Raw genomic sequence first — 144,179 nt, forward strand, 5'->3', positions numbered from 1 at the left:
CATTTATTTTTTTCACTTAGTCTCCACTTTACAGCACAATATTAATTTATGAGAGTCAGTGTAGAGCCATGTTCTAAGAGGATACTTGGTAAGAATGCAATGTTCACCATTAAGAAAATAAAAAAAGCGCTATTCAACAGTTGGTGAGAAGTTTTCATCAGAGCTTAAATGTCAAAAAGCTGGTTGCACCACTGGCAACACCATAGTCAGTTAAAATCTTGGAACTGTGTGATAGATGTATAAAATTTCATGATGAACTATCTGAATATAAAAATATATATATATCCTCCGAGACCCAAGCTCTTATTTCACGTCTATTTTTAATTTGTCCTGCCTAATTGGGATTAGTTGGGCATAAAAATTAAGCTTCATCGTGGATCGGAAAGGAGTATAATACGTTTATTTTATATAACATACAGTATAACACAATAAAGTCAACCATTTTTAAGCAAACTATAAAAATATTTCATTGGGCAAAATGAAATATAAGGTTCAAAAAAGCCAAAATGTAATGTTCACATAATCAAATGTGAGGACCTAGGCTCTCAGAAAGCAGTTCAGTCTGGATCAAAGTCATAGACTGGCCAGCGTTTCCATTCCAGTTGCTACTAGAATTAAAACAAGACCAGGTTAGCATGTAAGCTGGAGTGTCTGAGAAGCCGTATTTTCTAATAACAACAATTTAAAATCTTATCTGCATACTTTAAGTCCTCTTGTGGGAACTTTACCCTTGTATTATCATTAAGGAACTTAAAAACATTGTATTACAACCCTTTCCAAAAATATCTGCCCTGTAATTGAATTCCATGACTGATTGCATCAGACTAAAACTGGAGGGTTTTGTTACTTCAGCTCCATGTTCTCACTAGATGAACTGCCTATTAGCAACCTTTGTCTCCCCTAATGAGATATTCTCTGCAAAATGTTAATTACTAAACACAGGGCCGAGTGGCTTCCAGTACTGACCCCATTCTGATTGAACTTAATAACAATTACTGTAGTTCCCTGCAAAAGTGGGTTAAGAGAAAATGAGGCTGTACGGTGACAAGCAACTTAACTATTGAAACAAAGGAAAAACCATGGTCCAATTTCATTTAAGAAACACTTTAGAGCCAAAGTTTTCTCAGTTCAGCGTTATCTGATGATCATAATGATGCAGAAATTGTGTAAAACACACAGCTATGCATTTATTTTTATAGCCTGTGTAATGATTGTTTACACAAGTTTGATCTTTCTTTTTTTCTTGGATTGCTTGATTGTGTGTTTTTAGCTTAATGCATATGGCTATATTCTGTATTTGTACTGAATCCATGAATCCAGCGCTGTGTGCTTTTTAATGGCACAGACTTTCTCTGTTGGCTCAGCTATGAATAACAGTAATTGTTCAACCCACTCCCTGTCTGTTCTCTTTGTGCCACTGCCAGCTGGCATCTGGAGGCCACCGACAATAATATTCACCCTCTGCCACGTCACCATGCCCCCTCCCCCACATACACACACACACACACACACACACACACACACACACACCCACACACACACACACACACACACACACACACACACACACACACACACACACACACACACACACACACAGTATCACATGCCACTTTACTCTATCTACATGAATGGTCACATGACTCTCCAGCTGTGTACACACAATTCCTCAGTCATCATAGAAGTTTAGGCTGCACTTGGTTTTGGTCACACCTGCATTCATATGCACAAAGAACAAACACATATATTTAATGTAAACTGTGTACATCCCGCATGCATTGTGGGAACGAAGAGGTCTACTAAGGCTAGTGTGTCACGCCGTACAGTATGCATCTATTGACCTGTAAATACATAAAAGGTTGTTTAACATTGTTGCGTACAAATCCTGATTTCTGTAGCCATAGACAACTTCACTCGCGCATGCCTGCGTGTGCTATCACAGGCACACACACATACACATACAAAGCTCTCCTCTGATACTCTCAACCCCCAGTCCAGCTTTTTCCAAATGATCTCATCAGATTAGCCCCAGATTGCTACCTATTACAGCCCCGCTACTTATTTAGCAATTTAGCTAGGGGGAAAATTGCCCCCGCTTGATGGCTAATTTTCAGAGGTGACATTTTACCACATTGGGCTGCAGTGCTCAGGGTGCACTGTTGTTGGATAGACAGGGGGTCCAGTTGTAGAGGAGCCATTAGGGCTAAATGATCCCCTCTGACTTGATTTACTGACGGGAGTCTTCACATTGTAAGTAGTGTGGACAGAGCACACTGGAAGGTGAGGGACATGAATGGTGGTGCCGTTGTTGCTTGGACCAAATGTGTTAGGGTTAGGGTTGCACGATTAGCAGAACATAGTTTAGAATCTAACTATTCTATTTTTTTTTTAAATTATATTTACTTAACTAAAGTTTTCTGCAAAAGTGTAAAGTTTAGGAGTTTTTTTCCTGTGTCTCTTTGAGCTGGTGTCTCAGGTTCTATGCTTCCTAAAGCCAACAAATAGCCTTACTAGCCCAATTTCAGCCAGTCAGACACATCTTAAACAACAACTAAGTCTCTATAGGTATAGTATACAGTGTCAAAGTGGGGCCAGAATATATATTGTAAGGTCAGAACCCTAAAATAATGGAGAGAATACCTCAACAATCAAACAACCCCCTTAGAGCAAGTAAAATTGGTTCACCCTGCTGAATGTATTTCATTAAAATCAGTTCTATGTTTGGTAACCTAAGCTTTTGTTGCGGAACTAAAACTCAAGTGATTTATTACGGTAACTAAAAAGCAAATAAACAAACAAAAAACCTAAGCAATAACCTAAAAACACAATTTTAAAGTAATATTTCAGAAGAAACTGCAGTTAAAATGGATTGGTTACTATGTGGATCAGCTTAATAAGTCCATTTGTAGCACTGAAAAATAATTGGATTGTAGCATCTCTATTCTTAAATTTGTGTGATAATGGGGTAGTCAATAACAAATTCAAATATTTATTAAACAATGACCAATGAAATTCAAGCTGGGTGCTATGTATGCATGTACTGATACATCTATATGCAACATATTACCCGTATTACAGATAATACAGCCATGAGAGAGAAAACACCTAAACTTTGAATTTGAACTTATAACCACAGATGCTGCTATAACATTGGAGTAAAGGCCAGTTGTCAAGTTTAAGTAATTTTTATTTGTAAACACCAGTAATGTGAATTGGTGTCTAAATATGCAATATTAATTTTTAAAGCAAAGCAAAAGAGGCCTTAAAAGGCCCGTGGAGGCCTATTGTATATGAGCCAAATTATTTCAGTCAGTTTGAAATAAAATTGTTTTTCTGCACACATAATTGACATGCTACCTAATTTAGTTTTCATTAGTAATTTTGTCATCTTAATGATTAGTTTCAGGAATCACTTTTTCATTATTATTATTATTATTATTTCATCTATATTTATAAAAATATATGGATTTCTAGCATATACATTAAAAAAATGTGCTGTAGCAATAATTTATTGTAACTACAATTTTTACTGAACATGTAGGGCCCAAAATCTTTCATCTCTGTTTCTGACAGTGGTAAAATGGTAACATCAAGACTTCCCGCTTTAGTGGTTTTGGTCTGCTGCCACCCACACTGAGAATGCATTTCCCCCTGATACTGTAAGGTGCACTGGCTAATAGCATCTGCTGCACCAAATGGGATCTGTTATGCTGATGTGAAAGTGCATCAATAATCCCTGGTGAGTTATGAACTGACCACGATTATTGCCGAGAGACTGCAGGAAATCCGTTTGAGGCTGTAAAATATAAAACCATGACATTGTAAATATGCAACCCATTAAAAACAGCCAGCTGACATTGCCAAAAATAACCCTAACACACTGTCCAAGGCAGAAATATGGATTATCGCCTCATGCAATACAATTCTCTTTATATCTTTCATGATCTGTAAAACTCCCTCTGCTCTCATTTATAATGAATGGAAAAACCTTATGTACAGCGTGTTTTATGCTATGCTGATGATGTCCATGGAGGGTGGCTTTACTGCTGTGTGTGCTTTTGTGTGTTGGTGAGTGTTTGTCCCTACTGCCTTTGAGAGTTTGTGTCAGTTGAATCATAGGTAGATAAAGACTGAAGTAAATTTAAGGCAGAATAGTTATTATCAAGAGGGGCTACTATAATTTCATTTAATATGTCCACAGGTAATTGGACAAAAAAACATGAATCCTGCCTGGCTTTGGCCATATTAATATGTTAAAGTCACTGTGAAAATGAGAAAATTCTGCATTTTTCTACATTTTGCCATGTGAAACCAATGAACGGAGCTACAAAGTCAGTTTTAAGGTCTCGGGTTGTTTAGTAATGTAAAATTGCATTTCACCTCACCGCATCTATAGCGTTTGGCCAGGTTAGATGTCTTTTGCACACAGGGTCACACTCCATCAGTGATGGATCGTTCCAGACTGCATTTCTACAACACTTCAAACTACTGTAAGTCATCAAAAATAGGATTTGTGACATGTTTGAGTACTTCTTTTGCATGTTTCCTTAATAATTTTGGTTTGAAAGCTCATTCCTGGCCTTGAATACAGCAACTGAGAAGACATGTTTACTGCATGGTATGAAGCATAAAAATCAAATTTATTTTTCCTGGTTCAGAAAAGGTAAACAAAGAAAGCAAAAAGACAAATGTAATCTTTCTTTTTGTTTATTTATTTCTTACACAGTGCAGAGGTTAGAGGGTAATTTGTTAATTATGTGATGTTCTCACATATCACACGGGAAACCTCACCCGGCCCGGACACGGAAAGGATTGACAGATTGATAGATTGATGAGAGACAGAAAAGCAGACATAGAAGTATCCTTTTTGCACACTGATTAGCTGCATTGAGGCATTAGTAGAAGCAAAACAGTGGCATTATGGCCCTAATGATGACCAATTTGAAGACCCCTGAGGACCTCAGCTGTGTCCAGGACCAGACGTATTGCCCCATGATGAGCTTAACCAAGCCTATTTATCCATGCACTTTCTTCCCAGTCTGTAACAGCCAGCCACACGCAAACACATATGCATAATGGAGAAATAATGGAATCGTCTAATAATTTGTTTGGGCCAGGGAGGAAAGTAAAGGGATGGCGAGCTGGAGGCTGGGTTTCTAAATGACATGCCCCTGTGGCCTAACACGATTAGAATTTAAACTATGAAACCGTGGAGCCCTTCTTCAGGGGTCGAGATGAAATATTGAGATTGCTGCAATGGATTTTGCGCTCTTCCCAGCTTCCCGCGACATTCCCTCACCCTGACACTTGTCTGCCAATCAAAGTGATGGACAGCTAACACGGTGGGAACAAAGATGAGGTCCACTGAGCCGGTTTGTTTTAGTCGGTTTGGTGGCGAAGGAGGTTGAGTGACACCTTGGTGCTTGGACACGCTCTGCTTTACTGAAGTGATGTCCCGTAGTTTATTTTTGTGGTTTAAATCATCAAATCAAATCATTCTATCCAATATTATTCCACTCTAGATTGTTTCCATCAGACACATGTCCTTCTCACAACTGTAACTTCACTTTTTAAGAAAACTTTATCTGGACGAGCTGGAGGGAAAGGCAGTGGAGGATAGACTCAGTTAGAGCTTCTCACTCTCGCTCTGTCTCGCTTGCTCTCGTGGTGCAGTATGAACCACAGAAACTGTGTTTGGCACAGAAGCAGAAGCTCATGATTATTTGAATATTTTCTCCCTCATGAATAATACAAAATATTGCTTGCTGGACGGGGATCTCTCTCTCTCTCTTTCTTTTTTTTCACTCTCTATCCCCATGTTTGCATGAAAGTGTGCATACATGTGCACCTGTGCATAAGCAAGCAAGTATTTCGTGCATTGCAGTCTTTCCCTGCTTTTGCACCTGTGAGTTTATTTTGTGCACATCCTTATGTTTTATTGTGTTTGTACGTGTTTAGAGAGAAAAAGTGTGCAGGGGTTAAAAGGTTGCCAGTCTCCTTCCTCCAGGGTTCCAGACTGCCAATGAACATATGTTTATCTCTGTGATCTCTTAGCCCACCAGCCATATATGCTCACAGTGTGCGTCCCCACAGACTCTGCTAGTGCCAGGAGAGCAAACATGTTGATGTGGAGTCTGAGCAAAGATGAGGGAGCTGCATCCAAAAAGGAACCATGGCAGCTACTTGATGTAGTGAGGTTTAAACCTTTAGTCTGCTGTTGTTTTACAACACCCTTTCTACTCACCAAGGGTGGTCTGATTTAAAGTTGTGGTCCATATTATTGCGTTTCTTTTCGATCCAGATCTGATTATATATCAAGTGGATTATATAAATCCAAAAAAAAAAAAAGAAAGAAAAGAGAGAGAGAGAGAGAGGGAAACTGGTTTCATCACGGAAACCTAACTTTTGTCTTCCAAGTGTTTTGATTGCAACATGGGGAAACACTAACTTAAAATTGTATTTCAAACTTTAAACTGAGGTTAATGGTGTAAGAGTCTGCTGAATAAGATAACAGCTACACCCTGACTGTGACACATGGCATAAATAGTGCAGTCTTTGTCATGTGCCATGTCTTTGCCACAGTCAGCTGGGTTTTGGCATCTATGTTGCGTAAAAGTTCAGGCTGCGTTTGGACTTTTTGTTTTTTATTTTACTCACAGAAAAATCAAGAAGGGTTATGAAAATGTTATTAATTTAGGTCCTGTTTTAGTGTTAGGTGTCACTCACGTTAAGCATAAATAATATATTTAAGTAATGCAAGCATTGCTGCAGTGTAAAAATTCAAAGGTTCAGCATATTATTGGAAAATTGAACAATTTCAGTTACAGCTACTCTAATCAATATGTTAAATATGTTAAACAATCAGAGTTGTGATTTCAGTCTCACTGATTTTACTTTTAATCTATACACCTTTACTTTTTGCTCTTAACAACTTTATGATTTTGGTGAAAAAGAAAACCTTGAATGAATCAAAGAGCACATGGAAATATTTACTAACTATTTTGTGAACACATGGCAACATTTATTTGCTAAAAAGCCCAATATATCCTTCAGATGTTGTCCAGAAAACATCTTAAATTAGAGTGAATGGTGTTCATCCTTCAGTAAATGGTAAAAAAAGGGAAACAACAATACTAAATAGCAGCAAAACTAACCACTCAGAAACGTTGTATTTATATACTAAAAATGTGGGCTGTGGTTGTGTGCTTGCACCACTGAAAGTCCACAAGCTGATTATCATAAGTAGCGGGATTTTACATAAAAATATCTTTTGATAGATCAAGCTCAGTTTTTCTCCCCCCTGGATTCATGTTAAACAACAGCAGGACAATAACTGCTGATTAACATTTGCTGTTACACAAAGCGCAGGAAATGTACAGTAAATGCCAGTATTTTTTAATTCAGTCAGCAGTACTTGACAAAGGTTAAATGGTAAACTTATTTTAAACCCTTTGTGAATATTTTTCCAGAAGAGGGGGTCAGGATCATTGCAGCTGAGCATGACTTGCTGAAATGTGGTCAAAAAATAAACCACCTTAAAAAAGAAAATGAAACCTCAAGGACAGCCTGAACTTTAGCTCCAGTGATTATTTTCTTTTGAGTATGACTCAGTTTATGTCAGTTTATTTTCCAGTTTTCAAGTGTTTAATCAGTGTAGTTATTGTACTCGAGTTTACTGGCCCCATAGGAACTCTGATTAGAATCAGATAAGTCTCGTTTTTTCCCAGAAGTTCTTCCAAACCCAGGCTCCTGGCCACTTTAGAGAACACTTTGATAGAGACATCCAGCTCGCTTTCAGTGGAAGTCATGTCACATTTGTGCTAACCTGCCCTCAATTCGCCCAGGAAAATAAAAGAGAGAGAGAATGAAGAGAGAAGAGAGGAAGCACATGAGGGAGGGACGGCCAGAAGACAAGAAAAGAGCCATTTCTTATTCATCTGATTCTAATTTGGATGTAAATTGCAGGCTGATGTCACTGCAGAGATGCATGTTGCTGGGTAATCACAGAGGAATCCAGGAGAATGATGCCAGAAAAAAAAGTACTGCTAGACAGGTGCACAACAGAGCTGCTCAATAGAGCTGTCGCTTTATCTTCATGATCTAGCTTGCACACGATAGAACACAGGCGACGGTGCATATGGTGGCACTCTAATACACTGTCATACAGTACAAGCCTCTAGTTCAGTCTGAAACTTTGGGCATTGAGGCTCGAGCAGCTGTTAACTGCCAACAGCTAACTCTCTTTTCTTTCTAATTCTCCCTTCCCCTCGTTCTCTTTTGCAGTCTCTTCCATTCAAATGAGTCCACATCCTCATTCTTGTTGAACTCATTCACTTGTTTTATTTCCTCTGTTTCTTTTTTCTTTCACACTTCACTGCAACACCTCAACCCATCTCCGGGCAATGTGCCACCATCCCAGTTCCAGCCATCACATCTGCTCATGATAAGTTTAATTTCACTCAATTGCTGTTCATTAACGAATAATGATCCGCAATCTATTTGCTACACCAAGGGAAAGAATTTGACACGAAATAGCTTGCCTCTTGTAAACATGTGTGATGTTGCTTTCTTGTTGACACATACACTCGCACAAAAATTCCTTTGCCTTGTGTCTACTTGATGATGTCAGAGGTTGATTGTGGGTTTTGGTCGGGGGCAGCTTATAGCTAAGTGACTGCAAGAGCGCCTAATAATCCCTCTGTTCGAGATGGGCCCCGCTGGGGCCAAATGAAAGATGTAATGGGATCCCTCTGTATGCCTGCTTTCCTTGCAGGGTTAGAGATTAACACTAGTGTCAAATTCAGCTCTGTCTGCCACAGCTACGTCTCTTTATCACACTCTCTTACAAACCTGAACATTTCACAGGTTTGAGACAAATATCTGCTAATATGACTGGACATTTTTTTAGCATAGAAATTTCTTAATTTATATTTGCTACTTTAATGTGAAACTTATCAAAATTGAGTTTTGACCATTATCTGTATTTGTACAGTGTATATATATACCAATGTCACTGTCCTACACAGATAACTCACATATACACGGAGAAGTATCCCATGTGATTTTAACTTGTCTGTCATTTTGGATGTGTCACAATGTAGCTGTGAAGTGACTAGACCACTCGCAAAGGCCTACAGACTGGTTCAAGACCATCTGGCAACCACCAGTTGTGAGCGGAAAATGTGACCATTCCCTGACCAGTTGGTGAATCATTGTTTTTCTTTAATTTAGTGTTAAAGTCCCACTAACAAAGGCCTAGAGACCTATCAGTCTTCACTGGAAGTCACAAGGGAGAAATATGTATTCCCAACCGGTTAGTGAAAACCTTCTTTTAATTGCTTTGGCCACTAACAGATTGGCATGGTTGCCAATTGGTAATTTGCACAGTAGTTTGCATGGAAGACACTGAGTTTTATTAACCACTTAGCAACTAGGGGCAACAAGTGCAACACAAGTGGGAAATGGAGAATTTTGCCTTTAAAGTAAATGTTGAGCCTTTTGAAATGCGGTTGCTGCAGCACTAAGGCACAACTTTTACTCTGAAGAATAATGTTCTCTGTATCCTGTCTTCCATGCAAACTACAAGAGATTACAGCAATTAGCTATAGTGACCAAGGCAACCGTAAGGAGGATGTTGGTGCAGCACCCTCTTTGCAACCAATTTCACCTAGAGACTGCCAGAAACCTCCAGGAACCTCTTTTCAGCCAGTCAGGAAATATATATTTTTCCCTTGCCACCAGTGGTTGCATCACATCCAATATTGTGGACCAGTCTCAAACAATGTGCGGATGATGTCATATGAGAACCCTGTATAGGCTTTGCTCCTGTGTCTTACTTATTTTTCCAAGTCTGCTTTTTGTGCCAGAGAACAAAGGGCCTACAACATAATTTCCTTTAGGCTGATGATGTCTGTGGGAAAAAAAAGAGCAACAAATGAAAGAAAAGGTGCTGGATGACGGCAGCTGATTCTTTGTCAAATTGGCACAAGGTAAAAGTAAATAAACAGGACTGGCTGGCATTACAATCAAAATGTCTATTAGCCAGAGTATGTGTGAGGCCCTCCGTTTCCATATTTTAGGTGCCACTAGTTTTAGTGAATAAAAATGTAGACATGCACAGAAGCAGGAATGAGTAGGAGTAAAAAAATCCAGCGTTACAAGGCTGCCAAAACTCACTGCCAGCAGTCCTAGAGCCACTAAAACAGCCAGCTTTGACCAGTTTCGGTGGCAACAGTGACAGAGTGAGAGTGAGTATTGCTTCTAAGTAGAAACCCAGTTTGCTTCAGTTTGGCAAACCTCTGCGCCTTTACAGTTTGAGCATGAGTATGTGTGTGCACAGAGTCTCCAGTGCTGGAGAGGCTTCAGAGAAAAGAGAAAGTGTGTGTTTGTGTGTCAGAGCATTGCCACAGTAGTCTGGCAAACAGAACTTGCATACGTGCACATAGGGGCTTAGTGGTGGGAAAACTCCTAACACATGAGCACGCAAAAACACACAGACACACAGGCGCGCGCACACACATAGTCAGGAGTCAGCTGTCTACTCCTGCTTCTCAGCTCATTAAACCAAATCCCAGGGACTGGACTGAAGAATTTAAATGAGAACTCCCCTGCCCCCCTCCTTTGAAGTTTTGCCCCTTTCAGCTCACCGTAGCTGGAGCTGCACTTGTAGCCTCTAACAGGTATAACACGCCCACTTTCTCAGTACTCAGTGCTTCTTCATTAAGTACTCCGTGCTGCCTCTACTACACCTTTGGGCATCACACCGGCTGTTCGAGCTGACACTGATGGCCCTTTTTGCTTGGACTCTGACCTTGGGGAGTTTAAAACCCTGAAATCGTATATGTGTAAATCCGACAAAAATCCCCCATCCAACACTCCCACCCAGCCCTTGTTTGTCTGTGCCTTGTAGCTCCAGGTCCCCACGGAAACTGGATAACAGCAATGTTTAGAGAAGCTTGGGATTCATTTGGGATAACAGAGCTTGCCTGACAGGCCCAGGGACTCTTGCAACAGTAACCAGAGAGAGGCGGGTGAAAGAGTGCAGATTAGAGACTTTCAATGAGGACTTTAGGTAACTGTTTTGCCAAAGAGTTCTCTTATCCTCTCATTTAACTAACCGCCACTTTTGGTTGAAAACACAAGACAGTAGTGTTTGATTATGCCTACTGTGTTAATGTCAGTGCCTGCGCATACACCAATTTAAGTTTGTAAAAGTGTTAGTTAAAGGAAAGTTGTGTGTACTAACCTTTTTTTTTTTGCAATAAGAAAGATAAAGAAATAAAACACAAGTTTCATCTGAAAGTGTTTGCCAATAAGTTTTCAAGGTGCTTCTATATAATTCTGACCATTGTAAAAATAAGTGAAGAAAACACAAGTTAAAAGCAGCCAATAAAAAAAAGGCAAAAACATGCTAATGTTTATTTATTAATTAAATTTCTCATTTTTGTTTTTTATTAAAACTAACTGAAACTCAACTATATATAGTTAAAGAACACCATCTCAAGAAGCCACAGAGTTAGATAATTGTGTTAAAGAATATAAAATCTGCTTCTCTTACCACTCTTCATTTGTGACCATCTTCATAAGACACCCGTTCCCCGCTCTCTCACCCATGACCTCTGACCCCAACCTTGATTTGTCCTTTTTAACTATTTGCCAACTTTTTGGGGAAGAGGCCATCCCTGGCTGTTTCTCTATGGAACTATCCTATCCTCTCACCCCCCCTTAGCTAGGCATCATCCAGTGGCCCTTGCTCTCTGTATCAGCTTTTTGTCGGGGATTTGCCTCCTCAATCCCACAAATCAACAGAGGATAGATGCCTATTGTGCGTAATCAAAGCACTTCCTCCTGGGGTAATCCCTCAATTTGAGCAGGAAGAAAAGCCCAGTGAAGGGGGGATGTTCTGGATCAATCCTATGAAGGGCCCATATTATACACTCTTATTTCACCAAAGAGACACAGCCAGGCACCATTCTTAACCCCCTTTCCCTCCAACCGCCTCCAACTGCTCTCCTTTCTGTTTGTGTTTATCTTTATTTTACTCCCCTTCTCTCTTTATTAATCTGTTTTTCCTTCAGTGTTATTGTCAGCGAGTGTCCTGGCATGTTGGCTGGTTAGCACGTGGCAGCTCTTTTATCTCTGCTTGTTTACCCAAGGAACATTGAGGATGATTGACTTGTCGCTGGCGAAAGCTTTTTTGTACATTGGATGTAGGATGACAGAAGCATCAGCCTAAATGTTTCAGTCAGCCTGTACACAAAGGCCTAGCCAGCTTTCATCTACTAGGTAACAATGTAAATACATTTGGCAGGTTCGCTTCAGTGTGAACTTATGGTATGTCATTTTGGTCATTCATGCTCAGGTAAGAAGAAGCTCTCATGGCATTGATTCCATTTTTGTGCATATTTACTACCTTTTCCCAGTACCACAATCAACAACAATCTCACCGTGACTCAAATGCCGATAGAGGATTTGGACTTAATTATATCTGTCAGTCAAATTTATTGCCATCATTGGTAGAAAGGTATGGTAGAAAGCCTGGAATATTTACTAAAAATGCAAGGCTAAACAATAAGACTATATATGATAAAAAGTGGATATAGCTTGGGTGTAAAGAGCAATTCCTTTATGTTATTTGTAAAAGTGCTACATAAAAAACACCAGCTTATGCTTGAAACCACATTCATTTGCATAAATAAAGGCAAAAGGTGTACAACTTTTGCTTCCTGTTTGCTGTTATTTCAGTTCAGCACTCAGTGTGTCCTGCTTGTACAGAGTCCATGCTTATTGCTAGTTGGAGGATAGCCATAGCTTTTGTGTCTGCAAATTGAAGTTAGCATGGAAGTGCCTTAAAGACATTCTTTTTAATGACCAGCTGGGGGTGACTGCTCTCACTGCAAAAAGATTAGATATATTGATATATTGGATATATTTAGGAAACTTTCTTGTTTACACTTTGATCACATTATTGGTACAGCTGCTAGTTTTTCATTCTATTAAGTAACATCCATCCAGTCCATCCAGCCTCATTTGGTCTTCGAAACTAAGCAAGGCTGGGCCTAGCTAGAGCTTGGGTGGAAGACTGCCTGTGAATACCAGGTGCTGTAAGAAATTAAGTTAATTTTGTAAATTATGGTCATTATAAGAGTCAGAAAGGAGGCTTAGGTTGATATGGTGCTACTGTAATTGGCACTGGCACCTCACAGCAAGAGGGTTCGAACCTGCTGGTTGACTGGTGCCTCTGTGTGGAGTTTGCATGTTCTCTTTGAGCTTGCGTGAGTTCTCTCTAAGTATTCTTGCTTCCTCCTACAGTCTAAAAACATGCATGTTAGGCACATTGGGGTTTCCAGTGGTTGTTGGTCCCTGTGTGTTGTGGTCCACAGGTGGCCAGTGCAGAGTGTCCTGCCTTTTTCCCAGTGACCGCTTGGATAGTCTTGAGCTTCTCTGAATTGGATAAGTAGTTAAGAAAATGGATTGATGGAAGAAGACGGATTATGCAGAGAACAATCACTGGCTAATGACTTGTCAGTCACAAGTCATTACCCAATGAATGTGCGGTGTCCCTCAGTTCACAGTCAGATCCACGCGGGCCTCGTTGCATCTGTTTTAAAATCAGCAAACTGCTTAAGTCTTCATAATGGGACTTCACTAACCAATGGATGACATCACAGTAGACATGTGATTCTTTTATATTGTCTATGAAGGGCATTGGCGTTATGGACAGGCCTCGTGGGTCCAGGCCCTCTTAATAAGGTCACTGTGCCCCTTCAGCTAAAATCTAATGATAAACTTGAACTATAAGTTACACTAATTCATACAATTTGGCAATGAGAAACTTAAACACCCATTTTGCTAATAAGTTACTGTAGTGCAAGCTTAATGTAATTATTCAGTTTACAGTAGTTTAGTGCTTCTGCAGCAACTGTGGTAACCAGTATGACAGAGGGCAATGAGCAGATCAGGTCAGGTCAACAGGTCAGGCTTTGGGACGTACCCATCATGTCTCTTTGAAACCAAACTCATCAGCTCGTGGAGCTAAAGCGTTATCCTACTCGAAAATTGCAAAACAAATGGAAAGGCATTGAGGATATTGTGTGCTCACGGTCAGCTGTCCTGTTGAGTGCAGAGTTCATTGATCCACCTTTGCACTTAGAGAAAAATTATTTCACCTTTGTCTCCTGCTTTGCATCTGCAGTGTAAGACAGATATTTTTGCACTTTTATAAATGTGGCTACATGGTCTCTGTGAGTGTACTGTGCATGTATGGTAGAAATTATGCATAGTGTATATGAGTGCAAGCACATTTTATTTTTAAAGTAAATAGCAAAGTGACTTGAGCTGAACGTCCCCTTGTCAGAGTTGGTAACCTGACCAGTTCATATAGTCTCTGCTGACCCTGTTTAGGAACATAGTACTGGATAACACCAGCTATCCATTGCTGGATGATCATTACCCTGGTTTGTCTTTTTTGTCAGATGACCTGTACTGTATAACCAGAGCCCCTTTACCAATGAACCGACCCTATTTAAAAGACCAAGAAAGATGCATTTCATGAAATGGCACTAAATCCTAAATTCACCCTTATCTGTTCCCAAGCTCTGACTTTAAGGTTAAGAGACATCTCAATAAACGTTGGTTAACTGGTATTTTTGTGTAAAGAGAAAGTGTTAAAATTTGGTTGTAGACAACAAGCATCACTACTGTTGGTCTCACTCTGGGGATTTATTTTAACAAGCCTTAAATAGAAACATTTTACTGGAACTGAATCTTTCATACTGTACTGTGACACTTCCTGAAACTGCTGCCAGCACCTCTTTAGTAAATTCAAACATAATCCACCTCTTATTGTTAGAGTAGACTCTGCGACCTTGTCGTGGTCTCGGGTTTTCTCAATTAGTTGCTATGTCTAGGCACCAACAGATGTTTCAGCTGTGTCTGTTAGATCTTTAAGTAGATATTGTGTTTAGTCTTACAGGCAGCTGCTGTTCGTTTCTGTGCTCATGCCTCTCTTGAATCCTTTCATTCAAATAGACTAACTGGGATCAAATAGACACAAATGTATCCTAACACTTTTTTTTTGTGGCATCTTGATGCATTCTCAATCATCCAGGAAAGTAAATCTCCAAAAGTTGATTCTGTTCATCTGGACGTAGCGTTTTGTGGGAGAAACGTTTCTCCCACAAAACGCTACGTCCAGATGAACAGAATCAACTTTTGGAGACTTTTTTTTGTGGCTCAGCTTATAAATGCCTCAGATGGTTGTTTAATGACAAAATATTTGAATGTCTTTGATGATCTGCAGATTTATTGATGCAGCGTAACCCAAACTCAGTTTTCCTACATGAGAGTGGAATCAATAGGTGTCATTAAACAAACCTAACAAAACACGACCTTTACTTGAGTTCTGAGGTTACAAAGGAAGTCAAAATAGATGACTGGATTAAGTGAGAGCTGACATCCCCGGAGACTCATTAGAATAGGAGAGGAATAAGGACAGAGAGAGAAATCAGGACCGATCCCAGCTGGGCTGACTTCCCTTTATGTCTGACCTCATCACCAGGAAAAACTTAAAAGACATCCATCTGGTCAGGTACACACGCAAGACACCAGAAGAAGCTGTGCTCTGTACAGCCAAATCCTATGTGTAAAAGAAACTCTACTGCATGTTTACATTTTAGGTGATTTAATTATCTTGACTTGGCAGTTGTACTGTTTAAATACAAAAAATTTACAATTCAAATATTGAGTCCAAGATATTATCGGTTAATGGAAATTTTTAGTTTGCTTAGAAAGTATAAGAACAATTCCAACTCCACAATTAGACAGTGGTGTCTTTCTATCCATCTGATGATCCCCAAGTACTGAAGGTATTTTATCTGCAATATTATAATACAGAGCAAAGCTAGAACTGAACATGTTCATTTTTATTTTATTTAATTAAAAATTCAAAGTATTTGATTAATTCTTATAGAGTTAAACTCACAAACTTTTTTCCAGAATTTCCCGTTTTCAGAATTATCACTGACTTTGGAAGCCTTGTTCACAGACATTGTTGCCTTTAGCTTCTCATTTATTGTTGCAAATATGTATAATATTGTTTAATATTTTATGATATTGTGTATACTATATATGAGTAGTTTTACACATTGTATAAGATGAATTACGATTTGTACTTAAAAAAATCTGCTCTTACATAATGTGACAGTATATGGTTTAAATATTGTGAGCTGAGGCAAAAGTATGCGAGCAAACTGCTGCACTGTTTGTTTTGATTTAAAGTCTGTATGATCTTGGACATGTTTAATAGTCTTTGTTTCCTATACATTTAAATTTCAACAGACTGTTTTTAGCAACCTGAGAGTACATACTGCAAAAGTCCATAAAGTCTCACTTTGTTTCAGTCCAGCCTGGTGCACTGGTCCAGCGTGAGATGGCAGCAATGTGTGGCCCAGATTGTGATGATGTGATGGATGATGTGAGTAATTCTCATTAACTGGGAAATGGCACATTAACATTTATTACTTCTGAAAGAGGTATGATTACCTGCATTTGCATTGGTTGAGCACAGCCCTGTGTGCAGGCGCTTTTAATTCCCAGATTACGCTATCCTCATATATATATGCCTTGTGAAACAGAACACACGACTTCTTTATTTTCCTGCTTGCTGACATTTCCAGTAACTGCAGTAAATTTTTAGTCCAACTTTTCTTTTCACTGCAACTTGGAAGTGTGTTTTTTTTCTCTTTTTTTCCCCCTGTGTCGGCAACAGGATCAGACTTAAACCACCTTCTACTTTGCCGCTGTCTGCCTCTAAACACCATCCTCTCCTGTAGTAAGTATGGCTCTGCTCTCTGGGGTCTACAAGTGTCCCAATCCCTTCCTCTGGCCTCGGTTTCTAACCTAGATCAAATGTTAGGCTTTAAAAAGCTAAAGTTTGATGTGGATGAGCAACTGCCTATGAAACACTTTAATCCGCAATGCTGTAATGTATTTAATTTCACACCCTCTGATGGTGTTGCCCCTTCTTAGGATTACCCAAGGGAGGAAGGGGTGGGGGTGGGGGCACGGGGGCATAGCGAGAGAGGAGGGGGCAGTCACTGAAGCTTTTCGTAAGAGAAAGCAAGACTTAGGAAAGACAGAAGGAGAGAGAGAAAAGGCACTCAAGAGCTGTTCAAGTAAGGGAAGAGAGTGATGGCAACAAACAGAAAAAGATATGAGAAAAAGAGAAAAATGCTACATATACGCAGAGGAAAGAGTAAGAGTTATAAAGACAGGAGTGAAAAGTGAGGTAAAAAAGCGTTTCTAAAACCAGAGAGAAAATCTTGGCTTCACAGAGAAAAAAGGAGAATGCCACTTTACAATTTGGAATGCTTGTATTCAAATAAGAGGTCGGAGCTTTGGAGCCCAAAGAATGCAGCTATATCTGCATTGTCACATCCCCCTTGCTTGGATAAGGGGAAAAGACACCCTGGCAAATCCCATTGTAGAGCTTGGGAGCTTCATAAAAGTTAAGGAGCGATGGATATAGTCTTGGCCCCCTTATGAGATGAGGATCTATCTGGCCTGGCTTCGGAAGCCCTAGACGCATACGCAGGGATATTGGAGGCAATAATTCCCCGGGACGGGAGCACACACAGGCTCCTTTATATCGCCCCCTAATATCCAATTTACGGGCTCAGGCCCTCCGCCAGAGCAGCCCCCGAGAACTTAGAATGCACAAACGCCAGCGTGAGATGGAATTAGGGCCAAGTTCTCTTTTCTTCTGTTTGCCAAAAGTTTGAGGCTTACAGAAATATGAAACTGTTTTTTTCTCTCCCTCAGTCTCTGTCCCTTACTCCCTTTCCTTTCCTTTCCCCTCAACCCCCCGCCCTATCCGTTAACCAAATTCATCCATTAAATAGACAAGGAACTGAAAGCAACAAATAATTTGGGCCGGGGATGGAAAATGACTTGATTTTGTGTGGTTTTGGATAATACGGAGCGAGACTTCCAACACAGTGTGTAGGAAATGGTGTAAACAAGTATCACTGATTGGAAATGATATATACTGTAGTCATTAAATATATTTGGCTTTCTTTGAAATGTGTTTCTTCAAGGGTATTGTTGCAATGCCAAATTCCCAAGAAAAAAAATGTTTTTAATAATTTAGAAGAAAAATACATGGGGGAAGGAAGTCTATCATGCTTAGATGAGTGGGGATTTATTTAGGTTTTGGGTGGAAAAAGTAAAAGTTAGAAAGTGTATACATGCTTAAGAGGCGTGATATTCCTCCTCTGCTGATCTCCTTATCCTCTCCTTAGCCTCCCTAAGCAGCATGTGGTGCATGCACACACACAGGCACACAGACAGTGACTTTCCCTCTGCTATTGCTGGATGAATCTCCTGTGAACCTTGCCAGCCGTCCTTGCCTGTGGATGTATTTACTCATAACAAGGGCTTAGGCCAATAAGAATATATGGTGATTTATACTGTGACCAGCAGGGGATTGTGTTGCCCTGATGCTTTAAGTATTTTACACTTTGCTAAACTCTCTGACACCTCCAGGGATAAAATCCCCCATTTGTACCAGCCCCATCTCCGCCTCAAAGAAACTCTGCACTAAGCGACAACAAAACAAAGTGGGATCAAACCTCGTCATAGCAACGCAAGTCAGAGGAGATAATAATGTAATTGCTCCATTATATCTTAACATAAGAAAAAACAACACTGTTCTACAACTAATGAGCATAACGTGATGAAAGAGTCTACAGCCTTTGGCCCAATATGATCACTGTTTACGTTCAAGTGACAAAGCCCTCTAGTGGCCACATTAATTATGACTCTGATTCACTAGCAGCAACGGAAGAATTCAGTTGATCTTAATATTGAGACAAGTCTTCAGATGGAGGAGGTCTGGTAGGAGGATCAATAAAGCATCAGAAAACCAAGAGGACTGCTGTTTGTTTGGTTGAGGGCAATGATGAAGTAGTTACTGTACCCAAGTCCAAGCTAAACCTTAATCACAGCAGTGTCCACGACTAAAGTGTCCTCAATGGTACTTTGAAATGGTATTATATAGTTATGACCTTCTGTGTTTTCATTGAGGAATTAGATGTTAAAATAATGTCAACTAAGTCAAGGAAAATTGGAAATGGTTGCATTTTCCCACTGCAAAACCATAAACATGCATTGCTTTCTTCTTTTTTCTGTGTTTTTTTATGCTAATAAGTTCAATTCACAGCATAGACTAGATGAATGGGTTGGATGGCACAAAGTATTGACAGTCCAAAGACTTCTTGATAAACATGCCAAAAATGTTTAATGGAACTGAATAATTAAGGCTTCAGTCACACAGGCCTAGAGACCTGACCACAACCACCTGATAAACACTAGCTGATAGGGGAAAAAGTCAGTGATGTTAGTGCTAGTGTTAGTGCTGAAGGTTGCTGGCAGTCACTAGTGTGAAAGTGATTGTAAAGAGGTATACAGTGGTGCACAGAAATCATATTTGTGATTGCTTTGATTGCTAGCAGTTGCCAGTAGATTGGAAGACGTGGATCACACTGACTTGCCTGTGGACGCTGCAGACACAGCTAGTGAAACTAAAAAGTGTGACACAAACTAAGAATAGTAAGAAAAGTTTTGCCTTTGGAAGTTTGTTGGTTGCAGCAAAGAAATGTATATTTTTCTTTGAATTTGAATGTTCTCCATTTCCAGTTTGCGTTACATTTTTTAAGTTTCACTAACATTTGGAAAGTAAATGGTGAGTCATTGCAGACAGTCAAGATCTTCCATACAAACTATGGACTTTCGTGGTAATCTGCTAGCAGTAACGTCTGTTTATTGAGTGCTATGACATCTTGTTTCCTACAGGGGTTCACTCCAATGAACAGGTTATTAAATCAATATTCCAGAGACTTTTACTCTACATAATCACGAATGTAGTAGTAAGAAGGTTAATTATTTAATTGAGCGTAACCCTTGTGGTGTCCTCCGATCAAAAATGGTCCCTAGGTGAATGGCAAACAAGCATATGGGAATCTCGAGGACACCATAAAGGGTTAATATAATAGATATAATAGATTTTATTTAATAGTTAATGCTATATGAGTGTTTTACACCTGTTCAAAGAGCATAAAATAGCAACAGGCTAATCAGACATGGTTTGATTACTGTGCAGTTTGCATGGTCACCTCACCACAGCAAAATGCATCTCTTCTGCAACCCCAGACAACGCTCATCTTTCTATTGTATACTGAAACTTGGCGTGACGGTTGGGAATGGAAAGTAGGAATCGCTTGAAGGCAAAGCAACAATGTTGTACATTAAACAGATTCAGGTTAGGAACGCCCAATAAAATAAGCTGTTAGCACTGTGGTTATGTTTATTGTAATGCTAGGTTGTTTTCCTTGCCAGTGCGGAATGTCAGCATGATGTTTCTCAGGTGTGAACACACGTGCGCATGGTAAGTGAAGTGTGCAGGCACGAAGCGGTGGTTTGCAGATGATTGGCTTCTTCGCTACATAAAGAGCCAGGATTGCACTTCCTGCAGCCACAATTAAATGCAACGTGTTGACATATAGCTTTTGTCACGCACTTGGCTTCGTTAGGCTTTATTTATTTGCAGGTTTGCGCTGCCATTTCTTTTTAATCTTGTTTCTCTTGTTTATGTAGGACATGAAGGTTATTGTTATATTGTTTTTTGTTGATTTTGGTTTTGCTTCTTGCTTCTTCAGCCTGGCTTTTGCACACCCCGAGGCAATTTTGTGCTGGTAAGATTTTTAAACATGTAAAATAAACAAATAAGTTGTCTGTGAAACTGTTATGCTGTGAAATTTATTTACTTAACAATAGATGGCAACATTATTGATTTAAAGCCTTAACAGTAACGTTTTTGCATAGTAAAATAAAAGTTAACAAAAGTTCAATGTTAGAAAGAAAATTGTAAAACTCTCAAGGTAGTTTGGAACAAATTGTGATTACTGAGCCTACATTTGTTGAGATGCACGTACTAGTTACTTAAAATAGTTTACATCATTTTAATGGCCTCGCATTCTATCGCAGCTCAGCCACTTTCAATTAAATTTATAACATGTGATTAGATACCTTTATTTTAACATTTGATCGTATTAGAGAACTAACATATGTATATAAAGGATGAGTGATTTAGAGTCCTCCTCTCACCATGGTTATTAAATTCCAGCTGTGTGCCATGCCTCTTTTCTGACTTGAAGGGAAAAAGCACTCCTGCAAAAAAATATACTCGTGCATCCTCGATTATACTTCATCCCCACCTCTTTTTGACCTCCAGATGCATTTTAGGAGCCGAGACATCCTTCAGCATGGCATATTGAGATTGATTTCCAGGTCACAGCCAAGAGGACGGAAGAGACGAGGAAGCACAAATAAGCAATATGAGAAAAGCCTTTTGTGCTTTCAAAAATGATGAATAAGAACAAGCTGATGCCATCTAAAATACAGTCGCAGAATTTGAATTCAGTCTTTATTGTGAATCCTTATTATGAATTTAAATGAATTTATTCGTATTTGCTTGTATTTGCTACTAAGATGCTAGATGTCTTGAGTTCTGAACTTCATTGGACTAAAGAATCTTTAAATATTACATTAAATCCATCATCTTACACCGCACCTAACTTTGACAACCAAAGACAAGCGGTTGCAACTTTTACAAACTTTTCACACAGAGTTGAAACCAAAAAGTAACCTTAGAAAACCCCTCGTACGAGCTATTCGACTCCATCAAAATCCGTCTTTGTCATAAATTATCAAGTCATTGTGGCCAAATTCTCTAAATGCTATCGCATTTGAGAACCCAACGCTAATATTATCCATCTACCTTCCCCGAAAGGTCAAGTAGAGTGTGCCCAAGTCATAAAAATTCCCCATCTCATTATTTGAGCATTTTTCTGGCTAGTGGCAGGGGTGCAGTGCAGTGGAAATGGAATGATATATTGGCGTTGGTCAATAGTCGATCTATAATGACTGTGTTGTTGGGCTTTCACTTTAGAATAATTTATATCCTTCCTGATCAATAACTAATCTTGGGCATAGTCAGCACTGAAATAAAGAGGAGAATGATGATGGCAGGGGGAGAGGCTCTGCTGGAATGTGTGGGAATGTGATGCCCCCCCACCCCCCACCCCTCACACCCACCCGCAGTACACACACACACACCCGCAGTACACACACACACACACACACACACACACAGGTCTCTTCTCCATCAAGTAGTTCATCACAAACCATGTAAAGTATGGGTGGAAGTGTACTTTTTAGAGGTAAATGATTGATTTTGTGTTTATATATATATATATATATATATATATATATATATATATGTGTGTGTGTGTATGTGTGTGTGTGTGTGTGTGTGTGTGTGTGTGTGTGTGTGTGTGTGTGTGTGAGAGAGAGAGAGAGGCAGAGAGAGATGGGGAGAGTAATTTTACTTAAACAACTATCTTTGTGAGAACTACTTTAAGTTTTAGAGCACTGTCGTGCAGTTCCCATCTCTTTCTCACAGTTCGTCAGAGGGTTGTTTGATGAAGAATACTTGGCCTTAGCATTAGTGTTGAGGTTAGCCACTTAGCTGTGATGCTTAAGGTTACAGTATTATGTTACAGTATTATGTCCTCACAAATATATCTACACAAGTATGCATGTGTATGTGCTCAAACATCTACATTTCTGTTAGTGTTTTGAACACGAGTGTGTACTTGTCCGAGCATGTCTGTGTTTGTGTGCCTTTAACGTTTATGTGTGTACTTGTGCGCGTGTGTGTTGGCCTGTGGAGCTGAGGGGGCTGAACCCTCTGCCCTCAGATTAGCCCCTGGTTGATAGGATTAGGCTCTAATGACTGGGACTTGGAAGACAAAGGGAGTTTCTGCAAAGAGGCTTAGATATGGAAGAATTAACAGCAACCTTGCATTGCTCTTTCTTTCTCTTTTGCTTTTCTCCTGCCTTGTTCACTCCTTCTCTCTTCTTCTGTCTTTATGACCTTTCTCATTGTCTCTTGCATAGTCTTTGTCTCTGGATGTCTTATAACACACTGATGCTTTCCATAACTGCTTCCAGACAAATGCATCCACTCACGCACCTTTGTGCGTTTAGAATACACAAATGCTCACCATTTTTTCAAATTGCATAAACTTTCCCTTTAGAGTGGGGACACTTTGTCTTTATATTTTAGCTTAAATGATTGTTTAGATGTCAGTAGATATCTGACCCTTTTGGGTTTATTGGTATTGTATCTACATAAACTTCAACTTATACATTAAAGGTTCGCATAAGTTTTACATTTTCAGACTTCACCATTCAAGCTCATGATGTGATATATCAGGCTATCATTATAACTTTCATTGTGATGCTAAATTCTTCAATTTCTATGTGTGACTTTTCTAAAAAACAATCTTCTGTATCTTCTAGTTTGAGGTCTGAACATTTTATTTTCACAAATAATAATAATACAAACAGAAAATGACTCTGTTTTAAGTCCTTGGAGACAGAATTCTTCACATTTACTTCAGAAAAACGACCAAGAATTTGAGCTCTCACTGGGAAAATCAAACATCTTGAAACTCTTTGATACGATTCAGTGCCGTCAAATCACCGTCAATACCAAACAGTGCTACAGTGTCAATGGGTCTGGGTTTTTCTATAGTCAGCCTTATTAGTGCTAAATGGTCTGATGCGCCAAGACCCTGCTCAGGTTCTAATTGCCCCGGTCTCAGATGCTCTTTTAGAGGGAGCGCCAGCCGAAACGCAACACAACAACAGCAAAAGAGAGGGATTTAGGAGATTTTCTGCCAGCTTACGTAAGAAGAGAGGAGAGCAGCTTCTTTTGGTCGGAGCAGAGTTTATGTGAGCAAAGATAAACCCATTGGTGGATGAAACCATTAGAAGAGTATTGCTCAATAAGCCTTGGTATTTTAATTTGGAGCAGAGCGTGTGTGTGTGTGTTGTGTTTGAAAAAGTATTGTGTGGGATGCAATGCAAGGCCATGCTAGCAGTGTCTGCGAAAAGGAAAAACAATGAGGGGAGAATGATGAAGAACCTCAGAATAAAGCAGGGCGGGGTGGATGTCAAGGTCTGTTTGGGAAGTCATGTATGGCGGTATGAGTGCGAAGGCTGAGTGTTGGTTTACTGAGCCCCAGCTGGGCTCTAATCCGACTGACTTTCATAAACCTGACTGGGCAGAGCAGCCACAAGCATTGGCATTAGCACGAAAGAAGCACTGTGAGGCTGTGTACAAGCCAATCTTCTGTCATTACTAATCCTGTTACTCAGCTGTTTATTTAGTATCCTTAGTTTCTTGCCAAAGTCATCATCTCAACTTCATCAGTGAGAAAATAAAGAAAGCTCTATCTGAACACGTGGTAAAGTTTTATCAGGATATAAGTGACCTACTAGCATTTAAAAATAATGTGAAGATGGTTAATTTTGCACTTTTAATTACTCTGCAGTAGCTTTTTCTTATCTCGTTTAAAGTAAAACTGTCCCAAATATTCCTGGAAAGTAATAAAATGGACACAATTAGTGAGTAATTAGCAGAGAGACTTGGCCTGATATGTTAATACGTCACAATGATTCTCAGCTCAAAGTCTGGATGTGGAGGTAGGATCAGCGAGGCAGCCTCGGCGCACATGTCAGAACTCCTCCTCAAAGCCAAATCAACTGCATTTACAGTATAATAACAGTGACATCATGCAGTTTTCCTAACTATCCCCTGAGTTATGTTGAGTCCAATTTGCCCTAAAATGCTTGCATACGTATGTACACACAGTCACATATATGAACTTGTGCGCGCGCACGCACACACACACACACACACACACGCGCTTACTTCTCTACTGTGCTGTACACCCACAGTCTGTTAGCTTTTATCTTGTGCTGGGCAGTAGATGAGGACCATATGCAGCCTCAGTGCAATTATAGTGTGGTGAATTGGTAGGACAACAAGAGGGCGTTTTAACGGAGCAGTAAATGCAGGTAAGGGCCTGTATTAAGCCAGATCAGGTTCCACTGATGTTGTCAGCTGGAGACAGGCTCTCAGACAGCCTGTGAGTGTGTTTGTAGGTGAGTCCGAGCATATGTGTTTGCATGCAGGCATGTTTTATGTGCATGTTTTGATTGAAATGTAGGTAATATTATATCAGAGGAAACATTTACCTGTGTTTCTTTGAGGAGCAGTTTTGGTTACCGGCAATGTGACTTTCTTCATAAGTATGTGACACACACATATGCAATTTACCTGTCTAAATGGCTGAAGGAAATTGCATGTGATCCATAATGGTTATGGGGATATGACCCCACCAGGCTTTTTTTTTTCTAGTGTCTGATAGGTGAAAGGTCAATCTCTAAATTGTTTGTCTGCAGCCCTGTAATGCTGACTCCCAAGGGAGGCTCGGCTTAACCCACACTGATCCTAAATCACCATTGTATTTAGTTTTTTTTCTAAAGTTAAGAAAAATAAAAGTATTACAGTAAAAAGTAAATAAAATCAATAATTAATATTAATGTTTGCTAATTAAGTTTGTGTAACAAATGTCCAGTGGTAGAGGTATTTCATGGAAAGCAGAGATACCACAGTGCAAGTAAAAGTTCTGTATTCAAAAATTGTTATCATTAAACATTAGGAATAAAAATCTAAATATACAGACGAATCTTAATTGAAAATATTAATTGTGATGAATGCACAATTTCATAAAAATGTAATCTAGTAAAATTTGCTTGTGTATTGAAGGATTATTGCTATTAAAAACTAACCTTAAATAGTAATTTGAAGTGCACTACTTTGATCAAATGTGTTACCTATGACATAAACCTGCAAAGAATCCAAAACTGCTTGATTAATGTAAAGAAAAATGTATAAAGTACAACAAAGGAGTAATTATGTCCAAATCTGCTTACTTTTTCATCACTGTAGATCGAATTACCTACTTTTTTTGCCACGTCTTCCTTGAACACGCTCATCTGATACTTAAAATGAGCTGCAATCAACTGCCAAGAGCATTTTGTCAGTATTGTACGGAAGCAACAGATGTATGCACCATTACCTGCAAATGCTGTTTCAGTCTATTGATTCTGGACTATTTAGGAGTTTAATCCACATTTATGTTCATACGTTGGTTATTTTTCAGAATTTGGTGAAAGTAAAAGGAACACAAATGCCAGCTGCAGGGGAAGTTCTGGTGGTTTGGTGGTGAGGAGGGAATCCAGGCACAGTGTAATCATTGCTCACATGCCAATCCAGACTGATCAGCTCTGTCACTGCTTTTGGATGGAAACAGTTTTTTCTTCCCTGTGCGGAAAGCAGAAGCGGTCAGCCACAGCTGCCCTTTTCCTGTCTTTGTTGTTAAATGACAGAAATATTTAGAATCTGTTTTCCATTTTAGTTATGTTTATTTGAAAATGGATCATCCGAAATGAAATTTCTTCTGCTGAATGAAAACTCACGTCGATCACAGCTTTTTTTTGTTTTGTTTTTTTAGGCTCAAACTGATTTCAAAACATTTTAAAATGTAGGAGTTGTAGTATTTTAAAATAAATTATGCATGTCAGAGAAAACAGACATAAATTTTCAGTGACTGAAACATGTATTCCCAGCCGTAACTTCAGAAGATTTTTTTATTTGATTTTGCTGAGGAGAAACCACATTTCTTTTTTCATTTGTTTAACCAATGTATCCACATGGTACTCATGTACATTTCCATAGAAGTTATAAAACCAAGATGCTTTTGCAAACTCGAGTTCAGAGATCGACACTTAAACCACACTAAAATATGTCTGTACACAGCTATAGATATTTATCTTGTCTAATGTGTCTTCTTTTGTACCCATATGTGATCACTAATAGTAAATAAAAGTACGGGGAAAAATGAGCTGCAGTAAGTGCAAATGAGTTCTTATATTAGCATATAAGTGTCAATGGACACTTGCAGATAAGTGTTTCAGTAGAAATCACTGTAACCCATTACATTCCTGGGAACAGTTTAACTGTCATAAAAAATAGTTTTAAAGAAAACCAAACATTGCACAGTAAAGATTAATGATTAATTCTCACCCGAGAGGTGATGCTATATGAGGCTTTTTAGAACGGAGGCTTTGTAATTCACAGGTTCTGTCTGCATTTAGAAACTCAAGGACAAAGCAAGAAAAGTGAGAGGGAAGACTAATTATTGGAGGCAGGTGTGGTATAATGTGTCATAAACAAATGAGGAAAAAGAGAGTGACGGAACAAAGGGTACAAAGATAGAAATGTCAAACATTAGCGTGTGCCAAGTCATCTGTTGTTGTCTTTTGATGGTTATGACACATGTGATAATTAACAAAAGCTTAGTGGAAGGCATTTACAACAAATCACGCTACCTTGATTCTTTGACAGTTTTCATGTGGGTTTAGAAAAACTTTTCCCAGAAAACAAGTTTGTCTCATTCTTTGAAAAGCCTTGGTGAATTTTCTCTTTTTACTGTGAAGCCACAGTTAGTGCACAGTAGAGCAAGCTTTCACCATATCGCTGACATTTGTTGTTATGAGATGAATTTACGCTTTGAAAGCTTCTTTATTAGGATCCTTAGGGTCATACAGTATACAAGGGATCTTAGATGAGATCTGACCGCTGACCTCCTCTTGAACTTCAGTAGAGATAACTTTGTTTAGAAGAGATGGCAGTAGGTTCACTAGAAACCGCTGCAGTCAATCAGTATGTTTAGTAATCTGATTCGCTGCTGCAGGGATGAACGAGTGCCCTGCTGCTGAACTGGAGTGCACACGTCTGACCTGTTATGCCAAATATTTGCTCTACATTTCATCTCAACATTTTCCTAACAAATGTGAAATTATTTTGAAGTCCAAGTCATAACGATCATTGGCATATTGACAATATGTCTTGTAAGCTAGTGGCTCTCAAACTGTGGGGTGGGCCCTCTTTTGGGGGCAAAGAGCCACTGCAGGGTGCTATTGATGACCTGGGGGAGTTATGGAGTAAAACCGAGTTGAATGAATAGAACTTTTGTAAGGAAATTCCAATGTATCTATATTTATCTAAAGTTAACAATTATGTTGTGTGGGCCATAAACTTTTTTCACTGTTGGAAAGGTGTTACACCGAACCTGAAGGCATCACAATCTGATGAAATCCACACTTTAAAAAAAAAAACAGACTTGATATTTATATACAGCCTGCTGTAAATTGATGTTGTATCTAGTTGGTGGACATGTCTCTCCATGTTTTATCTTAATTAAAACTGTGATAAGGAAAACATCAAATGCTATAAAATATAAAGGATGACAAAATAAAATTCAAGATTTAGTCATATTTATGTGATGTTGGTTTAAGTATTGTTCTGATTTGACATTTTTACATTATATATGAAAAGTTTTATATTGCCGTATTTTTTATTTCGCAATTGCAATAAAACAAAGTAAAGGGATCTCTCAGAATTAATTCTGAAACACTTTGCAAAACACTTTCTTAAGAAATGAATTGATTTGCTATTAACTGGGTGGCCAAGTTAAAGAGGTAAGTGGAATGCTGCAGCTTTTATCACCTTCATTGACATACCATATGAGTACTTCACAGTGGTTTTGTGGTGAATGTTACAGCTGCATTTTGTAGTGACCATGTGTTTACTGCTGCCTGGGAGATAAAGAACAGCCACAAGCCAACACTGGCCGTGGTTAGGGTTTTTCTATTCTAGCAGCCACTGTGGCAAGAAACTGGCTATCATCTGGAGGACTGGCTGTACAAGAAAAGATTTTTAAAAAGTACAATTTGGCTGGAAAGCCTGAGGAAAACATCTGTATATTTGCTGTAATGCTGTTCAATACTGATACCTATTTAGATTAAATTGATTACCCAACTGTTTTGCTTTACCATACGCTGCATTTTATGCTATGGACACAATACTGTTTTATACAATTTAAAACAAAATATGTCAAGGGGACTGGAATTTCCCTTGATATGTGTATTATATTAATTAAATATCTCGTAAAATGTACAAAAACAGACATGACTTCTAAAATTTCTGAAACGGTCCCTTTTAACCGATTTCCATATAAGAGGAAACTAGCTAGCAATCAACTTTAAAGATATCAAGCTCAGACCGAATACTATATTTTGATTTTAAAAACACTTTATAGCTTCCTTATAGCTGATGTTGGCTGTTTCTCTACTGGGGTTTCCTGCTTTATTACCACTAGGCTATGCTGTGCTCCCAGGCCTCTCTCTGCTCCGGCCTAAACTCACACCCATCCAGAAAAAGATGAGTCTTCACACCTCTTCTGCAGCCTTGCCTCACTCCTCCCTTCCTATCACTCTGTTTTTCCCCCTCCTGGTTTTATAGCTTAGCTCCAACACCCAGCTTTTTCCACTCGCCCTCTTCTCATCGTCATCCTTCATTTCTCTGCTTTGCCGCTCTCCTTTCTTCTCACTTTCCCTCCCTCCCTCTCTTTCTCCCTCTCTTAGGTGCTGATCAATTCACAGTCTCCCTGGGAGGTGTGAGAAAAGCCCCCCCTCATCCTCACCCATCCACCCGCAGCCACCCTTACCCCTCCAACCCTGAATGGATCACCTTTCAGATCATTCATCCCTGGATTTTTTTTTTTTTTTTGGGGTTACAGGGAGTGGGGAGTTCAAGTGATGATGATGATGACGATGATACTCTTTTCCTCCTGCTCTTCAGTTTCTCCTGTCCTCCTTTTTCACTTCATCATGTCTCTTCCTCTCTCTGCAAAAGTGTCTGCGACACCATTAGCACACCTGAAATAATAGTGCCGGTGACAAATGCTGCTGGAAGGGCTGGTTGAGAGAGATGCTGAGAGGGAAAGACAGAAAGAGGGAGAGAGTTAAGGAGGTGTGTCTGTGTGTGATAGAGCGGTGAGCTCTCTATCTGCCTGTGGTGTTAATTCAGATTCTGCAGCCCTTCAGAGTAAAAGTGGAGAAGCTAACCTGGTGACCAATGGCACAATGTGAAAATTGAGGGGCAGCATTAGACACAGCTATTATTACAGGAATCTGTTCTCTCTGTGTTTGCGCACTTGAATGCACATGTTTAGAGGTTTATATGCCATATGTAAGAGTGCATCTATTTTCACACACTTCTCACTGTATAGGAAAACAGCTGTTTATCGCATTATGTATCCATAAGTGTTATGCAGTGTGAGATCCAAGGTGCTCTTGTGTCAGTTCTTGATCAGTCATTTGCAGTTGTTTATCATTAATCCACATGCTAATATTAATTATGCATTGCCATCAACGTAATTCATAGAGAAAACAGTAGCAGTTCACTTAGTTTTGAACCTGGATGAAGCTTTGAATAGCTTTCTACATTTTGAAAATTAGAATTTTACACCTAGTAACATCTTGATATAGAGGGTTTATTAAAAAACACAGCTGAGTGATTTGTGCACCACATTTTTATCTAAGGTTTGAATACTGAAAGTGTTGATTTGTTGTGTTTAAGACTTTATTTGAAAAGTCTTTCTCTGGTTAAAATGTTACCTGTGACACTTTGACAATAAATGAGCAGATCTGGTTCATGTAATATCAACATTTCTAACCCACCTTAAAATAAAACAATCACTCTATAATCAGTGACAACGCACCAAAATCCTTCTCACACCGTTATATATTTTATTAACATATTAAATTATTCACATAAATAATGACAAGAAATGTGACAAGTCACTTCTTTATAGAGTCAAACAATTTTATTCTGCCTTTAGTCCAACGTGTGGACCATAAAGTGCTCACAGTGCAACAGAAGAACGCGTGAAATTTAATAGAGCCTTTACGCTGCGCGATTTTAGTATGTTGTTTGAATGATCTGGTCAGGAATCTTCCCGTCCTTCTGAATCACATGTAATTTCCAACAACTCCGGTAGAAGGCGCAAATGATTAAGCATTAATGTGTGTGAGAGGCGAGAGCAGCTCAGATTAACATTTGGGCCAAAGCGCAGGATCCAGCAGGAGTGAATACTCCCTGAGCTGATTTCATGGTTTGAAATTAATATTGCGAATCGTTTAAATACTGTGATTATACCAAAGTCAAGCTTATATCATTACCTAAGCCAAAGTATTTACCAAGATGTTTGGGCACCTTAATTATACTGCAAACATATTAGTGTCACTCTAGAAAGAAAAGCACCAAGCTTTCACATAAATCACACCCCAAACACGCTTACAATGATTAAAACGAACTGTAGACCATATAAAAACAAATGCTGCACTTTCATATATGATAAGTATTTTTTTTTATAAACGATGCTGAATAATGTGTGTATAATAAATTAGCCTTTTTATAATGAGTCATACGTGCATGTTACATCATATTATTTCTTGTTGCACTAACGTTTTAATCAGATATAAGCAAAGTAAATGATTTACTTGTTTAAAAAAAGCGAGTGCCTTTTTCTGACTGAATAGTTTCTAACTGGAGCTCACAGAACCTAATTGCGCCCTAATGTATCCTGTTGGGTTTCTGACAGGCGATAATAAACTAGTAGTTTCATAAAATTAGATAAACTGTGAAAACTTTGCAGCAGGTCTGTCTGTGTTCTGAAGCAGTGACACAAAGCAGAGAGGCTCAATGGCCTTTTTGCAGATCCCAACATGTTTAGGCGCAAAGCTGCGGAGCTGCAAAAAGTTTGACCTCAGTTTGACTCCGCAGGCTGCCAGTTGCTCCTTGTTTTTTCAAACAGCTACAGACAAGCAGTGATACAAGGGATCACCAAGAGCCAAGCGATGATTCATACCTCTGACCTGGAGGAGTTTAGTTTGTTATTTATTGGGCTAAGATTCAAATTAGTCATTTTTTCTCTCTTTACATATTTACATAAAAAGCGAAAAATAATCGCGATTAACTTGACATAGTTTGGAATAAACACTTTGGATACTCCTTCTCTGTATTTTGAGTTTTAACCGAATTAAGTATAGCGTGTGTTTGTAGTGCATAAGGTGTGCAGTTTCTCTTTGTGTTCACTCTGCACGAGTCAAGACGCAGAGGCCGTCTAATAACGCTTTCATTTGTTTCCGCAGTCAAACATGCTGTCAATTTGCATTCAGCGGTTTGAAAGTAATACCTGCTGATTTTATTGAAACGACTCAAAGCATTATCGTCATCGCAAAGCGGATTAAACAGAAGTGACGGTATTTGCCCCCCTGCTCTCTTTCAGGATACCAAAATGCGCTGACCCTAACGAAGGAACAACTCCGAGAGAGAAAGTGGAGCTCCAGTTTGCTTTTATGGATGCTAATTGAAGTAGCTTAATTGCTTTATAATGCTATAGGTTTTTTTTTTAAGTGAACAAGTGCTAATGTGACCCCCTTTCATGTTGATTTAACCTTACTTCTTCCCAGTGACTCACGAAAATTCAGTGTAGGTGAGCTGCATTATAATCTTTTGTTTTCCAATAAACATAAATTTAGCTGAAAGCTGATTTTAACCGCAACATCCTCTTTAATTAGTAATAACTGAACATGAATATTTATGTGGCATTCTTACAGCTAATTATTTGCTTTGCCGTAAAATGAAGAAGAAAACTGCGAAAATGAGAACTTCTACTCACCATCAAATAAATAAATCAGCAAAGTGGACGAAAACAAGTCAGCACAGTTTATTATTTGATCCCGTGTTCTGTGCGTAAAAGTCCGTGCCTTCTGGCTTCCCTGTGTCCGTGCCTCGAAGCCTCAGCGGCCAGACTGCGGGAGCCTTTGATAGTCATTTCATGCCTGTAAAACTGTCCCATCGGATCCTAACGCTCGGGTTTTACCACAGGAATCACCGCTGAATGTGTGAAGCCGCATTATCGTATTATGACACCGTTTCTGGCATCGGGGCAGATGATCGATGACTGGACGCACTGCACGGGAAAAAAAGAAGAGGGGGAAAAAACTTAAAGCAGGCTGTCACAGACCAGCAACACCTTAACACCTCACGAGCATAATCAGGAGATAAAATGGATCTTTTAGACACTCTCCATTCATGTGTGATGGGCTGAAAAATAAATGAAAAAGTTGTGTCGGTCATCGTCATGTGACAAAGAATGACAAAATCTGCAAATATCCTTTTGTAACTTCAAGGGAAAAAAAAACTAATAGCTTATCTCTTAAAACTAATCATGTCCACCTTAATCCGTTTTTATTATATTTCTTCATATGCCACGGAATATCTAATTAATATTTATGTAGAAATAGGTAATCAAAGTTCATTTTTAATTAAAAAATATCAGCTAAATTAAATAAGATTTGTAGTTCTTCTCCTCCCGGTGAGGAATCATATATAATAAGATAAAATAGAAAATTCAAACAATTTGGTTAATTTATAACCAGACATTATTCAGTGGTATCATTACTTTTCTGAAATTCCTCAAGAATCCAAGTTCCCTTTCATATATTAAAGCTCATAAATATTTGACCAAACTTTTATAATCTCTATACGGCAAATCGTGAAACTCAAGTGAACGCTTCATTATAAAAAAGACAAAAGTTAAATTAATAAGAACTCCGAGAGGAGAGACATTATCATATCTTAGGAGTAGTTCTGTTTGGTTAGGGAAAGTTAAGTGAAAGTGTAAGTGCGTTTAGAGGGACGTAATTAAGTTGGAGATGTGAAAATTTGTGTGTGTTTGGTAGGGGGGTAAATGGAAGGGTAGAGAGGAAGGGGGGTGTCTTGATCAGATATTTTGAGTTTTGGCTAAATTACGCACTGTATAAGCTGACAGAAGCGTAAAGTGTGTGTTATGTATCCGCGGCCGACGTTTTGTTTTGCACCTCCTCGCCAATGTGGCCTAAAACCGATCAATCAGCTCGGGATCGATCATGTGGGGAGCCAATAGGGGGCTCCCATCTCTTTGCCTCCCTGCCATTGGACAGCCCGGGCTGACTGGAGCGACCCATTCGGCACTACTGTGGGGGAGAAAGGTGGACAACGTTTACTGTTATTTAGACATAAAAGATGCTTTGACGACGACTTTAATGTTTTATATACTTATTTCAGTATCCACTTTTCTCATGACGACTCTCATCAACATCCGGACTAATTAAGCTGCTTTTGGTTGAAAAGCAACTAACTTTTAAAATAAGTATAAATGTTCCAAATGACGTGTTTAAAGTTGCTTTTATTGTTCTTTCTATTTAGACTGGACAATTTCTCCAAGGTTTTTATATGTTGTTTGCTTCCAGTCTTTCAGTTATAAAGTCAAACACGGGAAGCAAATCGACTGCACAGAAGTCGAGCTGCAAGGCCGAAAACCTGCAAAACTGGATGTTTGGCTGCAGTGGATTTCATGCATAAAGAATGATGACAGCCTCTCAGAGGCTTCGGTTGACTGCAACATTACTGGGATGAGCTCCACTTATTTTATTCTACAGCTCATTTTCTTTCATTATAAAAATATTATTAACTTACAGGCTCTTAATAACCTACCTGAGAACAGCTCACTTCAGAGTAGAAAGTTGGTTCAGTAACTCGTTTACAAACTATAAGAAGAGAAGTGGGTGCTGGACGTGTCAGTTCCGAATTCACACGTTTTCCAGACTGCAGAATAAAGTCAGTTTGTGAGGATGAGACATAAAGTCGAAGTCATAGATGAATATTCTGTGTTTAGTGTTGTTCCAGCTCGCAGTGCGGCTGGCTGGCTGGGCTCACAGGGTCCTCCCACCCCCCCTCCTCTCCGCACGACTTGCTGCAGCCCGGTGCGTTGTGTAAGAGACGCGACCTGTTATGGCCACCACTACTTCCGGGTTTCGGCAGTCTGGTCCAGATCCTCCGCTCCTCCTCAGCTCAACACACACATCCATTGTACACAAACGGGCAGGCGGCTCACGCATACACACGCACTCACACACATGCAGACGCATACACGCGCACAGCATCGATCGTGGCTCCTTTAAGAAAGCCTAAGCCAGAATTATCACCCCACCTCCTCTTGATCTCCTCTAGACGCTTTTGCATAAGAAAATCAAGCCGGGAGCCGAGAGTGATCAAAGAAAACGAGGGGAGAGCTGCTTCATTTTTTAACTGTGATTGTGACCATTAACATTTAGGTGGTGCCGATCCCGTGGAGACGCACGTCGGACCATCATTCATCCGGTACTTTTGACAAGCCCTCGCGTTTTGACTGACAGGCGGAGTGGCAAAAAGCCATGAGAGTCGCCAGTTTTGTTTGAGGGGCTTTTTTATTTTCATCCTGGTTTTGGAAAAGGAGCCCGGTGCTGCTGCCCCGAGGATAGCCGAGGACCTATTTGCCGCGCCTGGGCTAAACTTGCACAGAAAGCGGGAGCTGGCTTCATCGTTCCGTGGAAAAAAAGAAAAGGCAAACGGGATTTTGGCTGAAACATCTTCTCATTTATTTGGATTTTCTTTCTTTATTTCGTCTCCACCCTGGCCGCAGAGGGGATTTACCTAAAGTGAAAGGACGACCAGGGAGTGAGGAGGGTTATGGCGCAACGGGTACGTAGGGCAATCCCCCCTAAAAAGTTTCTCCAAGTCTGCTGCGCTTGAATGCTATGCTGCGCTGTAACGTGGCTTAATGACACACATACCCACACGGACACACATTCGCGGCGAAAGTTTCTGTCGTTTTCCTGACACACGGAGAGACGGTTTCATGTTTGGCGTGTTTTTGGCCCGGTATTACGCACGGTCGCTCTCGTTTGTCCCACAAACCGGCCCACTGAGAGACACTGGGAGCGTGATCATATCTCACATCGGCTGTGTTTTTTAGATTAGTTATGACAGGCCAGTTACTGGAAGCAAAATGGGGGAGGGCATGGAGGCAAAACAAATCTCTACTTTTCTCTGTTGACTGCTCCATCAAGCTTACTTATCGAGTATTTACGATCAAAATAAAAATTCCGTCGGTTGTTCGTCAATCGACGGCACGTCGTACAATGCGTTTAAATATGCAAAAAATAAGCCTCGAGCAAGAAAGGCACTTTTTCCCTAATAACGAGGTGATGACAAACGCTCTGATTCGCACAATCAAGGGACTTCTTTAGAGCAGCAGCTGAATCTTCACACGGATAATAAACAGCGTAAAAGCGGGGATGTTAGGGACACTGGACACATTTAGCTGCAGAATTTGGCACTGGGGCTACACCACGCTGGGGTTTGCACCTCTTTGCCTTTAGGGTCGACATGCTCAGCCTTAAGTGATAATGCATTTTACTCTTCCACTGGCACTTGTTTGTCACGTCTAAAAGAACGTCATTAATATTTCAAGGATATTTTCTTGTATATAAAAAAGCAAACCTCAAATAAGTTGCTTAATTCGACCTTTATCAGACCAGAAGCAACATTTCTGAGTAGTTGCAAAACAAAAACGTAAAGGCTGGGTGGTAATTCACTCAAAATCGACGCATGAAAAAAAGTTTGAATATTCAGCTTCGGTTAACAACATGAAAAACACAGCACGCGACTTGTGTTGTGTTTTGTTTTTTGTTTTTTTTGTTTTGTTTGCACTAATCATAGCGTGCTTGATAAGTAAGAACATGCTGCACAGTTATGAGCCTTTAAAATGAGAAACGCCGCAATTAACAACTTTAAGACTTTTGTTGTTGTACACTGTGACAACACAGGACTCCGGGTTTATGGTGTTAAAGCCCAACAACCGCCTGGTTAATGGCGATAATAATAACCGAGCCGTGTTGCTACAGTTTTTGTACTCCCAGTAATTTCGAACATATTGAATAATTCATATGTGTTTTTCCTCCGGGCTTCAAGGGTCACTGGGAATGAGTCGAGAACAAAAACTAGCTTGCACTTCAGAATTATCAGTGCAGTTTTCTTACTCGAGACAACTCAGTTTCAGACTCAAGTCTTTAAAACTTTCCCTGATTATAAAATCAAAAACACAGACGTGAATTTGTCTCGCTTTTGCTTTACATTTCTTTTTTTCTCCCCTCCTCAATTTTTAAGAACATTTATTTTTAAAAGTGCAGCTAAGCGTATGTGTATCTGAAAATTTTGGATTTTTTTTAAAAACACGTTCTTAATTTTGTAAAATTAATTAAATTATTTCTCCAGCTTGGCCGAACTTTTTCTTAGAAGAAAAAAAAACAACACTACAAGAGTCATTTCTCCTGCTACTCACTTTTGCGCCTCGCTGTTTTTACACTAAAGTTTTAATCAGTCTAATATAGTCTTTTACGTCTATATTCACTGTTGACCCGGGTGTTTGTTGTGTGCAGTACGAAGACTTGCCCCACTACGGGATGGACGGTGTGGGCATCCCGACCACCATGTACGGAGACCCGCACGGCGCCCGGTCCATGCAGGCGGTTCACCTCAACCACGGTCCCCAGATGCACACTCACCAGTACCCGCACACCGCCCACACCAACACCATGCCTCCTAGTATGGGCTCCTCCGTTAACGACGCTCTCAAGAGAGATAAAGACGCTATATACGGGTAGGTGCACGCCTTCGTTCCGTGGGGAAACTCACTCTGTGGCGGGCAGGCGTGTATCCAGGCCTGGAGGGGCCAGCTGGGGTGGGCAAGTGGGTGCAAAATCAGCCTCGCACAAAAGAAAACACAGGCTCGATGCCAGGGACAGCAATCTGTCCCGGTGAAGAGTTTAAGACACACTGGAACCCAAACTGATGCAGAGGCGCTGGGGAGGAGAGAGGCTAAGCGGGCTTCTCCTGTTCTTTTATTTTTTGGCATAATTTGGAGTGTTGTACTTTTCAGTCCAGTCATGTCTGTTGCGTGTTTCTATTGGGTGAAAGATATAGCAATATTTTTTGTACTTGGAAGACTCGCCAATCTCCCGTTGTTCCAATTATTTTTTGACTTGAATATTTCTGAAACAAGCTCACCTATACGCAGAGCCTTTTTCCACTCCCAAGTTTTCCCGCTTATATTTCATTTAAAGCTTTGTCGTTTATTATAAGTAAAAAAGGTACAAATAAAAATGCATTCTCCTTTTTAACATTTTGAATTAATTGTATTAATTTGCAAAGCTTCAGCAAATTTAAAAAAAACTGTTCAAAGAAAATCATTTATTAATTTACGTGAGTTTATTAAAATCTAAGAAGAGCGTTTTCAGGCCAGTTGCAGTTTTACCACCTTTTGCCACAGTGGCACAAGTTCAGGTTGCGCGTTCACCTCTGCATTACCAGGCTGCACATATTTATTCTAAGGACTTGAACAATAAATAATAAATGTGTACACATTTAACCGTCAAGTTTTTTTTTCTTTCTTTTTCTTTGCCAAACAAACACACGCCTGTGAAGCAAACGGAGACCTGTGCAAGAAATTGTTTGACAGACTCTAAAGCTTTTATGCTATTAGGCGCGCCTAGATTTAATCACAAAAGTCTGTCCGCTGTTTGAAGCCTTTCTCCGAGTCTCTGCATAATATAATAGCATGGGCTGCAGCAGCAGCAGTCCCCATGGGTGAGTTGTTGAAGAGTACCATGGCTGGCTAAATCTAGCCTGGAGTAGTCTTGACCCCGGCGCTGTTCTCTCTGGTGACATTTGCTATTGTGTGTGTTCCCAGGCACCCCCTGTTCCCCTTGCTTGCACTGATTTTTGAGAAATGTGAATTAGCGACTTGCACCCCCAGAGAGCCCGGGGTGGCGGGAGGAGACGTTTGTTCATCGGAATCTTTCAATGAAGACATAGCAGTGTTTGCAAAACAGGTCAGGAAACTTTGACTCTTCTTAATCTGCATGCTCGAGCAGCGTGAGCTCTCACCTGACAGTCCGAAATGTGCAATTCTGGCTTTTGTGCTTACACTTAATTCTGCACTGAAATGAATTAAAGAGACATCTACCATTCAAATTAACGCGATTTTTACAATGTTCTAATTTCATATTGTGCACTGTCTTTGCGAAGAAGTAACAAGTGTTCCGTTTAATGTGTGTATGTGAATTTAATATTACATTATATGTTAAAAATATCCGTGTGACGTTTTATATTCATATATTTTATAAAGAAATGTTTTGGGTTTTAGATTCGGGCAGAAAAACCTTTATTTTCATCGAATCCAGAATTGGATAATCTGGTAAGCTCTATATTTTATTATTGCACAAATGACATTTTCTGGATTTTCGTACTGCATTTTTGAATATACCAGCTGTTGTTTGGATGTGGCGGGCTTTTCATCTGTGTCAGGCAGCCACGTGGTGCTAAAAAGTTAAAGCAGGATTGCAGCTGATATTCCCTTTTTTGGGGGCTGTTTGATATCATGATGGCCCCCGGTTGTATCTGCAGATGAAGGGCTGCTGTCAGACAGCTGTCACACCTTTGAACCCTGCCTGGAAACTTATTCTATTCAGTCTTTCCACTTTGTTCAGTTTGATACTTTAAATGTAATGTTAGAGTAACGCTTCCCCTCGACTAGTTGGTGACTAATAGATCTCTGACTCTGAGGCTTATTGCAGCTTCAGTCTGTACTGTACGCCTGCTCTCCATATTGCAATAACATCCAAGTTTAATATCAGTTCCACATAAAATCCATTCATATGAATATTTTCCTCATCTACAGTTACTTGTATTGAGAAAAACGCGTCTGTTTAATATCAAGAGATGTGAACAGCTCATTTTTTATTGTTATTTTAATTTTTCAGATGATTCAAGCCATTCAAGTTTTACGATTTCATCTTCTGGAGCTGGAGAAGGTAATATTCTCTCGCCATTTCTGTCCACTGTGCCACTTCAGACCTATGGGCTGTATTTGCATAAATGTATTTTTGCTAGTCGGTTATAATTAGCGTCAAAATCAATCATGGGGCCATTTCTCTTCCGCGTTTAATCACGACGCAAGCTGTTACAACTGGAACAGATATCTCTGTGCCCAGTCTCTCCCATGTTTTAATGAAGTTTAATGCTGGCAGAAATTGCGTGCAAGGTGAAACATATAGGCGAATTTTGCGGGTTTTTAAAAATGATTCTTTGTGGAGGGCAAAAGGCCCCAGGCAGCCATCTGTGGATAGAGGCAGTAGTGGGTGTAAAACTCTGATTTGTCTTCGTTTCAGATGGACTGCGATAGCCTCTAAAGCCAACTTTAGCCTAAACTTTGACATTCTCAAACATAATCAAAGCTGTTAAAAAGTTTCCGTTTTTAAACTTATCTCCGTGCATGCACTTCTTTCCCCACAGATCTTGCTTCTCTACGGAAAGCTATATATTCTGTACATATAAACTCAGTAGCCTAAATAAAGTTTGAAGTAGTATTTTTTGCGCATGGGTTTATCCTTTTTCTGTTTGTTTGTTTCTCAAGCACTCGGATGCGTCACATTGGCAGTGATAATATAATAATTTGATGAAATTAAACAGTTTACCTTAAATGTCAGTCAAGCGGGTCACCCTCCTCTAATGGCCACTACCCAGGGCACTGATGATGAATTTAACACGGGTGTTGAGTGCGTTGTAGCCTCAGAGCCCTCTTGTCACTGTCAATTTTCGACGATATCTCTATTTTGAGAGGAGAAAAAAAATGAAGTTGACTATTCCATTCAGGATAGTCCACTGCCACAAAAGGCGCGGGAACCTTATCCTGAATCCAAAGTGATCTTTCAGTTTTTACAGACGAAAGAAAATTAACAATAAGTTAATATAAACCCGTAAACATAAGTTTAAAAGAAAGTTTAATAATTTGTCAGAAAACAACAATTGATTTTCAATGATAAGTTATCACTTCGTATATAACGTTTAAATACAGATTCACAAATGTAATTTTTAGCTGTGTCAAAGTGCACAAAAAGTCTTCGGGGCACTTTTGCGCGTCGAATCGGTGTCGTGGTTGCGCATGGCACTGTCGTGTAGTTTGGGTGAGTGTGTAACACCTCTGCCTTCTTTCTCCCTTTAGGTGCACGAGCTGTGTGATAATTTCTGTCACCGGTACATCAGCTGCTTGAAAGGCAAGATGCCCATCGACTTGGTCATAGACGACAGGGAGGGCGGTTCCAAATCAGACAGCGAGGAAATCACGAGATCGGTGGCCCTTGATCAGGTACATCTCTCCATCTGCGCATGTGTGTGTGTGCGCGCGCGCGTGTGTGTGTTCTCCCTGCTGGCCATTTAGCTATTCTGGGTCACTACTGTGCTGCGCTGCTATTTGCATATGATTAAAGACGGTTTCCATTCCATCCTTCGGAATGAAAAAAGAAAAGAAAAATCGGAATAATGTTGCTATTATTGGCCCATTAAGACTTGAACCCGGAACCGACCTGGGAAGATTAGCTTGAAAAAGCATCGCCATAAACTTGACCTGTTCCATGTCGATTTTAATTTAGTTCCTCTCTCCATTTCTCCCGCTCTTCTCTCTTTCTCTTTTTGAACCTAAAGCCTTATCAGCTCCTCTCTGTTTTGCAGCCCAGAAGAGAGCAGCAGCAGCATGGGCTGCACACTGTGGTTTAGATGCCTTGGTTTCTCCACTGTAGCTAGAGTTCACGGTTCATTTCGCGTCTTGTCAGTATTTTTCCTTAGACATGAGTGCACACTGCTTATCGAGACCCCTCCTCCCCCCTCTTTTGTTTCGCTCAGAGCGCACAGATTCAGCGCCAATAAGACGGTTTATTTTCGAAAGCTATAGAAGCAGGGGGCATTAAAGGTAGATTAAGAAGTGTTTCCTTTTGTGCAGATATCAGAGATAACCACAGCCTTCATTATGTGCTTCACTGACTGTTTGCACTCCGGGGACATTGTAGTGTGCGCACAGGCATGACCCTAATGGTCCTTACACTGCCGTTAAATAATGATAACAGCAACCGATCATTATAACTATGCAAATCTGGACTTGCGGCCATTAATAGCTCACGCCCTGTATGCAGGAAAGCGGGCTGCATGCACGTTTCGATAAGTTATACCAGAGTTTTAAGAAATTACTTCGGAGTGTGGCGGCAATAACCTATAGACAGCGCCGGGGAGGGGGAATCAAGTGTCCAAATTAAAGGGATTAGTTGGATAGTCCGACATAAAAAGTAATGAAGCGATTAGGCTAAATAATTTAAATCCGCGGACTTCCATATGGTTGAGTGGCTGGTCTGAGAAGAGAGAGAGACAGCCAGCGGCTTTTATGTTCTGTGCTGAATGGGAGGACTGGGAGCCGATTGGGGCCCAACTGGGAAGAGCCTCACTCTGCTGCGCATGCACTGCTCCATCCCTGGCCCTTATGTCTGATTATGGAAATGAGAAAGATCACCCAGAAGATAATACTTCATTTAATCCAGGAACAGAATTAAATAACACAGACACCACTTGTGCTTTTAAGTGTCTCTTTAAACAGCCTGTTGTATTCTCTCAGGGATTCAGTTGTCAAATTTTTTATAGATAGGTCAGAACATGGAATGAAGCCTTATGGTATATAGATATTGAAATAGTGTGTTAAAACCCTTGGGATTCTAGGTATATGAAGAAAATGATGTTGTGCTTGCGGCACTGATGCAGATCTTTAATTGACTGTAAGATGAAGACGTGGCCTATTTTAATATAATGACGGTTGCCTACATATAGCCAATTCAGGCCAAAACCATACAAGCTTATGTTTACACTGACAGAATCGTATAAATGACCTACAGGCACAGTTTGTATTAAAACACAGAGCAAACTTTTTTGACAGATTTGTAATACTGAGGGATGGGCTGATGTTCTGGTAGGATGGCCTAATGTGGAGACTGTCCACAAGAGCAGTCTGTGTGTAAATGAGCATATCCAAACAGGCAGAGGGTGCATGCCTCTCACCGCTGAATACTTACATTGTCAATCCAATGGCACTGCACTTCATGACTTACTTGTGGCAGAATATATATTTTTTAAAATTTTTATGGGCTATTTTTGTGTGGCATCTTATCTGCAGTTGTTAGGCGGTGACATCCTTAACGAATTTGCATTGTGTGTGCATTATCTCTTTCCATATGTATTTTTAATATATGCCCTCGGGCATAAAGTTGAAGTGGACTGGAAAAAAATGCTGAGAATTTGCACAAAAGAACAATGTTAACAAGATGGAGAAAGCAGGCTCATTTATTCATAAACCAATTTATTCCAGTGAGGCGACTGTAGCAGAGGAAAAAAATGTCAGAGGAAAAAACTACTTTGAATTTATTAAACTCAACAATTCAACAACGCTGACTTTCTTGCTGCATTATGTACCCTTGCGTCATAACAGTGATTTTTCTGAATATTCTTTACATGTCTTTACATTTTTTTTTTTCCTTTTTTTGTTTTCTGGCCTGCCTATGTGAGGAAATATGAAAGGACACTGAGCGCCTCTTTCAAAAGAAAGCAGAGCATAGCTGAGAGGTGAAAAAGTCAGAGGCTCTGCACTGGCTTGTGAATGCAGCCCAGCCAGTTTGGGCATACCCTCCTATGTTTGTGTGTGTCTTTCGGTGTGGGTGTGTGTGCGCGCACAAGCTCTGTGCATGCATCTGTCTGCAAGTGTATGCATATATGTGTGTGTATTTGTGCGTGTGCTGCTGTGTGCGCGCGTGTGTGTGTGTGTGTGTTCAGACTGGCTTGATAAATGCAGCACCCCCCTCAGGTGCTATGTGAGTGGAGTGACTGGTTAGCACCAGTTGGACTTTCTTAACTCTTTCCTTGCCGGTCTCTGGAGAGCTTTCCACCACATTCACGTTGATTTCCTTCCTTTGAGCTGCATGTTTTTGCCCCATTAGATCTACTTTGAGCTAATCAGTATGCAGACATAAAAAACACAAGAAGTTAATTTTGTGAAGGCCTTTAATGTGATCGCGAATATTGCTGCGTCTGTCTCAATCTTCTTCTTGCTGTGAAAATATGGCAAGAGTTACTCTGCTGATTGTGTCCCTATTTGCCTGGCGCACACGTTCACCTCAGTCTAAAGAAGTGGGGAGGTATTTCCACGCTGCTGTACGTCATTTACACATTTGCCTTTAATTGCACAGAGCGTATGGGGAGGGGTGTAGCAATTTGCTAATGAACTCTGAGGGCCCAGGCTCTCTGCTGTAGAGGAGAACAGTACTAATAGTGATGAGGACTCACTACAAATCTCAAGAGCTCCTCTACTTGATTGAGCTATGCAGGCTGAAGTGGGACTGGAAATAATTGAAATTTCCTTTTAAAAATATTTACTGCCTGACTTTTTCTTTGATTATGAATGCTGAGTCTTTTCCTGAGAAGTTGAAATAATGTGAAAATAAGGTGAAATTGGCTGCAATCTGAAATAACATCTACAGTATACATTAGGGACCCGTTGCTGTTGTGCTTCTATCCTGCACAATCTTTTCTAAACAAACCCGGCTTGTTTGAGCTTTGTGTTGTGGTCACTGTGTAAGAATTTGCTCCTGATAGTGCTATCGCGGTATCTTTTTCCCAACAATTGGCACTGTTATGCCATACAAGTACGGGTTTCCAGGTCAGTGAGACCCAGCAGTGTTGGTTTAGGTAACTCTGGCGGTCAAAGAGTGACCCCTGCTCCCTCCCCACTCCTAGCTCAATGGAAACCATGACTGCCAGGGTCAGCCACTATTTTCCTAATCAGTACACCGCTATCGCTAATCTATCCGCTTCTCGTTGAAGTATGGATCGAGTTTCACCCGACTTAACAGGCACACACACTCGCTCTGTTTTTTTCATCCCCCTCTCTCTCCTACAGTGGCACACTGCTGTTCTTAATACAAACTTTTGAATCATTGTAGTGATTGTTGGTAATAGCAGCTTTTGTAGTTGAATAGAAGAGAGGTTTGACCCCCACTCACCCCTTCTCTCCTCTACTCCCCCTTTGCCTAAACTCCCCCTTTTCTTCCATTCGGTAGTGAATGCAGGGCGGCTGTTGGGGATTCAACAAGTGATACAAAGAGGTGACCACGTGACTTGTGTGTTTCTTAGCCTCTTTATAATTGTGGTGGAATAGCAAGTAGGGGTGATTATGATTGAGCAACTCAAGACTGAAGTAACTTCAAAGAACTAGAATGTCAGGAGCCTCTCTCATGCCTTCATAATTTTTTTTCACACATCTAAAGTGCGTATGTTTTGTTTTTTATTTTGGTGTTATGGCCTTTTTTTGTTAAAGTTGATTTATGAGTTGTTTTTAAAACTAGTGCTTAGTGCGGCCTCACTGTGTCACAGACACCCTATGATAGTCAGAATTTCCCAGTTACAAATAAAGTTTTTGGTTTGTGTCTGCTGTTACTTATGATGGGCGGCCATGTCTGTCCCTGAGGCCTGCTGTGGTTTCTTTGGCTAAGTAAACAATAACCTGGCTTAACACATGTGTACTTAGCTAATGGAAAGTTCCTCTCCCCCTTAACCCCCTGCAAGCCTCTGACAATGGCCACCATCACAAACAACCCGTCTCCAAGGAATCCACCGAGAACATCCCAGCGCAGTGGCTCCAAGTCAGGCTAGGCTAACGAAGAAACCACAGCAAAACGTGTCGTTAACTAATAATGCCCACCTTTCCATTGCTTTGTTTGGGGTTCGATGGCGTGGAGAGGGGAAAGCACTTGAGCTAATGTTTTTGTTTGGATTTCAGCTCATAGAGGGTAACCAGGGAGTCTATAGTAAGAGCTGCGGTAGAAGAGGCCACAGAGGAAGGGAAATCAGTTTGTCAGTTTCCACGAGTGTCATCTAAATGGACTTTGAAAGCTCTGGTAATTATCTTAAACATGTAATTATCTTTGGTTGTCTCTATGAGGTTAACCCACCGGTTTTAAAAAGCCGTTTGAAGAGTACCTGACGGCTATTGAGTGTAGCATACTTTACTTACTCAAGAGACCAAATCCAGTTTTCTCCTTCACCCCCTTTAGCAATTATAAGGTTATTTCTTCTTTCTTTGTCTATTGTGAAGAGTTAGGGAGGAAGGGGGAGTGTTGAACAGAATGGGAGGGAGAGAGGGGTCTTTTCTCTCTACACCCCCCCCCCCCCCCCTCTTTTTTTTTTTCCACACACATACCATTATCAGCCCCTCTTTTCATTTTGGAAGCACTAATATTGCAACAAGGGGAGGAGAGGGGTGGAGAGAGCACAGAAAACCGAAGTAGTCGGGCAAGCACTTGCCTGGCAGGTTATCAGAGAGGCAGATCCTGCTTTATCTAGTTACAGTGAAAAGCAAAGTAAACAAGAGTTTACAATAGCTGGCCTTTCAGCCCCTTTCACTTACAGCTTTCCCACCAGCATTCAGCTGAGTGGCAGAATGTGTCTGGAGTTATTGCATGCCATCTTGCTGCTGCAACACATGGCATTCTCGCCGGTTTCAACTTGAGAAAGCAGTGCTGTTGCAAAGGTCAAAAATGGTGTTAAAGAAAACTACCACAGAGAGTAGATGCACCAAAGAATTCTGGGGGATGGAGTAGCTCAACTGTCATCTTTGATTCAGATGTACCACCAGTGAAGAGTGTATGTGTGGGGGGTTATTTGGATATTTATGTCTGTGCCTGTAAGTATGCACATATGATTATTTCCGCACGCTCACTGGCACAGAGTGAAAAGTAAATATCCATATCATCACAAAAGATATTTCAGAGTGAAGAAAGGGAGAAGCGTAGGTGGGGGGGCAAAGCACAACAACCTTAACCATTTTCTTTATTATTGCAAATGAATTGGCAAGGCAACATTTCTTGCATGAGTGCTTGTATGATATGGGGCCTGGCACAGCCAGAAAGGGAAGCCCCTCTTGCATCTAAGACGCGACACAATGAGAATGCATTGGATTGGAATGCCTCACCGATCATAGCGGAATCAGAATTTCCAGCAAGGAAAATCTTTTCATGGCGAATTAGGGTGGTGTAGGGAAGAAAAATGGTAATGAAAAAAAAGGTATGCATGGCTCAAAAACAGGGTTCCCACAGCTCGGCGCCACCGATTTAAGAACTTTACCTAAAGATAGGCAGAATAGAATGTGGAAAATTGAATTTACTAAACAATTAAGCATTGAATTAATGTGCATCCTGCACAGGAGACGGCGGGTAAAGGGAAGAGTTAAAGAGAGGGGAACGGAGAGGTAGTGAGAGACTATGGCGGCTCATTAAGGGACAGAATAAATCAAGTGTGCTGCTATGTGTGCAGAAGGACAAGTTTCTCCTTCTCTCCACTACCTCAAGCTTTCTATTTATGCATCTATTCATCTTGAAAATTTACATACCCCATATTTTGAAGGTGAAGATCTTTATTGTGTGCCGTAGTCTTGCTGGCACAGGGTGTGCATTGTTTTGTTTCCTTGTGTCTTGCGGTCAAGGTGTGTGCTTTTGTTAAATAGAGGCTGTGGGTATGGCGGCGATGCGATGTGTTTGTTTAAGGTAAATGAAAAGCGTGTTTGTGAGTGTGCGTGCACACAAACCAAGTGATCAAAAAAATGTACTTGTGACTGGGTGTGTGTGCAAATGCACTGCATGACCTGTGCGCACTGCTACGAGTGTTTGTTGGTTGTGTGGTTTCAGCTGTGTGTGCATTAAGTGTGTGTTAGATCAGTGCTAGGCCCTTTCCATCCAAGCGCGGCCTGCGATTATAAATAAACTCCTCATCCCCGCGGAGATGCCACCAGGTCCTGTCTCAGCCCCGCCCCGTTTCCCGTGGGGCCTCAGTGGCCACCTCCCAGCAGGCAAAGCGCTCTTTTGTTCAATTACAGCTAATGCAGTAGTTTGCCATTTCCCCCTCCACTTTCTAATTATATTTTCAAATGGAATTTGTTATAGAATTAAAACAAAAAGAACATGGGGGGAAAAATATCCTTTTTGCAAGCTGAGGCTCTTGGGTTTTTAATACTTGCCGTTCGACATCCCTGGGGTACTGTACTATTCTTTTTCATTGCGCTCTGAATAAACAAGTTCTGCTCATATTTTAAATGCTTCACTTTTGAAAAAAATGGCAAAAGCCAGAGTTAACTTTTTGCTCGCTGAGCATGTGGTCTGGATTACCTCACTTCTGATGTTCTCTGGAGTTAACTTGGTCATGCACGGGTGTTTCATTTTTCAATGTTCTACGGTCAGCAAAAAAGAATTTGTAAGAGGTGGAGAAAGGGATCCTTTTGGTATCTTATCCCTGTTAAAATCAGCATTTATCTAACCAGTCGCCATCCTAGTCATGCCTTTGTGCAGTGACTCCCCTCTTTATTGCAAAGCCTCAAAGCCTAATTTGGAAAACAACAATTATATTGTCCATGTAAGCACTGGAATATAATTTCATAGCCCAGGAACATCAAAAGAGCTCTAACAGACCCCAAATGTGTTGAATTTGCTGACTTTTCTTTTCTGTTATTCTATTCCTTCTATATTTTGTTTAAAACAAACCTGAGTCATGAATTAGTCTCTGCCTTTTTATAATGCTAAACTCAACTTGAAACCCTCTTGCTGCGGCAGAGCCAATTGTAGTGTCCCAATTGAAACCAGTTGTTCCCCAGTGTGCTCCTCTCGTCTCCTTCCTTGCTTCCTCCATGTGGGTTTCTATCAGTCATTTCGTCGCAAAGCCCTAAAAGCGTGATGCAAACACCACATTGCCCCTTGATATCTCCTTCATTTGATTTCACCGAGCAAAGATAGGCTCATGCGGGCGGTAGAGGAGGCTCGATAAGTGTTTGTCTGCGTGTGTTTTGTTTGTTGCGTTGTTTTTTTGTGATAGCAAACTGTGTGTGATAACACATTAGATTCCATTTCCTTCTATTCTGAAGTCTCTTTCTCTCCTGTCCTCAGCGCTAATGTTGCTTTTCAGAGGCACTCAGAGATAAGAAGTAACATCTGGTTTAGTTTCAATAGTACGCAGCAGCTTTGTATGGGGCAGGGTGAGATTTCTATGTGTTTTCTTCGCAGGCTGTATGCACAGTGTATGTCTGTTTGTAAGCATCGGACCTGTATATATGGGAGAAAACTTGACTCCTCTATTTTTTTGTCTGCCTACATCTGTGGACACTATTTTGTGTGTGTGCATGCGTGTGTGTGTGTCTTCAGTTTTTACTCCTTTCTGGGCCATTAGCTCTCTACCATCCAGTGTGCAGCTGACACTCATCTGGCCTAAGACACACACACAAATAACTATATATAAATAAAACCCTGTCTCCTGAGTCTCTCTGTCTAGTCAGCTGCTTGTGTTTTGATGACACAAACTAGTAAGAGTAAAATGAATCTCAGTCTGCTGTCAGTCAAGTTTATCTATTCAACAAAAACTCTTATAGAAAAAGGAATGCGTTTTTATACTTTTGCGTTGCTTAGACTTTTTCATTTCTTTAAAATCAGCCTTAGTTTGGTTTGTCATGCAATATTTTTGTTTCTTTTTTTTTTTTTTTTTGCTCAACTGTGGGAAAACTTTAGCTTATTTGATTATGTCCCAGTCTTGGCTCTGCTGCCTCAGATGAAGTTTAATTCAACATTAGTGGGACTGGTCATCCATTTTTTTCCCCCCTTTCCCTTTTGGACAAAAGAGAGGAATTATACTTATGTAGCAATACTTTGAGTTATTTACCTCGCGCTCTCTCACTCCCTCCTTCTCCACTCTGCTCGGATGACATCACTCCCTGGCGCTTGCTGAAGCCTATCTTAAGTTGTAGCTGTTTTGTATTTTCATCTGCTAGTGGTTTGAGCCAAATGGAGGCAGCCGCAGATTGCATGCCTCAGAAAGCTGGGAACTAATACAACATGTTCACTTTCTATTTGTCTGAGCTTTTCTCTTTATCAAGCCCCAATAATCCTTATTCCATAAGACTGTTGCAGGGCCTCACACACACTGGATGACTGCGCTGAGAGTTGGCAGAGATTGATTTCATTTGAGTTTGACTGGCTCTCTTGGACGTAATGGACATTACATGTAGACCAGAGCTTTCAAAGGATGATAATGAAATTTGGTTAAAAATCACAATAACACTTAAATCAGTGAAAGTTGAGCATTAGATTAGCTGATTAACCTTTCGATTTTGTCTCTCTTTTTCTCAGACGTCCTGGAACAGAGATCACGATGACACGGCGTCCACACGCTCTGGAGGCACGCCGGGACCATCCAGCGGGGGACACACATCGCACAGTGGTGACAACAGCAGCGAACAAGGTAAGAGATCATGTGACAGAGGACAGGGGCACCGTTTATGTGTTGACCAAGATGCAGAGTATATTATACGACATCCGTCAGAGAAAACTTTATTATGTGTGAGGACGAAGTGAGAGAGGCTGATTCAGAATTTTTGGAAAGGGGATTGGCTTTTGCAACAGAACTCACAGAGGGGTCAGAGGTCACGGTCAAGTATGTGAAAGCTCCTCTGGGATCTAGTAGGGACTTTTCATTTTGCATAGGAACACATAAACAGTGTAGACATATTTTGGTAGATAGTCTTTACCTGAGTGCAGCAACTTTTTTGTTTTTGTTTTACGCTCCTCTCTTTGGGCATTCATGCACTTGAAAGTGTTTAGAGAGTGTAAAATCCCCCACATTAATAACTTGTTAAAAAGCTTGAGACCTTTATTAGAGGTTGCTTACATTTACAACAGTCTTTGCATTCATGCCGCTTCTATTCTGAACTAATCTGGAAGAGTATTGCATGTAAAACATGCAGTCTGATCATAATTTAATCCTATTTTTTTATTGTTATTGTGCATACACTTCCAATACATACTCTCCCTTCCACTGGACAAATCTGCCAGAGTTGGATGTCTACATGCAATCAGAAAATATGCGTGTGCCTCTGAGTGTGTTAAAGAGGCAGTGAGAGAGAGGCAGCAGTGGGAAAATGGTGGCGGTGGGGAGGCGCTGCAAACAAACTGTAGTCAAAAAAGCAACTTCATATATTATTGAAGGCGATGTCAAGGCGAGCAGTTTGCAGGGTTGCCAGTGCCAGGAGGCAGAGCCTGGGTGGGAGCAGAGAGCGCCGCCATGCCTTCCACTCCAACGAGCAGCCATTTATATAGTCAACACACACACACATACGCTGTCTCTCTTTGTCTCAGTCTGTCTCACACTTGGTCTTGTTGTCTCTCCTTTTTTTTTTTTTTATTTCGCACACATTTTCTGTCTTGTATATGTATGCGCTTGACTCTCCCTCTTCAGTAATGCTCAGGACTGAGAGGTCAGACACGAGTTGAGACAAAATTGAAATAATATGGAGGAGGAGACCAAACTGATAAAATAAGAGTGAAATTACAGTAAAACAGGGGAAGACAAAGAGATATTGTGGAAATGTGTGTGCACTCCTCTGCCTGTGATGAGTAATGGTCTGGGGCAACCAGGCAAGATCTGATTGGTCGCTCTAATGAGTGTGCTCTGTGCAGAGTTTGGGCTCCTGCTTCTGTGACCTTTGCCCTCTATTGACCAAACTGACACTTCATTTTTCACATCTTTCCAATTATAGACCCACTCCTTATGTCTGCCCACCTCCTCCGACTCTCTCGCATCACCCTCTATCTCTTCATATCTCTGTTTCCCCAACTCCTTTGCCAGGCTGTTGCAGATTTTTGTTTGTTATTAAAGTAATTACAGAGTATAATGCAGGGTGTTTTGTGTGTGAGAATGTGTATGTGCTTCAGCAAAATGAATGATGTGCTTTGATTCGTCCAAGTGTTGCAAGATGGCAGCTAAACATCATCCATGTATATGTGTATGAGGCCGTCAAACATGGTTGGTAGCTTTTTATTTATTCTATTTAACCAGGATGTGCAATAAGACACATCAAACTGTATAAAACTCCATCAAGGTTTGGTGGAGAGGCTCTTGGAAAAAGTGGAGGCTGTTACAGCATGTGATTCTAGTTTTAGCCCATTGGCATTTCAAAAATGGAAACTTCTTCCCTCAGACAAAAACTCCAGAGGTTGATGGTGCAAAGTGTTATTATGATATATAGTTTTTAAAGCAGAGTGATGTCGCACATCCATGTGAATAAATACATGTAAAATTGCAGTCGCTAATTCCCCTTTAGTTGTTATTTTTTTTCCTTGTTACAACTTGTCAGTCTTGTTTTTGCTTGTTTGAAGTGAAAGCACTCCTATATGTCCTTTCAGGAATACTTATAATCGATTGTTTGAGATTTGAGGCACAATCAAGTTCTACTGTTTAGTCGGAGAACTCGTAGAGATGATAACATGTCCGCATTTGTTTGGACATATTGTGCATTTTTACTTAATTTGTATTTTTTATCCAGGTAACGTTTAACCAGCTCTAATAATGTCTTTTCAAAGCTGACAACTCTCCTGCTATGTGCCCGTATATGTAAGTCCACATGTATGTAGCACACACACAGTGGTGAGCATTAGAATGCAGTGACAACAGTAAATACTGGAGGACATCTTGGACCAGTTTCAGGTTTATATGGGTTAAGAGCTATCAGTGCCACGTCATATTGGCTCTGGCAAATTCTGTGTCAGTCACTTGGTAATCCCAGTAAGCTGGTTATTTATCTGTTTGGCACTTTACTCACTCTCTCTCCCCAACAGCTTCACCCCCCCTCTCTCTTTCATCTCAACATCCTCCCTCTCTTCTCCAGTTTTCCCTTGTCTCCCACCTACTCTCCTGTCTCTCTTTCATTTTACTGTCAGTCGGTTTCTCTCTCCCTCCTTGTGTATCCTTGTGTTTTTCTCTCTCTCCTCCCTCTTTTTTCTTCCTTGCCTCCCACTCGCTCTAAAACACCACCTTTGTTTATCCTTCTTCTTTCCCGTTCTCTCACCTCTCTTTGTTCCTTTTGCGCTCTAATTCTTCCCCATCATTCCCTCTTACATTTTTCACAGCTCTGTTTTCCCTCTGTGTTGTACATTTTGCCATGCTTTTTGCTTATCTTTTCTTCTGTTGCTATTTCTTTCTCCGCGAATAATACAATTTTTCAGATTTTTACACTCATTTATTCCATCTGCCCCATTTCTCAATTTTCACTTTATTTCCTCTTCCTTTTGCACCTTTCTTTAACCTTTTTTTCTTCCTTTTCTCTTTGATCACTTCTTTGTGTTTCTCTGTTATTTCTGATCCCTTTCCTTTACCTTTTCCTCCTTTCTACCTTTTACAGATTGCTTTCTCACTGACCTTTCTCTCTCATGTCTCTTTTTTCCCCACTGCCTGTAGAGCTGCACAGCTAATGGCCATCTTTCTCTTCTTTGCTCATTCCCTCCATTTTCATTTCATCTATCCTTCAACTCACCTCCTCTACTCCAGTTCTTCCAAGTACATCAATCCATGTCCTCACACTTTCTATACCTCCTTTAGCACTCAATCTTTGTATAATTCCTTGTATCTGGTCTTCTTATCATCTACCCCACGTTCATCTCTTCTTAATCCTCCACCTATAGTGGAGCAAAAGAGCGATGCTGTCTGTTTGAGGGCCTTTAACTAGTGAACTCTCCTCTCCTATCTCTCTTTTTTTTTCTGAGGCTATTCCTGTGACAAACACATGCTTCACTCTTTCCTCTTTTCTTAAGGGTTCACTGGCCACTGGTATAAAAATTTCTCTCTATCCGGAAGTGTACTCGCGTTCCCAGATTCAACAGTGTAAGACTCATGAGAAGGGATTTGCATTATATAAAGTTGGTGTTCACCATGTGAATCTTGTTGAATTCATTTGTGGGAAAAATATTTTTCACAAAGCAAATTAAATGATAATTATATAATGTACTTTTAATAATAAGCTAGTTAATAATAACTCTTAAACCAGCAGATGTTTTGCAGTGCTCTCAGTGCCACAGTGACAATGTGAAAAAAACAACCCTTTTTTATTTTTGCGTGTGGTGACAATGCTCACATGCTGCGTTCTTAGTTATGGTGTTTATGCTTTGACCACAATGCCGATGGTATTTTTTAGCACTAAATTCCATTGGCAGTTTAAAAAAAATGGAGGGAGGATCACATTTGCTTCACATATGTCATTAAAATCAGTCCTGGGTGTCTCCTTTCTCCCTAAAGAGCAGACAAAGAAGAAAGCCTCTTATTTTTCTCCTCCCTTTCTCTGGGATGTCTTTGTAAACATCCAGCAAGCATCGACAAGTAGAGTCGGAGAGCGACCCTGTAGTTAATTAGTCCCGCTCTATTAGCCCAGCTGTTTGCTCGCTAGTTCCTACCAACAGGCTCCTTTGTTTAATACCCAGAAGCCCTCTGGAGAAGCTTTTCTGCAGCCTTGGATCTTGCTTTTCTGTGAAAAGTATAATGCTCGAAGGGCAGAGGAAAACCTAGCAGATCATATATGCCTGCGATGGAGGGGTGTCCCTCATGGACATGAGCGGGCCTTCTCATTTTCTCCCAGTATAAAATACTCCTCTTTGCCTGTGTGAATTTGTGAGGACACCCCTTGGCTTCTCCGAGGGTCTAGCGTGCAAAGGAAACAGAATAACATTCAGGCATTGAATTGGGCAGCTGCAGCGATGTGGTATGTGAGTTCAGCAGAGGAGCGGAGCAAAGTGTTTGCTCTGTTTTTGAAAGCTACAGGGTTTCCTTCTCTGCTTGTCAGAAACATCCAGGGAGTGAGGCGATGACTGGTGATATTAGATATGTATCACCAATTACCCAGACCGTTTGTAAAGAGTACAGTGTGCCGCGCCAAGACAAATAGCTCCCTGTAAGGCTATGTGTTGGTGTCTGCATGCATTTCATGTGTCTGAGTAGTGGTCTGAGATTTCGGCATGTTGTGTGATGCCTAGCTCTTTTTTTTTTTTTTTTTTTAATTGGCTTGTATATTTGGAATAATTTAATTTATGCTCATATTTTTCTGTGTAACTAACTGAAAGTCTGTAAAACCAAGTCTAAAATGTTTTCATAGTCCAATAAACCAGTTCATCTATTTTGCACACGCTGATGTTTAAACTAATGTTTCTAGTTTTCCCCTTTAAAATTCCTGTATGCTTATTGTACATTATGATTAGATAGATGTCATCTTTGTGAAGACTGCGAGTACTGACGAAGGTAACATTTGCCCAGTCCCAGCTGGGATTAGCCTGGTGAAGGATGTGGCATTTGGCCTACCAGTTCTTGAGGATGTGGCTCTAAAAACATTTGGATAGTCAACTTCGCTGGTTTGATATGTATTTGAATGAATAGATCATCCTTGCATACGCTGTTAATCACTGCGTATAACCTCCAGTGGCCGCAAATTCCCATTGATCAATGCGGAATATTCCTGTTGTTGTGATCCATTCATTTATCCATTTATTCACCCTCCAATCTCTGTGCCCTCCAACAAGGTCAGGCCACACAGGAGCTGCTGCTTTCTGTTGTCTCATTGGGCAGTCTTCAGTCCTGGGGTGGGCAAACAGGGACATAGACAGAGGTGCCAGGCAATCAGCAGCCTGCTCTCCTCGTCCAATCATTCACCTTCACGTGGTGCCCTCAGAGTCACTGATTAATTGGTCCGATTGTCCAGTAGACTGGAAGGGAGAACTCTGTGTGTCTGTGTGAAATAATCCCCTCCCCGACTTTCTTTTCTCTTCCAGGAGTTCATAAATGCACTTCAATTTTTTGTTGCAATAATGAGCGAAAGACTAATAACTGAGGGAATCAGATGCACTTTAATAAATAAGTCCCGGAAGGCAGTTACAGTGTATTTACAACACAGGCCCACAGTGAAAACTTTAATAGTCAGTGCTTTTATTCATTAATGCAAAATTTGTAGATTCTTCATAACCAAGTATTAAAGAACTTATAGACATACCTTAAGAAAAAACTGTATTTCATTTTGTGAATGCATATATTGTCTAGACATTGTCTAGACGTTATCGAGGAAGATCCTAAGTCCGGTAATTGTCTTACTGGTGTCCAGCTTTACCGGTAATCTGTTTAAATGTGAGGCTCTGTGGGTAGATAAAAGGTTTGTGGCTCCCTTGATTAGACTGCAGTCCGTATTACTGGAGGTGTGTAAGTACAGTAGCTGGCAGACACAAACAGGATTCAGTCTTTGATATCTTCAGAGCGTGAACACAGGGAAAAGCGGAGAAGATGAAAGTGGAAGAAAAAGACAGCGAGAAACAGAAACGGAGCAAAACGAGAGAGTGCGATGAGGAGGAAGGGAGAGAATCTCAAGATGAATGCTGGGAAACCATCTCGATGCTTTGTTGTGTGAAAAAGAGGGGCAGAACAGTTACCCCTGATTAGTGTGTTAAATGATGCAGAGTGCTGTTTGGGAGTCTATTGAGGAAAATACGCCACTGCTAGCAAATAAAATCTTCAGTCAGTCCAGAGGTGAAAAAGTTTTGGCCGTGCCACCTTAAGCTTGGTCTTTGTCCCTTAGGGGGTTAAAGGAAAGTGTGCAAGCATGTGCTAACGCGCCAAAAAGAGTTTCATATCTACAGGGTCACATGAGCTTAAAGTTTCTGTTTAATAAAATTAATATATGGAAGACTTATATAAAGGGTAATTGCACTGCAGAACACCTTGGGGAAACATCCTTCAACAACTGAGCGTTGCTGGTAGCTATGTTTATTCAGTCTAAACTGGATTACTGCATCATAAACATTATTATCTGTGGTTACCTGGGAAAAAAGATGTTTGGCCTCTTGGTGTTCAATCACAACCTTCCTCTCTCAGATTCACAGAGATCTTTACAGCCTCCCTCTATCTCAGTGGCTGATGCGTCGGCCAACATGTTATGACTCGCCTTGCAGAAAATGATAGCCCTTGATGGCTTTTTATTGCCTCATAGGCAATAAGAAAACTCGGAGTGGCCGGAGTTTTCCCCCCCTCAAAAAGAGGAAATTGTATCAGGTTCCCACAGTGAGAGGCCAGTTTGCTTTTAGGATTAGGGCTGGTGTCACACAGCCGCTGAGTTTGTGAGGAAGCAAGGGTCTGAGGTATAGGTAAACAAAGTCATCTCCTCCCCTCTGCATCGTTTCATACGTGAAATGATCATCTACTTTGTCAGTCAGCTTCGCTATCTTTGTTTTATTGGCACAAATGTGTCTCGTGTGTAATAAAGTAATAGTTATAAAACCTTTTTGATAAGATGTCAGAACCTTTTTGACTCCTTGACTCTGGGAATTGTGTGCTGTGTGTTGCTGAGTGTACATATTGATTTTTTTTTTCTACCACTGCTTCGGTCTTATTTAATGGAGACTTAACTTAAAGAAACAGAAGAGAAGAAACATTTCTCTTTGTCTGACTCTCAGCCTGTGTGTTGGTTACATATGACCATGTTTGCATGACCAAAGAAATGCAAAGTCTAGAGACCATCGCAATATGTCTTTCACAATTTACATGAAATACATATTCATAAGTGACTTGCATGCACACCAACTAGCTTCTCTTTCCCTTCACTCCATTGGCTGTTATGTGCCTTCACTCAGTCTTTGTGCTACTTCAGGATGTGTTCTGCTTAAGTCTTTAAAATGACATGAGACAAAAAGTGCTCACTTAATGCATTGCTTTTATTTATTTTAAAGTTGCCTGTGTTGCATTTTATCTCTCTCATTTCACAGACAAATGCACTTAGGTCAGATCATGTAGTTTGCTGTCGTTTCAAGAGAAAAAAGGGTTCTACTTCATTTGTTCCACAGAGGGAGTGCAAGCGGGAGGGAAATGTATCTTTAGCTCCCATGTTATAATTGTGGCACACTAATGATGTAGACACATTCTCACTGTCTGTTTACAGGAAAGGCTCTTCTTTAATTTGTGACTGGCGTGAATGCCAAATGCTTATATCTAATTACTGGTATTTGCTAAAAGATACTATTTACTCACCCCTCTTTGCCTTGTATGTGTCTCTTGTGTGTCAGGGTGGGGAGATTATGATAAGAAAAGTTAAATATATAAAAGAGGAAGACTGTGGAATATTTTTCTGTGGGTACGAAATTAAATTCATATAAGAGAGAGATTTTTCACACATGCCTCAAGTTTTCAGACTTGGATCGTTTTGAATCAGCACCCATAAATCCAAGATTTTGTTTGAAAAGTGTCAATTGAGAACTCCTTTTGGGTTTATTTTTTGCAAAGCACCATAATTTGCACAATTGTAGTATCACTGTTCCTTAAAAAAGATGCCACTTTGGTTAAATTGCTATCTTTCTTTCTTTTCTCTTGCTATCTGTCTATATATAGAAAATGTATATATATATCCCCTTTCATGTTTGATTTGCAAACCTAAACCGGTGCAAATGTGGCAATGCACTTGTCATGCAAATGAATGGGGGAAAAAGTTAAAGCATGCTCATGCACGTGTGTCTGTGTGTTTCTGTGCATGTGTAGGGGAAACTAGTAAATCTAAATGGTGACAAAATTTCTTTACGTTGTGCATTCCTTACAGTTTTCTGTTTTCAGTTCAGATCAAAATTGCATTAAATCATACAGAGACCCACAAACACAGCAGATTCAGGACCAAACGCACACCAACAAGCTCTTAGGAGTAAGAGCATGCCTCGGTTCTTAATCGTGGTTCACAGAGAGTCTGACAGTAAAATCACAGCAACTCATCGCTTATGTGTCACAACACATTATATCTGGCCCAGAAAACGACCTTAAACTCTTTCTGCTTCAGTCTTCCTCTCCCTGCTAACTCTTTCTCCCTCCTCTTCCTACTCCTCCCACACCTCCTCTTCACTTGAAAAAGAGCTGAGCTCAGGGCCCAGGAGGCCTCTGATCAGATAGATGTTAACTTTTCAGGGAAAACCCTGATAGCAGACTGGAAGACCACAGAATTTAGTCATCTCTGCCAGTAGACGCCAGGAGTCAATGGCCAACTGAGTTTTTGTGAGCATTTTATTTTTGTAAGTATTGGAGGAAATGCTACAAGTAACATCTCCTTTTTAATTTTTTTTGTTTTAGGTATGTCAGAGATGTGGTTTGAGCATTCACTTGTGCAGAATTATAGAAAGGGAGAGAAGGAAAAAAGCAAGGAGAGGCAACACAAAGCAAAAGGTTATTAATACTTTGTTCAAAGGAGAATCATTGTTTAACTCCTTGGCACACACAAAAACACAGTAATGGGCAACACTCACATGAACAGAGCACATTATTTATTTAAGCTTTTGATAAAGAGATTAGCCCCGTCATCCTATGCTCTTAAGCTAGCCAAGGGGTCCATGTTCAGGAAATCCTGGCTTTCCTGACACACAGGCTTACGGGGGAATCTTGATCAAGTAACGTTTATATGATAACAATGCATTTCATGTGGGTATGTTTAGTATGATTTAGTCTTTGAATTTGGAGTGATTAGTCGAAATAGTATTAGGAGCTAAAAGGGAGTGGTGAAAGAGAGGCAGAGAGGGGAACAGGAGGTTGGCTATAGAGCGAAAAAGAAGGCAGAGGATACGAAGTACTTGTGCCAACTGAGCATTTTGTTTTCCTTTATTATTAGCCCCATCACAGTGGTTAGAGTCCAGCTTAAAGCTACAAACTGTGAAGTGCTAATTTTAGCCTCCAAAGAGGATAAGGATAACTAGCTTGCTGCCAGTATGCCATATGTTCCCCTGCCGAATACATTGTGTCAGGAATATTTTCACCCCACACCCACACACCATTTCCCTAAAACACATTTCTAAACAAACACACGTGCATATTCGATGTTTCAGCATTTATGAAGTTTGGAGCTTCGCTTTTAAAAGACTTAACAAACGATCAAAACACTTTAACATAGACAAGTTGTTTTAATTACAGTTGATATCTTTGTAAGAATAGAAATATATGACAAACTGTAATGTTCATAAGGGAAACGGTTATTTTGGCATCAATCAGCTTTCTTTTCAACCCCATTAGCATAGCTTCCTGCTGCAAGGTAACATGTGGCCTCCACTGTAATCTTCTGCAACTTGGCTTATATACTCACTTGCAAATATGAGGCCTGTAGAAGAATAAAAATGAGCCTCTCTCCATCAACACACATGCATATGTTCACATGTAAATGCAACTCTCTATTATTCTCTCGCTCTCTGCCTCAAATTGAAATAATTCAATTTATGGACAGTTCCAGACCTCCCTGGCTAAGACCATTATGCATGAAGCTCACCCCCCCCTTTTCTAACAAAAGAAGGGGAGAATTTACCAGCCGGCTCTCCCAACAACACCCACACAAAGCCAATTTCATGCCAGGGAAACACCAGTGAAGCGCCATTTGTGGTCACAACCTGCTTCCCCGTGGAGGTTCTTTATTATTAGATATAGGTCGATGCTACTTTAATTTCTGTTGAGGCTCATTTTGTAACCTTCATATGACACATGCAATGCTTCTATCAAACCTGTATCCACAGAGACATTCATTAATTTGAAAGTGGAAGAGTGACTAAAATCACCATATTGTATGGTCACAGATTTGATTACTGCAGCAAACTGTGTCTTTTTGCCACAGTATTTCCTGCTGTAGTTATATTGAACACCTACAATTCAAGTTATTTGTTCAATTTTTGGCGATAATTGTGTTTAAGAGTATAAAGGTGTGAAATACCATGGCTGAGGTGGCACGCTGTGAGTCCAGGTAATCTGGCATGTGGGAAGCTGGAAGTATAGAATGAGAGAGCTAGGCCAAAGCTTGACCCAAGGCTGACCTAGACCAAACATGCTGCCCCCAGAGACCTCCTCCCCTTGGTTCCTTTGACATGTATACCTGCTATAGGGATTTGAGTGAGAGATAAAGACCTCAGCAAGCTTTTCTAAGAGTTTAGAGACAGAGGGAGGAAAGAGAAGGCTAGATAACAAATACTTGTAGAGCAGCACAAGAGCAGCAGGGTGGGCTGAAGGGAAACTTGGGGGTTTACTTAGTGTGTTTGCAAAGCAACACAAAGCATCCCACTTGTGGTACACACACTTGTGAACACATACATTTAGAGGTAACCCAATCGTCCCTTCCTACTCCAAACCGGTGAAACTCAAAGAGATGAGCAGGAGTTGGGGCAAAGATTCTCAGTAGTGATAACCTTTAGAGCAAAAGCATGAATGGCGGTGTTAAACACACAAACTGCCAATATATTGTACACATTAGCTCCCAAGGGCTCTCCCAGGTCTTTGTTCCTCTGAGATTCTCTTAAGCAACAAAGAGGTCATACTTTTACAGGAAGTCACCCCCAGAGAGAGCTGCCTCTTTCAGGAAATGACTTGGTGGGACTGTGCGGTGAGAGTGCCAGCATCCACGGGGGGCATATCACTCCTGTCCACATGGGCCCATGCTCCACAGGAAGTAGGCTGCTGTAAACCCACTCACTTCCTCTTCCTCTGTCCCTGTCCCAGAAGTCTTATCAGGGCTGTGTATGGGTCGGCTGATAGGACTACAAATCCCCCACATCCCCAAAGCACCACATCCTTTCCCTATCAAGGACATGACAAGAAGTAGGAAGTGGGGATGTAACATTCCTTTATAGAGAGAATATGCAACGCATATTTTTTTTTTAAATTAATTCTTTTTTTTATGTAGGAGTGATTAAGAGGGCATCCTATCATTAAAAAAATTCATACACTCAATCTCTCCTACTCCTTTTGCCCTGTTTACTCATAAAACATAAGCTAAAATCCTAAATAGATCCTAAATAATTTAAATAGAGTAGGTTGTAGCTCAGATAATAAGTTATCCTGTTTTCAAAACCACCCCTTCAGTAACCTGAGCTTGTGGGCGAAGAGCATATTATACTCCCTCATAATACTGAAACCGTTTGTTATTCCAAAAAAAAAAAAAAAACCCTCCCTGGAAGCTAATGCGCTATTATTAGCACTTACCACCGCAGGGTTAGCGTGCCTGTATTATCTAACTACATGCAGTTTGGCTGGTGCTGATAGGTTAGCATGAGTGGGAAAATCCATGTGTATTAAAAGCGTTTATCAGAGGCTGTGTCATTCAGATAGTTACCATGTGGAAAAATGCAGACGCAAACAAGTGCTAAACACGGAAGTCTGAATAAATAAACTGAGAAGTTTCAGTTTGGTTAGTAGAACTGTACCCTGATCATAAAGACAAGATTAAAGACAGAACACGCTAGTTGTTGGTGCTGAAATGATATATTTCCAGACTGATGGCTTGAAGTTAAACAAGTTAGCCCTGCAGTAAGATATAATTTTGCAAAATGTAGCTTTTTTATAAAATATAATTTGAAAGGATGTATTTTCTGGAAAGTCTTGTTGGCTAAAAATTACACCTTGATACTACAGCTTAGTAGAGAGCTCTTCAAAGAAAGATGTAGTTACTGTCACTTTGAGTTTATTGAAAGTATATTTTGATGGTTTAATAGCAGACTTTAGTGAGTACAGGTTTTCTCTTGCTGAATATATATACATTTACTGAGTTTAAGTCCACAACAAAGTCCAATGGGATGTTTTTCCTTGAGATTAGCTAAAGGTTCCTTCTCTTTGTCCCGCACATACATTGAAGGACTTTTGAACGCCCTTCAGCACATCAGCTGACTTTTGGAAAGGACTGCCGTGCCATTGTGCTGTTAAGTGCTCTTCGCTTTTGTTATAGTCCTTGTCCTCTCTACAATCCCTTCCCCCCTTCCCCTCCTCTCTCATAGTCCATTTGACTCTCCCCTTTTCTCTCTAGCTGTTCAATGTGAGCTGAGTTTGACTGAAGCTCGGTGAGTCGAAGGTGTCAAAAGCCACGTGAGAGGCAGTGAAACAATTGGAAGTGAGTGTTAAGAGTGAGAAAGAAGCAAAAGAGGCAAAATTTCAGGAATGTTACCCTTTTGTGTGTTTGTGTGTGGGTTTTTGAGGACTTCTCTTCCCCGACTTGAATGCAGACCCCCCCCTTACAAGTGCCCCCATTTGAACTGGGTCTGGCCTTCTATCTCTAGGTTAGGAAAAAAAAGAGAAAACTTCAGCACAAAGGCAAGAAGGGAAAAATCAATAGTTACACAGCAAAAGTGCTCGACATGAAAGGGTGAATTCATCGCCCTACACTTTCATTTTAGCTTGTACCGTCTGTCTCTTTCTCACTCATTCTTTCTTCCTCGACTGATCTGGAAGTGGGAATAAAAAGCAGTCAGTGTGTGCGATATGTGTGTTCCTGTGCGTGGAGGCATACTGCAGTTTAATGTCGTGTCGCTGCCCTGTGCTTGAGGCAGTTTCCAGCGTGTCGGGCAGCCTGTGGTGATGACCCTTTACGGGAAAATGGCACAGAGAGAGCAGTCACATTTACACTGACATTTTTGCCATCACCTATGGCTATGTCAACAGGCCTGATCCCTCCTTCCCCCCCAATAGCCAACAGTGGATGGGTCTCAGCCATAACACACAGAAGCACAGGAACACTTTCACAGAGAGTATGACCATCAACAAAGGTCTAATATTCAGTATTTTAGAAAAGGTTTATCATTTGGCCTATAAAACGCCATAAAACTGCAAGAAATACCCAACACAGTTGCCTAATTTGAAATCCACATTGTTTTTGTGCACCGACCAAACCTTGTCGGTCTGTCTAACTTTACATTTTCAATTCCATCAGTACACATGGTAACATGAAACACGTGAGAAGGTGAGCATGAATGGAAACTTAGATTCTGTATGATTACTAATAATGCAACACTCCAGTAAAAAGCCACATGAACCTCCACAGACTTGAGGTTTAAACAGTTTTAATTAACTGATTACTCTGATAACTGCTCTGTGCTGCTTTATTCGTTGTTGTTAAACACATTCCCTGTCTCTGACTTACTGATACCCTCCTCATCGGATCACCGCAGTCGAAATAATTGCAGCAAACTTGGCTCGGAATCTCACAACAATAAGTCTCTAGTGTGTTTTAATTACAAATCACCCTTGTAAATGAATCACTAGTTACTGTCATTATTGAATCTGTCAGTGCTGATCCACAAAACTGTCATCATTCAAAGTAACTGGCTTTGTTATTGCAAAGCACTCATTATTTACTGTAATTACTTCAATGGAAATGTCTTTAATTGCAGGAAGCAATTACTTAGCCCCCCTCCCGTTTATTTACCTGGAAAGCCTGATTTTTTTTTTTTTTTTTTAAGTTTGTAATAATGGCAACTTTTTTTGTCTGCCTAATCTAATAAGGCCTTATATTAAGCTGGTGAATGTTCTGTAATGATTAATACATGCTTCAGAGTGCTATGATCGAGATTCAATTACTGAACTGTAAAGCAAAGACCCCAAAACAGTAGTCTCTCTGGCAAAAGCAGAAGGGAAGTCTAGACTAGCCATATTGTTTTGTCGACAGCGCATGTCATTATCCGCAGAATAGTCATGGGGATTTCTCTCAGTCTCTCCTCCTCCTCGGGAATAAAAGGGAGGCGAAGCAGCATTGGTCACAGAGAGTGTTTTGTACTGAAGTGTGTGTGTGTGTGTGTGTGTTGGTTTAGAATACTTCAGTGGTCATTATTGGAAAGATGCCTCATGATAGATCATAGGAAATGGGTGCATGTGAGTATGTCCAAGTATGTGTGCGGTAAAGGGAGAGATGCTTTTGAAAATGTGCCCCTAATTGCGTCGCAAGGAATTCCTGCATGTTCAGAATATCTGGAGGTGGGAGGGGCCCTTCAGAGCCATGCAAAGGGAACCCCCCACTGCCTGCAAGCCCCCCTGTACTCCCCCTTCCTCACGTCTAGAGCTTATGAATGGCCTGAATACAATAAACGCCACTTTTTTTCTTTTTCTCCCTCCCTCTTGCAAGCCCTTCTTTACCCCTCTGAGGATTTCTGGGAATGTAACGTATGTGTATTTGTGTGAGTGTCTTGTGTGTGAGTGCTAGAGAGAAAACGAGTGAGGGCACTATTGTGAATGTACATCAAGAGTGTGTGCACTTTGTGTGTGTGCGTTTCATGTTTGGAGTTTGTGTATGTATGAATTTCTCATCTGCCAGTATGAAATGTGCGGATCCCATGTGGAACAGGATATCAGGTCCCTGAGGCCTGGGCCTTGCCTGGGCAACCAACCCAGGGTCATGTGAGCTTTCTGGGGTGTGAAACTCTAGGACTGGTCTACGAGAGATCAGCTTCAGGTCACTCACACTCTCAGCAAAAGACACTCTCTCCTGCAAGCAATAGCCCTTAGACTAAATGCAGTGTCATAAACTCAAAAACCTGTCTCCACTCCTTTTCTTCTCAGTCCATCCACAGCCTATAAAACCTAGCAAAAACATCACACAGTATGTTCCAAAAACGTTTCGCCATCTGTGAATCATTCCCCGCACAGGATCCTACTCATGACATCTGGCACAAAGCTAATATTCATAACCCTTACTTCTCATCTCAACGGTGCTTCTATGAAGAAAAAATAAATTATTAGAAAGCTAAATGTCATAATTATCTTGCATTGCGCTAGAAGCGACACGTCTGACAGTACTGCTATTCGCAGATGAATGACTGGTGAGTCTGTGGCTGTTAATTTGCCAGGCAGCAGAAAAGTGGCTGACACCTCTGAATGGCACGTGTGCCCGTGCACAGGGGGCAGCTAGTACCAGTGTCTGTCCTATGCTGAGAGATGGTTTATAATCAGATCATAACAGATTAGCCCAGATACTGCTTGATAATGTCACGGTATGCCTTGAGACAGATGTAGAGGAGCGATAGAGACACAAGAGAGGGAAGTAAAGAAACTGAGAAGTGGAAGCTTAATTTCTACCCACAAGTTGAAGCGGTACACTTTTGATTTGCATAGGAAGACAGAAAAAGCAAAAAATGAAGGAAAAATAACAATGCCTCAGTCTTACATCGAGCAAATACTGTGCAGATATCCTCCATCCAAACTCCACAGTCCAGCAGACAGAGAGAAAGAAGAAGAAGGGTAATGAAGTAGGAGGGGAGGGAATGCAATAATGAAACACAGAGTGGCAGAAAGACTTAAATAAAAACCATCGAAGCTGAATAAAACAGACTTTAAGTTAGTTTAGCTACTGCTAACAAAGCTAGTGAAAATGCACAAAGAAAGCTAACCTAATTTTTACGTCATTATCTGTTTGCTTGCAGTGTGTGTGTGAGTGTGTGCGTGCTCGTGTGCAAGTGTGTATTTGTGTATACAGCGTGTGAGGGGACTGATAAAATATTCCTTCCCTCGGTTGGCCCCGGGGCATTTCAACTGCCCCTGGCTCCTTCCAGTCAGTGGCCTGCTCCTAATTGCTACACACACACATACACACATAGAGACAGACAGACAGACACACACACACCAGGAAACACACATGAATAAAGAAAGGCAAAGATAGACACACACATACAGACAAATGCACATCCATGCATGCAAACATTCTTAACACACAAACATGCACCCCCACTGTCCTGCATTGATTCACCCTTCTCCATCTTCCCAGCACCCCCACCTCACCAATAGTTACAAAGATGTTGTCATGGCCGATCAGTAGGCCCTGAGTTGTGCCTGTGGGGAGACTGGAGCTTGCTAGCCTAGCATCCACATGCTGTATGCATGCAGCGCAGGGTTAGAGCCTGCTGATGCTCTTAATAAGGCTCACAGCCTGTGTATGTAGAATGACTGACTTGTTCATTGGTTGAGTGATTAGCTAGTTGCATAGCTAGAATTCTAAATAACTGATTGACAGACTGACAAAGCACACAACGAGCTAGGCTACTTTATGACTGACTGTTGTACTTGCTCACTGGCTTTATAGGCTGACTAGTTGACTGGATAGTTTAGTGGGTGACTGAAAAGCGGTGTGAACAACCATCTGACTGACCACCAAAAGGGCTATTGGCTAAGTGATGGACGGATTATGATGTCACTGTGGCCACTTCTATACTAATGAAGATGAATTTGAAATCAGTGCTTGCATAGCCCATGTTTTCTGCCCATTCAAGCATACCAGTGATCCATACTGACACCACAAAAGACTACAGAAATGTTTGCATTTGGTCTATTGAGTATGCCCAAGATGCTTGAGTCATCTGCTTTGAGGGCGACATGCACCAGTGTGTAACCACATGTCATAACAACAGACCCATGTTTTTGTTAGCCTCCACACCAGCCACATCTCGACATGTATCGGGATATGGCAATGCAATACCATATTTCCCAGCAAGAAAAATGGCAGTTTTATAGTATTCACTCCCCGCATCTGTGTGGTATGTTCAGCTTGGGCTACAAACATCAGTTGACAAGCATCAAATGATACACTGTACTCTGCTGATGTTTGTTTCACTGTAAGCCAAATTTTTATCTATTTTAAATCACACGTCTCTTTATAGTGAAATGGATGGTACAGAATGTCTCTGGAGGACCTTTTTTCTGAAAATTTCAGTTTTAAGTGTTAAAAAAATGTCACCTCAAAGACCCAAATATTGATCTGCATTATGAAAGCTGACAATTCTGTCTGTGTATTATTATCATTATTATTGTTTTCCAGCTGATTAACTCCAGTGCACCACAGCATCTTTTCCCTTTCTTACCAATTATTTTCTCGCTCTGTACTGCTCCAGTCAGTGGCTTGAGTTTGGTCTTCCACTTTTTCATTCTCTCTTTTCCGCTCTCACTCCATTTCCCCTAACACTGTCTCCTTCTCTTTTCTTATGGTCCTTCACTATCTCTCCCTCACTGTCTCTCCCTGTTTTAGCCTCTCTCTTTCTCCGACGGGCTCTGGTAACACAGTTGACATTTCCCCAACATGGCTGCCAGACACAGCTTCAGCACCTTTCCAGTTTCACCCTTCCTTTCTCCCTTTTTCTCTCTTCCCACCTCCCACTCTTTCCTCACTTGCTGGGGTTAAAGAAAAGCAGAAATTAGCCCCAGACCATGTAGAGGTGATTGGTATCAAATTGCACTGAAAATGGAAATGCCAATAAAATTGACAGCCCTTCTCCAGCCCTCTTTCCTTTCCCCCTTCTAGGTAAAAATAAGCGTGTATAGGTCAGACTCAGGTATAAGCAAAGAGAGATAAGGGGGGGGGGGGGAATTAATATTGGTAAGTGTTAAGGTTTCCCTGGCTTAGGGTGATGGGTGACAAAAAAAAATTGCAGCAAGAAGACACAGAGAATCTTGCAGTTTTTCTGAGCATACACTCTTTTAGTACTTTTGTACTTCATTTGTTCCCCTTTTTGTATCCTCCCTTGTTTTCCCTCTTCTCTATGCTTCTCATGATTCTCACCTCTTCCCTGAGATGCCATGCACACCAACTCTTTCCCACTTGCTCACCTGCATGAATACTCACTCACTCGCTCCCCCACACCGAGCTGGTACTCTGGCCGTTTGCTTCTGTTTTCCCAACTCGCATGGGACAAGCCCCTGGGTTTGTTATTGTAGGCTTTGCTGAACATGAGCCGGTCTTTACAACGGATTGAAAGCATTTGCTTCCAATGAAAATCTGGTCTTAGATTACAGGGCCACGGCTCGGCTCACCCCTTTTTTCCACCAGGCAGAGAGATGTAGACAGAAGGGTGGGTGTATTTTAGCCCTGAAACAGTAGGAAGAAAAAAACTCACTTGTTAAGCTCCGGCTGCATTTGTCCCAGACTAATGATGTAACCAAAGCCCACATTTTAAAAAACAAAACAAAACATTTTTTAAGGACAGAGAGGAAGAGAAGCTACGTTTAATGGCGCTTGTGTGGTTAGTCTGTTAATCAATTAATGGATTGGCCATAAGTGATTAATTGGGTAAAGATTATTTAGTTCTGGTTTGATGTGTGGCTTAGTTTCATGTTTGTTTTACATCATTGTAAATTGAATATATCTGGATTTTGTGCTGTGGAAACACACAAATGTAATATTATTTAAGCTCTGGAACATTTGTGAGCATTTTTACTAATTCTGTCTTTATAGCAGATTTTCATCCTTTTATCCAGTCCATAACATTATCCAGTGACTAGTAGCTCAACCATTACATTTTGGTGATGTGACAGTACAGTTCAACCACCTGGTTTACCTGCCTCACAATGGCAGGTGTTTGCATCACTGTCAGGCCATCTATAATAAGCTGTCTCTTGTTTTATCCCTTCTTCACCCTCGATAGCATCCCCTCCACTTTCACATGAGGTTCATTAAAAACCCTTCAATATGTGTGCATATGTATCTCCTTCTGCTAGAACAGAGCGAGAGAGTGAGAGCTAGCTGAAAGCGTTGTTTCGTATGGATCGTTGAGGCTCTCTCTCTCTCCTAATGGTGTATATAATTCAGGTGCCCTCCAGGCATGCTTTCAGGAATTCTTTTGCCTGAGGTAATGGGGAGCAAAGGCCTGGGTTTTAGGCCCTTGATTATTCCATTGATGTGGCAGGCTGGAAAAAAGTCATCTCCAACCGGATTAGCGCCAACATGCCTATTAATTATCGATGAATCGGGGCTTAGGGTTTAGCTAGGTGCTGGGTGTCGCCCTCTGCAAGTTAGTGGAACGCAGGCCCATTTCATTGCAGTTATCTATCCCTGCCACAGTGAATAGACCTAGAAGCTTTAGAAGTGCTTTGTGTGTAATCAATAAATAACTGGATCCGATTGTGTGCACTGCTTCAGTGTTTTGTTTTGGTTTTTTTTTGCTTTTTTCTCACATTTTTATTTCCCCTCACTTCCAGTCGAGAGAGGCGATACAGGACAAAAGTCAGTTATTTGCCTCTGAAATGTTTAGCAGTGAAGGTGCCACTTGTTTACCTCGCCTCATGTTTCTTTTATGATTATCATCTTCATTGAGGGTGGCTCACATTTTTGAATAATGATAATAACAATTAGGCTTTTCACAGCCACGGATGGGAAGAGGCCCTTTCTCTCCACTGGAGCTGTATAGAAAACGTACCATAATTGGGTGGTTTTGAATATGTGCTGTGTGTGTGTGTGTGAGTGTGAGTATCGGTTCATGTTGTTGAGTCTGAATGCAGAGAAAAGGCCCGTGGAGCGCCTTCCTTTCTCTCTTTCTCTCAGTGCTCAAATACGCTGAGCTGTCTCAGTGTTCCCCTTAGGTGAGGTTAACTGGCCTTAATAGAGTCTTATCGAAGCCCTACAGGTTGCTGTAAGCAGCCATGACGCCATTGTTATGAAAAGCAGTTAGCTTTGTTAGCTCTGTATGTGCCTCTGACTTCCTTTTTTCTACCTATTTTCCTTTTATTTTCTGCCTTCCCCCTCCTTGCAACCTTGCCTTTTGTAGTGCCGTGTTACTCTTTCCACCTCAGGTAAAATGGCAGAATGCGCTGGGGCAACGCTTCAATAACTATTTTCCCCTCAGGATAATAAAGACTAAATCTCTCTGTCATTTTCAATTCTGCGTGGGCTTGGATGGGAGAGTGGGGAAATGCGACCTTACAAGTCCTTTGTGCTCCCCTTCTCCCTGTCTTTCTCCCAGGAAGATGCAAGCGCTTGCTCTGTTTTCAAGTGACGGGGGGAGCAAAATGAAAGGGAGGGTTATTTATAAATGTATTAAAAATGAATGCATTTATGAGGTGCTGTTTTCCAGCCATTCTCTTCTTGCCATTGTTGTGTCTCTATATCCATCCTTCTGTGCATACAAAGCCCTCCAGAATTCCCTCGAAATCGTATTTATTCCCTTTGAACACAGAGGCGCAGCAAATGCAGGAAGTAAACAAACTGTGTGTCTGATCTCCACTGTCTCTTCCTGTTTCTTGTCATGTGACAGGTGATGGTCTGGACAACAGTGTGGCTTCGCCGAGCACAGGGGATGACGATGACCCGGATAAAGAAAAGAAACACAACAAGAAGAGAGGGATTTTCCCTAAGGTGGCCACCAACATTATGAGAGCATGGCTCTTCCAGCACCTAACGGTGAGTTGAGCCAAACGCCATTCGTTCACTCTCACTTTCATATCACGAGTGCACACTCAACTTCATTTTACAGCCACGGGCTGTCTGTACTGTTATACTCGCACATAGACACACAGACACGCTCTGTCTTTCTGCACTACTCAAAAGAACACACTGAGCCACCCTTTCTCTTTCTCTCACACACACACACACACACACCACAGCCCCTCTTCTTCATAGTGTATCCTTGTTCGTACGGTGCACACTTCAAAGACAGAGGCCTGTGTAATCTGCTGGCGATCTCTGCAGCCTGCGTTCTCACTCCTCATCTGCTGAAACTGAATAAGGTTGAAGCCAAGGAGAGATGCCCCTGGCCATAACTGCAGATACATAGATGAACCTTATTAAAAACAAATCTGTCATTATTTAACAGATGCCGGGGATGCTGCAAAGGCCTGTGGTTTGGCTCCATTTTTCCTCAATTATAGCAGAGAATACAAATGCCGTTAACACCATCTGACTGCATCACAGATTCTTTGTGGGGAAAAATGTATTTAGGCAATGGAGGGTACCAATGTGACTGCTGGGATGGGACCAACAGTGAGCTGAATGCTCCCTTGGCCAACACAATTTTGATTCCGTTCAAGCCAAATCATTCGACTTATTAAAGGAAGAGACTGAATATTAACCTGTTTTGATGTCTAGTTAAAGAACAGTGCACCATAGTTTACATGGTCTGTCATGAAATTATTATTTTTTTACCCCATAAAGAGTCACTTATGCCCTGCTTGAGCTTCAGTGTTGGTACAGCTTACTAACTCACAGTGATTATAGTCTCCTTAGTCCCTATGATTGCATATTACACAGCTAGTATCTGCAATAATCATTGCCAAGAATGAGAAGCTTTGCTGTTTTTATTATAGTTTTAAATGGTGTTCAAAAAAAAAAAAGAAAGATCTGATATGTTTTCAGTCAACAAATAGTTAATACATTTTCCTTAACGTTGGTTTGAGACCTCACCTCCCACATCTGTTTTTGTATTGATTCAGATAAAGTATGAACAGGGCACAATATGACCACCCGGAATTAATATTAGGCTAGTCCTACACCGTACCGCTAACCTTTTTAAAAATATAAAAATACAGTAAGTGAAACTGCTTTTTTGTGTGACAGATGAAGTCTTTAGTTACATTTTTCATTTCAGCATACACAGCTACGCTAGGGAAAAACCTTGCGTCACACACATTCTGCCTATGTCAGGAGTTTGTGGAGAACTTGATACGCTCTGGCTTTGTGGGTGTTGGTTTGAATTGCACAACAGTGATGATGTTAAGGAAAGCAATTTGGTTGTTGGATGATGGCTATTGCATGGGCTCAACTTTTTATTTATTTGTAGCTTGTCTTTGATGTCGATGGTATTCATCGCTCAGTGCATTTGTTGGTTTTCAACAGTTACCGGAAAATCAGAGGAACTTTTTTACCGTGTCCAATTGTCTGTAGGTATGTAGGCAACATTGTGTGTGCGTACACAGACTCTATATACTCTCAAGACTTTTTTCCTTTGTACTCCCTGCTTCCCATCTGACTATCACCATCTTTCATATACCACCAGTTCTCCATCACCCTGCAAACACACATCATACACACATACTCCAACTACCTGACCTCAACCCATACACTCCCAAAACCTTCGGGGCCACAGAGGAAAGGTGTTTGAAACATACACACATCCTGTCTGTGGAAATACAGTTCAACACACAAATGCCTAGTGAAAACACACACCCGGCAACACATCTCCTGTGTCATATTACACTGTGAGCACGACTTATGGGAAGCTCCTACTCTGTTAGATCTCAAACAGTGAGAAGGATATAAGTGAGTGCCATGGGAGCAAAGGAAAGGAGAAGAAGGTGAGGAGGTGAAGACAGGGATAAGGAGGATTCATCAGTCTTTTTCTTTTCCAGAACAAAATGGAAAGAAGAGCAAAAACATGCAGGCACACAATGGGACATGTGGCCATTTTACTTTATTACACAAAAGAAGCTCCTTCAGTTCAGCCTGCATTGAAACTGAAGTAAACTGAAAGGTTGATGGAAAAATCACTTCCAATTTGTTTATTCTCTTCAATGAAGCCAAACAGAAATGAAACCCAGGCAGAGAGGAGCCAACATTTTCTTTGTTTATGGGAAATGTGGTCTTAATTTTGGGAAACACTGGCATTAACAATACCGCTGGTGTCAGATAAATGCTTGCTGTGGTTTCATTTGCTTACTCTTCAGTGTCACCATTAATTTATTCACCATATGTCTATGTTTACGAATGCTACACATAGCACCTCTAATGCAAAAACATTTACAGTTTTTCTCACACTGGTAGTATGCTTCTCTGCCTCTGCTGATAGCAATATAAGCATGGATAGCTGATCCACATTTCATCACAGCTTGACTCTTTGTTTCAAAGAAAGAGGATGAAAGATGTGCCTGACCCCCTCACAGATGAACACATAGACATATACACAATATATGAAGGGCTGCTGTAGCGCTACACAGTCTTGAAAAAGCCAATCAGGGCTTGCTGTTTCTTAAGAATAATACATCTAAAAGTATTTGACACAGGTGCACAGAGACCACAAAACAGAATATGGTGAATTAAGAATGGATTATAGTAGAAGTTTAGACACCCAACCTTAGTGTTCTGTAATCCCTTCTGTTATTCGCCCTCACACTTAGACCCTTGGGAGTTCTCATTGTACTGAAGCGGAAAGAAAGGTGGGTGGCGCAGTGAGGCTGTGAGTACACCAGCAGGGTAGCTGGTAGGTGGCATTGATACAGCTGTTCTTACAGGGTTGTTTTGAAGACTTTTATGCATCTCTGCCTCCTTATCCATCAAGGATGCTAATTTCTTATGTCTTGTTCCATGTGGAAAGGGTAACATTTGGATACAGAAAACTTCTAATTCCCAAGTTTGCTGGTGTTGTTACATGGGTCAAAGCCACAGTGTTTTGGGTATATGCATGGTGACGAGGTATGTACAGTGTGAGGTGTAGAGTAAGGGATAGAGAGTGGGCATTGAATTTGTGATGATGACAACAGTTGCAGCTCACTGAGTTTTCTCCAACACACCCAATGAGCTCATATGTTGTTGACGATGCTTGTGGGACAAGTTCATCGGAAGAATTTGGCTGTGCTGACTTGGAGCGACTACAAAACATTAGCGTTTACCGCCTGTCACCAATGACCAAACTCGCTGCCAGCTTGACATGCAGCTGTAAACTTGGTAGGGAACCAAAATAAAGGAGAGGGGAGGGATTTTCCACTTGTGTCCTCATCTCATTTTGATGTTTGTTTGCATTTGACATCCTTAATTAAACATATGTTGCAGCTACTAGCTCTCTGTTGGTTTTACTGACTAAACTAAACGGGATATTTGTAAGCGTAACCTGCTTTCTCTCTTTCTAGATGTGTTTGACATCAATAAGGATGTGTTTAAAGATGTAGATATAACTCTGAAGTGTGCTAATGACTTTTCCCTGGAAATAACTATAAAATGTGTTTAAGAAAATAATTGCAGAATCAATTCTAAACTCATAACCGGCTGAGCTGCCTGATTGCTTTATGTAAGAGACAAATCTTGAAATAAAGAAAAAGCTTCTCTCCAATCTCTCTTTCTTCCAACCCTCCCATTGTGTGGTTGGAATACACCCACATCCCGCCCGTACCCTCCCCTCCACACAAATGGTATTTTCTTGTTTAATTTAACAAGAAATGAGTAGTAAATGAAAGCTCAAGCCTCAAATCCCCAACGCGCCCTGTGCTCTGCTCTCCACTCCCCTATGAAAAGGCAATTTGTGAAATTATGTGATAGAGTAATTAGATGGAATTCACCCCCGCCTCCCAACTATACACACTACCCATATTCCCATTTAGATTGCTGCCGTGCTAAACTGAAGTAGGTGTGTGTGTGTGTGTGTAACAAGAAAGGGCAGAGGGTTTTGGTATTTTTAGTGTTCATATTGGTATATTCACAGAGTGGGACACACACTCTCACACACATTATCGCTAACACCCTCTCATTCTGGCTCTCCTCCCCTCCTATTTGTACACAGATGCAGTGTAACGAGGGGCAGCCATGATCGCAGCTCATAAAAGAAGCCAACCCGCAAACCCTCAATGAGCTGCCTTTCTCCCCCTCCTCCTTTCTCCTCTTAAAATGTGTAAAATGCAGAGAGAGAGCGTATAAAAAAATCCAACTTGAAGGCATAATCCGCCGTTAATACAATTAGAGTCCAATTTAACCACTTGCGTACGCAGATGTAGCTTAGCTTGGGGAACGCTCTCCCCCCCCCTTGGAAATGCTTTTTTACCCTCAACACAGCAGCGTGCAGTGGGGGTTTGAGCAGAAACAGGTGTGAAAAGCGATATAATTCATTTCTGTGCTGGCAGAGGAGGCCAGGAGCCTTGCTGTCGTGGGCCCTGGGTGGTGGAGTAATCTAGACTGGGTGTGCAGGATGGGAGGCGAGTGAGAGGAGTGGATGGATACATGGATGGCTAGCTACACTACTCATTAGAAGCAAGATAATTTCCTCCTCGTCTCAATCGCAACTCCTCGCTCGGGTTGCGATTGAACCAAACAACAGGGCAGAGTTGTGCATAACCAACATTTAGAATTAATATTTAAATTCACAGCGCTCTGTAAACTAAACACTTTGCAGTTCCTGAACTTCTCACCTAAGAGAACACAAACCAGATACTCAAAGCCTCATCTAAACAACAGAAGGCAAGGGAGGGAAAAGCGTTTGAGGTCAGAGTTCGCCCTTGCCTCAGATGCCATTATTCTTCGTCTGTTTATTGCTGGAGCCTGAATATGTCAGCACCCTGGTCACCCGCTGCAGCCCTGACCCACCGCAGCAGCCCATTGTTGGGATGGTATTTTTTTTTCTTCTAGTTCAGTCATACTTCATACTTTTTATACCGTTATAGTGATAAGAAAATGCAGAATAGCAAGAAATACAGTATGACGAAGGTACACCTTTGAATTAAATTCAGGAAACCGACACTGACATGGACCTTTTCATATTTATGGTTATGGGGGTCTCATGATTATCGTTACACTTGTTTGTCTTAGTTATATCTTGCACAACTTAAGCTTCTCATGAAAAATAATTTCAATTAACCATTGAAGCCACCAAGACGCCTTGTTAATGGTTTTGAAAAGACATCAGGAAGCAAGCTAAAAAGGAAGACATCAGCTGACTTTTTATGTGTTTTCATTCATTTATTCATAAACTACAACAAAGGCATGATGTCCATCTTGATACTATAAAGTAATATAGTGGCCTATGTGGCCTGGTGTCTCCGATTAGGTCTTAATTCAATCTTAGCGGCAGTCAGAATCTTAGGCGCCACTGCATTGGGATTTCAAAGAGGTCCTAAGAGACGACAGACAGATGGACAGATCTGCCAAAGGCCTGGCGTGACACTGTGACGAGACAGGGTAGCAGAGGAAAACAAGAGAACAAGTTGGGCTTATTCTCAGCATTTTTATTCAGTTTCAGATACTCTATCTCTGGGAATGGAATTGGCTTTGGGCTGTGTGTTTGTGTGTGCATTTGTCTGCGAGGACCTGTGTTTGTGTAAATGTGGGTGTGTGATTGCTCTGGTGTGTGTTTGTACGAGGGCATTTGGAAGCAATGACTTGTCCGTACCAATCCAAGAGTGGTTGGTGTCAAAGAGGGAGGCAGCTGAGTCAACCTGCCTACCCCCACTACACATTCACACACACATGCACACACATACTGTGCCCCAACCCCCACATTACCCCACACCTTGTAATGAAAACATCATCAATTATCCCTCTTGACAGGCCCCAGGGACCAAAGGCAGACAGCTCTCTTTTGGGGCTTCTCTTTGTGGACTGACCCTTACAGACAAATAGATTTGCTGCACACAACACTTACACTTTGCAACCATTTCGGGAAGGACACGTTTGATTTTTTTTGATTTTTATTTATTTATTTGTTTATCTGTTTAATTAAAAGGTGATAGGCTAATGATATGACCCATCTTTGCCAAGTAGATAGTGGGTCTTGGGAGCTGGAAATAGCGAGACCAGTCCATCTGGTAGAGGTGCAGGGGGGCAGGAGGTGTGAGCGTGTGTATATGTATGTGTGTTATGTGGGAGACTAGGGAGGGTGTTGTGTGGGAGTGAGGTGGGGGTAGTGGTATGGCTAGGGCAAAGGAAAGGCATCAGTCCTGACATGGACTCCTGAAAGGCCATCTGTGTCATGATTGATGGATGGATGAGCAGATGAACAGATGGATACAGTATCTATCAAAAAGACTGACACATGGTTCATCTTGGCAGCTTGAAACATATATATACTAAAATATCATCCATTTTCACATGAATTTTACCATCATTAATAGCAATAATCATATGCTGGGATGCATTCTTTGAAGGTTCAGAAAATCAAATCTCCATATTGGTTCAATCTTGGCAGCATATCTTTCATTCTTTACATTTGAGTGGGTCATGTTTTCTCACATATAATGTCATAAACCTGTTACAAATCAAAATACAGTTTGCATTTATATCACAGAAGCGTGACCCTTTTGCTGAGAAGTGATATAAATATATAGGAAAGAATCCAGTTAGACAATCCTTCTTTTTAAAAATTGTTATCTAAGGATATTCTCATTATTCCCATACTCTAAGCAGGCTGAAGAATTTTTTGGAAATACTTATATGAATTAGGACCTGCCTTGGGTCAAAGTCCATTTACATTTCTGACAATACTTTAGGTGTACCTTTCCTCCCATTTTCTCCCAACTGCTTCTTGTATCGTTTTACCCCTCTATTTAAAAGCCCTCAAGGGCAGTTAACTTTTAATTCATGTCACCTTTGATCTTTTCTAAAATGTCTGCCATAGATCTAGACCAAAACCACGCTTATGTGTGTGTGCATGTGTTGATCTGTCTTCAGTCAAGGGGTGGGTCAGTGTGTTTCCTTGAGAACGTGAGAACTTTACAGACCCTCAAGGTCGGTCAGTAGCAGTGAAGGAGATCACGAGCCTCAGAGCCCCAGCGTGGCTCGCAGGACTAAATGCACACACACGCACACAAACACGCACAGAATCATCTGCTTAAACTGTTCCAGCTTCTTTTTTAGTTTAGCATTAGATTAGATTTTTTTGGGAGGGGAAATTCAAAAATGTTTACAAGTTACACTTAAAGCTTTCTATCCTATATATAGAAACTCATTCTCACTGAACAACATATCAGTGGGTGTTTTTCAGTGTATTAAAATGCAATATTTACGTCAATGACATTAAATATCAAGTTTAATTGAATATTTAATTTGAGCCTTTATACATCATTACTGTTATTACTATCTACCATCTGTTCTTTTCTTTTGGCTAAACCTTCTGCTTTTTTTTCTCTCCTCCCTCCAACTCTGATATAATTTCATAGTTGGGAAACTATGAAACAGTTCAGTGTGTGGTTTCGTTGTTGCATGTCACGATGATTGATGGCTTCATACTGAACCTGTGTTTCACGCTAGTTCTTTTTTTCATTATCACCTGCATGTGAAGAGTGTTTGTGTGTGTGCTGGGTGGATACAGGCCCAGTAACTCAGATATGTGAAACCATTCTTGGTTTGGTACCCACTAATCAGTTTACAGTGATCTGTAAATCCATTGAAGAGGTTCGCTCTCAGCTCTAAGTCGCACACAGACACACTCAAGTTGCACACTCTTTTACATAGGACCACATCCATGACGTCAGTAGCTGGGTAGGGTGTGGAGTTCCCCACCATCACTGTGGTATTTATTGGAGAGTGAGTGGCAAGTTGACATATGGAAGAGTCAGGGAAAAATATTGTCATAAATCTGTGGTTAACTTGATGAAATGCTTCTATCCATTGCTTTGCAAGAGATTAGCAAAGCTAGCATGTCATGCACTCTCTAAGCAAATGCATAACCTCCGAGTGGCTTTTTTGTTTAAAACTCTTCAAATGAGACTTTTGGCAGAAAAATGTTCACCGTCCTTCAAGTAACAGAGTTTAGCATAGGCTCTGTGTAGCATGATTTTGTCTAGCCAGTGATATATTAACTCTGCTAAGTGTGAAATCACATTAGCGCTAGCTGTTAGCCATTATCCATTAGGCTGTGTTTGGTGATCCAGAGGATTGTGGGATATTTTCTGGCTGGAGTCAGCAGCTCAATACCTTTTACTTACAGCAACTGCTGCAGCTTGCCCTAGATACATTTGGTGTGGATGTGCGTGTGTGTGTGCACGCCTGTGTGTGATTGCATATGCAGTTGTGCAATTATTTGTATCTGTCAGCCTCATGTCTCTTTTGTAAATGCCGAGTGAGTGTGTGCATGCCTTTGTGTCTCATTCCATGCGTGTGCTCGATAGACGTTGTGGCTTTGCCATTGTGGTAATCAGTTTGCGCGTTGGCTGAACTAATTTATCAATTCAGTTCCTCCCACTTGTATTCTCTCCCATGCGTGAACCCTCTCTCTTTTCCCCACACTCTGTGTCCCTTTCTGACAAAACACTTCTTTCTGAAAAACCATAAGGGTTTCCTATCTTTTATGCATGCCTTCTGCCTCCCTGACTTCTCCCTCCTTCTCCTCCTTTCTTCACTCCCTTTTTACTTCCTTTTTTTCTATAATGTACAGCTGTGTTTCCTTACATTTTAATGGTCTTGAACCCCGATGTCATGGAAATATTGGTGCTCTTGTGCTGTTTCAAAGGGGAAACAGCACAAGAGCACAGGGGAGAGAACCATGATTTATAGATGAGATCTGGTGATATCCTAATCACTTGTCTCATAATCCTATGATAAAGGTTTTTTTTCTTATTTTTACATTGGGGAGAAAAATAACCCCTGTCAGGATTATGATCCATTAGCAGCAGGTGGCATGGATAGTATGGCTATAGGTTAGTAGTGTACTATTGACCAGCTGATCCAGGGTGCCTCATAGAGCGGGACAGTCAGGTGTGTGTTGTACACTCATCTGTGACGCACACACCCACACAAACAAGCGTGCATGTGTACGTTTATGTGTATTTTCTGTGGTGCGTGTATATTTGTGTGTCCATTGGAGTGAGGGAAATCATAGCTAGTGAACCAGGTGGTGAATGCAGACAGGCAATAACTCATGGTAGAGGAGTCGAGCAGAGCTGAGGGCTGGCAGAGAAGATGTGTTGGGAAAACCTACACCAATGCACATACCCTGTCATTTTTCTCACTTTTCCACTGACTTGTCTTTCTTTTACGTCTTCTCCAAACATATTTGTAACACAGAGTAAGATCCTCATGTATTTCTGTACTCTTGTCTTTAAAGTCATCCTTTTATTTATACGCAGCATATTTCACACTATATTTGCCGGCTTTCTTCTCTTATTGCTCCTTTCACTCTTTCCGAGGCTGTCTATATTGTTAGCAGAATGTGGACAGGACTGAGGATGCTGCTCACTTGTTTGTTACGACAGATTAAGTCATTGATTTGCAAAAGCGGTGCACTGATGGAGAAGGCCCTCTGCTGCTGAAGATGTGGAGGGAGAGAGAGATGAATGAAGCAGAAGAAGGAAATTGGGGAGGGGGGAGGAGGCATTTCACAAAGGAGAAAGAGAAGACAGAAAAGATGGGAGCTAATTGTAAAGGGAGAAGTTAAATGAAGGTGGGAGAAAAGAAGCTAGAAACAGAGGCAGCCCCAGATAGTTAAGGAAAAATAAGGAAAAAGCTAAATATAGAACAGAGGGATGGAGGGGGCGGTGACGGGTGAAAAGGATAGGAAACTAGAGGGACTCGGAGAGGAAGGAGAGAGGGATGTAGGTGTACTTTGAATGACAGAGATGTCAGAGGGAGAAAGAGGAGGGAGGTGAATGTGAAAGCTTCATCTTATAATAACAGTGGCTGTAACCTTCCTCTATCTACTACCTGCTTTAAAGAGCATAAGGGAGCAATTGTGAAATACCTTTACCTAGTTTCAGTATTATTCCCCCCAATCCAGGTTCTTTTCACCCCCCTAGGGGCCAGTGGTGAGTTTCTAATTAAAACGTTGGGGGCAAAAGGGTAATTATGATAATAACATAATAATATCGCTGGGGTTATTAGAATGTTCTGTGGTCCCCAAATTGCTTCCTCTGAGAGATCAGATTTCAGTGGCATTACGTAAAGTCAAATTTCCTTGAAAGTCAGGTGAAATGAAATGTATTCCCCCATGGACGAAGTGCAATCTGAGAATCTGATTCCCTCTTGTATGTCATGGACATGAGTCTAAAAAAAGCTTTACAGTTTCTCACCACAATGACATGTCTCTGTTCTCCTCTTACCTTCATCCTTAGTTTATACTGAGGGTTTATGTGTTTAGAAAGTCTACGTTTTAGTGCAGTAGTTTTTGTTTTCTTTCTTTGAACTCACCTGTAATAGCTCATAGTTTCTTACAGCCCTGTGTAACAACTTCCATGTATTGTAGGTGTGTATAACAAGAGAACATTTGTTTGCAAGCTTAGAGATCAGTGCTAGAATGGTAGCTCCAAGCACTGTAGCTTGGAGCTAGCATGCTTGTGCTCCAAGGGGCATCCCACTGGTTTCTCTCAGCTTTCTATGGTACCTTACTAGGTTGATGCTTTTTTGGATCCCTGTTACTCCCTATTTACACACCCCCTCATTCCCAGGCAGCCCTGAGGCAGCCCACCTCCAGCTGTGGCTGCCGTTCTCTGCACCGCTTGGTGCAAGTGCCGATTGCTTTGGAGTGCCTCCCCTCGCTCAAATAGGCGGTAATTACGGGCTTAAAGAGGTTTAGTGGTCCAGCAAACTACATAATCACCCCTTGAATTAGCCTCAGCTCATCAGCCTCAGTCCAACGAGCAGTGCTTACCACTAGCATTAGCTAGCATGCTGCACTCCCTTCTCTTTATTGCACAGAGGGAAGCACAGCAGCAGGTGTTGTGCAACATCCGGCCCCCTTAATAAATTTAGCCTTCCCTGTGCTGGAATAGGGAGGACTAATGAAGCACGCCTTCATAGTGAAAACAACCAGAAAGTACACACACACACACACACACACACGATTCTTTCCATCAGCACCAACAGACCTCACCCTTTACATTATACGTATATATGGTACTTTCTAAAGACTTGTCATGTACCTACATGCTATAAGCTTAAGTGTACACATACATTAGAGACACACCCTACTGTACACAGCACACAGTGTTTTTTTTAACACCCGGTTATATTGCAACAGCAGTCACACAGCAGTGGCTGCTGTCCTGTATTGTGCCCTGAGAGTTTTACTAAAGTGATGAATGATACTAATCATCAGTTATCATTCTGTGGAAGCTGGTAATGCTGTACATTGTCTAATCCACTTTGTACCGGAGCTTTAATGACATACTTTTCACCCTTTGCATCACCAGCTAACTAGATTTATCTCATTCCCATAGGCAAGAGCGCTGTGAGATTTCCCTAAATCAACAAAAGCTGTTTTTTGAGAGGGCAATGCTCATTAATGAATAAAAAACCCAAGAACATCTGCTTTTCTACATTTTTTTCATCTCGAAAAGAGATGGAGAGATTTGATGACAAAAACAGTTTGAAAGGGGGTTTCTTTGCAATTTATGGTGCATATATCGAGCCCCCCCCCAAAAAAACAAGAAAAAAAAAGGTTTATGAATTATTCATACAAGCTTTGAGCTAGTTTGCTGAAGACCAGTACCATAAAAGAGGCTGTTCCTGCTTTTTTTTTGGGTAGCGCTAAGAAGGGGACATTTAATTTTGCACAGACTTTCAGACAGAAGAGACTCTGCATCTCTCATCTCGTAGTTGGTTCATTTTGAGTTTCTCAAAAGATCTGTTTTTGCACTGTTTAGTTATTTTGCGTCGGAGCAGCCTGAATCAGAGGAAATTAGGTTAGGGGTGCTTTGTTTTTCTTCTGTTGTTGTTTTGTTCACTCTCACTCCCTTTTCTTTTTTTCTTTAATCCCCCCTTTCTCCCAGAGCCAGCTTTGTTGCTGGGTCCCTGCTCCCTAATGAAGTCAAAGGGATGTCAGTCGATGCCACCTACACAGAAAGGAATTTGAAATGGCGTAGCTCTCACAGCACAGCATGAACACACACACACACACACACACACACAGTGTAGATGAAACTTTGACTCTATGAGCAAAAAAATAAAAAATAAAATAAAACTGAGAAATTGGAAGCTTGCTGTATGAGATAGAACAGGCTTACAGTTTGGAACGCTTGTTTTAAAGTCTGCTCGTGCTCAGGGTTCAGGGTATTTGTTGTTAGCATAACAATGTGCTCGGCTCTCCAAATATTTAAGGTAATCTCATGCTCGTCTGTCAGGAGCAAGGCCACACTTCCAGTAAACCTTATGTTTTAGAGTGTGCATGTGTGCATGCATGTTTGTGGAAGACAGTTTGGTTTGATACAATGATGCCCTTCTAGCCAAAAAGGCCTCCGGATTAGCCGTCAGGCATTCCTGATAGGCAGCTCGGTTTCCACAGAGATTTGACCTGGGAACAGTGAGGGGAAGAGATCTGGCCAAGTCAAGGCTGTTTACTTTTTACCTTAAGTGGTACATGCAAGTCGGTAACCGTCCATTATTTTGTTGGTGTTTAACCTGCTTGGTTTCAGGTCAGGAGAGTTATGCTGCTTACAAATATTTCCAAGGGTATCTTGTTGGTTACAGTGGTACACTAGGGGAAAGTGTTGCATATTACCAATTTGTTTACTGTTATCATTGCATTTTCTAACATCTTTGTGCCTTGTGGCCTTCTGCAACCATCTGGTGGTAAAATAAGCTAACTGAAAATACCACTGACCCATGTCTGTTATCCACAGATTGTGCAGTGTCATGGCCTCTTTTTTGAGGGACGTCACATGGCTGTGACAACATATGATTTTCCTCTCTCCTCTTCCTCCCTCCATCCTGTTTCATGGTTGCAGTTTTATAAAGCTAATGTGGCGTGTCAAGGCTTTTTAATGGGAAGCGCAGAGGCTTGGGAAGTGTAGCTTTAAATAGAAGTATATGCAACGATAACGCCCTAATGCTAATGGCTAAAGAAGAAACACAGAGAAGTGTGGCTACAGTGAAATTGGTTATGAAGGTGTAATCACACATGTTTAGTAAAGATGCTGAATATATGTTGTAAGCTATATATAGAGAAAATGGAAACAATTGTAGACACTAATACTCACAACCAAAATGGAATAGCTGACGTTTGGCAGCTAAAATCAAATTTCCATCAAAAGTAAAAAAAGGAAAAATGTTTTTATACAGAAGAGGAAAAGGCAGTGAGACAGAGATAATAACAAAGAATTGTTTTTGTTGAGGAGGCAAGATAAAGAGAGAAGAACAACAGCACGATAAAGACATTTTTAAAATGTTCCACCTTTCATGGTCATATAGTGCTTCTCCAACAAAAGAGTGAATCAGACTACTTTTTCCTTTTGCCCATTTATTGCTACCAACACATTCAGGTGAGACTTGTACAGCACAAAACAAGAATTGGGGAGCTGTGACCTTTTAGGAATTCTGTTCTTTTTTTGTGTCAAAGTTTATCAGAGTTTTTACTCCAGCAGATGAGATCAAGAGACACTTTGTGCTGTAAAGGTCAAAAGTTCAGTCATCATGAAGGGAACTAGGGAATGGCACCAAGCAAATGCTTGTTCCCACACTGTAAAATATAACTTGTTGTTTCAACTTAAAAATATGAGGTAAAGGGCTGCCTTAAAATTTTAAGTTAAGTCAAGAAATAGAGTTTGTTCTTATAACACAACCAATTGTTATCTTAATGAAAAATCACATGTTGTCTAAACTTTCATCTTAGTTTAGTTGACTGAGATTTATTAGTCAGTTCAACTCCTTTAATTGTCATCTTTACTTGGGAAAACCCTTTCAGCTAAATTAAAATAATCTATTGTTTAAACTCTTGTCCTAGTTCAGTTGACTTGGGTTTTTTAGTTAATTCAAATACTTTAGTAGTTCTTTTAACTTAGGAATCTATTTTAGCTTAACTAACATAATCTGTTAGCTAAGTTGATTTAAGTTTATTAATTAACTGAGCTCCTTAAGGTAGCTGAGTGAACTTGTAAATCAGTTTCATTTTAATTATCAGAGTTGATTGACTGGATGTAAAGAAAAATGTGTACTAAACATCTTAAGTTTTGTTTTGTTTTTTTTTGGCTTTCTAACATCCATTTCAGCAAAACTACCTGTTAGGTTTATCTTAGATCTCAGGTTTAAATATCTACATTCCTTTAAATTAATTTTCTGTTGTTTACAGAAAAAAAATAAAACCCCACAGATTCCATTAAAGTCTATCTGATCATTTCATACAGAAAGTTTGTTTTAAGAACATGACAAGACAATTACTCATGAGCACCCAACATTCACCATTTATTGTGCCATCTTAGTCATCTGAGAAACAGAAAAATCAGTGACGTAGCTCATCAGGCTCACAATCCATCAAAACTCAAAGACTGCTCCCTGTGAAACAATAAATTTGAACTTGGTCTTGAGCCCAGTTTGGGTGAAGATGAAATTCTGACCAATACTCTAGGAGCAGTAGTGATTCTTGTGAAGTAACAACATAAAGTCTGCATTAATGTAATGTATCAACGGGACACTTGCTATTTTAGAAAAGTTATTCTTTACATTTACAAAATTTTTAAACTTCATTGTGCTCAGTCACACCTGTTAGCATAAAACTTGAAATATTAAAATAGTACAAAACCTTTGATAAGTGACAGTAAAGATCAGTTTATAACAACTAAGACATCAAACTCTTGTATTTGTCTTCGTTTACAATTGCAACAAATTCCACAGAACCAATATCTCTGAAAATGACTGCATGCTTCTGAAACATTTGATAATATGGATATTTCAGAAACATTAGTTTGAGTCTGCTCAATTGCAAAACAAAGGAAAAACTACTGACTTGCATGAGATAAGCATCTGCAGAGTCCACCATTATATTGTTGTTCACATAAGTTTCTTAAACCATGAACAAATGAGTAATTGTCTAATCTGGAATGTAAAGTGTAGTCATTTAGTGACATACAAAAGTGAGAATGAGAACTTGCAAGAATAAAAAAACAAACAGTAAAATAAAAACTGTCCTTAACACTAAGGATCATACAATTACAGTTCTGCATGGCTTTCTGCAAGAGTCTGTTTCTTAGACCATGCACTAGTGAGATGCACTGCCTTCCACCAATGTTCATTAGGATGTTCTGAATGACTTCAAAGATGTCCTTAAGTTCCTTTGGATAGTGTATGTTGAGGGCAAAAAGAAGGCCCATCAGCATGGAAATGGCACTTGAGACATCCCTCAGATTAGACAGGATTACTGCTGCCTCAAGGACAACCAACACATCGATGTCTTCTTCTTTCACCATCGCAATGCCAACTTTCATCCTCTTAGAAAACGTGTCTTCAATACCTGTCGGCTATAAAAGGGTTCAAAGACAAAAAAAAAAAAAAAATTACACAATTACAATTACACAATATCCCGTGTGCTTAACAATTCATGTCTTTCCAAAGAAGAGCCATACTGATGCTTTGGATGATGGTGATTGGCTTTGGGTAACACTTATTAGTTGTTAAAGTTTTTTCAGAATGAGATATGCACCCCCATGTTACAAATCCATTTCTTGCTTTAAACAAAGACCATGTTCATAAATAACTGAGCATGTCTTCAATTGCAGAATTCAAACAAAATTTTCAATTTAAATGGTAAATGGCCTGTATTTGTATAGTGCTTTACTAGTCCCCTAAGGACTCCAAAGTGCTTTACACATTCAGTCATTCACACACATGGGTGGATGACTGAATCGTGACTCAAGAGTTGACAGTTCGTCTTATAATTGGAAGGTTGCCGGTTCGAGCCCTGGCTCCGACAGTTTCAGTCGTTGTGTCCTTGGGCAAGACACTTCACCTGTTGCCTACTGGTGGTGGTCAGAGGGCCCGGTGGTGCCAGTGTCCGGCAGCCTCGCCTCTGTCAGTGCGCCCCAGGGTGGCTGTGGCTACAATGTAGCTTGCCATCACCAGTGTGTGAATTTAAATCTACTTATGCTAAATATTGGCTGTGCTCTAAACCAAATCTGGCTGAGAATACATGAAATGTGCAAACTGCAGCTACACTACAGGATCAGATTATGGCTCCATAGACAATGCTTCTTTAATCAGTTTATTGATTAAAGTTTATTTTTTCCCCCTATATTAACAGCATGAAAAAAGAGCATATAGACATGGCTGAACAGGTTGCATAATTGGCACTGAATATCAACATCCACCTTTACCCAGCTGCCCAATGACTCTCGGCCAGTAACCTTTAATTGCTTACCCAGTCTACACAGTCTCTTTTCCAGGGTCCAGGACATTTCACCAAAGTATTGCCCCCACAGCTGTAGCAGCCACTGCAGCCCCTTAAATATCCTAATATCTCTGCCATTACAATATACAATGTGAGAAATCAAACGTAAAGCTGAAGTGAACAGTACAGCAGCGAAATGTCAAAGACCCTGGTGAAGACATGAATAAACACAAGACACTAATAATATCAATGCTAGCTTGCCAGTTAGTTTCTCTGAAACCCAGACCAAATCCAGTGTCAAAGATCTTGTAATAATACATTTGGTGAGGAAAAAGTACACATGTACTTTTTAATTTAAAATCCACTGTGGTGCTGTCATTATTAAATTTACTAAAAGAAACAATGCTAACCTTCACAGTCTTAAAAGTGTGTGAGGGATCTTCCTTTAGAAAATGAGGTCCTCTGTCCTCTTCCTTTGTGTAGGGCTCTGGTCAAAGAAGTCAAAAAGAAAACAAAAACACTTTTTAAACAGTGTTTATGAAGCATGTAGACAGCTCCAAATTCACAGCTTTTTGATGCATAATTCCATCAATATATGATTATCATTGGAGATTTTGAATCAGGCTTATCAGGACATTCAAGTAGAATATGATATCCAACCTACCACCAATATACATAGATTCTGTAAAAGTTACCACACTAAATGTCCAGTTGTGAAATATGATCACAGACTTTACTTATCAGCTTTCTTTCAATGAGTTCATCAGTTGAACTGGATAACCTAAAACTTAAACAAAGGATTAGATTTCGCAGTTGAACACTTACATCATCTCCGAAGCATCTTATGAGCCTAGTTAGCCTTTCTATGCCGCTCTTGATTTTGTACAGCTCCACGAACCTCTCCATAATGGTCAAGCACAGCAAAAAGGAACCCTTTCAGGTCAACAGATGTAAGACGGGCAAATTCTGCTTCAACCTGAGCAATAGAAGAAGAGGGGTGGAGAGTACAGGCAGAATTAAAAAAAGATTCTTTGAGACCCAAATTTAAGCAAACAGTCATCTGAGGCCCATTAGAGAAAACACAAACACACAAAAGCAAACAAACAAAAAGATGCACTTTACCTGCCGTTCAGCAAACAAGGAAGCTCAGAGAACAATAAGCTCTGTCTTGAAATCTTTTAAAGTAGAATGATTGTGAAAATGACTTATGTGATGTAAAACTTTAGTAAACGTGCGATTAAAAGAACACTGAGTAAAAGGACAAGTAACAGTTTCCTTATTCCTCAGATGTTTACCTTGATGAGCAATACTGTTTTAGTCCAACTGCCTCATTAAAGTTACACAACAGGCTTTTTACATTAAAGCCAGCAAGTCCATTACATACTCCCTTTTTAGATCTGAAATACTGTGCAGATTCTGTGTATATGTAGTGGACAGCAATTTACCCCAAAGAGCGCAAAGTTTGCAAGTCCACCTCATTTAAATGACAAAGTCAAATGTGATCATCTAGACCTGTGAAAATAAATTAATGACAAACTTGCAGTTATGGATGTTATTACAACCACAAGAACCTAAACAGTCTGCTCCATTGCTTTTGTTAATGAATCATTTGTTGGTAACACGTCTGAATATTTAGTTTATGCCACCTGCATGTGATCATCAATAGTGCCATATTACTTCTTAAGAAGTACCCTGACACTACAATCTTTATATCATTTGTTCTACAGAGCTATTAAATTACAATATAATCTGAGGTGTTTCCAGTATGACAAAATGCACAAATTGTAACTTACCATTTGACTCCACTGACAAAAATAAATCCCCAGCATCAAGTTTGGCTTCACAGACCTAAAATAAGTAAAATAAAAATATATGTTATAATTATATTGTTTTCGCCATTTATTCATGTTTGCTAATTTTCTGACATATAAACAATGTTAGTTTTGTTACAATACAGAGAATGCAGTTTAATTAAAAGGTAAATTATGCAAAAAAAAAAAAAACTTCTGCAGTATACCATGCCAAAAATCAGTGTCTCTGATGCCAATTATTTTATCACTACAGCTCGTTTAGTATGGAAACTCACACAATCTAGTCATACTGATCACAAGAGTTCAAAAATAAGTCAAAATAGTGAACTGTTGTTAAGCATAAAGCATTTCAGGGTAACAAATAACTGCACAATATAATTAAAGCAAAAAATAAGCACACTGGAGGACTATCTGATAAAAACTAATATAATGCTGGTTTGTAGACCATATTTTGTCTCAGTCCTCAGTGCACTCTTGCAGCTTAGCATGCAGCAGTTAATAACACCTTAAGTGATTACATAGGGATAAACAGATGACAACAAGCATCCGAGTCCTGCCAAAAAGGTCTTTTTGAACCCAGCCAGTTATTGGAAATATTGCCAAAATGAACTTCCACCAAAATACAACAGCCTGTGAACTTGAAAGGAATTTACAAGTACAGAGACAATATGAAATAAGCTTTATTAATTAGCTGAGTTAGCTTGCTAATATCGCAACAGGGTGAGTGCACAACCTTAAAGCTAGCGGCACAATACTTGTGATTTGCTCAGCGCCACATTAAACCCATAAAAAAGGCCATATGTCAGTTTATTAGGTCAAGTTTGGTCATGACACACAAGCTGGACCTTGTCGGCTAAAGTTACATTAGCTAAAGCAAACATTTCGGTAAAAGAGAAAAACACACGTCATGCCATAAATTCAAAACATGTTCCAACTTTTGTAGCTCTCTTTCCTTATAGTTATAACCAATGTTACTCACCTTGAAAGCATATTCCAAAGAAGACGATTAGAAAACGTCCAAGTAAAGTGAGCATGTCGTTAACCGCCAATTCCCCATGATGCACCTCGGTAGCAGTCACGTGAGGCAGTTTTGAATCCTGCTGTGCTCAACTTACCCGCATTGTCAAGTTCACATAAGTTTCTGATTTAGCTGGACATGAGTTTTCAAGTTAGCTTTTTTTGGTGTAATTGGGACGTTTTTAACTTGTAATTCTATGTTATAACAACAACTTCAGTCATCTATCGTCAAACTGATATAGAATAATATGTTGAAATAACAAACAGCTAGAATTACATTTTACAGTGCATATACTAAGCTACCATAACTTAATGCTTCTCAAAACTAAATCAACATGCGGGACATGAAATCAGACTTTTACCAGGGTAGCTAGTGTGAAGCTTAGGTCGGGTAACTTTAAAAATGTTAGTCTTTAAAAGAACAACTTTTCATCCCTTTCATTAATATCTTAAGTAATTTATTATGGCTACTTTAAGTCACTTTTAGATCTGTGGAGTTTTTCCATCCGAGTCCTCACAAAATTAAAATTTTACTTCAGTGGTATGTGTTCAGAGCCTTATTACCAGCTCAACCTGATGATACTTTATTTCAAGTGTTTTTTTTTTTAATTATTTAATATATTTTTAAAAATCTGGAAAAAGTAATATAATTCCTATTTTGTTGTATGTTTAATTGTTAACTGTAACAGTTTACTTTTTTTTTTTTTTCTACCGTCATGCCTAGAATAGTTTTCTCTTGGGTTATGGGTGGGACGGGGGAGTAAAAAGGGGGCCTACAGAATATTCATGCTCTTATCTCTTTTTTAAACCCTGGGGCTCCAGATATCCATTTCCATGTCTCCTCTCCTGCCTCCCTCTTCCCTCTTCCTCTTTCTTTCTTCTATCTATCCCGCTCTTGTTCTTGTCTGAGGAGGTCAGAGAGGAAGACGGTCAGACAGGGAGGGGATGTTACTGATGCTCTGTTACTTACTCACCCACACACACAGATCTGCACGCAAACATACATACACACACCATATTCAGACCATGCACAGCTAAACTTACTTGTAAACCACGCAAGCTCAGTGGCTTGGGAAACATATTCAATTCTGTGCACATATTAACTTGCAGGGCAAAGCAAAGTAAAATCTTTGACTCTATCGGACAAACAAAATGTACAACGGAAATGTACACCCATACTCTTACATACTCAGATTGATAAGACACAAAGAAGAGAAGGAAGCAAAAACGCACACCCCTCCTGGCACCCACATGCTCAGAGCCCAGTGGAGAGCAGGGTGGAAATTCTCATGAAAGGAGCTGTATATTTGGAGAAGACATATCATTAAGATAGGCGGAGGAAAGAGGGAAGGGAGGGAAGGATGCGCAGAAACTTTCCATCTGCTCTTTTAAAGAACATGTTATTGCTTTTCTCACTAAAGGCCTCTCTCTCTCTCTCTCTTTCTCTCTCTCTCAACCCGCTGAACCTCAGCCAAAGGCCGTTAAGACACCAGAATCGCTCACAGACAATATTAAAACTGGCCGACTTGTTGCTCAGCAAGAAACTAAATCACAGTGTTTTGACAGATAGGAGCTAATTTGGAGGTTTAGGGAAAAAAGGAGGGGAAAAACAGTTTTAATGTACTGGCTTCATGGCTATCTCTTCCTCTAAACTCTTAAATTAAGTGAGGACTTTTTTTGTATGTGAAAACTTGTAAAGGAGTTTGCTTATGTAAAGTAGAAGTCTCAGTGCTCAAGTACTGAAGTTCTAGTGATTGTCCTGGAAGTTGTGTTATCAGCATAATATGCGTTTAACTGTAAACAATAAAAATACTCATAATTTTTTTTAAAAATTGACACTGAATAAATGAATAAATGACGTTATTTCTGACTGATTTCTTTTAACCATTTCTTTATATATTTAATTTAATTATTGTATAAAAATTAAAAGAACCTCAACCTTATGCTTATATTTATTCTTAAGTAAATGTACTTATTATATTCTACCACTAGCAGGATTTGTGTCAAATGAAATGCTGTGAGAACATTTTTCTTCCAGTACTGTAGGCTGAGACCGAGATGGTCACACACACTGTCTGTTTGTGTATTTTATTTATGCATCTGTCTGTGTAAGTGCGTATCTGTGCTGGTAAGCTAGAAGGAAGGGAAACATTGAAACAGGGTGTATTTGTGCTGTATTGTGGCCTCTGGCATGGCTGCATCCCCCTGATATCACGAGGCAGACACTCCACAGATCTGTGACAAGCAGAATAGACACATTGATCTTTTCATGTTCAATCATCTTTTTTGTTGCAAAGAGAGACATGTTTTTCACATGATTAGCTGAGATTAAAATGTCAGAAGTGTATGTGTAGATATGATATATGAAGCAATGCATCAGGGCATCGGATGACACAAGCCGTAAGAATAATGTTTTCTCACTTTCACCCACAGAGGAAGGCAAGTGCTGCCTCAGATTTTCTGCAGTTATTTTCCTTTGGATTTTATCTGATTGGGCAAAAATATGGAGGATCTTGCACGCACACTGAAACAGCACTGTGTGTATGTGTGTGTGCATATGTATGGGCAGTTCACATGCATATTTGCACACTAACACACACACACGTACAGGCGAACAAAAATGGTTGTAAAAAAAGAACTGGACACAAATTTGGCCAGAGGCGACATGCAATTATAACTTTGTGCATGAAATTAGCCTCCTTGTGTTCCCATTCCCCGCAACCAATCACATGGACAAGGGAAGACTGGGAAAAAATCAGTCTCCCCTCGCTGTGCTGGGTGGTTCCAGCATTAAACACAATCCTGTTCATTATGCACTGAAAAAGCTTTAATGAAAAAATGAAAAAGCTGGCGCCGCACTAATTTTGCACATCTGATTGACTAACAAGGAGACATACCCTTGATAGATGTACTGCAAATATCATACAGCAGCCATATGTGTGGTGCCTGTTTTTGAACACAATAACTTGGGATTTTAGCGAAGCACATGTTAGCGCTGCCAGTAACTCTAAGCTCGACTCGGCCTATTTTTAAGAGAGCAAATTAACCTAAAAAATATTTGAATTTGTTCTTTAAAGTCAGTAGCATAAAATTTTCAAAGTTTTTAGACAGTCATTGTTAAATACTACTACTTAATCATTGAAAAGCAGTCTGCTAAAATAGTGCTGACTGGATCATTAAGCCAGATTATCCTCATGCTGTTTAGTTTTTGATGTATCCCTTCTGTAAATGTATACACGGTCTTTTGGATTATAGATAGCTCTCCAGTTTGTGCTAGCCTTTCAACAATCTATTCTCTCCATCGCTCCCTTTCCCCTCCCTCCTCTTCTCCTCTTTTACAGCCTGCCTATGCCATACTGCACAGTCCATGTCTTGTCTGAGTCATGAACAGCACATTGTACTCCATGAACAAGGCTCCGTGCAACTGTGATACCCCCTACTCCAATATAAATCAACACACTCCCCAAGTTTGCATTTATCCAATTTATTCATTCTATATATTTAAACAGGTGGCTCAAATTTAACTGTTCTCAGCTGGCTTCTTGATAGGAGGGGTCACAGTCACTGGTTTATATTTAAACATTGACTTTAGAAGTCACTTCGGGCTTTTCGTGTCCATGATGCATTCGTTAGTCTTCAAATGAATAAAAAATCATTCAGATTCCGATTTGGATCCTAAAATAAGGAGGAAGGATCTTTTATCTTTTACCTGTTAATATTATTGTTGCACAAATGAGTGAAAAACGGATGTCTTCTAAAATCAAGGTGATGCAGTTTGATTAAAACATATTAAGAGTTACAAAAAATGAAAGTTTATTGGGTGTATGCGTATTACTTTTTCGCCCTCCACCCGATATAAGACTCGACACAGCATTGAATGATATGTTTTGGTGGCATTCTTTAATTTTGGGGATAAGGATCATATTGCGCAGTTAAGCCATAGAAATAATTGCAACAAAAAGACAAACTTAACAGAGTCATGTTATTGTACACACTGTAATAAGGATAAAAGCAACCAGCAGCAATAAAGACGCGAGTTTTACATCCTCTTGTCTCTATTTCATCGGCTTAATGTTACATATTCCCCACTCTCTGATTACATATGCAGCGGGGTGAAAGGGGGGCCATTGACGCGAATATATTTGTGTAAGAGGCTGCCTAATTACTAGAGCTGGTTCTCCACTTCACTTAACTTTCTAATTGGCTTGCCTTTTTGGCTGCCATTAATTACAAGATTTCATATTCCATTAATGATCGGAGGGGGTGGCACATTAATGTGCACACACTCAGATGTACTTACAGTATACATAGACATACACACAGGCACATACTGACACCTATGCACCAATGAGCATGAGCACACATCTCATTTTCTAGGTCTCATTACAGCGCATGGTTTTGTATGTGCGACTGTGTATGTGTAACCTGTGCCCTGCACCATCTCCTTCCCTGTTAAAAGGCACATCAAAGCCTTTTTAAAAAAAACAAGAAGCTTCATTAAACAATTTGCGGTCAGCCTTTTCTCAAAGTATCTCTGTCTCCTGCAGCATCCCTACCCATCGGAAGAACAGAAGAAACAGCTGGCGCAGGACACAGGACTCACGATCCTACAAGTGAACAACTGGTAAGTCATTTCAGAGTTTACATGCAGTCGATTTCAGGAGTTTGACCCCCCAGGCTATCCCAGTTCTTGATGATTAGAATTAATGCCTCCACTCCACCTCTATTTTCATCACACACACACACACACACACACACACACACACACACACACACACACACACACACACACACACACACGCGCGCGCGCGCGCGCGCACACACACACACACACACACACACACACACACACACACACCATTTACTGAATCATCCTCACCTAGATCAATCCATCTAAAGAGATATGGCCTGGAGTGATTTTCCAAACCAACAGCCTAACTCGGCCCAAACATGAGAATCCATGTTAATTAAGAATCAAACTACTATCTGAAAACATCCAATAAAATCATCCAAGATGCACAACTTATAAAAGAATGATTACTTGAAAAGTGGCTGCTCTGAGACTAATTATAGGGTTTTACTTTGGCTGTCTTATTTTGGGGTTTGCGGCTTTTTGTAGGCTTACCTTTAACTGTGATTAGCATTTGTTTTAAACACTTGGAGAACATCATTTAACATTCATCTGCTCTTTGTAAATTTTTAAAACATACATTTATTCACTTTATACACTCTGTTATCCTGAATTTTCCTCTCTTTTTTCTTTTGCAAATTATCCTGAAGTCTGTAGTACTGCAAATTATTTGAAAAGTAAAATACGAAAAGGAAACACTGTATATTCTGATTTGGATAAAAAAAAAATCCTCTAAGAAGTTCAGTTACCTTTGTCTTAACAACTCAGTTCAATCCAATACAAATGTATTTGTGTAGCTCCAAATCCCAACAATGGTCACCTCAAGGTGCTTTATATACTAAGGTATGGATCCTACAATATTAGACAGAAAATACCAGAAATCAGACAATAAACTCTCTTTTAACATGAAGGTGAGGAGTAAAAGAAAAGGGGGGAAAGAGCACAAAGAGACGAGGATAAAGCACAAACTATGGAAGAGAGTAGATAAAGGTTAATGATCCAATAGTGGCATATAAATGCATCAAGAGTGAAAATAAGGGAGTGGAGAAGATGGGAAGTCCCCCAGCAGCCCAAACCCGCATCAGCATACTAAGGCATGGGCAGGGTCACCTGCTCCAGCCCTGTGATTAAAAAGGAAAATTTTAAGGCCTGTCTTCTGAATTTAAACTGGGAGCTGATTCTACGGGAGAACAGCGTGATAGCCAAAGGAACTGCATCCAATTACTTTCGCAAACTCTGGGAACCAAAAGCCTGCAGTCAGAGTACAAAGTGAACGAAAGTCAGTCAGAGAACAAAATAACCATATATTATTGTTATTATTTAGTACTTATTTTTTAACAAGGCATTTGAAGATGTCCTTGTTAGCAAGGAGCCTAGCATATTAGCGGACAGGCTGATTGCTAACTGGCCTCTGCAAATTACTGCTCTGTAAGTGCCAACTGGCCTGTTAATTGGGCACGGACTGAGCCATAAAATAAGGTTGCTAAGTATCCATTTTAACCTTAGGTAACACTGTAAAAGGTAAAAGGAGGCCCTGTGTCCTTTTGCGGCTAGTCTTATCAGAGAGATGGCTATCAGCACATGCTTAGTGTTATTAGCCATGTCTAATTAAAGGGGCTCGAGTCTGGGTAACCAAGGCAAGGCCCTTGCAGAGGGTGTTTGATCTAAGCAGCCCTTAAAATAATCCTTGAAAGTATCAGTGAGTTTGCTTGGTAGGAGCATGAAAGTGGAGACTGCAGAAAAAGCAAAGAGGAGGAGTGAGAGTTGAAGAGGCAGACAGTGAAAAATAGATGAAGAGAAGGAGAAAGGGAGAAGGGAAGAAAAGGAGATGAGACATGATAACTCCCCATTACCAGTGGCCTAATGATGTTAACATTATTCCCAGCCATTGTTCAATCTGAGACCTCAGAGACAGACAGACGTTAGATTAGGGTATGATGTATCAGTCTTTGGAGAATTCATTTTATACCAGGCCAAAAACAATACACACACATACTGGTGAAAAAAGGTCTCCTGACCAGGGGGAATCCTAGAGGTTATCAGATCACGTGACCCCTCTGAAATCCATGGGGATCAATCCTTACAGCTGAGATAAAGCCAAACTCTGTGTGCACACACGCCTGTGTCTGTGTGTGAGTCACAGACAGTCACATGAACAGTAGCTTGGTCACTTAATACTGACTGTGTGTTCTCAATCTGTTTGTTATATTTATTGGTAGGGGAATAGCAACACACCCCGAAGGTGTGTATGCATGTGTATTTGTGCAATACCAACACACACTGTGTAAATCGTAGGAGGTTAATCTTGGTTTGTAGAAGATGTGTGTGTCTGTGTGTGTGTGTTTAAAAGAGAGGGACCGGGGGTGGTTAATCTAAGGGGTATTAGCTGTTAAACCCTCCATGCTGGGATCCCGCTGCCCCCTCACATTTTGTTGTATACGTGCGTGTGTATGTGTGTACATGCTTGTCCACAGGCATATTTCCATGCATGGTTCGGTTGTTTGAGCAAGCGAGCAGTACAGTGTGGCATGGAAGGGTGATCAAGGAAAACAATAAAGTGAAAACATGGAGTGACAAAGAGATAAAGACAAAGAAACTGACCAAAAAAAGAGAGAAGAGAAAAGAGGATAAGCAGAAGTGGAAGAGGGGGAAAAAGATGATAGAAACAAACGAAAGAAAGACAATGACAGAGTAATAGAGAGCGAGGGGTTACGTTAGGGGAACTGCCATTTCACAGTCATGTTGTTGTGCTGGTTGGGAAGCCCCGTCATTGGGTGTCTCCATAGCAACCCCCAGTGATGTTACCTCCTGACCCACTGATTTAGTGAAGTCAATTTTCCTAGATGTGATTCTGTTTGTCAGTGCTTTGGAAAACCGTACTCACAGACATATATACAAATGAGTACACAAACGCGCTTCACATCTCGTGTGTTCGCTTGCACCAGATCAGGTCTACAACTGTGAAAATCAGACCAAAGAAGACTTCCGAAAGCATAAAACGCCTAGTGGGAGTGTGTTTCACAGTCACATGCAGGCCATGGGCAATGAATTCATGTTAAACAGCTCAGGATGAACCGGGGTCATCCATGATCCGTGTTTATTGTCCCAACAGGGGACGACTTAACAACTGACAAAGAAAAACTCTTGTCAGAACATTAAGAACACAAACTCTTCCTTTCTTCCCCTGCATCAACATAGACACATACAATCTCTTTATTGTACTGTACAATGTGTGTTACCTCACATATATTGCATAATCGCACACTGCAATACAACCATATACTCTCCCTCTCTCTCCCGCACCATAGATGTGTTAACACACATGTTGGTGTGCATTATTGATGAGTGAGCACGCGGTAGGGCTCAGCAGATTAAATAAAAATGCTAAAGGCCGGCAAGGGGCGCAGATCACTCATGAATTATTGGCAGAAATACGCTGCACCAGGGAATCTCAATTTGAATGGCAAAAGTGTGCGTGTGTGTGTGTGGCAATACATGTTCACATTTACAAAGCAGAATCATATACAGAGAATTTAAGAATATTCTATAGCACACGGAAATCTCTCGCACCCCCTGGCATAAACGAGTAACAGAATGATGTACATTAAAACATAAGTGCAAAGTCTCCCATAGACTTTATAGAGCAGTATAGTATGTCACAAAGAGCACTCACCCATGTGAATGCTTATGATGTTAAAAGTTCATTAACAAACCTGTACTGTAAATTCTAAAGAATAAATCAACCACAAAGAAAGTTTTTTTTTTTTTATAGTTTTTAGTATTTTATAGTATGCATTATGTTGTGGTGTTTAAAAAAACAAAAACAAAGTAAATTTAATCTGTTTTTTGTTCCAGTATTATTTTAGTCTTCTAATAATTTTGGGCTACAAAAAGTTTTTGCTTTTTATCTCATCTTATTTCACTGAGCTGTAAAACTTACACACAAACTGCTGCCACCTCACAGGCCTGGTGTTGCATGACAAAAGCAAACAGCGTGACAGAAAAGAGATAAAATCTGTGTGCAAAATCAAACAAATCTTTCAGGCTTTTATTTGCATTGCAATTATGATAGTGAAAAAAAAAAATTCAAAAGGAGAAGTTCTTTTGTTTCTTCGAGTGCATGTACTTTAGGAACACGAGCGCATATGTTCTACTAAGTGAGAGATGGATTACACTGTCCAAACTGTTTGGTTATGTTTTTCAGAGGCATGTCAACAAAACAAAAGCAATCCTGGGATGGAGCCATAGGGGGAAATAATTCTCATGTCTCAAGGAGACGGATTCATAACTGACCTCTCCTCAGCATGCGATATAAAGATAGCTGGATCAGTTGATTGGTAAAGAAAGAAGTCGAGGAATAATTCGATTTAGATCTGCCGATAGACCCGTGTTTATATCTGTCGGCAACCATAGTATGGACATGTTCTTTCACAATACAACCTTTTACCTGCTCAAACAATTACATCATTCTGGACTGAGCCAAGAGCTAAAAGCTCCATGCGTAACATATAAAATGTCTTTTTTTTTTTTTTTTTCTCTCTCGCTCTCTGTACTCTCTGTTTCTCTGGATACAGTCAGTATCTCTGTGCTAAGTTCTCCTAACGCTCCAGTGATGTAAAAATCGATGGCGAGGTCATCAGGTTTCCCTTGTTGGCTGCCCCTCCCCTTCCTGCCTGCAATTTAATAATACCCCTTTAAAGGCAGTGTTTAAGCCCCGCCGAGCAATTGTTTTGTCAATAAGACCTCCTTTTACGAACGTCTTAAAAGCATGCACAGAGTGAGAGTGAGGGAGAGAGAATGAGAAAGAGAGGTAGTATTTAAAAGGCCAGAGTGGACGGACGTTCGGGCTACTTAGGAAAGGGGGGCATGGCACATACATATGCTGCTTATCGGGTTTCTGAAAGCACAGGCAGGGGGAACATAGAGGAAGAGGTGAAAGAAGGGAAGGGGAGTGAGCAAGTAAGGGAGGAAAGATAAGTGGAGCAAGGTGAGAGGAAAAACATGCAAAGAAGAATGACAAGAAGCACTTGCTGTTTATTATTTTTACCTAATAAATTGGTTAATTCAACTTAGGTTGAAGATCTAATTTTTGTTTTGTTTTTGAGTTACAGTAATGTTGCTCTGGAATTGAGATGTTGTTAGACCGCAAAAAACGTTAATGGAAGAACAAGAATGTCAGGTTAGGTGGTGTGAAAGCCTCTAAAGCATATGAAGGCAAATCTAGGTTTAAATCTTACCTCCTCTATTTGCCATGCATATTTCCTGCTCAATAAGGCATTCACATTGTGTGTCCAGTCTGTTTTGTCACTACTTAAAGTAGTTAAAATGTAATTAATGCATCTGGAAAACGTTGCCATTAAATACACAAATACACACACAAACACACACGAAAGGACTCACTTTGAAGAAAATGCTTTAATATCTGGAAGAATTGATTACCAAAATGGCAAAAGATCCACCTATTGGAAGAAGAATAAACTGTGTTAATAAGTTGAAATAATGGGAGCAGATGACAACAAGTTTCAGTGTTCTGCAAGCTGACAGGCTAAAGAGAGAGATGCTGGAACTTGTTCACAGAAAGTCTTCTGAGGTGTGTGTTTGTGTGTTTTGGAATTAGCAGGCCAAGTTTCAGTCTATGCCCCGAAGCTTGTTTCGTACACTGCAGCTGTGTCAAGCTGCTTCAGCCTGAAACTCCTTGACATTACAGGAACCCCCCCCAAAAGACACACACGCACTTGCACACTTTTCACTAGATGTGACCTCAGCCTAAGATTTCAACACTGAGGAAAAATGTGAAAATAATTTCAAGAACAATATTTTCTTCCCTTGGTTTGAAGTCTGTTGCTAACAATAGTTCCATACAGGAAACTTTAGCCTGTGCAGACACAACCCTGTCTTTACTGTATTATGTCAACAAAAGTGTGTGTAGACACACGCGCGCATGTGTGTCTGCACACTCAAATAGGTGTCCATGTGCAATGACTGACTACAAAAAACACCATTTCTCCTCACCCCTACTGCCCTCTTTCTTCCCCTCACTTTCTCTATTTCTCTTACATCACAGCACGCTGCCCTAGGCCAAACCTGCATTTCCCTTCATTCGCCCCTCTCCCTTTCTTTTTTTATTCCCCTCCTTTTTTTTATCCCCACTCCTCTCTCTTGCTTTTTAAACCTCCTTTTGTTGTAGAGGAGGGGGTAGTCCAAAACATGAAAGGCGGCGCAATGTGAATGCCAGGGATCTGTGTTGAAGCACACATGGTCGCTGCCGTACTCGCCACCATTAGTCAGTTGTTGTTGTTCTCACGCTAATGTTTTCTCATGTTGATCAAACACTACTGTGAAGTGAACCAGCAGGACGGCGAGCAAGTGCTGCGTGCCAAAGTTAAATATCGAGAAAAATAGGACAGCTTCTCCCACAATTAACAGACAGAGGACTGACAGTGATTTTATGCAATTAAAATATGTGACGGTTCCATGTAGGGGATTTGTTGACAAAGCATAAAATGAGAATGTTTCTGCCGGCACTGACACACGTGGCAGTTGCCAGCCAGTGTTGGTGAGATGAACTGGATCGGACACCCGTGTTTAACGATTATTACAGTAGTGGTAAAATGTTCTAGCAACTGGATTTTTGTTTCTTTTGATTAAATCCTGAAATTGTATATGCATTTACTAAAGTAGGTAAGCTGACATTAAAAAGGTAAATTTAAATGTCAGTATGTAAATTTTAAAAATGCATTAGAAGCTGTCATGTCAAAAATATTGCTCCTTTTCTTTACTTTCACTCCTTCTTTTGTATTTGCTGACTGTAGATGTCTGCTGCCTCTGCTAGTTTCTGGGCACTCAGAGGGATCCCCATAGCGATAGCCGCTGTGAGCCAGCGGGTGGAAGTGACACGCGCAGAGACAGGATATGACACGGGCAGTATGGGGGGATTTAGGTCAACCACTGTGTGTTTGCAACAGTCCCCACTGCAAGCCCTGTCAGCAATACTGTCTCTGTGTGACACGGTGGTCATCTCTCTCTGACTGAGATTTTTGTGTGTTTGTGTGTGTGCATGTTAAGTTGGTGTGTTTGTGTACACGGGGAAGAAAAACACACACTGTATTTGTTTTTTTTAAAGCAAATACATATGCAACCTTGCCCATGAAACCTTCATAAACACAGAAAAGTGGAGTGCTGCTAACAGAGCGTTGCACATTCACAAAGAGCAACACGCAGAGACTCACACACACACATAAACACATTTCGATCTAAGCCCAAAGGCTAAAGGACACATGCTCTGTCCACTGGTGTTTGCGGAGTGGGCAGTGTGCAGGACAGCCATGTTGTTTCTGGGTAAAGCCAGGCTTCAAGCCATACCCTCTCTTTGGCATTGATGGATGACTGGCTCACTGAGTCCAAGACTGTCTGAATGTGTGTGAAGGGAAGCAGGAACAGAGATAAAGAGAGGGACTGGGGTCACATGTGACAGCTGCAGACTCCCTTTTAATTTCTTTTCTCTGTCTTTGTCTTGGTTTTTTGTCTTCTGGTATTGTGAACACTTTTTTCTTAATCCTGTTTCTCCCACCCTCTGTTTAGATTTTGCCTTTTGGCAAGTCCTATATAGAAGTCGACAGGAATTGCAAAGCCAGCAAAGTCAGAGCCAGTGAGTTCATGTATGTTTTTCAAGTGGCCAACATTTCCTCCATATACGTCTGAGAGGCACCTGGTTGTCATGGACACACACACACATAACACACTAAACACACACAGCGCTCCTCTCCAGTTTGTGTGTGAATGGTTACCCGTCCTGTTGCTCCACTCTGTAAAACCAGCTTTAGTACTAGATTCATGGCTCTCTTAATGGACACTGGGCTCTTGGGGAGGAGAGCAACAGGGAGTGTGTGTATGTGTGCGTGTATCCTTACATGCTTGTATTTTATGTGTGTGCCGTAATGGGGATTAAGTGACCCCATGGCTGTTCTCAGTCTAAAGCTCCTTTTAAATTTCACACTGTTTTCTTAAGTTTTCCTCCATATGCGGCGCTGGATCCTGCTAATCCACCTCGTGTTATTAGGGGCTGTATTTGCAGACCTGCATTTACTTAATGTGTATGTTTTTCAGTGGGTGTGTCTGTAAATAGCTGTGCAAGCATTTGGAGACTGCCTCCTGATAAATACTTATATGTTAAGCTAAATCGAAATACAGGCCTCCTAATTAATAACAAGAAAGCTACAGGCAAATAATCTGATCACATTACTCCTGCATGACCTTACTTCAACCCTACTTGTCAGCTGTGTTCTATATTGTTTTTATATCTCCATGTTCATCGTAGTGTCACAGCTAACCCCAAGGTTATGTGTAAGTTAACGCATCTTCTCTACAGACCCAGTGCATAGGGCCTTTAGAGACAGTGTAATATAATCATTACACTGTCTCTAAAGAAGAAAACATTGGCCCCACAACAAGCAACGCAGGTCTCGAAATCCAAAAACACCTTTTGCTTTCCAAATGTAAGGAACATTAGAAAGCTAATATTAGCTATTTGTTTGCAAACTGCTGTAGTTAGGTGGTTGCAATGTTTTAGCTTTTCAGAGTTCTCTGAATGATGCACAATCCACTACAATACCAGGTGCATGCTGTTTTAGCTTAACTTAAAGAAATGGAGTAGCCTAATAGGGACCTATGGATATTTGAATTATCAGTGACAAAATGCTTGCTGCACATGTAGCATACTGAGTGACAGCATCCCAGAGTTTTGCCCCTCTGCTTGGCCCACATTGTCTTAGCAGCATTATTCAGTTTGGACACCTGTGCATTTTTGTTTGTGGGTCTCTCATCTTGTTGGTAGTTCATGCCACCACACAGAGGTGCTTTGACTGTGTTTTCTGAAGGGTCTGCATTAACATTTCTGCTCGCCAGCAGTGATGTGCCGCTGTTGTTTTCCTCTTCAGTTTGGGCATTTAAATGAAATACACATGTCGTCATCTGGCTGCAGGTTGTCATAGGTATATTTTGCTGGTTGATCTGTCTGAGCAGCATTAGGAAAAATGGTGCAAATAAGACAACGGTGCTTTGAACTGGCAAGTGGGCACATGCAGGGCAAGTATTGCTATGCATTAACTGTTTGTACTCATGTGAGTGTTTGTACTTGCTGAAAGCTGCACAGACAATTAAGACGAATCCAGTTATTTTGCACAATATAAGGCTTACACATAGATAGTTGCAGTACCCTTTTTTCCTTTTGGCACAGTCTAGATTTTAGCTCAAAAACCTTACTTCCCAAGATAAACTGCACCAGTCCCGGTTCCCTGCAAGTGGTCTCAGATGCAGCTGAGATGACTGCAAGACTGATGGGATAAGAGAGAAAACAACACGATGATCCTAAATGCATCACTGCTTTGTGAATATGTCACTATTCCTACAAGGAAACATTATTTTAAGGCATCACAAGTACAAAAATAATACAATTGTAATTATTAAATAGTTTTTTTTTTTACCTTTTTTTCTGCAAATTTTTAATAAGACAATTTTCCTCAATGAACTTTACCAAGTTTGGGTAAATATTAATCTTAACCTGTGCCACTACTCTGGGGATTAATGAAATTCACCCTTCATTAAGTACCGTCTGTGCTTATTTAGGGGCATTAGTCCATATAAAAGTCATGTAAACACAACAAATAAAGCTGAGTCATATTTGAATTAGTCTTGCATTCATTGTTTAAAACTGTTCCCATGCTGTAACTGTTTGTGTTGCAACTAGGCATTTTGCAAGCAGCTCCGATAGTTTATTTAAACTAATCTGAAGCATCTAATCCAAGCATCTGACCCGAAAACGACACAGAGGAGGAGAGAAAGAGAAGGCGGGATGGAGATAGAGTGTGGGGAAATGAGAAGGAGGTGATTTATGAGTTAAGTCATCAACCGAGGAGAACAAAAGGAAAAACTCATAACTGTAATTCCCTTGCACACCCACATGCAGTATACTCACACACATACACACATACAGTGCAGGTACAAGCACGGGAATGCCCTGCCACCCCCGGCTGTGCATAAGAGAATATGTGAGCTGTATAATAAAATAACTAATTACTTAAGAAGATGGTGATGTTCTGGGACATAGGATGGGATAATAAAGTTCTGCAGAAATAAATGCGTGGCTTAGGCTGGGATAACTGTTACTGAATTTATGTGTGTGAAAATGTGCAATTATTATTTTGGATAATATTAAGCAAGAGTAATGTATTAAAGTCACTTTTTTTAAAAAAAACAGCAAGTTTTGAGCAAACAAATAAAGAGTTAAAAAAAGAGAGATTTTTTTTACATTACATGGCTGAATGAGAGAGAGAAAGAGCGTGCGCGCACACCATCAGTGTGTATCTGAAGGATATATGGGCCACGCGTTAATTGTGGTGGAGCAGGAGACAATCAATGGTATCCATGCAGTGACAGCCTGATGATAAGCTACATGATTCTACCCGTCAAAGCTTGCTTTCTTTTACTGCGTCTAAATCACATTGATTGGCAGCTAAGAGGAATGTGTGGTTGCAGAGTTATTTTAAGTGGCTGTCAGATTTGAATATGCATGTAAACCTCTGTCGGCGTGCGCAGAAATACACCGCTGGATCCTGATGAATGTATGTGATGCTGAAATATCCAGCGGTGTAAAAATATGAGATGTGTCCAGGCCGCGTGTGCAAAATTCTCTCAGATTACTAATGTAATAGCGTAAGTGAGTGTTGAGAACGTGGGGTGGATGTGTGCGCTGTATGTGCGTATTTGTGTGTTTCTGTGCGTCTCGTATTACTAATATAATATCGGTAGTTGGCTCAGGAGATATGCATGTGTGAGTATGTGTGCCACAGATATTGAGAACTCCACATGAATTTAAATCAATGAGCTTGTGGAGTAACCTTTTGTATATCCAATCTGCATCTTTCCACTGCTCGTTATTAAATTATCCCCTAATTGGTCACGCAACAAAGGCAGCTGATGAAAAAGACAATTTCTTGCTTTTAATTGGGCATTTCACGTGTGCTTCGTGTACACCTGTGTGCAGCTGACTCGGCTCAGTATGTCTGTGTATGTGTGTGTGTGTCGCACGTAATGAGAATAGGACATTAGCAAGGGCTTGGCAGACGCCGTCGCAATCAGTTCCACTCTTTCTAGAGGAGGAGGGAGAGGGGTAGGAGAATTAATCCAGACATTAGCAATCTCAGAAGGAGAAATGGATCCGACAAAAAAGAAAAAAAGAAAAAAAAAACCCAAAAAACAATAAAACTCTGTCTCCTTAAATGACTTTTGTGCCTTCAACTCTGGCATAACACGTGGCCGACATGCGTCTTGATCCACTGTGTCATGGGTGCATGCATATGTCAAACATGTGTGCTCTTGGTGTGAATCCAGCTCACATCCTGACGGTGTTCATACTATGTTGGATTCCAACAAATTTTATTTCAAGTCATGTTCTTTCCTTTGCCCAACTTTAGGCGTACCACCAGTGGTGTGTCACGCCAAAATAGCCCAGCTATTGTTGTACTGAGTGGAGCTGAATAGTGCAGCTCATTGTGTTGTGATGGGAGCCAGGGGAATGAACAGGCCATAACACACAGGCCCTATAGCACCCAGGGGTCGTGAAAAGGTGAAGCCCCACTCCATTTTTTCTCGTCTCTGTTTCTCTTTTTCTTTTCTCTCTCTCCATCATTCCATCTCTCTCAGAGTTGTGTTTCTCTCTCTTATTTCGTCCATCTTCCTTTCCCTCCTTTCTCTCCATCTCCCTCACCCTAACCCCACCAACCCCCCAGTCTTCCTCTCTGTCAGCTTATTAACGGTCACAGCAAGAGTGTCTGGTTTGCAGACCAGATCCCCTTGCTTTTTTTTTTTTTTTTTCTGATTCTCTCACTCCTCCTTCCCTTCCATTCTCCCGCTCTCCATCGCTCCGTTCCCCTGGCTGCTATTATGAGAAGCATTTTATCCTTTGTTCCAGCCCCCATGGTGCATCTGGCCTCAGATATAGGGACGACAGGGACAGGAAACCGGCAAGAGTTTTTGAAAGGAGGAGGGGATTTGGTGGGTTAGACTGTAGATTCGTTGCTGTGAGGTGGGCTGCCAGTTTCCACCATACAGGGCAGGAATGATAAGAAGGGAGCAAGCTGGAGAAGGAAACAGATACAAGAAAGAGAGGCATGGACACTGTTGTTCTTTTAGGAGTAGCAATAATAACATCACCTGTAGGTCTAGTAGCAGCAGTAGGAGTAGGATTATTATTTTATTAACACATTGCCTGTTTAATCCTTAGAGTAAATAAATTCTTTTGCCATATTTCACATCAAGTTTGAAGTCCACATATGCCTTAAGCCCTATTGCGCAAGGAATGAATACCTGACTTTCTAAGAAGTGTACACCTATTGCCGAAAAATCCTCCTTTGTTGCATCAGTGTATGTTTAAAAGAGGCAGAAGCCATGTTGGAAGAGGAAAACAGAGAAAAGAGTCAAAGAATAAAAATGGTGACAATAAGACAGCTATGGATGACAAGAGGAGGGAGAGATCAACAGTGAGCTTGCACTGGCCTCCAGTTAACCTTGTAAAGGGTTTGGAGAGCAGAGGAGAGGAGAGCAAAGTTAAAGGAATGCTCAGGCCTCCTCAACCCTCCTCGCCCTCTCCCTTGCTCCTCCTCTCATATCTCCCCCAACAAAACAGGGCAGTGGGGGAGGAAGAGAGGGGGGGTGGGTGATAAAACTCCAGACGTTCCCTCATTTGATGGTTCTCTGCCATGTCAGTGCATTCTTGCATTCCTCCCTACCTCCTTCTATTTCTTTCTACCCCTTGAAATTCCAAGGTTGTATACTTTATTGTAACAAATACAGAAAAAATGCCCCAAAGCTTCAAGTTCAAAGGTTGACAGAATCTCCGCAACTGTTTTTTTTCTTTTTTCAATGTAAAAAAAATTTCACTTCATAGGAAGCTCTGCCTGCATCCCTGTCAAAGCGAACAGTTTTTCTAAAGCAGCTTGCAAAATATAATGGAGCAATTAGGCTGTTAATCATTTTATTTTTCTCTTGGTATCTGCCTTTGCCACCTTCTGTTTGTTTATTTCCCTACAGCGCTGTCCTTACAAGATAATGCAGGATACATATAAGTCGAGAGGCTTCCATTCACTAATTAACAGACGCAGCATCCTAGTGTCGTTTTGCTTCTGTTCCAGTGCTGTCCTTTCCCAAAGCTCTTAACTGCACTGTGTTCCAGCTTTAGAAGTGTAGCAGGACTATTGTTTCCTTAAAGTTCAGCGAATGCTCCCCTTTCAGAGATGAAATAGAAGAGTCCGGTGGGGTAACAGCAGGAACACATAAATCAAGTCAGAAGCCCCGAGAGTCCTCTGTCCTTTGGGTCACCGAGGGTCAAGGGGTCATTTCACAAGAGTTTAAGATGACCAAGGCCGGAGCGCCACCTATAAGTGTGTATGTGGGTGCGAATGTATGTGAATAAATCTTAGGAGTGAGAGAGGGATTAAGAGTGTGTGAGTAAGTTACAGTGTTTGTGTGTACACAATAAATGGCCTACTTGCTTTTGTAGGATGTAATGAAGTATAAAAGATTTTAGTCTAAGACTATACATACCAAATTTTGCTCTTGTGAGCGCACACACACACACAGACACACACACACACAGACACACACACACACAGACACATACACCTCCTGCTGTCACAGAGTAACAAACGGTCACCTGTCTTAACACAGTATCACCCAAAACAGTGCTTCTCACTGGTGGCAACATGACATGTTTCTGTCAGCAATACTTCCCACACTGCTACACTCGAAGCCAAGTGTGTTAAACAGTCAGCAATCTCAGCTCGTTGTGAGGTGGAACATCTCCAACAAGGCAAGATGGGTTAAAATGTTTCAGAGGCAGGGAAAAAAATCGCGGCTAAGCCTCGCCCCACAAAGACCCCAGTGTTCAGGCTGATGTCTGCGTATATGCCGAGGCTGTGCAAGTTTGTACAAGTTGTAGAGTTCTGCATTTTCAAAGACAGCTGCCTTGATTATTAAGGTTGTTAAGATGTGACTTTCGCTGTGCCTCTAGTGGGGCTTTACCAGGGATCAGGGATGCTTATGGGAGAGTAATTACTCCATATCATTATTATGGTTAGCTAAGAAAGAGAGGCTGATTTGGCAATATGTTTGTTTTCGTGCTGTGTGCCAAGATTTTCTAGGTATTAGTCAGCATTTTTGCCTGATCTTGTCTTGAAAAATACACTAACTTTGTTTCTGTCTTTGTCCCTTCTTCCTTTTCTGCCCTTTTCCTCCCTGCTCTTCATCTACTTCAGGTTCATTAATGCGAGGAGGAGAATAGTGCAGCCCATGATCGACCAGTCAAACCGTGCAGGCAAGTCTTCTATAGTTACTGTATTCAAGTCGCGCAGGCGAAAGCCATCCACACTCCATGCACCCGGAGGCCCCTCATCTGGTAAATACAGGACTGATGCCCCGACCCTGGAATGTCCAAAAGATCCAGGGGCTCTCCCCCCCCCCCCCCCCCCTCACTGTTGTGACTGAGCACTAAAATCAAAACAAAAATGTTATAACATTAACAGCAATCATTAATCAACTATGACATGGCATTTGGAGTGAAAGCTATTTATTAATTATAAAATATAATTTGGCTGAAAGCAAGTTAATGATGAGTGGATTTATTTTTCCTTTTATCCTCCAAACAAAACTAGCTGTGTTCTTGGTAAGCCTTGCTCTTAACCAGTCCCCCCACCCATCCCACCACCAACTTTTTGTTTTTTTCCAGTGAGCCGAAGGAGTTGAGGAAGGAAAAAAAAACCCACTCGGTCCTTCCTCCCTGGCTCAAACCGAGAGACAACTACACCCCTTTCTTTTTTTGGGTGACCGTTGTTTGGCTTTTTGGCTCCAGACCTGTTTTTACCCACACACACACACACACACACACACACACACACACACACACACACACACACACACACACACACACACACACCCCTCTCGCTCCTCTCAACACCCTCCCTCTACCCTATTTGTGGCTGGTCCAGGGAGCGAGGGGAGTGAGTGAGCGATTCCTCTGGTGCATGGCTTGGTTTGGGCTGCCGTAAACTTTATTACCTGTAATAGGGGTCAAAGGTCAGGGTGGCATTAGGGGCGCAGTAAAGTTCAAAGACATTCAGCGGGGCCGAGGTCTTGCTTTTGCTTGACTGACCCCCAAACAGGCTAAATCGAAGGTAAGTGGATTTCTATGAAACCGGGACAATAGAAGTGAGCAAAAAGTAGGAACCCTATCAGGTTTCACTTGTCATTCCTCCCTAGGCAGAGGCAATATTTGGGCATTATTCAGCAAGAATGACTTTCTATTGTTCCAAAGGAAAACTGATTAGAGCGCTTTTTCGTTCTTTAAATGTGTGTGCACAGTAACAATGCACTGCAAACATTGCAGTGTTAAGTGTCAAAATTAGTTTGAGACCTTTGAGTCTAAACTGTTCAGTACTTTAGTATTAAAAATCACCGGCAGTATTTTCAGGTCTTTCCTGGATTCCACAGTTCCTAACCACAAATGTTCTACCCCTTAAAACTTAGCCATTGGTTTGAGCTCTCAAAACTTTGACTACTAAAATTCCAGTGAAGATACCAGTTTCCAAACACGCCAAATATATCAGTCTGAATTTTCCATAAATATATAATATAACATACTAGAAATTAAAGTTATTCCCATGTTATGAATGTAAACATCAAATGCACAAAAACAAACTTATAGACGATCCCTGTGATACCCCCAGAGAGCAAAGTGCAAACAACCGTATGTTATGGCCTAAAATTTAAGAGTAATTTTTATTTGCACTAGCCCAGTTGAGTCATGCTAATATGTTACATTGGTTCGTAATTAGTCAGTCTATAAAAGCAGCTCCTCAACTCTTCCAGATGGTCTAAATCTAGTCTTGAAACAACAGTCCTTGCATATGTGCGCTAAACACCCAGTCCAATCCCTTTTAGAACATTTAGACGTATTAAAGTCTACCAGGGGCTTACAGTGGAGACTCGGTTGCAGAGACATGGAGCAGAATGACGTTGAAAGACAACGGCGGCTTCCCGTGCGTGCACCAGTCAACAGATGATCCTGCCTCGGCCACTGAGCCTTAATTAAAAGCACTAATTGACCACTCTGTTCCCTTCCTCCCTGTCTTCTCTTCCATCCACAGTAAGTCAAGGAGCTCCCTACAATCCAGATGGCCAGCCGATGGGGGGTTTCGTCATGGACGGCCAGCAGCACATGGGAATCAGACCACCTGGTAAGGCTTGCGCTGCGTGTCTGTCCCTTTCTTTCCTCTCTTGCTCTTCCCATCTTTCCTTTCTCAGCTCATCTTCTTGCTTTGTCTTCTCGATTCTTATGTTACCAGCGTCATTCTTTACTTTTTTTTGTCTCTGTTTGCTGTTTAGTATTTTAAGTTAATGCTGTGCAATGCTCCTACACCAGAATGAGGATACACGCACTACATACACAAACACACTGTTATCTAGCCCTCCCCGAATACACCAGAACAGGTGTGGTCAATCACATTACACAACCATCTCCTTCCTCACTCCCACTCCTTCTCACACAGTCCCTCTCTCTCACGCCATCAGGTTTAATCCCAGAGTTTGTCCTTAAGCTCCTCTCCTCCTCCTCTATCCCCTGTTTTCTGGGATTCTCCCAAGTCCCTAACCCTATCTCACCCTCCACTCAAAGTCAGCAGGTTTGGATAAACTGCCAGGCTACTTAACCACCCCTCACCCCTCCCCATCACCTTCACACACCTCACCATGGCAGATCCAGCATGTTGTCTGTCACAGTTAAACCATCATATTATTTCGCTCAGTGTCTGCAAACCATTTCCTAGTTACACTTGGATTAAATAAATAAAGAATTAACAACTCATCTCTGTGTTTCTTAGGACCAATGGGTGGAATGGGCATGAACATGGGCATGGAAGGTCAGTGGCACTACATGTAGCCCTACTCCAGTGCGACCAATCACAACACACAGGGGGATGTAAGTAATATGCTCACTTTGTCACACACACACAAACACACAGGCTTTCTTGCCCAAGACTTTTTTGGACTTGGAGTATATTATTAAAATACAGTTCACCACGAGGAAGTATGGAGGGTGCAATTTACAGTAAGATGTTCATCTTGTAGAAATATTCTCCCACAAGATAATTACAAAAATATAAGTACAATGGGAGTGTCTGTGAGATGTCATAGGTCACTGATATATTTAGGCTTTTTTTTTTTTTAAGCAAATGGGTTTTTGTTACAAACAGACTCCTTTTCTTCCCAGGCTGATTTTTCTCTGTTACTCTCTGTCTAACGCTCCCACCCCTTGGTCTGGTGATAAGAGCCTTTGATCACAACCTTGTAACTCTTTGTGTATGTAATGCCTGTGCATGTGTGTGTAGCTGCTTCACTTTCTCACATATCCAAAAGCTACAAGACCTCTTTTTTTTATATGTCAGGCAGGGGAGATAAGAGAAGAAGGTTTAAGGGGGAAAAAAAGAATGAGAGAAAGGAAGGCAGGTGAAAAGCTGTCATGCAATATTCACTGATGATAATTACAAAAAATCCATTCTATATGAACTATTTTGTCCACATTTTTTTTTTTTTATTAAACATGGGGCAGAGAGGAGGAGAGAGGGGTGATGAGGAGGAAGGAAGGCGGGGATGGGTTGGGACAGGGAGTTGGTGGGGCGATGGGGTGGGGGAAATTGGGGGGCAGGTACGACGTTGCTATGGCAACAGACTGATTGGCAAAAATGTAAGCAGTTGTGGTGCAAGGAGAGGGAGAGAGAAAGAGAGCGAGAAGTGAGCGCCCCTTAAGTGTCATAAATCTGCCGGGTTGCTGTTGATGCATGAGCCACATTAATACACACACTAACCAGCTAGAGGAGCCCCCCACACCCCCCCGTGCCACCCCCACCCCCAACCCAACCCTTCCCTTCCCTCTGTCTTTCTAATGCTTGCTCTGTCTCACTCCCTCTTTGTGGTTTTTCTCACTGTCAATTTTGCTCCTCCATCTCTTTCACACATTACCTTTTTCTCTGTTTCTCTCTAATTCTCTTGCTCTCTCTCTCCCTTTCTTTCTCTTTCTCTCACCCCCCTCCCCCCCAATCCCCCTTCTCTTTCCTTCCCTCTCTTTCCTTCCTTCTCTCTTTCGCCCCAGGGCCAAACAGACTCCCACATAATTCTGGATGTATACAGGCTTGGTGTTGTCACAGTGCACAATGTGTATAAAGTGGCTATGGGTCCAATCGTAGTAAACATCACTGTTATATGTGTGTATGTGTACGAATTAGCCCGTTTGTACGCCATATGTGCGCGTACCTGTGTGTGCCAGCCTTTGTGGCTACATGGATACTATACACAAACATTGTGAAATACATACATGTGCTGAATGTGGGTGTTTATAACTGTGTGCATGTATGTGCATGTGTGTGTATGGTAATAGGATTACTCCTGGCACAGGGAGGGGACACAAACTAGTGCAAAAATGGAGGAGGTAGCCAGCAGGGTATGGAGCTTAGCTGGGCCTAATTGACTAGATCCAAATTAAATATGCCATCACTAGAGGTGTGACCAATGGATCTGACTTATTCAGTTTACAAAAATAGAGACCATTAACCCTCCACACAACGCGTGTGCATGTGTGTGCTATAGTGAAAATATATCACCCTTGTTTCTGTCACAAATGTCCACAACTGAAACAATAGCAGACATTCTTGCGTCAAATGGCATATTCCAGGTTTGAAAAGCTGGAAGACACTGTAATAGAAAGAGTATGCCTCAGAATGAGACATGTGTGTCTGTTTATGTGCATGTGTGTAAACATCAGGGCTGGTTCTCTGTGTCCAAGCAGCCTCTTTCAAGCAGCTGCTAGCCTTCCCAGCAGACCTTGCTTTAAACAGCCTCAATTTGCCTGCTGAATCTCGTAATTGGGCCACCAGAGGAATCCTCCGCGAGACAGGCAAAGCACATAGAAGACGAGTAGACAGAGGAAGGAAAAAAAGAGGGAGAAAGAGGGGTAGGCAGAAAGAGGGAGGGGCAAATAAAGAGATGGCGAGAGAGAAAAGAGTAAATGAAAAGAGGGGAGGGGTAGAGGGAGTGAAGGGAGGAAGGAAGGAATGAGGGAGGGAAGAAGAGAGTAGATGCGAGAGGGATGGTGACAGAAATATTTCTACTTTTCTTCACAAACGGAACGTTTCTTTACAGCTTCATCAGCTAGCCATTACTAGCTTCTAGCTTGTCTCTGTCAAATATTGCTATTTTCCTTTCTAGGTCAATTAAATGTAAGTGATGTGTTATATTCTTTCATGACCAATTAAATTAATAGGTTATTACATGAGGGGGGGGGGAACGGTTATCTTATTTGATTAAGAGAGCACAGGTTCATTATATTTTATAAGCAATTTTCATTAGCAGAGTTGAGATTTTGTTTCCGCGGGGCTAAATTGAGCGGTTATTGTGCTGAGGAGTGCTGAGCCTTGATACAGAAGGTGTGCCTAGCAGTCACATTGCAACATTAGTTAAAACTAAAGCCAATTAGTCCTGCTTAGTGAAGAGCATTATGCTTTCCACCCAATGATGATTACAGAGCTTCTATCCCCTTGCGAAACAATACACCTGTCAGCAGAGATGAAGCCCAGCAACTGAAGCAGAAGTGAACTGAGCCTTTGATAGTGACAAGAGTGACTCTCAGATGACCCTTACCCCCTTTCCCTTCTTCCTCCCCCTTGCTTTTTCTCTTCCACAAAATTAGCCAGGAGTGGCCCCGGAAAACTGTAATTTTTAGTTTCATGACAATTAATTATAGCACAGAGCGTATGGAATTTTTCTGGGCCTGCCCACTTGGAGCTTTTCCCAAAATGTCGGGCAGAATGCTTGAGTGAACGCTGTCTGTAACCCCTTTGCTGCCAGTCTCGGCTGGAGACCCTTTGTCCCAGGATTCATTGCTCCAATCATTAAGCACAAATTTGTTAACCTTCTACGCAGAGGTCAAGATCCCTTCCCTCATCCCATCAACTACCACAAACCTTCCCACTGTCACCCCCTCCACCCCACCCTAAACTTATTTTTCTGCTGGATGAACTTTTACTATAAACGAACACTGGGGGGAAAAAAAACAGGTCCCAATGGGGATTTTGCGCACCCTTGTATTGTCCATGTGAATGTGTGTCACTGTTGATTTGGCCCCTCTGGAATCCTTCTCAGAGGCTAAGAAATGAGGGTTACAGCTCAATGTATTGATTGGCTTATTAACTGAAAAACCTTATTAGCAATGTGTGCTCTCTCTCAAGCACGCATACCATTTATTAGACCCTTGACATGTATTTACCGCAGTAATGAGGACAATCTTGTTAACCAGGGGGAGAAACTGTAAGAAAGCCAAACAAACTAAGGGCGAGAATCAACAGATGAATGGATTGTTGTCCTGTGGTTATTACACATACAGTATGCTTTCTGATTTCTACTACCCTTTTCCAAAAACTGCATCTTAGATATTTAATGTTATGGAAATTTCATAGATCATTTCCTTAACACTGGCCTGTGCTGCTTTTAAAGTCGCATCCATAATAGTTTGATTTATGGTAGTGCCACAGGTTATGTTTCAAAATAGAAAGGTTACAGGCTGGATGCCACTGGCTGAATAACCCCTACCACCCCCTCCCTTGAAAACTAGGTAAATGAATCTAACACAGCTAACATAATAGCTCACCTTTCCCTTACGCAAGTGGCGCCTTTTCTCTTCAGGTGAAAAATGATGTATGAGGGGAATAACAATCGAGGGCCCTTGCGTTCACTTCTCTATTGTCCTACTCCCGCTGCACCTCCTTGTCCTTTTCCCTGCCTTCCTTTGTGTCATCTGTAGTGGTCCTCTTATTTGTGTGGTGAACACGTGGACAGGCCCGGGGCATACTCAGGTGACAGGCGACTGCGAGCCTCACCTCTCCTTTGGTTTTTGACTACAATGGCCGCAGATCCTCAATGGTGACTTTCCACTTGCAAAGATAGATTACTGCTTTTGTTGGCTTTAAAGAGAGGAATGCAGTGAGAGGTGCCGGTAAAGATGGTTTTCTTTACATAGTTTTTGTATTGTATGAGCAGGTTTGATGGCGTGCAGCAGGTTGCACCAGTTTAAGTTGTTTTGGTTAATATGTGACGCAAACAAGTCTTGTCCAGGCATATTACACTTTAAAGCAAGATTAAACTGCATGCCATGTTAGTACTGACCTGAAATAGTCTTATGTAGTCATCATTAATCAAATGTTGACTGGCGAACAATCAAAAGGTAATTTTAAGTTTTCTCAGAGTCCAGTTAAAGAGATTATCCAGGAAATGCTAAGCACAGGCCTTGGTATCACTTCAAGTCGATTATGTGTGTTTGGTTTCTAAGTCCTCTCCTACTGTTAAAGAAGCATTACTGCTGGTGTAGGATTAACTCACTAAACCTTCCAATGCTCTCCCTCTCACTCATACAGCCACACAGTGTCAGTGAAGGCCACAGTTTGGTCTTTTTTTTTTGACCCAGATTAACACTATGTTGAGTTTGCAGTAGTTGCGACATACTATACTGTTTCAGTGTTCACATACTATAAGTGTAACGTGAGAGCAAGTATCATGTGATCCAGTGTTGTATTAAATGAACAGTTAATGTCAATTTCATATATTTTGTAGTTAAATATTTTCTGCCCATGTGGTGCAGGCAGTATGCTAACTCGCTCCAGTCTTAATATTTTTATGACCTAACATTTCCAAATATAGTGGAGTTTTTAAAAAAAAAAAAAAAAAAACTTTATACAAAAGACTGTGTATTTTTTAGTGGAAAACCATTAACCATTTTCATCTTCTCTTTCCATAGACGCGCAGGGCAAACCAGGGGATCTTGTGTCTCACAGAGGCCTATAGAGCTATGGAGGGGGACTTCCGGACTTCCTGATGGGGACAACAAATGGCAATCCCTCTGTTCACCTCCAAGATCCAACACATTTTATTTGGCTGGTATTTGCAGCATGGGAACTTCCATGACTGCCAACAATCCTCGTCTATATATCTAGCAAAGGTGATACATAGAAAACCAAACTTCACTCCAGTCAGATGAACCCCTGTCCTGACAGACTCCTGCTTCTTCTCTGGAGGGCACCAGACCTCGCCCACCCTGCTGCTGCCCACCCAGTTAACATGGATTCCTCCATTAAAGTGATTGTGATTGCAAACATACATGACCCACAAGACATGCTGGGCTATTTGCCTGTACCCTTGGTGAATGTGGCACCTGTTGATTTAGTCTTGACTCTTTGGCAAACAAAAGAGACTTCCTGTGAGGAGCACTCCACTCTTTGGGACGATGGAATTGGACCAAAGAGAAGCCAATGTCTGTATCTGATAAGACACTAACAAAGCAAAAGAGGTGCCCTTTAAATAATATAGTGGATTGAAACCTGGAAGGAGGGAAAGCAAGAGAAATGAAATTAAAAGTATAACTATATCAACCCCTAGTATGGGAAGCAAGTGGAGAAAGAAAATATACTGTATACTGTTGTAAAATTACGCTGGACTCTCACAAGAACTGGGAATTTAAGTATTGTAAATGCTATTGTATTGTTCTGCATATTATGTTGTTTCTAATAGATTTTTTTAAAAAAGGATGTGAACTTTTTTCTCTTTTTTTTTCTGTTTTTTTCTGTTTCTTTTCCACACTGTGTGTGAGCGCCGTCTCTCCATCAAATTTGACCTCCTGTCCCCTCTCCCTACTCAATCACACTGCATTTTTAAAAGCAAAAAGTAAATAAATGAACAATTCGATCAATCCGTCATTTCTTGAAGGGCCTTTATTTGGATTGCTTGGAGTACAATACTGATTGAGATCTTTTTTCCTCTGCATAGGACACACAGCCCTTTCATGGAACACACAGCAAAAGCTGGTGCAGCTAATTGTATTTATGTTACATTGTCTACACCTTGTCACTCCATCTTTTTTTTTAAATTATTATTATTATTTTCATATCAATTTATTATATCCTCCTCTACTGGTGGACGGTTTTTATTGGTATAAAAAAAAAATTCTGATGTTTGGGGTAATCAAGCTCATTTAATATCCAACCTCAGTGAACTCGAGCTACACAAAATTTCTAGTAGCTAACATTTTGGACAAACAAGCTTTTTAATCTGGTTGCCACTATGCTTTTTTTTTTTTTGGTTTGTTTTATAAAGAAACAGTGTAATTGTAAAGATGGGGAACAGACATGACACACAACTCCTGTTTATGCTCACAAACAATCTAAAAAAGTCATTGTGGATGGGAAACTACAAGTGTGTGTCCCACAAACATGTTGTTTCCTGTTTTTCTCCATGTGTGTCTGTGATTGAGGGCTTCTGGAAGTCTATTTGCAGTGTTTTAGTGATGTTTATGTCACATGGTTGAACACTCGCATGGCCAATGGATTCTCTTCCCCTTTTCGTTTGATGCAGCCTGATAACAGGGAGAGGCAAAGGCTATAGGGAAACACCATTTATGCCACAGTCCATTCATTTTGATTTAACCAGATGATGTAATGCTGATCAACAGACAGGAGAGAATGTAAAAGTCACTGTGCGTGTCAGGATGCATGTGAGGGGTACCGTGCATGTATGAGAATGAGTGTGTGTGTGTGTGTGTGTGCTATCAATGCTTCCATTATCCATTGCTTCATACATGTATTACGCACATCTTTAAGATTCATTTGAAGACATGTTTCGTATGCTTTTCCTTTGAAGGGTGTATATGTACATCTGTGTTGTAAATAAATACTTTTTGTCAAATAACAGAATTCCTAACTAGTCTCAAATTATCTTCCAATACACAGGTATGACATATAAAACACATTATTAGTCGTTTAGGAGTTTTAACAAAAAAAAGAGCAAATAACCTCAACTGATTTTTGTTAAACTAGATTAGTCACAAACATGTCAAATGCCCACTAAAGAAAGGTAGAGGATCATTTATACTTAAAGAACATGCACTTAAGTCAACCCTCCTCCCATTGCTGCGGATAATGTGCAGCTAATGCATGCGTTATGCTGTAATTTTCTCACACAGAAGAGAAGAGAGGAAAGAGGGTCTCGATAAGAAAGCGAATTATCCTTCATTTAGCATTAAAATTCATTTAGGTAAAATTGCTACAAACGTGTAAATGGGGAGATTAGTTCTCCCTCATGCCTTGTTGCCCGCAGTCAAAGGGCTCCGCATGAAGCCCGGCGCTCTGCAGCCGAGGTTGTCTCCGGGATACTACGCGCTTCAGGAGAAAAAGGCTGAGCCGATTGAGCAGGCGAGCGCGTAAGAGCCGGGCGAGTTCTTTTTCTAATTGATACATTTCAGAGAGCAGCCCTGCATCCCAAAGTCAATGTCTTTTCCCCCCTCTCATACCCGCGAACAAGAGAGAGTCTGTTTTATCCATAACAATATGTGCGTATAAATCAATACTCTACCCTTCTTTCTCTCTATCACTCCTCCGAGCAACTATTGTGTTTTTACTGCCTTTGCCGAAGTGAACGCTATTTACACTAAAGAAGGGAAAAGGGAAAAAAGACACGCTCTTAAAAAACCCGGGCGACGTTTTAATTGCTTCGCCTCTCCACCATGGCTGGAAAATCCGAGGCTGTGAAATGTGAATTCCTAAGCCTGTAGCCGCTGGGAGCTGTGGAGACAAGAGGAGAAAGCCCATGCTTGACTGCCCTCTTTAGGGAGGCCTGGTAACTGTCCGGGGCAGGGACGTTTGGAGATGGCGCACAGTACCACATCTCCTTTTACGCACGGACGCAAAGCGTGCCAAAACACGTTTGGGCCACGTGATAAAAGTAGAAAATCAAAGACAGGTTACAAGGAGCGCGTGGCTGCATCAAAAGAGAGCACAGCAAAAGTGCATTCAAAATAAATTTGTTTTGAATAAATCAATATCGTACTGTGCCATCCCTATGTTTAATGGCAAAATCAGATGTTCCTTATTATATATATATATATATATGAGTACCAGGTGACAGAAATAACTGTCGCTGACAATCATCCCTGAATTTAATACCAATATTTATATATAAAGAATACAGTTGTCTTAAAAAAACAGATAACGTCTGATTAATCATAAATATTTTTGATCCAATTATTGAAATAATTTTTTAGCTTATCTTACCCTGTTGACATTTTAACATTTGTAAATATTTAGAAGAATCGGTGCTTGACGTGATAAAAACGTGTTTGCATAAAGGTATCCAGAAATATGTTTCTCCACTGTGCGCACTAATAGCCTAAATGTGTTCTCTTTTTTTAGGAAGTGCAAAACGTCTTTACATTAAGAGATTCAGTGTCTCTCTGAATAATTTTGTCACAGCTGACCTATATATCAAACTCCTGAGATTTTAATGCAAAACGCCTTCTGACTGACCTGCTGTCACTTTTTTTTCCTCATGAAACCACGCGAAGTTTCGCCTGTGCTAATTTCAAAAACTGTGAGTTTATAACGTAATTGGTAGCTAATGATGATTTTAGGCCTAACCACTCCTCTCTGTCTTACAAACACAGTCTGACCGCGAAGTGAATCGTCAGAGTAATGAATGGAGCAGAAATATGTTCCAGAGCATGAGGTGTCTGGGCAGGCCTGTCTTCCTCCCACAACGCAAACATTTATGTGTCTTTATGTTTGAAGCAGGGAACAAGCAACCCTGTGCCTCTTGTTCCGTGCTACGATACAAGCCATGACAAATCTCGGCGGCAGTGTGTGTGTTTTTCACCCTAAAACACCTTTTAGTCACTTATTCCTAAACGACGTCCTTGTCAAACTGCATTTCTCGATACCTAATGAGATGGAACTAATTTTATTTTTATTTCATTCTAAATTTCTTCATTTAAAGCGTGTACACAAACTGGAAATTACTGGAATGTTTGTGGAAATTTGGTTCTAAAAATAACACAAGTCTTGAGGTTTTCTTTTTAAATTAATTTATCTTTTAAAATTAATAAAACAAATAAAATAACAACTTAGGCCTTGAAGCCATAAGACTAAAAATACTTGCTTAAAATTAAAACACTGCACGCTATTTTTCTCTTTCTTTACGCGAACCAGGTTTTAAAATGCTGATTAATTAAGTGTCCTTTATTACCTTCGTCTTTCACAAGCACAGGTCTCAATTCGAAGGGAAAGGCTTAAAGAATAGATATGACATTAGCTCCTAGCAATGCAATACTGCATCAATCAATTTTCTATAGTTTCCAAAGCGAAAATCATTGCACAGGAAATACATATATAGCTGCGGTGATATGTCAATATCTAGCTACTTAATGAAATCAATATGAACAAGAACACAAATTACACCGCAGTTTCCAAACTTTCCAACACCCCCTCCTGAAAAAAAACAACACCAAACCAAAAAAAAAAAAAATCAAAACCTCCACTTGCAAACGTCGCGTGGCAGCTGGTTTGGAAACAAAAGAAGGAAGAAAAAGGAGGGAGAGAAAAGAAAAATCTGTTGGTTGGTGGGAGAAAGAGAGCGAGAGAGGAAAAAGAAGAGAGGATGACTGTTGAGCAGGGGCCATTTTGGATGTCATCTGTCTCCTTGGCGACGGGGCCCCGGCCCTCAAAAGCCCCTTGGGCGCACGGATTGTTTGAGAGGAGCCCGCTATTTTCTGCAGCATCATTTATCACTGTCACCACATAATGATTCCCCTCGCAGCTCCTTATTGATGTTTGTAATTGCATTATCTCATAAGGGGGGATGATCAATGGAGCCGAGAGGAGCATCGAGGGGTCAGGAGATGCCGGATTGCTGTTTGTCCATTTAATGCAACCAGGCTCTCATTATCTGCAGCCTCTCTGCTTTCAGAATAAGTAACGTTCTCGTCTGCTCCCCTCTGAGGTTTTACATAGCAGCGAGGAAGAAGAGGAGGGGAGAAACTGCGCGTTTCATTTGTTTAACCCTAAGCCACAGCAGAAAAAAAGAAATAAATAAATATAAATGCAAAGGAGAGAAAGGAGAGGGAAAGTAACGCGATTAAGCCTTTTGTTATCAGTTCCATTACATCTGACAAACGAGACTCTGAATTTAAGCGCACAGCTCTGGGCTTTTGGGCATCAGTCTTTAATAGTCATATAAGTTTTGGTGATTAAACTTATCTATAACAATCTGCTCTCTTGGTTTAAGCGCGTGCAAGAAACAAATGAAAAGTTATTTCAGGCTGCATAATGTAGCTGATGATGAAGTGCTGTTTGCTCCGTGGTCAGAAATCGTGACTTTGGTATTATAAAGTTTGAGATCTCGCACTAGCTTCGGTTCAGACGATGCCTTTAGCAGAGGTTCTTGTCGGGGGTGAAGTCATGAGATCCGGTTTCAGAGCCCGACTGAGGCCCCTGCGTCAAACAAAATGCGATACTAACCTTTTCCAAACAACCTTAAGGAATACCGACATAATTACTATGACGTGAAGAACTGGCGTGGCCCCCACCTTCACGCACATGGCAAGCAAATTTGCTATTACGTGCATCGTAGTTAATAAAGAGCACAGGAAAATTCTGTTAAAAAGCTCATTTTGATTTTCAAATAAACCCGATTTAAGACAACTTTTAAAAATGTTTTGATTTTATTTGTACAGAAAACATTTAGAGGTTTTCATCTGAAAAATAAATCACCTGTTCAGAGGGAAAAATAACTAAAAAGTTATGAAAAAAGACGCACTGAAGTACGAAAGTTGTCGAAAGTTTTCTATATCTTCAGCTGTCGCACATATACAGTCACACGTTAGAAGTATCTGGAGAAAATTGGAAATGACTCAAGCATGAATGTAAAGCTTGCTTCGCTTCTTTTGAATATTTCACTGGCTTACAACAGAAATATACATATCATTTTCCAGGCTCGTTGTAAACGTCCTAGTTTGGTTTCTGTGGAAGACGTGACAGCTGCGACTGCTGGATGAAGTTCTGCAATCTTGTAGTGAACGCGCTGCGCGTCATGGCGCACAGGGAGGGCTTGTCAGCAGGTATGAGTGTGGATATGTGAGCCAAGAATTAGAGACATGCGTGCTAGAGTGTGCTAGACACAGGCAGTGACAGAGAGCCTGGCGCAGAGAGATACAAGGTAAATACTTAAGCTACTGGTTTGCGGAGAACCTACACAGCTCATTCAGACCAGGAATCTTAAGTTCTGGATCTCTTGTGGCTGTGTGGTGTATTTCTCTTCTCTGCAGCTTATTACCAAAGACATCCGGTGCTTTGGATATCATGTTTTTGGCCTCCGTGTGTTCCCCGCTAGGTGCTCCGGCTGCGGGGAAGGGGAGGCCGCTGGCAGCACACCTTTCCAGCGGAACTAGTCGCGGTTTGCTTCCAGAGAAGCAAACCGCGACTAGTTCATAACCAGAGATGTTTCTGTCAGCACCTTTCTCAATACTCACCTCCTCCCCAGCCCCCCCTCTCTCCATCTCTGTTTGGAAGGTCACCTTAGCAGCATCAGGCAGGGCAGGTCAGATGAGCCAGAGGAGCACTGGGTTGGCAGGTGGGGGGTGTCGACTCCTCACAGTTCACCTGGTGCGGTCTGATCTAATAATGCGACCTGCCGCTCCTCAAGCACACGCCCTCCATTGCCAATGCGCTCTCTGGCACAGAACAGGGCAAATACTTTAAAACCATCCGTTTACTGCCTGTAAAGTACTGTGTTTAAACTCAACATGTTCCTTTCTTTCTTCTTTTCTTTTCCACCAATTCAATAGTTAATTAAATATTTTTCCCAGAATTTTGATCTCCTGAAACACGAAACTGTGAGCCCTTCATCTGGAAGTTCGAGTCGCCGAAAGAAGAGACGTGGACACAGTAAATGGTACGCGGTGTCAGGATAAAACACTGTTTTTGGATGCGTGTCAAAAAGCACCTCACCACTGCCCTAATTTGAAAAATCTAAAGAAAACGTCGATTATTATCGAATTATTATTAATATTATTATTAATAGCAGTAGCAGTATTGCACAACTGTGCTTCGTTGTATTTTTGTTGCGAAGTCGCCATCATTAATAAGCCCGCGCATGACTGCATGGATGAGTTTTAATTCTGTTGTTTTTCAACGTGCTGCTCTGCTTCTCTGCACAGGACTGAGTGGCTGCAGGCGCTGACTGCTTGGCCTCTAAAGGTAAACAGTGAGGAAGCGAGTCCAGACAGGACAGTGGGGCTGAATTCCAGCTTCAACACAATACTGATAAAGTACTGGCCCCAAGCCACTTCTCTTATTAGTTTACTTATATATTGAGGCCGCTCCAGCATACATCACACAAACCAATCTGCGCTCTAATCTCAAGATGTGTTTTGGGCGGTTGTTGTGGTAGCAAGTGTTCTTTAAAGGCTTTTGGGGGCTAGATAAAATACTTTTTGTAAAATAGTAGACTTGATTATGTACAAAAATGGATGTTCAGTTCGTCTTTAAGGTTTTCTGCTACTTAAAAGTGCAGCGCAGGAAAATAGTAGAGATGTGGATTATCTTACTGTCATACTGATAAAAAAAGATACAGTAAAAATTTTTTTTAATATTGCTGCCAGACATAGTTGGCATAGATGCTACCGTTTCAAAAGAGGCACAAGAGGTGCTTTTCATTTAAAAAACAAACAAACATCTCTTATGTTGAGATTGGAGTCATACTATAAACCAGGACATCTGCATGTAATATCTGGTCTAACAAAGCTCTAAAGTGAAATAGTTAAAAAACTTGTTCCTCCCCATTCTCACTGTAGTAGCTGATGGATGCAAAGCTGTGAATGTGCTATCCGTCTCACATATTCATCAGTCTCACATCAGTGATGGGTAAAGAAAAATGCCAGCTCTGCACGCTCTCACCCTGTCAACCGATTTCCACCCTCCAACTGTGACAATGTGCGTCTTCATCTTCGCTGTTATTTTGTCTGTTTCTCTGCCTGCCAGAAATGCAGCCTCAAATGTGTGTGTATTAGTCTGTGTGAGTGTGTGTGCACATATGAGCAGCATTTAGAATGAACGCTGCCTTAACCTAAACAATTTAGATTTAATATGTCAAGATGGACACATTGCTATAACTAATCTATACTGTCAGATAAAAAAAACAAAACAAAAAACCTTCAATCTTCTGCAGCAGGCCATTTTCTCTGTGTCCCTTGTGATTCAGCTTTCTTTAAACTTTTCTCTGTTAAGTAAAACTTTAATTGCTGTAATAGTTTCAGCAAGCTCAAACTCATGTGCTCAAATTTAGACATTCATCACTTTTTTTCTTTGGCCTTGGTTCTTCATAGCTTTAGTCATGATGTTAATCATTGATTTGGTTCAGATTACACACTCCCTGAAAAAAAAGCATGTTGATTTTCAACAAGAAGTTTTTTATAGAGCTTCTTTAAATATATTCTGTCAAAAAAGAAAGAAAGAAAAGAGAAAAGAAATTATTCATATGGCAAACTTTTAAAATATGGGGTTTTAAATGTTGGAACTGCATCTTTCAGTATCATTCAAGTGTGTTTGAATCCATGGAGTTCTAAGAGAAAAATAAAAGCCACACACCTACTCAAAGTTGAAATGTAGCAACAGGTCCTCTAACACTTTGAATACAAGTGCAAATAATACTTAAAGTCATGGTTTGGGTTAAAGTGCAACATCTAGTTTCATAGAATGTTCATGTTCAGTTGATGTTTAAAATAATAAGACACACTTAATGTTACGGCACAATAATGGCTAAAAGCCAGCAGTGCTTTATCAACTTGTCCAAACACCACAGCGTCCTCCCCCACCTGTGACTGTACAACTACACCTCTCTCCTTGTAATTCCAGATAAATTGGAATTATGTGTAGGATTATACTGCATGTGCACGCCCACAAGGACAGCTGTGGACATGGACAAGTACAAGACTCCATGGTCACAACAAATGTATTTACAGTCTGATAAAATTAATAAATAAATAAATGGATGCAATTCCACCAAAGTAAATGCTTGCATACTGGCAGATGAGCAACTATAACAATCGCATAAGGTTTTTCAACATGTCAAGCAGCAGAGTTTATTTAAAATGGAAACGGCTTCACAGAAATATTTACTTGATTCTGACGAGAGGCTGAGCATACTTAAGAGAAATATATTAAAATAAAGTATACATATGTAGTCGAATTAAAGAAAAAAAGGACTCTTTAGAAGTTGTGGTATTGTGCAAAAATACTTTTCATGGAAATGCGACTACAAACTATAATGTGGAAAATAATCAAACTACTACTAATGCATCACAGAACTACCGAACCCTGTTTGTTAATCGTGAACTAAAGCTTAGACTCTATTTATCAACAGTAAAGATATACAGTAGATTTTTCACTGAAAACTACACGTCAGGTCTGCAGAAATGTAAGACTGTAGACTCATTTATCACTCACTCACAGCGAAATGGCATGTTTACAACTTTTCTCCACACCAAGCTATCCCTGTCTTTTCTCTAAACCTTGAGATCTCATTGCACAATTTACAAAGCAAATCTCACTCAGCCAGCGCATAGAGAGAATGAAGAGGCAGGGGCCCTGAACGTGCATGTCCCGACACAGTGCAGTGTTATGTTCGACGCGGCACAATTTATGGACCATGGACAGTTTATAAGAAGCAATGCAGTCTATCAGAGAGGCAGGCGAACTGAGGACAGGGGGGGATCGTTGCCATGCAGGAAGCTGTGTTTTGGAATAATATACTTCATGATAAAGATGTTTCCCTCGTGACGTAAAACAGCAGGAAGCACCAATGGCCACTTACTCTTCCAACCAAATATGAAGTAGTAGCTGTGAGCTGCCATGTTTTTTTTTTGTTTTTTTTTCCCCCCAGTCTTTTGAGCCTTACATGAGATGTTAAGATTTTCAGACTCTGGAGATTTTGGCTGTTCCCTCAGTTTAGTATCTAAATGAAATCTTCAGCGACATTTAGGCCAAGCAGTAAAATAACTGAAAAGTTAAATAACTGAAAAGATCAGGACATGGATAGTTTGTTTATCATACAGCAAAGTTACGGTGTGAGAACACAGGTGGAAGCCCAATTCAAGCATAAAAAACCCCCACAGGCACCACCAGTATCTGCTGTTACTATCAAAGACTTTTTCTACCACACGGTATTTATTACCACAATACTGCAAGTCTTATTTGACTTACAAACAGTACAATGGGGATGTGATTTTCTAATGCAAAATCAGTTGGATTTGCAAAAAAATTGTTTGAATCTTGTGCTTGTCTAGCACAGAATCAGAAAAAGGAGTAAAAAAAATCTGTACTTTCCAAGATATACTGTGAGAGGTGTATAACTCAAATTAAAACATTTCTTTTATGCCAATGAAACATGAAACAAAAAAAACAAATATTATTCCGTCATGTGATATTCATGACTACAAAGTCACCTCTCAAACCCTGACGACTGCAACAAGACCTTGATGAGACAAGGTTCACCTCAAATTAACAGTTGTTGCAAAAATGAAGCTGAAACAAAATTGGCAAAAAGCTTCGAAATGATGGAAAGAGAAACTTTGCTCTCAAGCCTGACATCTGTCGAGGCGTTGGTGTCAGCAGGCTGGCTTGTTATGCAAATGGTTGATGCAGCCCCTTGAGACACTGACCAGCCATACTGCTAGCTATCTTGACATCAATCAAGAAGTCGCTGATCACACGCTCCTCCATTCAACCATTGTGTGGCTTTTAAATAAACCAGCACTGGTGTCAGTGAGAGAGACAAATCTATATATTAGGCCATTTTTCACCAACTGGTTTTATGTTGCCTAAAAAAAGTTTAAGGGGAGAGATGGAACAGAAAAGCAAGAGGACTGAAACAGAACTCCTAAACATTTAAGTGTTTCAGTTCAACCTGCTAGTGGCTGAGGGCTGTTTATGTATATGTAGGAAATTCTTGGCAGCGGAGATATCAAACACATCCATCTGATAAGAGGTATAAAAGAGAGCTGCAGGCCCTAAGATACACACACACACACACACACACACTCAGACACAAAAGCAAACATACACTCAAGATTTACCACATGAACACATACACACTAGAGCACACACACAGCAGGTCTGCAGGCTTCACATGAAAAGCTTTTAGCTGTGCAGAAGGAGCTGAAGACATGGCTATTGTTAAGCTCCATGATGGATGAAGCAGAGGCATGTTAGCGGTAACAGACTAAAACAGTTGAATTTATTAGGGTATGGATAAGGATCGTCATCAGCTCCAAATGATATTCAGTGATGTACACTTTCAAGGCAAATATGAAATGCTTGTTTGAGAAGGTAACGTTATTATACGAGGAGGTAACAATATTATTTTCAAGCATATCAAAAATGTGAACATTAGTTAAAAAGATAACATGCTGTTTGTACAGCTGTGTGTAGGGGAAAGTTTTAATATGGGTGACATACTGTCTTACAATAATTTAAAGCATATGTATATCATAATGATACATCGCCAGCAAGGCCATTTTCCTGTTTTGTAACAATGTATTATCTTTTTAAATATACTGGTTGGTCACATGTGAATCTCAAGTTAATGGTGTCTTACTTTGCCTGTGTTCAACCTCACAACAGTTTCATGAAAATCAGTTCAAACTCTGCCTCTTTAGCACTCATAGTGCACTAAGTAATAATAAGCAAGGCGGGGTTAATTCCTTACAGTTATTATGCATATAATGCACAGATTTAAACACGTCAATTGTATTACGTAGCTTTCAGGAAATTCAAAATTAAAGAGAAAAATGAAATAATTAATATTTACTTTGTATTTGCAGCTAGAAAACCATTAAATGAAAGAGGCTACAAGCTTTCAACAACTGAAAACTATCATTATCATCTTTGCTCAGAAACAAGAAGGAATGTATCAGTGCCAGCGTAATCAGTGTGGAAAAAATGAAATCTCAACTCACGTGATTTTGTAAACAAGTTTTTGCACTAAAACGTGATGAATCATGACATTCCATCTCTTATCTCCACAGAATGGGTAATCAAGTGCAGTGAAGACTTCAGTTAAAAACGCTGCATACTCCCATGATTCAATAACACGTCTTCTCATGCCATTTGGGAACATGTAGAATGTAGAAGTGCCCTTCAAAGAATGCAAAGGCCGAACCCTTCAGCATGAGACAGTTGATTCTTTCAAAAGCATGTTCGCTGGGGTTACATCTGTGCAAGGATGGCTCTTGTAAAAGTCACCTATGTGACAGATAAACTAAAGGGCATACTTACACCGGTTTACTCCATTTTCTAATTCCTGCAATGTTTTTAAACAATCCCACTGCCTCTGCCAAAAATGCTCTATGATAAGCTTGACAGCTCATTTAGTTGGTTTATACGGATTGACAGACTCCACCTTAGGCTCTTATACTTGCTTTATAAGAGAGTTGGGCTTCAGCATCATTCTATTTTCATACAATAGCACCATTACATTTATAACTCTATTCTTGTTAAGACACTAAAGAAATGTACTGGGAATCCTTTCATACAATTACAATTTGGCATATTGGACAGAAAAATATAAGTGATGCACCTTCACTGTGTCATGTTATACTTATCTGGGGTAATATGTGGCACAAACGAGGGAGAATTTAAGGAAAAACAATGGGGATTCAGAAAATAATGGACCTTTATCAGATGAAGTTTAGCTTTTTTTAACAGTTGCCTCAGAAATATTGATTTAAATTGTTCCACAGTTTAAAAAAAAACTGCATATCCTCAAAGAATAAACAGAAAATGCGCATGCCACCTTTATCAACAAATGAGTCTTTAAAGTTTAGAAAGGAGAGGATGTGTCTACATATTATGGAATATTAGTTAGATATTTTAATTAATCATCACATGATAAGTTAAGTACTTGGAAGGTGGCTATGGAAGAAGATATCACTGACACAGACTGGAATTGTGCCTGTTTTAAAGTATAAACACAGATGGTAAATACAAGATTTCAGATGACTTAAACTACATCATATGTGTGCTAATATTCCAGATGTGTCTGCTAAGTGCCTGGATGAAAAAAGGTACTTTATTTAATTGTCTGTGGCAATTTCCAAAGAAATAAAAATATTTTGGAAGCACATGAAATGTTTGTCCAGAGATGGTTCATATGAAAATCCCTTTATGTGGAATATATTCAAATGACTTCACAGTAACATCAAACCAGACCAAACTATTGGACTCTTTCAAGCCAGGAGTTACTGGACTGTGTTGGGACAGTATATGTGCACCACTGTTGAAAACATGGACATGACAGGTCTCATGTTGTATTGTTCCGGAGAGACTAACTTACATTGTGAAGGAAAAGCAGGAAGACTTAGTCCAGACTTAGTCTTCTATAAACATTTTCAGAAATGGAAATGTAGCTCCTGTCTGGATGTATATGTCTGATGTTTGTAATACTAGCTTTGATGGAACTTTTTCTATAATGATCTGCTATAAGATTATAGCAGAAATGAACTCCCTATGGTTTCCAGAATGTTGCACTAAATCATACTCAAGAAAAATGTTATAGTGTCACTATTAGGTGAAAGCCCTGACCTGCCCTTTAGTTCTTAGTTAGTTTAATTTGCAAGCAACAAAATACACAGGCAAGGCAATAATAGGATACCTGACCTGAAAGCCTTCTATGCTTATTTTTCCCTTATCTTTCTCCTAATCTATCAATCAATTAATCTGTTACTCCACCTCAAGAAAGGATGTGCATTTTTTTCTGCATACCTTTCCCACCATTCTCCTCCTTTTTTGTCTTCCTCTGTGACCTTGATTGTGCAGGGCAGTAGCCAGCCTTGGCTTGCCTCGGTTATGGCAACAAGGCCGTTAACAGCGTCCGTGAGTTGTGGCTTGGCGTTAAACTGCGCTCCAGCCACAGTCAATGTTTATGTCTACCAATCAAATGCAATGTGTTTATGTTATATGGCATTATGGACAAGGAGACTCTCTAAAACAGAGAAGAAGGAGTTCTGCCCAGGACACGGGGTTTATGGTCCATTAAGCATCAGAGAAAAATGAAGCATCAGTTGAAGGATAAAAATTGAACAGAAAATCTGGCTTGATTTTGTATTTAGATTTACATTGTGGACAAAATTTAAAGCTGGACAAAAAGAAGCAAAAACTGGTGAAAATAAAGGGAAACATGAGACAGACCGCTGATGATTAACCCATACTGCCCATTGTGTATATCTCAGCTGTCTTAAATTATTTTTACCAAATGACTGTTGAGTCAGGATCTTTTTTCTGTGAAATAAGCTCAAACCTAGGAAAAGCCCTTGAATTGCCCACATTTTCCACTAATGATGAAGAACGAGTTGGAACTTTTATTTCATTTCTACTACAATTTATAAACTCCAAACAAGAAAAACACAAAGCAGAAACCTTGAAACTCATCTCTCTGAGAGAAAAAATAACTCTACAATTCTTCATCTTTTCCAGTTTGACTCTAGTGATTATCAGATCTCAGCATTGTAGTAAACAGCAGCTCTGGCGTTAGTTTATTTATATCTTTAAGAACACTGTGTGTGTGTATGCAGATTAGCTGAAATGATTTGCCATTTCCTCCCAAGGAAATCTTCAAGCTGTTTTGGCCTAAGCACCTCGTGTGTACGCAGAGTAAACACACACTTAATCCTCCTGGATACAGAGACTTGACATCAATTTGTCCCTGTAGGGGAGATGCCCCAGGCCAAGTTTCCCAATCCTCATGTCTCTCTGCGTCTTGGCCAAAACGTCCTTCTACCCTTGATTCCCCCCCCTCAGAACATCTGGATGGAAGACCCAAAATTGCACTTTTTTCTCTTCTTTCAGAACTACTTAACAGCCCAAATTGCTTGTGAGTGCTAAGAAGAAGACTTTGGTTATACTCAGCAGCTTTGAATGAGCCAGTATCCCTCTCCTCTGGGAACATATCTGTCACACTGTGGCTGTAAATGAGACTGTTTTTTTTTCTTTTAATTGTCTAGTCTGGAGACAGCCATAGTAGGAGATAATAGATACAGTTATAAAGAAGTTCATTAATGACAAAACATTTGAATAAGAAGGAGAACCTCACAGCTGTAGGTAGTCTGGACATCAACTGTGCTTACTTAATGCACACAACACATTTTACATTTAAAAATAGCCTATAACCATGTATGTCCAGTGACTGTAGTTGCAAATATATCCAGAGGTGAACATCATCTTAAAAACTACCATATGAGTGGAAAAAACAGAAAGCCAAACTTTAAGCTTGGTTTATATGAATAGTGTCTCTCATAAGGTTTTAAATACCTTATAGTATTACAATGAAGCACAAATCAAATAAACATAATATGAAAAGTCACAGGATTGAGACTTATAAGACTTGTTATAAATCAAACCTTTACTGTTGGAGGGGGTAGCAAAAGTATTTATCGTTGCTTTAATATGGCTAAGAGTCAAACTCTTGAATTACATCAGGAGTTCTTAGGTAAAGAATAAGAAGCAACAGCTATTTTCCATATAGCAAACATGCAGTCTATGCTGTTGAATTTATTATATGATGGATGGCCCCAGCTTTTTTTATTATTGTTATATTTTTCATTCTGTCAAAGTGTTTTATTTTATCATCAGTGAAGATTAGGTGAAACTAACTTGCTGGGGATTAATTCTGTACACACCATGTAGGAGAATCCTGTCCCATAATTGACAATCAGAGCATCAAGCTTTTTGGAAACATCACAAAAGTTTTGAGTTGATGATTTATCTTCAGGTAGTGTTTATTTTGGTTTTGGTTTTTTTGCCTTAGTGGGTCTAACTAAATACACAGCCTTCTTTTATTTTATTCCAAATAATTTACGGTTGTAGAAATATAAATTGCTCCACTTCCTGTTTGCCAGAAATGCTTTCCTGGAAAAGAAATACCAAGAATCTGGTGGATGGAGCAACAGATGTAGAAAATCACATGAACCATTTGGCTGAATCGCTGTTGTTTTGTATTAGCTGGTGGTAGAAAGTAGCAAAGTAGACAGATATAAAGGATGACGGGACTTTTTCTGTCTGACTCATTTCTTTTATCATTCTTTGTCTCCACTATCTATAAAATGGAAATGATAAACGCAATGGGTTTTCCATTTTTCCCTCCTAAAATGCTTCCATTTATAAAAAACATTTAAAGACATCTGTTTCGGAAAAAATCCCAAAGTTCATCGGTCAATATAATTCAGAAAGATGGGGGTTTGATGCTGTTAAAAATTTCATCATTTTGTCACTCAGAGTCAGTCAGTTATTTTTCATCCCGTGAGATAATACCATTGATTTGTTTTCATTTTTTTATCAATCATTTTGTAATATGTGTCAGCTTCATCAAATTGTGGATGTTTCAATTTCTTCACCACAATCGCGTCTCTGTCCTTCACTGAAATGCTTCCATCTTAACCCAAACCAAATTGGATCAGTTTTCCTGCTTTCCCCTTTTCTCCTCAATTCTCTCCTTCCATCCAAATATTCTTCCATTCATACTTGTATGCCAAAGTAATAAATTCTCACAAGGTGCTTTTAGACAGAACACTATAACTCATGTCACCACAGGAGCTAAATCTGAGCACAGGGGACAGCATGATGCAAGCATGCTGGAGATGTACTCAAAGGGATTTATTGTGATATATTTCATCTGAGGCAATGCAAGCCCTGTTGAACTGGGATTCCTTGCAGGGGGGGTACGTGTACAGCGCTGTCAAGGATAGCGCCTTGCAATCACAATCAGTAAGAGCAAGGTATAGTAAAAGACTACATTTCTGGATTATACTTAATGAACTTGCAGTCATATTGTCACTCAATTTCCCCTCACCCCCAAACTGGTCATAGCAAATGGCAGTCCCCAAGCCTGTCCCTCCAGAGGTGTCTTCCTGTTAAAAGGGAGTTCTTCCTTCCCACCATCACCAAGTGCTTGGTCATTTAGGACAGTCTAATTGTTGAGGTTTGCTTTCTAATGTTGAAGGGTATTTACACTTGAGGCGTTGGCAAATTCACACCATATAAACAAAATTGAAGTGAAATTTGAGGGTCCTGTGGAATTTGCATGTTCTACCTGTCCCTGTGTGGCCTCTTTCCAGGTTCTCTGGTTTCCTCCTATGGTGCAAAGACAAGCATATTACATTAACTGGTGATTGTAAATTGGCTGTAGGTGTGAATGGTTGTCTGTCTTTTAGCTCTGAAGACATGTCCAGGACATACAGTCAGGTCCATAAATATTGGGACATCGACACAATTCTAACATTTTTGGCTCTATACACCACCACAATGGATTCCAAATGAAACGAACAAGACATGCTTTAACTGCAGAGTGTCAGCTTTTATTTGAGGGTATCTGCTGTGACAAAACAAATTTCCCACGTGTGGGACTAATAAAGGTCATCTTATCTTATCTTATCTTATCTTATTTACATCCAAATCAGGTGAACGGTGTAGGAATTACAACAGTTTGCAAATGTGCCTCCCACTTCTTGAGGGACCAAAAGTAATGGGACAGAATAAGAACCATAAATCAAACATTCATTTTTTAATACTTGGTTGCAAATCCTTTACAGTCAATCACAGCCTGAAGTCTGGAACACATAGACATCACCAGACGCCGGGTTTCATCCCTGGTGATGCTCTGCCAGGCCTCTACTGCAACAGTCTTCAGTTCCTGCTTGTTCTTGGGGCATTTTCCCTTCAGTTTTGTCTTCAGCAAGTGAAATACATGCTCAATCGGATTCAGGTCAGGTGATTGACTTGGCCATTGCAAAACAGTCCACTTCTTTCCCTTCAAAAACTCTTTGGTTGCTTTTGCAGTATGCTTTGGGTCGTTGTCCACCTGCACTGTGAAGCGCCGTCCAATGAGTTTTGAAGCATTTGTCTGAATATGAGCAGATAATATTGCCCGAAACACTTCAGAATTCATCGTGCTGCTTTTGTCAGCAGTCACATCATCAATAAATACAAGAGAACCAGTTCCACTGGCAGCCATACATGCCCACGCCATGACACTTCCACCACAATGCTTCACTGATGAGGTGGTATGCTTAGGATCATGAGCAGTTCCTTTCCTTCTCCATACTCTTCTCTTCCCATCACTCTGGTACAAGTTGATGTTGGTCTCATCTGTCCATAGGATGTTGTTCCAGAACTGCGACGGCTTTTTCAGATGTCGTTTGGCAAACTCTAATCTGGCCTGCCTGTTTTTGGGGCTCACCAAAGGTTTACATCTTGTGGTGAACCCTCTGTATTCACACTGGTGGAGTCTTCTCTTGATTGTTGACTCTGACGCACATACACCTGCCTCCTAGAGAGTGTTCTTGATCTGGCCAACTGTTGTGAAGGGTGTTTTCTTCACCAGGGAAAGGATTCTTTGGTCATCCACCACAGTTGTGTCCCGTGGTCTTCCTAGTTTTTTGGTGTTGCTGAGCTCACCAGTGCGTTCCTTCTTTTTGGGAATGTTCTAAACAGTTGTTTTGGCCACGCCTGATGTTTTTGCAATCTCTCTGATGGGTTTGTTTTGTTTTTTTCAGCCTAATGATGGCTTGCTTCACTGGTAGTGACAGCTCTTTGGATCTCATCCTGGCAGTTGACAGCAACAGGTTCAAAAAGCAAACAGCACACTTGAAATGAACTCTGGACCTTTTATTTGTTCATTGTAATTGGGGTAATGAGGGAATAACACACTCCTGGCCATGGAACAGCTGAGAAGCCAATTGTCCCATTACTTTTGGTCCCTTAAGAAGTGGGAGGCACATATACAAACTGTCATAATTCCTATACTGTTCACCTGATTTGGATGTAAATACCCTCAAATAAAAGCTGACACTCTGCAGTTAAAGCATGTCTTGTTCGTTTCATTTGGAATCCATTGTGGTTGTGTATAGAGCCAAAAATGTTAGAATTGTGTCTATGTCCCAATATTTATGGACCTGACTGTAACTCACTTTTTGCCTCATGACAGATGGGATAGGCTCCAGTCAAACTACAACGCTGACTAGGATGAGCAGAATAAATAGAAATGGATGGAGCGCTATGAACTTTAGGTATATCACAATGAGATATGTGTATCAGGTTATATGACTATGCAACAATCATTGAAAAGAAAAACTGAAATAGAAGATCACTGATTGAAAAAGGTTAAACAGATTAGGGGGAAATTAATAAAGAATGGTGCCTTTTGAAAAACACCAATAACATACAGTTTATTTTAAAGAAGATAATTATCATCCAAATCAAAAGTCTTGGTTAAATGAATAACCTAAATTGACCCTTTATTAAAAAGAGACTGCTCCGCAGAAAAGTAGCTATAGGTCATTTGTTACTAGTACAGCTTTGCTTTAAAGATGAACAGCCTCTATTATACGCATGTAAAAGATGAGCTAGTTTATCCACCACAAGATGGACTCGGACACACTCTAAACTTTGGTTTAATATATTAAAAGTGAATTCTAATCTTTGATCTGACCAGGATCTTTTTATAACCTCAACCAAGCAGTTTCCATGCCTAACTATAGACAAACTGTGCCAAACTGTCATTATTGTGAAGTGACGTGACCAAATATTTTGGGGGCCAGTGGTTGAAAGCCAAACTTACTTGAACTCCAGTCTCCAAGCCTCCTTAAAAACCAAAATTCCTCCATTATTCCAGGGAGGTTTGTCTAGATTGTTTTAGGCAGTAGGTAAGAACAGTGGATATGATAGTTTGTGATGAGAATACTTCATGAGGACATTTTATAAGAGAAGAATAAAAGATGAAAAACAGTGTTAAATGAAAACAAAATGAACTGAAACAGTTGTTTATTTTTTAAATTGAGTGGATACCCTCTGCAATGATGCATGTTTTGGAGGTTATCTTCCATATAACTTGCTCTCTGCAACTGTTTCTGTGAGACAGAAAACTGTTTTCTTTATGTTATACTTGGAGGTTTTGGTTACATTATATAAGGCCAATAAATAAGCCTTTCATTAAACAGTGCATTTTGATTTTGTTATTTTCTCAGATCTCTTTTCAAGTAAAGCAAGCTCGAGTGTGTGCCGTTTGGCCACATATGCTGATGAAATCTAAAAATCTCTTGCATGAAAGATGAATCAGAGTTTTATGCTGTAAGTGGTCAGTGAAGCACATGTGGATGATGTTGAGGAGATGGAGGGGAAAGGAAGAAAGAGAGAAAAAGGTCATGTGGAGGCTAAGAGTAGACACACACACATGCAAAATGTTATTGAGCAAGCTCATAATAATAACAGCCACAAATTATGATCCAGAAGATTGCATTTTTTTGATAATAGATAAATATAAATGTATATTTTAACTTATTTTTATTACACTTCACTGTCATAACAAAGAGCATGTCACCTACTACTATGTCTGCATCTGGACATGATGATATGATAAATGATATGGTACTTAAACACATAATTTATATAGGATTCAGATGAAATAAGTGGATCCTTGGAGGAAAGCCTTCCCTGGCTTACCTTTCTCCCTCATTTATGCTTTTTACTTTTCTTCCTTTCTTCTTTTAAAAGACTACAAAAGAAAAAAACCTTTCAATTGTGAACCCGAGGGGTGAGGGAGAGGACATGATGTCTTGTAAAACATATGCACTTAATATTAAGGTCGTAAAACTTGTAAAATTAAAAGCTATTTTGGAAAATAGAAAAAGAAATATTTATGCGCTTGGCTCTGGACTGCAGTCGTTTTATCATGGGGCAGCGAGGGCCTGCCGGGGCACAGGTAACGACTGTCAACAGGCATGGGAGGGAAGGAGGGTCAAAATTCAGTGGGGCTGCATGCTCTTCATGTCCAACCAGATGTCCACATGTGTGACTGGGCTTCCCCTTTTCAGTGGGCCACAGTGGCCAGTGTCAGGATTTCAAGGGAGCAAGAAAAATGGAGGGAGAGAAAGAAACAAAGTCTGCTCCTAATTATAAAAGAAGAAGAAAAAACAAAAGAATCTTGAAGTTTTAGACTTTTGCTTATGTTTAAGCTTGTGTCACAGCTATGCAGGGGAAGCTACTGACACACAGAGCAGTCTCCCTGATGACAAGAGGGAAAAATGAGAGGTGAAAAAAATACAAAAACAATGTCCACCAAGTCAGGTTGATTGAAAAGCTGCAAAAAGCAATTATGATTGTGAGAATGTGCAGACCCCTCATCTTAGCAGCCAGCAAACATCGTAAATCGTGTGGCGGCCTCTGTTTACATTGTGCTGACCTCTCCATGCCCTCTGGTTCTGGCTGGGCTCTCCGTGTCCTCAACTCTGTTGACATACATACACATGGTGCCTAGTTCATACAGTTTATACAGCAAATGTAAGGTTTTTTTTATTATTATTATTATTTTCATGACCTGTCTGCATATGGGTTATTCAAATGTTGTGCAACTTCAGTTGACACAGATTCAAATAAAATAGATCAGGAAATTTTGAATTAAGTTAAGAGATGCAAAAAAAAAAAAAAAAAAAAAATACTAGTTCACATTAATCTCTTCAGATTTTTTTTTTGTTTCCAAATGACCTTTTATGAAATATTTTTTTTCCAGGATAAGCTTTTAAGAGCAAATAAAGAAAAAAAAGAATTTTATTATCATTATTATTATTATTATTGTTATTACTGCATTTTCAATTAAAATCGATTAAACTGAATTTATATAGCGCAAAATCAAAACATTCAACTCAAAGAGTTTTATAATTTAAGGTAAATGCCATAAAATAAAATGGAATAAATCCCAATAGTCAGACCATGCTGTTACTCATACAGCGTATTTGGGGACTGTGGGAAGGAAAAACTCCCTTTTTAACAGGAAGAAACCTTCAGCAGAACCAGGCTCAGAGGGGCAGACATGCCATGACAAGTTTGGGGTGCGGGGAGGGAAACAGGATTAAAAAAACAAGATGTGGAAGAAAGGTAGAGATGAATAATAACTGATTAGAGGCAAAGAAAACTAATCCAAGCAGTGTCCTCAAAAGTTAATGCTACTAGTTTTATGATAGGGATCAGGAAAACTGGCATCTATCCATCTACTGTGACAAGCACTCCTTCAGCATTTTATGACGTGTGAATACACATCTCTAAAATATGATGAAGTGACAGTACTGAGTGGGCAGAGTAGACCAAGGGAATATATATATATATACAGTATATATTGTATTTGTGCCCAACTAAGGAAGATGCTGGGAAGGGAATCTTACTCAATGCTGACTTTTACGACATGTTTCTGTGAGCTGCACTGAATAAAAATGTTATGATGTTATGACATTCAGATGTTTAGCTGGCTGTTGGCTGCTGCCTTGTAGGCTAATCAAAGGTCTACAGTCTGTTATATCAGTATGGTTTGTGCAACAAGAAAAAAATAAACATGAATCAATCTCTCTCTTGTTCTTACCCTACGTATGCACACGTGTATGCATGAGGTTCTTCATTAAAATGTTATAGGTAAAGTGGAAATATGGGGGTATTCTTGTGTTTAGTATAAAATTTAGCCCGACTGGCAGCACTGAGTAACTTAACTAATGGTGATAAAAGCTATAGAGGCCTCTTTACATTTGTGGTCTTGTTTTGATCTGCTCTAGACTGCACAGGGTAGTTTCCTAGATCTGATGACATTGGACATTTTTGTTTCTTTTAATGTTGCCATCCATCCATCCATGTTCTTCCACTTATCCGGGGCCGGGTCAAAGGGGCAGCAGCCTAAGCAGAGAAGTCCAGACATCCCTCTCCCCGGCCACTTCCCACAGCTTATCCAGGGGAACACCAAAGGGTTCCCAGGTCAGCCAAGAGATATATTCTCTCCAGCGTGTCCTGGGCCTGCCCCCGGGGGATCCTTCCTGTGAGACAAGCCCAGAACACCTTACCCAGGAGGCATCCTGGTCAACTGTCCGAACCACCCCATTAGCTCCTTTGGATGTGGAGGAGTAGCGGCTCTACTCTGAGCCCCTCCCATGTGGCCAAACTCCTCACCCTATCTCTAAGGGAGAGGCCAGCCACCCTTTGGAGAAATCTCATTTCTGCCACTTGTATCCGTGATCTCTATCTCGTTCTTTCGGTCAATACCCAAACATTTAGTATCCTCTTGACCTGCTGCCTGCATATTGGAGTTGTTCCCAGTGGATGAAAGGGTTTGTTCCCTGCACCTTCAGATCAGGGAACAGTTGCTTATGGGCCGAATGACAGTTTAGAGTACCCGGCCTTCTTGGAGTCCCTGGGTGGAGTGCTTGTGGGTGCACCACCTCCGGACTCTGTCGTCTTTCTGGAGACTTCAATGCTCATGTGGGCAACGACAGTGAGACTTGGAGAAGTGTGACTGGGAGGAACAGCCTGCCAATCTGAACCTGATTAGTGTTCTGTTACTGGACTTCTGTACAAACCACAGTTTCTTCATAACAAACACTATGTTCAGACTTAAGGGTGTCCATAAGTACCACATGGCACCAGGACACCCTGGGCCGCAGGTTGATGATCGATTTTGTAATTGTATCATCAGATCTGCAGCCTTATGTTCTGGACACTCTGGTGAAGAGAGGTGCTAAGCTGTCAACTGATCACCATCTGGTGGTGAATTAGATCAGGTGGTAGATCTGCCCCAATGATGCTGGGCAGACCTAGGGCACGTAAACGTATAATGAGGGTGCGCTGGGAATACCTGGCAGAGGCCCCTGTCCGCAGGATCTTCAACTTCCACCTCTGAGCCCATTTGGACCATGTTCAGCACCTGCTGAACACTGGGCTGCTGCCACAAGGTGGTTGGTGCCTGTTGTAGTGGTAACTCCCGAACCAGATGATGGACATCAGAGGTGAAGGGAACCATCATGCTGAAAAAGGAGTCCCATCAGGCTTTGTTAGCCTAGGACAGAATTTCTAACCAAGTGGTGGAAGGCTTCCACTTGGTTGGTCTCAGAATCTCATCTCTGTTTTTCACAGATGATGTGGTTCTGTTGGCTTCATCAGGCGATGGCCTCCAGCTCACACTAGAGCAGGTTTGCAGCTGAGTGTGAAGTGGTGGGAATGAGGCCATGGTCCTCAGTGGGAAAAGGGTGGAGTGCCCACTCCAGGTCATGAACGAGTTACTGCCCCAAGTGGAGGAGTTTAAGTATCTCTTGAGTTTAATGTTGCATGTTTTGATATGGTGATGATGATGGAATAAGTCGGGTGTGGCGGTTATTGTCTTAGGATCAGATTGCCTTTCCCCACTAATTCAAGAGATCAGAGAAGGAAGACTGAATAGCTTGTATAACTCAAACAAACTTGATAAAATATTGTTGGATTGTTAAACAGCATCAGGTAATACTTATAAGTTTCTTTTTAAATGAAAATGTGATGAAGCCATTCATTTTCCAACGACAGACTGCCGAGACTGCCATGTAATTGCAGATCCTTTACATTGTAACCAAGGTTGCAAAGTCTGTGGTTATTATTGTATTTGTATAACAATCTTCCCCTCTACAATGTACAACAAATAAAGCTAAAACTGCTATAATGAACAATAAATTGAAAATTTTGTGATACACCGTTGTAGTCAGTATACTATTTTGGCCCACTGGCCAATTTGAGTTTTACTTATCCAGGCCAACTCATTTTAAGATAGTAAAATATTCTAAGTATGGGTTTATGCACCCCATGCCACATGTCTTTCAAGCTGTATAGCTTGTTGTGATAATAAAGGTATTACATCAAATTCTCAAATAACAACCTACACCAGCTCCTGAAAATCTTGCTGTAAATTAGGAGTGGGCATCGGTGGCTGCTCCACTCTTTCAGATTTGTAGGCGGTGTCACAAAGTTGTTTTTAAAAATGACATATTTATTACTATTTGTCTTTTAGTTATGACTTATGTACAGTTATTATGTTCAAATTATGATCATTTTAAACCTCTGTATGAACACTTGAGCATTTTAAATCTGATAATGCTGATAGTAATGTAGAAAAGTCTGAATGGTCAGAACAAAAGAAGCAGACAGTTTAGGAGCAGCATTTGTTGTGGGAGACAAAAACTCTTTGTTGTGGGTTTTGTAAGTACAACATACTTACACAAAGGCAAAACCCAAAAAGCACAACACGGGCCCTTTAAATTTTACCTCATTTACACCTATGCCAGATGTTCAAGAACTAAATCTGAGGAACAGTTACAGACTGTTACATCATTATTTTCAGTGTTTCAGGGTTAGTTACTTACAGTCTGACATACATTCTGAGAAGTAATTCCAAACAGCTTTGAGAACACAAGAACACTGAGTGTATAAAAACTTCTGCCAACCACATTTAGATGAGTTGGCGTTACATGTAAGCAGCAATCATAAAGACAGAATCGTGTGAAAGAAGCTCAATACCATTTGCTTGAGACACAAGGACAATGTTTTGAACTGAAACTAGGAACCATTTTATTGTGCAGGACTGTGGTAATGGGCTACTTCTTGCCCCAGTGAAAGAAAAAAACCTTAAATGTTTCAATCTTCAGTCTCTTTCACTCTATAGTCATTAAGAACCCAGTATTTCCATAAACAAATACCTTATAGCAAATAATATAGCTTCTATAAAAAATACTACATCATTGAATTAATTCTCAACTGTGAACCGGATGGCACATGTGGACACTGGGTTCTGATATGTGTCTTGAGTGTCTTCACATTTGAAATTGGACATTTTAAACAGAATATTTAATTCATGAAAGGTATGCACGTACTCCCGTTTTAGATTTTCACTGAGCAGCTCTGCATTTGTCTTTAGTTTTACTCTTTTGATGTAAAGCATTAAAGATATCGCAGAGAAGCAGACTTTATAGGCTGTCTGGTAGTTGAGGAGAAAATATGTAGCATAATGTCCTTGAAAGCTGATGTACATTTGTCTGTGTACACCTGTCTACATGTGTGCAGCTGTGGGGGAATGCATATATATGTAAGTACACTAGTATTTGTGTCTTGCCTCCTTGAGAAAACCTCTGGAAGACCATTATGCTTTGAAATAATAACACACACAGATCCTTTCTCTGGCACACAGGCACACCAATGGACATGCTACATACACCTCTGCACATCTCAGCACCGCCAAAATGCACTAAAAATTTATGACCTTAACATTCCTGCAGGGTCAAGCAATTTATCAAATGCTGCACATTCTGGTTTCAATTACACAGCCGATTGTGGAGAGAGGTTATTTTAGCAGGTTCATTTGGCCCAGTAGGGGAGGTCGACTCTTTTTGCTTAACGCACCATCCGCTGAACACAACTGGGCATTACTTTCTGCACAGACACGCCTCTCTCTAACTGCTACACATGGCAACAGAGAAGAAGTCAGGATGCAAGTAAGTGAGCAGATGAGCTGCGGGTGTTATCACACAACTGTCTTTCTCAATTTCTGTTTCCCTCTTGTCTTCTGGGTTCGTCCTTCTTACAGATCTTTTCCAGTGGCAAACACAGTCTATCATTCTACATGCTTGTTCCTTCATCCATCTGAAGCTTTACAATGATGAAGAGTCTTCCATCCCTCTGTCTATTCATTTGTCTCCCACGTCACCTTTCTCTATCTGACTTTCTTGATCTCTTCGTCCCTTTCTCTGCCTCACACCCTTTCCCTCCACATCTCTCCTCTCTCTCTCTCTCTGTGGTAGAGTGGTGATAAATCCCTATTTTATTGCTCGAGAATTCCACTCTCCCTGCAGGGCTGACAGCTCCCCACGTTCTAAGACACTGCTAGGACCAAACCCAATCCTCCCTCCCTGCATCACTCCATCTCTGCCTCCATCTGGCCCTGATTACTGAAAGAGTGGAATGGTGGCGAGGCGGAGTGGGGGAGAGACTGGAGGAAGGCATCACAACATTGCACCCTAGGATAAGGAAAGAAAGAGAGGAAGGAGATATGTTGTGAGTGGATGATGCACAACACGTTGGTATGAAGGAGGAAAACGAGAACAACACAAGAGGTCTTTGTAGTGTGTAGATGAAGAGGAAAACGGAAAAGAGCAACAGAGAATTTCCGAAGGAATGATTACATTTTATTGTTGCTTTAAAAAAATTTAAAAAAATATATATTTTTTTCAGGTTCAAGAAAAATCAAGTGCAAAAGATGAGATATTGTAGCATTGTGTTGCAAGCAGCTAAATTTAAAGAGGGAGGGGAAAAATACCCACTTTTCAAATAACAAAATGTGACACTGTGGGGTAGGGAAGCTGTTAAGGGAGTAACAATGTATGCAAAATAATGTCATGCTCTTAGTGTTACTATAAAGCTAGAAAGAAATCAGCATAGTCAAAAGAAACATTTGGATGAATGTGAGAAGGAGATGCACAAAGCAAAGTAATGGAAATAAAGATTAAGAGAAAACTGCAGAGAACAAAGAACAACAGGTAAGAGTCACAGTCAACAAGTGTCAGGAAAAATTTAGTTAAATCTCCAAGCAGAACAAACACCCTAAGTGTTCATTGTGTTTATTGGAAATATTGAATACACAACATACAGCCCCGAGGAGATACAATAAAGAATATTATACTGTGTTGAAATTTGGTGCTTTACCTGCATGAATGCTTTAAACCTAAAGTTGTAAAATCTCACATCAAAGACTGTTAAAAACACACAAAGAGTGCTGTTATGTAGTAAAATGCATTTAGATTGAACTTGTGATCCTTGGAGTTTAAATATTGTGTTCACGGTGGCAGGTTGAATATTTTCAAGTTTCCTAAAATAGCAGAGAACACCACTGATAGAGCTATTGAGTCCTGCAAATGTAATTGAAAAGTGATAATGACCGTCATTTGGTTGGAAAGAGGCTAAATGGAGAGGAGATTCTGGAAGACTGTGTGTGTGTGTGTGTGTGTGTGTGTGTGTGTGTGTGTGTGTGTGTGTGTGTGTGTGTGTGTGTGTGTGTGTGTGTCCTGGCAGGCTGACTCAATGCAGCAGGTGCCAGAGGAGTGTGTAATAAACACAACTGCTTTGGACAAGCTGGCCTCTCACATCAAATAATGTGTTTTGGCGATGTCCACCTCAGCTGTTCACACAATCAAC

General features: G+C 40.5%; 1 protein-coding gene and 1 long non-coding RNA gene across 2 annotated transcripts; one reads left to right on the top strand and one right to left on the bottom strand.

Annotated features, from left to right (window-relative positions):
- Positions 1-29,586: 29,586 nt before the first annotated feature.
- LOC134640369 (uncharacterized) lies at positions 29,587-34,576 on the bottom strand. The gene is made up of 3 exons (XR_010095463.1): positions 34,421-34,576; positions 32,562-32,855; positions 29,587-29,809 (listed from the first exon to the last, which is right to left on the bottom strand). It is a non-coding gene; the product is annotated as an uncharacterized LOC134640369 (long non-coding RNA).
- Positions 34,577-34,747: 171 nt separating this feature from the next.
- LOC134639737 (homeobox protein Meis1) lies at positions 34,748-117,047 on the top strand. Its single transcript, XM_063491113.1, has 13 exons — positions 34,748-35,446; positions 37,186-37,406; positions 38,496-38,637; positions 38,952-39,002; positions 39,568-39,618; positions 40,809-40,952; positions 49,837-49,948; positions 70,282-70,427; positions 94,121-94,197; positions 108,513-108,571; positions 110,400-110,489; positions 111,132-111,229; positions 116,093-117,047. The coding sequence occupies exons 1-12, from the start codon at positions 35,435-35,437 to the stop codon at positions 111,188-111,190; spliced, it is 1,164 nt and encodes a 387-aa protein (XP_063347183.1). The 5' UTR covers positions 34,748-35,434; the 3' UTR covers positions 111,191-111,229; positions 116,093-117,047.
- The last annotated feature ends 27,132 nt before the right edge of the window (positions 117,048-144,179 follow it).

This window comes from Pelmatolapia mariae, linkage group LG13 (genome assembly GCF_036321145.2).
Source record: "Pelmatolapia mariae isolate MD_Pm_ZW linkage group LG13, Pm_UMD_F_2, whole genome shotgun sequence".
Lineage (NCBI taxonomy): Eukaryota > Metazoa > Chordata > Actinopteri > Cichliformes > Cichlidae > Pelmatolapia > Pelmatolapia mariae.

What these genes read in the sequence shown, in the direction of transcription:
- LOC134639737 (XM_063491113.1), top strand. An exon ending in GATAAAGACGCTATATACGG is followed by an intron (nt 37,407 to 38,495) that starts GTAGGTGCACGC and finishes GTGTGTTCCCAG; the next exon opens with GCACCCCCTGTTCCCCTTGC. An exon ending in CGACCAGTCAAACCGTGCAG is followed by an intron (nt 108,572 to 110,399) that starts GCAAGTCTTCTA and finishes TTCCATCCACAG; the next exon opens with TAAGTCAAGGAGCTCCCTAC.